This window comes from Brachycentrus maculatus, unplaced genomic scaffold, assembly GCF_059751285.1.
Source record: "Brachycentrus maculatus isolate JH-2025_06_01 unplaced genomic scaffold, ASM5975128v1 h1tg000555l, whole genome shotgun sequence".
Taxonomy (NCBI): Eukaryota; Metazoa; Arthropoda; class Insecta; order Trichoptera; family Brachycentridae; genus Brachycentrus; species Brachycentrus maculatus.
In genome coordinates this window covers 103239-247417 of record NW_028281298.1, presented here as the reverse complement: position 1 = coordinate 247417, position 144179 = coordinate 103239, and the positions used below count along the sequence as shown (strand labels likewise).

General features: G+C 30.0%; 1 protein-coding gene across 5 annotated transcripts; it reads right to left on the bottom strand.

Moving 5' to 3' along the window:
* Nucleotides 1-26287: 26287 nt before the first annotated feature.
* Nucleotides 26288-135768, bottom strand: LOC148301491 (TWiK family of potassium channels protein 18-like). Of its 5 annotated transcripts, XM_088273155.1 has the most exons (12): nt 135714-135768; nt 133083-133246; nt 56016-56244; nt 55581-55866; nt 54974-55121; nt 52394-52539; nt 39110-39211; nt 38123-38241; nt 35066-35283; nt 33665-33754; nt 31050-31182; nt 26288-26450 (listed from the first exon to the last, which is right to left on the bottom strand). In XM_088273155.1, the coding sequence occupies exons 4-12, from the start codon at nt 55723-55725 to the stop codon at nt 26382-26384; spliced, it is 1170 nt and encodes a 389-aa protein (XP_088129281.1). In that variant the 5' UTR covers nt 55726-55866; nt 56016-56244; nt 133083-133246; nt 135714-135768; the 3' UTR covers nt 26288-26381. The 5 variants fall into 5 exon arrangements, with proteins under 5 accessions (XP_088129281.1, XP_088129278.1, XP_088129277.1 ...); XM_088273152.1 differs by having other exon boundaries at nt 55581-56244; XM_088273151.1 differs by having other exon boundaries at nt 55581-56244; nt 135266-135750.
* Nucleotides 135769-144179: the final 8411 nt, after the last annotated feature.

Below are 144179 nucleotides of genomic sequence, written 5' to 3'. Positions count from 1 at the left end.
ATACAAAGACTGAATGCAGTCGAATTGCGATCTATTAGACAAATGTATGTGAAAACGATAAATGATAGATTTATACATGGTGACATGATAAAGAATGCAAGGCTGAGATAAGTATTTTCGATAAAATTGAGAAAGGTGCATTGAGACGGCTTAAACACGAGAAAAGAAATAAAAGTAAAACAAATTTATAAGGCAAATTAAGTTGAAACAGAGGAAAACTGAAGAAAACTTGGCAAGATCAAGTTTTTTTTTAAATACATATGTTATTAAACACATGTAAAATATCACTAAATTTATTTTATTTCATTTCAAAGTCATGTTCTTTAAACAAGGTTATAAAATTTCCGTTCCTTAAACCCCCCCTCCCTTCTATTCATTACCCTATCTATCTCTTTATATGTATACACCTAAATATTTTTTGCTCGTTAGTTTTACTTTTCACCTGTAGATGAAACGTTTGTTAGTTTACGAAAATAGTCGTGTGTTATGAAATTAAACTCATAAAGTGGTATTTTAAAAATGTTTAATTTTACGATCCGTCTGATTTTAAGTACATTTTATACTTAAAGTACCTTTTTTAAACCCCTATTTACTTCCGGTACTGCACAGGACGCTGTATCATATCAATGTGGCATTATCTCGATCGTTAATTACATTAATATAAGGTGAAAAACCCTACGCTTCAGGTGTCAACTAGTCCAATGTAATATTTAATTAACATCGAGTGAAAAATAACTTTAGTAATATTGGCGGCTTCATACTGTTTTTGGACAATTTGTAGCTCACAAGCAGTCGTCCGGAGGGGACGTATTTGTTGCGCAATGCTCAATAAAAGCAACATTTAGGAGTTTTTTCCCGTTTTTTTAAATTACATTTTCATATGGTGTTCGGAGTACGTGGATGCTTTGGCATCGTAAGGGAAGGGTTATTAAATATAAACTAACTATGAGTATTTCAATGTTTAGAATTAGTACGTAAACCCTGAGGATGACAAGGATCCAGTCGAAACCAGATTGTGTACCAATAAAAAGTGGTTAAAACAAAGTTGTTTTATTTTATTAGGTTTATAAAATGTGCCACAAAGTATCTGCGAAAAACATTCAAGAAAATAATAATATTTATTTTGACCCCCTGAAAATTGAGCCCAGGATTTCATAACACTCTAACCACTGCACTACGAAGTCGTATCATTAGTAGACGAAGGAAGGAAACGAGACGTCTGAATCATTATTTTATTTTATCAAAGTAATTTTGTGTTCAAACCCTCTTAATTTTTTTTCCTTTAAAAATACAAAAATAAAAGTATATATTTAGCGATTGTCCAACAATTTATTGCTATCGTACTTGATAGAAATTTATTACACCCCTTCTTTTGTATCAAATAACTCATTTTTATCAAACGCTTTTTATAACCCGCTACGCTATAATGAGGCTGACATTTTGAAACAATATCAAATAAAGTATTTTAAAAATAAAACGCAATCAATAAAGAAGTCATTAACTACAATTCAGGATTTTATGTTATTTTCACTCATTCCTTAATTTTGCATACATGTTGTATTAAATAAATAATTCTGTAAAATAAGGTTATGAATTGGCATTGTTATGAGTTGGCAAACTGAATGAGTTGGTAGACTGAATGCAGTCGAAATGCGATCTCTCAGAAGAATGTGCGACAAAACGATGTATGATAGATGTGCGAATAGTGAAATAAGGAAGGAATGCAAAGCTGAGATAAGCATTATCGATAAAATTAAGAAAGGTGTGTTGAGATGGTTTGGACATGTGGAACGAATGAGTGACGAAAGAACGGTAAAACAAATTTATGAGGTGAATGTTAGTGGGAAAAGAAGCAGAGGAAGACCGAGGAAAACATGGCACGATCAGGTATGCCAAATACTTGAAAGTGGTCAGGTAAGGAGTCGTAACAATCGGCTCGTATGTATGAGGAAACGCATGAACGTGGAAGAGGCGAAGAATGTTTGCAAGGACAGAGTGGTGTGGCGCTCTATTCTCTCTGCCTACCCCTGCGGGGAAGCGGAGTGATGGTTAGTTAGTTAGTTTTTAAAGGTTATGAATTGGAGTTTTTGGATGATGAAAAATATCACAATTATAATTATTTGATGATATGTCAAAAAATAATTTGAAAATAACTCCTGTAATTGGAGATAATCCAGATTTTGTGAACAAGTATTTGGACACACTCAAAATGTTGTATCATAATTAGATTGATCTTTTTTTTTAATCTTCTTATCTTATTTTCAGCTGGGAATCAACATCGCAAAAGGCTATATATAATACCTCTTAAAAACAGGCCACAAGGCCTACACAAAGAAAAAGAAAAAGAAGAAGAAGAAGATCTGATTCGTATTTGCAATAATCATATACGTGACTCATATCGTATGAAAATAAATATTTTATTGTACTCAATTTGTGTATTTTTTCGACAGCTGTTTTGCTGTTTACGATAGCGTCATCATTTGAACGCATAATATGTATATATAAAATATTATTTTATAAGACTTAGTTTTAGACTAACATTCGTTAGCGGAACTGCAATAAAAAAAATTAAAATAATAATTGAATTGTTTTTTCCACATATATTTTATTTGACCAGTGACCGGATTTCATCGTAACCGACATCATCAGACTGGCTAGAAAAAAAATTATGCACAAAAAGCCAGGGGTTGAAAACCATGATCTTAATATTTATTTCTAAAAAAAAATATTCAAATTGAGAGAATTTAAGTTTTGTATCCTTCTTCTTCTGACCCATTTTCCGCACTCAATGGTGCATAGGGTACTGCATCGTATTGATGCAGTGTTATCTCGATCATTACTTACATGAAAGCAAGGTGATCACTCCTGCGCTTCGGGGACCAGTCCAGGGTAATATTAAATAAATATTAGAGCGTGAAATCATAAATATTTGTTTTCAACACCCCCGGGAATTCCGCCTCGGTGAAAAATAAAAAAAATGAAATTAAATAACCAATTGTAAAAAAAAATATGTATTTTCATGTGTTTTTATTGAACCAATGAATATTTCGCATTTAAAATATTGTGTTCAAAATACGTATTTTACTGTCAACGGATCGCTGTAAAATTGTTACACGTTGTTTTACGATAAAATTATTTCAAGTTGTAAGAATTTTACGCCTTCCGTAGCTCTTTTCGGCTGTTTCATATTTTTAAGAGGGGAAAAAAAAATTCTTAAGCCGCCTCGCGTATATAAATTACGCTTGAGGAATCGGGTCTGTCGAGCCAATGACATTATATGGAAATGTTTTAAGCATTACGGGTTTTATGAATTACACGCGCTTGTTCTATTAAAAAGATATGGGTTTTTTTATCAGTTTTCGTGATATTGTTATTGAATTATTATGTATGTTATACTGAATTATATCGGTTGGTTATAAAATATTATATTACATTTTTTTGCATGTATTACAGCTGAGAAATCGGGACTCTCTAGCTGATGACGTCATATGGAAATGTTTATATGTGCTGTGTTATATTGAAAAATATTGTATAAAGATATAATTATTTTTATTTATTGAAATTATTTTTTTTACAAAGTACATATTTAAATATACAAAAAAGTTGGTAAATTTATAAAATGTTGAAAATATAACGTTTCTACTTCTCTAATAAAGTAGACATTATACTTGTATTTAAAGAGGGAGATGTTTAATAAGTTTCTTTCTTAAATTGATTCGGCAAACACTTGATGGTAATGGTCATTTAAAATAACCAACTAAATTTAACTTTTAGTCCACTTTTAATAGTATTCCCATTGCGATTCATTTGTCTTCTTTCTCTCTTTCAAAATTTTATATTTGTAAAAATCTCAGACCGTAATTATTTTATTTTATGACCTGATGATGGAATGATCCGAAACCGGTAGTTACGAATTAGTGTTTATATAGTGGTATTAAACAAATAAAACGATGAATGATAAGGAGTGTTACAAATACTTATCTTTCTGTTAAAAATTAAGAACAGCTTTTCAAGCGTTTTCCAGTATGTTAAATAATCCGAGTTTGGATTTCGCATTCAATCTGGGTTTTAATCAGGTCTGTCGAGCCAATGTTTTACCATGAAAATGTATTAAACATTAATATTTGTATGATTTACACGGGCTGTTCTTTTAAAAAAATACTGAATAAAGTCGGTTGGTTACATTTAATTATGTAATTAGAGTTAAAAAACAATTTTTATATAATAAAATAGTTTATAATATCTACATAAGCGTTAAATATAGATGAGTATTTTTTATAAGAAAGTCCGTTAGGGTTTAATTTTTTTTACTGAAAAAAATTAAACCCTAAAAACAACTTCATTATTCTGTCTGAGAATTCGTAAAAAGGTGATTGTTTTAATTCAGTACACGGTTGAAAGATTGGTTGTATTTTTGTTGGAGATTTTTTTTACAACCAAATTTCAGAGTTTTGTAACTACTCATACAATTTGCGGCAGATGTTGTTAATTTGTCGGAATTATTTTACGAGTATATTTAAGGGTACTTTTTTAAGGGAAAAAGGTAGTACGTAACTGTGGGTAAAACATTTTTATTATAACTTTTTTATGTGTATAACAAGTTTATAGTTAATTTCAAAGAGTTAATCTTAGAGACATGGTTAAATTTTTAAATTCTAATGACTTTGTAATTCTAGTAAAATAAGTACGCCTTTTCTCTCAACAACTGGTCCTCGAGTAATAAATTGAAGGTTATATTTTTACAGGCGTCTCCTTGTATGTAAAATAATTCAAGAATAAATCCTACATATATTTTATTGGGGGATTAAAATTTTTATTCTAAATGAAGAATGTTTGTGAGATATTTAAAAAAAATAACGTTATTAATTTCTACCAAAGATGCGCAGATAAAATTTTACTCTAAAAATGAAATTTATCTCTTTAAATGAAGTAGGATTACGAATGCTATGTATATTCGTAAAAAAAAATCAATCATGGGTAAAAATACGAAATATATATAACGTGGTAATATTTTTCTTTGTAAATTGGGTGTAAATTATTTGTAAAGTGGGTGTATAATAATAAAATAAACAATGTGTTGCGTTGTAATTAAAATTTATAATTGAAGTTTATTCTTAATTTATCTTTATAATAATTTTCTATCTATCTATCTGATTCTGACAGTCCAGAATATTATATTTTTTCTATCGGAAGTCTTTTGTTTTATTCTGTGCGACGCATGCGACATCTGGTGGTAGAACTGTTTTATGTAGGTACTCTTTGTAAGTACTTAATAAAATGTATAGGTAGGTACCTAGGTATTTTATTACATTTCCCAGATTTTAGATCGTAAGCTCATTAAACATCCAGACTTCATGTTTAAATCTCAAAAAACTTCTTGTACTATATTGATATATCAATACATATCTTTCTTATTTACGCTAGTAAATATTTACAAACATATTTCTCTTTTCAGATTTTTTAATTAAAAATTCTTTCAAAATATCACTTGCGATTTAAATCTGTTGTATTTTGAATTTTTAAAAGCGTTGTTAACTTTGTGGTATTGTAATATAACACTCTCCTTATCATTCATCGTTCACTTTGTGTAACACCACAAAGGGTACAAGTGTTAAATATATTGTTATAATGTAATATATTTCATATTTACAAAAACATTGATCTACTCGAACTTCAAAAAGGGAGTATTTTAGAAACTCAAAATCATATGGAAAAGTTGAATATAACATAATTAATAAAATAAAAAAATCATTAAAGCATTCAATCGTCTTGTGCCAACCTTGTTAATACCTTTCTCAATAACCTCTTCATCTATGTTGAGAAACCAATAACATTGATCACTTTATTGCTATTAATTCGAATAACCTTTCAATTTGTTACTGTCAATACTTAATTAGTGTCGCTTGGCGTTTTCACCTTGATAGGGGTTGGAATTATTTTAATACGTTATTCAATTGATTCTACAAACTCCTTGCCAACTTTATTAATTTAGAAGTCACCTTTGAACTTCAATAATGTCAGTTGGTTATATTACATTATTTGAGTTTTCGAACCCGAAATTGAATATTAATAACAAGACTTGAAAATATTAACGCAGCAATAAATATATTGTAAAAGAAAAACACTTGTTTTTTTACCACTTGGGTTTATTTCATTTTATTATGACGACTCATTGTAAACATTGCTTTACATTTGGAAGTGAAGACGAAAGCACAGCTTTCAAAACTTGTAATCATAATCAAATAAAATAAACTCAAGTGGTAAAAAAACAATGGGTAGAATTGGTGAATGTTACACGTGTGTAAAACGATCACTTAAACCAGCCTATGACGGTCGTCAGCCCCGTAAATGCCCAGACTTCCATATTCTTCGTCATCTTTGATGAGATGTCAAAAAAGAATATGAAAATATCAATATATTTTCATTCATTTTATTGATAACGCATTATTTCCAAATTTCACCATTCAAAAGTCTTTTTTACATTGCTTTGCGTAATCCAGATTTGAGCATTTAAAATATTATGAATTTCTTTTTTATCTATTTTAAATAGCATTACTGAATAATATCAAAAACTTTTCATTATGTTCCACCAGTAATAACAGATATAATCATTAAAAGTATAACGTATGTTATTACGATAAGGTCTTCGTCTTGCCGAAAACTTTTCATTCAGTTCCGGTTTTATGTCTGTTTCCGACAATTGTGCTTTTTATGTACTTCAGTGACCTCGATTACGTTGTTCCCTTTCTCAATTTACTAATATCTAGTACATGGTTCAAATCTGTTGACAAAGTCGCGGTAAGTACAACAATAAAAACTTACCATAAAGAAACCGTTCGGGGAAAAGTAGGCACTGATTGTGCACATATTTCTTCATTTATAGTTTCAATGTACAGCCCCCGCTCAAACAATAGTGTTCATTTATTATTTATCTATTTATTTATGGTTTCCAAATAATGAAAAACACATAACATGAAATGAAATATTCTTCACTTCACTTCAAACCCTTATCCTCACCTCAATGGTGCATAGGGCACTGTATCATATAAATGCAGTGTTATCTTGGCCGTTAACACACGAAGGAAAGGTGATCAGCCCTCCGCTTCAGGTACCAGTCCAGGGTAATATTGAAAAAACATTACAGTGAAATGAAATATAGTGCAATATAAATGTTTGAAATGTTTTTCATCAATCAGATGAGAACGTCGAACTTACAGAAGCAAGTAAAAGCACAGGTTAAATGTTTATAAATGAAGAAAGAATAGAAACTTCATCGTAAAAAAATTGTCATAAATACAAAAAGTTATAAAATAAGAAAAAGAAGAATTAAAATTAAAAATTAATGTTAAATAAAGCTACAAAATTAGTTAAGGGGAGGGGGAAAATTAGTATTCATAAATAAACTCAAGTGGTAAAAAAACTATTTTATTCAATCATTTTAACATGTCTTACCACTAAGTAAATGCCGAAACAATAAATTAAATAAAATGAATTTTACTTAACTGTTTAAAAAAGCTTGGAAATGAATTCACACAATATTTTGATCATGGAGTGTAGCTAACTCTAATAATTCTGAGAATTATACGATGTTTTTACCCTCGTCTGACGTTCTTCTACCTACGTTGTATATCTACATCTGTAATGTCCTTGTTTTTGAGGTAAATATAATATCAACTTTACATTCATGAATTCCTTATATAGCCAATGTATTCAAAGGATATATAAATGTTTTGATTTTCGCTTCTCATTCATCCATTTGATCCACTGAATGATACAACACAAGTGCTGTCTCTGCATAATTTCCTGTAATTAGAGAAGCATACAAATTTTCATTTTCTTCCTTTCATTATCCGTCTCTTGGAACGTGGACTGGCAGCTGTCACGTCATCGCTTTGGAGGTCTTCCAGGTGGTCTTCTTCCGACTGGGTTTTCTTGAAGACCAATTATTGCCAGTCTATTTTCTTGCATTCTGTTAAAATGGGCCTTCCAGAATTGCCTTCGCTGTCTTTCCCATTTGACTATGTCCATCACTACAATATATGATTTTCATTATTTACATTTGAATATATATCAGACATGGGATTTTTCATTTCATGACTTTATACGGCAGTCAATTGGTGGAAAAATCTATCCATTTTTAATTTTAGTTTTACATTAATCTGTTATGACACGCGTTTGCATCATTTTCACACACCGGAATACCGTATAACGGTGTTTGAAAATGATATGGAATACATCGAAACGCGTGTCACAGCAGCCTTGAATTTACTAAGTAAAACAATTGGAAAAATGGACTTTTTAAACCATTACACGAATAGAATCCTACAACACTGCATTTATTTACATATATATATATATATATATATATATATATATATATATATATATATATATATATATATATATATATATATATATATATATATATATATATATATATATATATATAAAACGCTAATATTCACCTAGGAAATAAATGGAGCACGTCTGTACCATTGTCATAGTAATTTTGGAACTTAGAACTTGTCTTGAGAGGGTAGTTTGGCCAACTTGGGAGTCTGCAAATTAGTTCGGTATTGACATTAATTCCCCGCAGTCCCGGCAAGTGAATACGTATTCCTATGTTCCTGGTATTCTGGGACCCCGTTAAACGATTACACTGTCGTGGGACTCGGTTGGTCGGCTCTGCACAACACATTGAATGTTTGGTACGTTACTTCCGAGACAGTGGGTGCGGTATATCCGGTTAAGATAATCAGCCGGAAACGCGCATTGATTGGTCGCGTATAGTTTCTTTGGACGATTCAGTAAATTTATCGATCAGATTATACAGAGAATATCGGGTATCTACTTAAGAGATGATAAAAGTAATTTTGGATAGTTTATATAGTGACAATTACGTAATATGTACCACCTCAAGAGCGCTTTGATGTGATATACTATCACGCATTGCTTATTCTTGTCACTTCTTGTGAGATGATAATAATGATTTTGAATAGTATAGTATAGTATTTTTACATGGGGGACATTTTCATAAAATATTATACCACCTCAAGAGCGCTGTGATGTGATATACTACAATATCACACATTTCTTATTCTTGTCACTACTTGTGAAAAAATAATAATAATTATAGACCGTTTACATAGCGACATCTTCGTAAAATATTATATCACCTGAAGAGCGCTTTGATGTGATATACTACAATATCACACATTGTTTATTCTTGGTGGTAATTATTAATAATACATTTGATATTTCTTTAAAGAGAATAAAATAACAACCATATAGTTTTTTCCACATAAATATATGTGGAAAAAACTGTTATGTTTAGTTGTTATTTTACTCTGTAAAATACAGTTCCACCATGAAATGTCAGTACAAAACTTATTTCTATATGTATTTTGAGAATGAGATGCACTTCTTCGTCTTCTTTTTTCTGGTTCTATCCCAACTTATCATGTTTTTAGACTGTCGGAGTCAGCTCTCCTCGTCCTCAAGTTGTTGATCCTTCTATCATGGACGACTTGAAACGAATCATGTTATGATTATTTAATTATATATAATTATATAATTATATAATTACTGTTAATAATAAAAATAAAACCCTTATCCGCACCCCAATGGTGCATAGGGCACTGCGTCATATAAACGCAGTGTTATCTTGATCGTTTACATATAAAGGAAAGGTGATCAGCCCTCCGCTTCAGGTACCAGTCCAGGGTAATATTGAATAAATATGACAGTAAAAAAAATCACTTATATTTATTTTACCCCCCTTGGGAATCGAACCCGGGACCTCCAGAATGGTAGCCGAGCGTGCTGACCATTACACTACGGAGGCGGACAAAATTATTGTTATCTTCCACTAAATGACTTCCGAGGAAGATCCAAGGTGTTTCTTGATTTACAATATATTCAGGATCTCATCTCAATTGCCATACCTCTACCCAATTATTGTATTTGTCCTTATTTATATGAATATTTTTACTGAGTGAAAATTAAATACACAAGGTAGAATAAAGATCCTTTATTTCATAAAATTATCAAATCAAGGCCAGAATTGGTACTCAAAGCATCTTTGTACACATTGATACAAAAGGACGATTGTTGTACATGGTACATACAATAGTCCATAGCTACCCTCAGCATTGGATGAGTATATCAATGTTAAGGGTAAAGAAGGGGTTTGTTTGCCCTTCTCGGTGATAAATAGAGGCTTTGGATTAGTGAAGCCTTGGGCAAAAGCTGCGATCGGACAAACTTGAGTGAAAATTTAGCAAGAGGTGGACTTTGAAATTCATGATATAAGTTGAATGTATGTGTTATCTGTTTTATTCAGTGAAATACATTTTAAATACATAATATTTGATACATTCAGGGAAAAGGAGGTAACATTATTAACGAAAACCAAGCAAAGATGTAAATATATAAACATAAGCATATCTTTTATCTTCTTTTAAACATGCTTTTTACCTTTAAAAAAAATATGCCTATTTACTGTACCTTTTATTGTTTTATATTGCTTTTAATTTTTTATTTTGACTTATGTTTTCTTATTTATAACTTTAATATCTGTTTTTTAGTCCTGTTAACACTAATTCCATGTCTCAAAATGAGTAATGGTTATTACTCATCAGGAATATTATATATGTGACTTATGTATGTAACAGGTTTTTGAATTTTCATGTCAACATTAAGTAAGGTGTAATTACGTAAATTTATTACTTTATTTAACTTATGAGACAGCACAAAGTTTATGTTTGATTTTTTATAGCTTTTCAATACAAAAATTTAGTTTGAAAATTTATTTGCTACCATTAAAAATACAAGGAAATTGTTATTCATGAAATGTAAATTAATTGAAATAAAGCTAGAGTTTTGGTGTTTTTTTTATAAAATAAAACCAAGCCTTTGAAAACAATCATCCCTTGAGGCGTTACGGTTAAATTACCGTCCTTTTTTAATTTGAAAAAATACTCTCATATCTGTACAAAATATAGACTGAATTCATTTAAAAAAGATCCTGCTTTATTAATTTCTTTTTATATTTAAAAATGGTTTCATTTTAATGAAGGAATACATATATGTATGTACACGTTTATAAATCCTGTATAATAAATGAGAATTTACCCACATGTAATATTGAAATGTCAAATAAAATTGAGATGTCAATCAATCGGTTTCCTCTAAAATCCATGGTAAGAAACCATGAGTAATGTGGTTTTTAATCTACCCGCTTATTAAAAAAATACGTTTTCGTTAGGACATTAATTTTTGAAAAATGAATTAAGTTAATAAGAATTAAGTTAATAAAATAATGAAGTCCATTTAATGTTTTTTTTTTATATTTGAAGCACTAACTTTGTGATTCCATTTTTTAATTGAAATCTAACTTTATATTTTAATGATTTATTTTTTGTATTTTCTTAACGAATTAATTACGAGTATATTATATAAAATACATTTTATTTTTTTTAAAGATAATTTTTTTCATATATTCTATCAGACATTGAATTTTCCACCCTTCAGATAAAACATCTTTTTATAACCAATTTACAGGAAAAATTAACATAAAAAATTCAAAAATTATCAACCAGTGATGGAGCCATTATCAGACAAAATTCAACATGTATCAAATAAAATCAAATATAATCAAATATACCAATATATATATATATATATATATATATATATATATATATATATATATATATATATATATATATATATATATATATATATATATATATATATATATATATATATATATATATATATATATATATATATATATATATATATTTATATATTTAAATAAATAAATAAATATATATATATATATATATATACACTTATCCATTACTGAAAAATATAAGATATTTGTCAAAAACCGGTTGGAATAATAATACTTAAACGTGAAGTAAAAACGAAGTTTGTATTTTACTATTTATATAAAAGCTTTTTTTTATATTTAAAATAAATCAAAATGATGGTAACAAGTTTATTTATTTTTTTTATTTCATCGTACAAGATTGTACGATGTAAATTTTCTTTTGAAGCAGGTGGTTCAAAATGGAATCAGACCTGAATTACCTTTGCCAATGATTTACTTGAATATGCAAAATACTTATCCATATTTAATCTAATGCCCGTATAAAAAAGGCTCTAGAATACGTTTTACTCGAAGGACCAAATCTGAATCCTTTTATATTTATGACAGCTTATTCCAACCCTATTCCTTTCGGATCTTTGTTTATTTCCTTCCGCCGAGGAGAATTAAATCTTGATATGCATTGAAAATTATACGACTTTTTATTTTATTATAAGGGGTGGTTTTTATACCGGCAAATATCATTGTAATGTACTATAAACAAAAGTTAATTCATATTTTACGTTATAATGCTTTAAAAAGAATACCCTTGTCTTTTTTGTATATTTATTGGTATTATTTTTTAAACATTATCTTAACTCGTAAAATATACCTTGATCATTTCTCGTTTCGTAAGTGTAAAGCTAAATAAACTTTTTTTTTTATTTGACTAAATGCAACAACAAAAAAGGAAGTAAAACAAACAACAAAAAACTATAACTTACATAAAGCGCCTTCATTTGATAACGATCAAGATAACACTGCGTCAATTGTTATCTTGATCGTTATCACAATTGGGTATAGTTAAGAGTTAGAAGAAGAAACTACAACTATCAATAAACATATCTTTAAAACTGCATACATATTATGTCAATTAAATGCAGCAAAAATAAAACATCGATAAAACGACATCTATTGATTAAATACAACAACAACAAAAATATATCGATAAAATACAACTACCAACATAAAAAAACAGTAATTTAAATTACACCGATAAACGATATCAATCGATTAAACGCAACAACATCAAAAATATATCGATAACATACAACTATCCACTCAAAATACAGTAATAAAAAAATACATTGATAAACGACTTCTATCGAATAAAAACAACAACAAAAACATACTACAACTATCGATGAAACTTCTACTCAATTTTTCTCCGTAACTTAATTATGTATGCCGGGAATAACTTGTATCCCAAGGCTTCGAATCAAAATACCATAAAACGTTGATTCCTTTCGAAAACATATCCAATACACCATTATTTATGCTTAATATATTGTCAAGATGTCCTTTATTTGTCGAAAATCCTGCGCTGATATATCAGATATCATTTCTTGAGTTTCCTTTTTAACCCTTACATGTATTTTCTTCCTCCTTCAGTCTCATTTTTATCGTATAGTTTCGGTTTTCCCTGAACTTGGTTTCTTTCGCTTCTAGCTATAAATTATCGTTGCGCTAATTATGTACGACTATGTCTCAATTTTTGGTTAGAACTATGGGCAATATTTTAATGTTAAGGATATATCGCTCACTCCTTTCAAGAACGTCATAAATCAAAAATCGTCAATTTGCAGTTGTGGAAGTTTTTTTTTTGGAATGCCCAGAAAATGTACAATATCCCAGCAAAAGAAGCAAAATTAAAACTTAATATTTACCCGCTGCAGGGCAGAAAGTGTTGTTTTTGCATTTTCAAAAAAAGGTATTGTTTAATTATTTTTTTTAAATATACTAAATATTTTTTAAATGGAGAAAAAACCTTCATGTTTTACCTAAAAAGATCTGTAGTACAGTAAAAAGTTCAGTAAATGGCTTGATATTTATTTTTAATATATTGCATTATATTTTTAAACTTTAAAAACGTTCTCCTGAAAAATCAAGTTTTTTGATTTATGACGTTCTTGAAAGGAGTGAGCGATATGTGATATAAGTATCTATTTAAAAAAATTAAATTGTGAAAAAAAAAACGAAAAATACATTTTGTATCAAAAGCGATCTTTTAATTAAATAACCAAATATTTTTGAATACGAGAAAATGTGTGATTTAATGTTAAAATAATTTTAACAATTGATAAAGTTGGTCAATATACAAACATAATAAAATTTAATTGATAATGCAGTAAAGATGAAGATGTGTATTTCGATGAGAAAATGGGAGTTCGGGGTAACGACCTGCCATTGGTCGCTTTAAGTAATCACTTTATGTGTGAGTAACATTGATCATTTTATCCATGATATATGATGGATTCTGGATACATTTTTTGAAAAATAAAATACAATTCAGAATTTGGACACAATACAATTTTTTGAGTTTTTTAATTTAAACACGACTAGAAATTTGAGAACTATAGATATTCTCATCAGCAGATGAAAATACAAACTGGTATGTTGTTGAGATCATCTATAGTATTTGAAGCTATGTAGCAGTGTTTACATTAATAAACTCCAAAGAGATACAATTATTATTTTCTTTAAAATTTTAATCAAAATGTTATTTCACAAAGTCAAAACCAAACGAATAAATTATTTTTGGTGTACATATTTTACAGTTTAATAGAAATTGTATTTTTTGTATTAAAAAAATGTTTATTTTTATGAAAATATTATTGTATTTTACTCAAAACATATTACTCATTATACTCACTTTTATTCACTTAATATGAGATGAATCTTAAAATATATGCTTCAAAAATAATTCTTCGATTAAAGCTAAAAAAAAATCGGGTGAATTTTAAAAAGTTGTCTAGAAAAATAATTTAAAAGAACTGACCAAAAAAATTAACTAGATCTGTCATATTTTCATCGTGGGTGTAAAGATTTCACAATTTTGGATCTGTTGAACTTTGAATCTTCCCACAAACCCTTCTATTTATAGCAATAACAATGGATCTTTAGACAACCCGATAGTGTAACGACCCTAAGTATTGGTTTGTAAAAAGGCAAAATGCCGTTTGAAAATTCGCTTTAAGGGATTTATTATCCCTCCCCTTTCGAGCCTTTGTGAATCAATTTTATATATTTTGCAATGTGTCTCTAGTCTAGACTCTATAACCCTGAGTTAGTGTTTAAGGGATGAAGTTTTCAGCTTTAATCTTTATCTAGAAATATCTATTTTTAAATGTTCTTAATTAAAAAATCGCAACAAAAGACAGACGAAATATATTTTTCAGGGTTTTGAAATATTGATATTTAAAGGAAGGTGAATAGGTACTGGAAAAGTTAAAATTATGATGATTATTAAAAAAAATTAAAAAGAATATATTTTATAACATAAAAACATCGTTAACTTTGTGGTTTGGTAATATAACACTCCCCTTAACATTCATTTTTCGCTTTGTATAAATTTAAATATAGGGTTATCCAATAAGAGGTTTCATTTTGATATTTGAAAAAAATTAGTATATTTTTAGATAAATCAATGAATATTTATTGCATTGTTAAGAGAAAAGTATGTGATTAAGGATGGAAAACGATGTCAGCCAAATGGCCGCCACGGCTACGGCTGCAGCACCATATCCTTTTCATGAAATTTTCCATTATCAATTCGCACATTGGTGGCTGTATGTCCTCGATAACTTCACAAATTCCATCTTTAAGGTCTTCAATCGATTGTGGAGCGTTGGCATAGACCTTATCTTTCAAGTCAACCAATCAAGTAGCCGGTAGTCATGAAGTAGTATTTTTTAAGTGGTATTGCACAAAATGAACGATGAATGATAAGAAGAGTGTTAATTTACAATAATATGGGAATTTTACACACATGTTTTAAAATTTAAATTTTTACTAGAATGTATGGAAAATTTTTAAATAATAATAAAAAATTAACCATTTATTATTATTTTTTATATTTGACACTAGATTATACACCCTAACGATGAAACATCAATAAGGTAAGTGCCTATTCAATGGAAGAAGGCATGTATAATGCACAAATTTCTCAACTAATGGCGTTGCATTACTACTGAGTTGTACCGACGTGTAAAAGGGGTCCTCGATCATTGCATATATACAAGTTTTAAAAAAATTATGCAATATGGATGATTAGTAATGGGCAGATAGATGAACGTTACACAATTATGTATATAAAGTGATAACTTGAGTCAACTTATGTCAGGTTATAAGCCCTAGAATGGTCAGGATGAAAATATAGATTTAAAAAAAGATGTTTCATCTCAAGGTAAGACACTAATTTTTTAAACCTTATCCACATGTGATGGTGATTGCGTCTTATACAAAGGCATGTTTACATACATGAAGGCAACTCATGGGCCTCAGGGATCAGTTCAAGAGTTAAATTAATATTATAATATAAAATCACTTATATTTATTTTCACCCTCCCCCCTGGGAATGGATCTTGGAACCTATAGTACGGTAGCTTAAAACGTTAACCATTACACCACTGGAGCTGAGACACCTTTCATAAAAATATATATTTTTAAACGAATTTTTGATTTTGTATTTTGTATTTTGTTATTCACAACCTATTTTCCGTTTATCGAAACATCCTCGCGATAAAAGTATTGGTCAAGAAAAAAAGGTTTTTTCACAAAAGTTATCTAGGTTTTCACCCCTTCGGCGAGTTCGCGATCCTGGCTAATGCGGAAGGCATCGGGGGTGCGAAGAGTAGAATTTTATTAGGGTAGCTCGACCAGATACGAGGGTGGGCAGACGGTAGGCATGAGACGCTGGTAGTATGCAAAGCAGTAGAGCCTTATCGCGGACAAATATTTGACGCAAATACCGAAGGATCTGGAAACTTTCCCTGAATGTGTTTTTAAACGATACGGTCATCCTGTCAAATCCAGAATCTGAGGGTTTGTTTGGCTTTGCTCTATATTGGTTTTAATTCCATTATACAATCCCTTACTTGTATTTAGTTACTTAAAAAAACATTAAAAAAAACAATACTTATAACAAATGTTGGTGAAATAAGTTTGATTAAAAATTCAAATCATGTTTCCAGCATTTTCTAGTATGTTAAATCAGAAGGAATCTTACATACATTCCATAAGGGTCTCTGTTAAATATTAAGCTTACTTAAATCAACCAAAGATGGTTCTGAGAACTCACATGTGAAAGAAGTTCCGAAATTTAACTGGTGTGGTTTTCAATCTTGAGTATATGTTACAAGAGTATAAAGTGATCACTTTGATCACTTAGATCACGAAACTAGTCGTAACAATATAACACTTAAGTGGTAAAAAAAAACGAGTATTTTATTTGTAATTTAATTAAAAAAAACATTTTTTGCATTTCGCAATAAATAAATTATAATGACAAGTACACTTTTTGATTATAAAAGTACAAAAAATATCCCACAATAGCATGGTCTGTGTGTGGGTATACATTTTATTTTCAGTAATAATAAGGGGCACTGAAATGAATGCAATAAACATAAATAGATTAAAAGTGCTAATATAAAAAACAAAAATTTGATTTATATGTATAATATTGGGAATTAATTTAAACAACATACTTATACAAAAAACATTACATTGTGTTTTACTCTAAAAAAATTTTTTATGAAATTATTTTTAAAAAGAGAAAATTTACGATTTGTATTGAAAAAACAGAAATATTTGATTTTAATAGAAAACCAAATTATCAACAAAAAAAAACAAATAAGTTCGTACAATACGAGTAAAAAGTTTTAAAATAAGCTTTTTAGATGTGTTTTTTTTATAAATAATTTAAGAAAAATTTTAATAATTAAAACAAATTTAGATAAAGTCATTGTGGAATGAATAAAACACTTTTGGAGCTATGACAAATGAGTGTCTTTGGTGAGAATGGATTTGCAAACAGGGGTTTGTAGTACAATTTCAACAGGTTGATCCATTATTCAATTTTTTTCCTCATTTCAAATTTTGATCAAAACTCACTTTAGAGGCGACATGACTGAAAGACTTGAGAATATTGGTGATACTCCTTCACGACCCTATTACCGTGCGTAAACAGAAGTGTTGGTATATGAATTAATATTCATATGTTACATAATACACGGGGCGTTGATGGTTGGTGGTTTATAGATTACACATGTCAGACTTTTGGCACGTAATTAATTTTCCTGTAATCATAATAGTAACAGATATGTGTTAGCAAATTTTCTAGTTGGAATATTTGAAACACGATCTATAGCTGTGGGAAGAAAACGTGTCATAGAAACTTAATACCTTTTCTCATGTTTCAATTTATTTCCAATACCTTATTATTTTGTAATAGGTACCACCTTGATATTCATGAAAACATATTAAGTCATTTTAAAAGGAAAAATAACCTTTCCAACAAATTCTCAATATCAATGCCTCAAAAGTAGAAACCATTTTATAAAAACAGCAAATCTTCAACTATTTGGAGGTGAAAAATACTTGAATCTAAAGAAAAGTTAATGATGCTCGAGAAAGTAGTGAGATAGTTAGTAATATTCAAGATACCAAAACGACTACAATACCAAAATGCAATACCAAATCAGACTTCGTGGAAGAGGCGAAGAATGTTTGCAAGGACAGAGTGGTGTGGCGCTCTATTCTCTCTGCCTACCCCTGCAGGGAAGCGGCGTGATGGTTAGTTAGTTAGTTAGTTACTTCTTTGTTTTCTTAATTGATTCGGCAGTCACTTTGTGGTAAAATCTATCCATTTTTAATTAATGTTTTACTTAGTAAATACCACTTTTTCTTCAAATCTTGTATGACACGTGTTTCGATGCATAGATTCATCGAATCACGTGTCACAGTAAATTTTAAGAAAAAGTGGTATTTCTATGTAAAACATTAATTAAAAATTATATATTTCCACCTCCAATAGACTGTTTTTGTCTTAATAGATATTAGATTTAAGTTTTCTTCTGAATTTTCTTGGTGGAACTACATTTTATATAATAACAACTATTTTGTTAAGTTTTATTCCGCATATTCTTTTTTAACAGCGACCGGGTTTCAGACCACTCTGCTGATGTCACAACGAAACCCGGTCGCTGGTCAAATATTTTTTTTTTAAATAAAACTATAAAGTCGTTATTTAATTTCATTCGATGTAGACATATTTGGATTAAAATCTTAATACAAATAATTCCAAAGTTGAGAATATAATTTTTGTCCCCAATCCAGCGATTGTAGACAAAAATAAGAATACAAGATATATTTTAAAATCTATATTTATATCTATATTTATATATATATATATATATATATATATATATATATATATATATATATATATATATATATATATATATATATATATATATATATATATATATATATATTTATATATATTTATATATATATATATATATATATATATATATATATATATATATATATATATATATATATATATATATATATATATATAGATACAATATACCTGCGGGAGTATAAACACATGTCAAACTATCTTATTTTGTGCTCTTAACAAAACATGTGTGTTAGTACATATATGAGTATATACATATATGTACATAATTAGGGTCCAGAAACACAATAACCGCCTGTCTGAACTTTGTTTCGTGACATATGGAATCACCCAAAACTTGTATTATGATAATACAAAGTAAGTATGCTTTTCCCGCAGCAATATTGTTATATCGGAAAGTACAAAACTAAACATGTTTTCCGAAAGTGGTTATTATGTGTAATCTAACTTATGTTGATTTTTTTCAACATTTTGAGTGTGTCCAAATACTTGTCCACAAAATCTGGATTATCTCCAATTACAGGAGTTATTTGCATATTATTTTTGTCATCTCATCAAAGATGAAGAAGAATATGGAAGTCTGGGCATTTACGGGGCTGACGACCGTCATAGGCTGGTTTAAGTAATCACTTTGCACACATGTTACATTCACCAATTCTACCCATTATTGACAACCACACTACTCAAATTCTTGGAAATTCTATATGTATGAACCAATTTCAAAACCTTGTTCTTGAATCACTAGAACTTCACTAGAGACATCTATTGGTGAGATGTAAAGAAGCTTTTTACTAAGCAGAAACTCTTATATTAGTATGTAAGGTCCGAATCCTGGATTATAATCACACATATGACGACCGTCATAGGCTGGTTTAAGTGATCACTTTACAGCCCCGTAAATGCCCAGACTTCCATATTCTTCTTCATCTTTGATGAAATGTCAAAAAATAATATATTGTTTTTAATACATTATATGAGCGAATTATCTGCCTCGTAGTTTTGTCTTTTAGCCACCGCGTTTTAAATTCTGGGATTTATTCTCACCGTTACTGATTATTGTTTTTTTAGGGTGAAAATAGTTATTATTGACAACTTTCAGTAAATGGCACTTTTACTTTCACATGTGAATATAATCTGTCTTAATACATGTCACATTTATGTTTTCAGTATTCTATTTTCATACCATACCAAACGAAATATGTTTTCCGAATGTGATTACTATATTTTCAACAATTTTAAGTATGTGCAAATCTGGATTATCTCCAATTATACGAGTTATTTTTACATACATGAAGAAGAATATGAAAGTTTGGGCACTAAGTCATAGGCTGGTTTAAGTGATCACTTTACACACGTGTTTGACAACCACACTACTCAAATTTTTTGAATTTAATAGAACTTCCAGGTTTTTTTTAAATACCCAACGTCCAAGTGACTCTGAAATTTAGCTACGGCTCATGCAACACCGCTTATCATGGCTTATTCAACTTTTTGAGTTTCATGGCCTTTGCCTACTCGTGAGCGGATTTACTTTTTATGTAATTACACAAGAACATTATATATGGTCCCATTTCGAAACATTGTGTATGAATCACTAGAATTTTACTATAGACATCTATTGGTGAGATGAATGAAGCTTTTTATTAAGCAGAAACTCTTCTATATTCTCTTCTATATTTCTCACATATTCTTTTTCATATATTTTGAGATGTCAAAAATAATATGTTATTGTGTTCAATGTGTTCTTTGTTAAACTATCTTTCAAACATAGTTTCTTTTTTTAGCCTTTCTGGGTATTATTATTCTAGATAGTTTTTTTTAGGGTAAAGAGAGGTATTATTGACACCCCTGAGTTATCGATGCGTTTACTTTTATATTTGAATATATTCTAGTATAATTTATGACATATTTATGTTTACAGTTTCCCATTTTTTTTTCATATTTAATAAAGATTTGATTTATGGTATTTACGATTAATTAAATCGTTATTAAATATGACTGAGTTTTATCATTACCAACGTCATCAGACTAAATCAATTAAAAAATATATGAGAATATAGTAGCGAGCCTTGTTCTACACTGTGTAGTATTTATTCATAATTCAACATATCGCTCATTCCTTTCAAGAACGTCATAAATCAAATATCGAAAACTTTCAGTTATGCATGTTTTCGGAATGCCAAGAAAATGTACTGTATCCCAGCAAAAGTGGCATATTTTTAACCTAATATTTACCCGCTACAGAGCAGAAAGTATTGTTTTTGCATTTTGAAGAAAACGTTTTTATAATTATTTTTTTAAATATACTTAATTTTTTCATATGGAGAAATAACCTTCAGGTTTTACCTAAAAAGATCTGTTGCACAGTGAAAAGTCCAGTAAGTGGCTTGATATTTATTTTTAATACATTGTATTATATTTTTAAACTTTAAAAACGTTCTCCTGAAAAATCAAGTTTTTGATTTATGACGTTCTTGAAAGGAATGAGCGATATGTGAAGAGTGTTTTATGACTAAAATTCACAGTCAAATATGAATACAAATCATTCTAGCGCAAATTATGTACTACTGTGTCACAATTTTTGATAAGGAAGAACTTTGAAAAACATATTCAGTTGAAGGATATTTATATGCGTGTGGGCGCCAGTTTTACTATTTTTTCTGTTTTTTCATATGTAAAAAGCGTCTATTGTAAAAAATAATAAATAAAAATTGCGCAAATGCAAATAAAACATTTTGTTTGTAAAGAGATATTTTTTCAATACTTGTCGTAAATTTTCTCATGTGAGAAAAAATATTTTTGCTGTAAAACGAAATGGAATATTTAATACGTTGGTTAAATTTATATCCAATATTATATATAAATCAAATATTTGTATATTATATTAACACTTTTGTTCTACACATTTACAAAAAAAAAAAACAAAAATATCCACATTAAATCGACCGTTAAGAACAGACGTAGAAGTGTATAATAAGATTATAGAAATCTTTCCTTAAGACTTGTCATTGGCTGCTTTCAGTGATCACTTTTATATGTTGGTTACATTCACCATTTTACTCATTGATGATAACCACATTTCTCATCAGAACATATTATCTATTGTGACTTATCAATTGAATTTTAAGAAACACGCTGATGTTACGTTCAATAGATGGCGCTGCCATAAGGGCAAAGAATAATTATTTTAACTATCAAAGGCAGAAACACCTATCGCAGGCATGTAATTACGCGAGCATAATCGAAAGCAACTTTGTGTCAAAATTTCAAAGCAATTGGTTAATAACTCAAGGAGACATAAAATTTTGTACGAATGAACATTTCGCTCACTTCTTTCAAGAACGTCAAATATCAAAACAAACTTGATTTTTCAGGAAATCAATTTTAAAGTTTAAAAATAGAATACAATGTATTAAAAATAAGTATTAATATTAGCATAAGTAATAAGTATTATTTTAAGTATTAGTATTAATATTAATTCAGTTGGCTTGGCCATGTACTCCGCATGCCTCCTGAGAGCCTTAATCAAGCTTGCCTCTTTTACAAGGCATCAGGTTCGCGCCGCCCAGGACGGCCACTGATGACAATTCGTCTGCAGTTCTCGTCAGAACTTCGGGACGCGGATCTGACTTGGGAGGATGCAAGGGAGCTGGAAGCCGACAGAAAAGCCTGGAGACAGCTTGTGGACTCTATATGCTCCACTTGGGAGCGGATATGGTTATAATAATAAAAAATAAGTATCAAGCCACTTATTGAACTTTTTACAGTGCAACAGATCTTTTTCGGTAAAACCTGAAGGTTTTTTCTACATTTGAAAAATATTTAGTATATTTAAAACAATAATAAAACAATACTTTTTTTTCAAAATGCAAAAACAACACTTTCTGCCCTGTAGCGGATAAATATTAAGTTAAAAATATGCCGCTTTTGCTGGGATATAGTACATCTTCTGGGCATTCCGAAAACATGCACAACTGAAAGTTGACGATTTTTGATTTATGACGTTCTTGAAAGGAGTGAGTGATAGGAAATGGAAATGTACTCACTTCTTTTTAAAAATGGGATATTTAAATTTAACTGATTTTTACAAATTAATTTTGAAAAAAATAAATAAATCAATGTTTCAGTCTTCCTCACACGCGTTTTCATTAAAATTTCAGGTAGAGGCAGGAAATAATATTTTTATTAAATGTCTCTAGGCACTACCAATACACTGAGTTAGCTCGGATTTAGTCGGCGGGAGATTTGAATAATTTATCGTCTCGTCGCGATTTGACGAAGCTAGGTTTGACGTTTTCCGGGACTCCGCGCTCTCCGTTCTCTAGAACAGTGGTCCCTAAAATTTGGTGCGCGGAAAATTCTAGAGCTACGTCACATATCACTTTAACCCTTTTCACTCTGACCATTTTTTCTCAATAAATATTTTGGTTCCCCTATTTTGGGACACTCTGTCTGGCAATTTGTATGACTATGTTATTTAAGATTAACTGTATTTATCTGAAATATTTTTTGGTAGAATATACTTGGGTGATAGAGAAATTGCAAGTTATACCTGCGCCGGGCCAGACATTGTGGCCCACGGAGCTGCCTACTAGAATCATACGGGCCAGAATGTCTGACCTACAGAGTGGTAAGTGTTAAGACACTTCAAGTCTTCTCGTCCTTACTAACCAATAACAGGAGCACGAACTGTGTATTACCCTGGACTGGTACCTGCGGCGGGCTGATCACCTTTCCTCATGTGTTTAACACTGATAACACTGTGTTTATATGATGCAGTGCCCTATGCATAGTTGGGGTGCGGATAAGGGTTTGATTATATGTATATATATGTGTTAGGTTGTACAATTAATGAAAATTTTCATCATAAGGGTACGCAGCCAACGAAAAAGTATAGAGTTCACTGATTTAGGGAAACCATTTACGATTTTTGAATTTTGCATGTTTGCAACCAGGTTTATAATTTGGAAAACGAGTTTTACACGACGCAAACGGATTTGACGTGTTTAATGTTTTATGCCTGTCATGTTGTAATATTGTAAACGTTGCTACCCTGTGGAATCAGCTTATCCAAGCGCATGGGTACCTGTCAGTAAAAACATATGTAGCCACATTGCTTATATTAATATTAAAAATAAAAATATTTAAAAAAAAATAATATTTATTGTAATACATTTTTTAAATATTTTTTTAAGAATTTATTATGCTTTTATTTAATTTTTACGCTTTTTCTTTTGATTTTTTTTATCTCTTTATGTTTTTTTTTTTATTTATTTTCATTAAATTTGATAATTTTGTGTGTAGTAGTTAGCTACATTACCATGCTGAAGGCTTCGATTCCCAAGAGTATACATATCAAAATATGTAAATATTAGTGATTTTTCAGTCTTACATTTATTTAATATAACCCTGGACTGGTACAAGAAGCGCAAGGCCAATCACAGTAAGTATATTTTTGTTTATTTATTTATTTGTCCATATCCGTAGTGTAGTGGTTAGCGAGTTTAGATACCATGCTGGCGGTCCCGAGTTCGACTCCAAAAGGGGGGTGAAAATGAAATGTTATTGATTTTACTTTAATATTTATTTCACATCACCCTGGACTGGAACCTGAAAATCAAGGCTTATCACCTTTTCTTCGTGTATTAAACGATTGTGAAAATACTCCTTATATAAGATGCAGTACTCTATGCACCATTGGGTGCGGATAAGGGTAAGAAGATGTTAAATGTAAATTGGAAACATTTTCAAGATTGATTATATGTTAATTTTTGTGGTCATTAGAAGTATGGCTGCATTACTAATAATATTGAAATATTGGAAGCTGCAAAGGTTAGGTTAGGTTAGGTTAGGTTAGGTTGCAAACCCAAAGCAGAGGGAAAGCATTCATTTCTACATATTTCATTTCAAGACAAAAATATTCAAAATCTATGAAATAACAACGCATTCGAAAACATTAGGTGTCAGGAGTTGTCAAGAAGCACGATGTACGCCATTAGCAATAATAAATATTTCCAGTATTGCGTTCACTTTCAACAGATGGCGCTGCCATAGCGGTAAAATTTTACCTGTCACAAATAAAAACGCGCCCGTATTCGAATGTAACACAATTATGTCGAAACAGGCTAACGAATTTTTAAGAGATATCATTTCAAAAGATTTTCTTTCCGACGTTCATTAAAAAACACTATTTTTTTTTGGAATTATAAATATATTATAAATATATTATTATATATATTCATCACGTACTTGTTTTTATTAGCGGGAGCGATGTTTCCTCTCATATGTGGATTCATCACGTTTGATATAATAATTTTAATATAGGTATGTTTTTTTCCACATATTATAACGTACACGTGTTTTATTAAACAACGTTTAGACGTTACTTATATTTTTTTTATTGCGAACATTAAAAAAACTCAATCATGTTATTTTTTTGTTGTTGAAATAAATGAATTATAAAATCATTTTTATTTTTTTACAAACACTCTTCGCCTCTTGTACATTAATACATCTATCCATACGTGTCGGTTTGTGGTCCAGTGGTTTGTGTCGCGGACTTTTGAGTCAGGGTTTTTCAGTTCGAATCCACTCTACCACAATTCGATACCTATTTCTACAATAATGATGAGCCGCTTAGGCTCACAGAATAGTATGAAATTAAGGTCTTTTTACACTTCGCTCACTCCTTTCAAGAACGTCATAAATCAAAAATCGTCAATTTTCAGTTGTGCATATTTTCGGAATGTCCAGAAAATGTACTTTATTCCAGCAAATTTTAATTTTAACTTAATATTTACCCGCTACAGGGCAGAAAGTGTTGTTTTTGCATTTTAAAGATAATGTATTGTTTAATTATTTTTTTAAATAAACTGAATATTTTTCAAATGGAGAAGAAACCTTCAGGTTTTAATTTAAAAGATCTGTTGCACAGTAAAAAGTTCAGAAAGTTGCTTGATATTTATTTTGAATACATTGTATTATATTTTTAAACTTAAAAAACGTCCTCCTGAAAAATCAAGTTTTTTGATTTATGACGTTCTTGAAAGGAGTGAGCGACTTGTGAAACGTTCACTATTCTGCATTCATTATTTCCATACTTCACCCCCATTTTTACCCCCCCCCCATAGGGTTGATACAAGAACTCAATTGTGTGCTGTTAGTTAAAATTTCACTGTTAGGCTTATTAGACATAAAATAATAGTCTACAATATTTTTTAAAGAGTTTATTATATCAAAGTCCACTTAAAATAATAGTATGACTAGTTTTGAATTATGATGAATTATTCCTAGATGGCGCCAGTGTCATCTATTGCATCTGAATACTCTTTGTAATCCTCTTTTCGCCACGCCCATTTTGTAAATAACTTGCTCCTGTAAGAAAAAATACAATTTTTTAATTATACACAAAATATCAACAAAAATAAAAACCATAAAAGTGAAAATTAATCAAATGAATAAAATATTTCTCCTTAGTTGTATTCTGAAATAAATCAATTGAAAATATATTGAAATGTTGAATAAAACACCATTTGAAATAAAACAACAACTTCCATGTAGTTTTTTTCCACATTTTTATTTTATTTGACCAGTGAACACGTTTTGTCGTTACCGATATCATCAGACTGATGATGTCATTATCGGCAGCTATTATCTGTTTATAGTAAAATATCAAACATTTTGCGTAGAAAATAAGTACATCGGCGGGTTAATTGCTAAGAGGCAATATCTTTCAACCAATCAATGATAAACGAGTGGTACTGGTTTATTTATGAACCTAACACAACTGTTTGATATCAGGCAAATGTTGCTCGTGTATAAGTATCAACGAAAATATAAAATACAATTTGAAATCAATTCTTGTGTGAGTTTTTTTTAACTTTTTCAATAATAATTTTTTCATCATGTAAATTTATGAAACTGTGAATTGATGAAAACTAGGAATGTAAAGGAAGTAGGATCAGATAAGGAGTTGAGCGGGAAAGGTAGAAGAGCCAAGGAAGAATAATATTGTATTGTTGAGTAATATATCCAAAATTGAACATAATTTTTGATTGAATTCTACTTTTTTTACATTTAAGTATGTGATAATAAGTTACGCGTTTTGTCTTATCAAGACATTATCAAACACTCGATAATTTCTTAATAAGACGAAACGCGTCACATATTATCATATATACCATATGTAAATAAAAGTAGAATTCAATCCAATAACCGTGTTTAATTTTGGATTAACAATTCAAAATGGAGTTCTACCAACTGTCTGCAGTTACAATAAATAATAATAACATTAAATATGAATGAATAATATTGTGCTGAATTATTTAAATATAAGTTTATATATACACACACAGCCCGAATATAGTTTTTAGTGAAAAATCTGTATGAAGGAAATAAATACAGGGCGTAAGAATTGGTCTACTTTTTATAGAATTTCTGAATGGTTAAATATTTACAAGATTTATGAATATAAGTAATTATATCAACGGAACTAATTTATTGTAGGTACATATATTTCTTGATCATAATAATGACAAATATATAGTAAACATTAACAAATTAAATTCTTCCCCTCCCCTAATTCATCCCTCCATTCTTCCCAAAATCCGAGCACAAACATTCCTTCTTTAAGCGTTTATTAGCGGCTCGGTTCTAATAGAACCCATTTAGGGGCTGCGCTTACTACCCTTGACCGCATTCAGTGAAGAGTTCCGAGTAATTAGAGGGTTGTGTCTGGATTGGAAATTGGGATTATCCCACTTCGATGATGGAAATAGGCTAACAGGTTATTACGAGATACATTAACTGAATAATCATCTCAAATTGAGCTCACAGAATCACTTGATGCTCGGAATAAAATCAACTAAACGGAATATTAATATATTCAATGAACACGACGATATAATGAAAACATTGAATTTTTACTTGGTAAATTCCACCATTTCTAAGCGACATGTGTTTCAATAAAATAAAAAATCCACTAAATAAAATGTCGACTTTTAACATAAAAATAAATACAGTAGAGTCTCGATTATCCGATCTAAACCGGCCGCGGCAAGGCCGGATAAAACGGAAAATGATCAAAACGACAAGAAATGTGTTAATTTTATTTGCACATCGAAAACTTTTCTAATAACTTTATGTAACATAACTAAACTTCATGAACTAAAACATCAAAATTTGCTTTCAGCAAAGTATTAAAACGTGTTTAACAGTAGGTACATACTCACATACGATGCAGTGAAGTACGAAACTAATTTTAAGCTTGGGTAAAAGTCCGTAATTGTCTAATTGGTAGGTCGGATAACTCGGAAGGTCGGATAACCGAAGGTTGGATAACCGAGACTCTAATTGACATGTATAATATATATATTCCATGTGCTTAAAATCATTGTACGAAAAATCCCTTATGTTGTGTTTAGAAAAAAATCCAAAAACAATAAGTAGAATTTAAATCGTACAATTTGTGTAAAGGTTCTATAATTTCATTGTTTTTATCACCAGTGAAAAATATTGATTTTTATTTCTTTCACTTTTTTCACAGATATAAGTATTGCAATGTATATATATGTGTATGTTTTTGTATGCATTTAACATTTTATCCAAAACTCTATATGCTGAATGCATCAAAATACGTGACAATAGATTTTTAGAAAAAGTGGTTTTTTAAGTAAAATGAATATTAAAAATGAATATTGAAATGAGTATAAACACAAAGTAATCGAAGAATCCATTAATGAAAACTTTGTTATTTACTTTTATTATTTCATTTTATTTAATACAAAACTAATGTTTATTGAATTGCAAAGAAGCAATATTTAACTACCATCAAAAAAATTGGCCAGTGATACCGGTTAAAATTTGTTTCTTATACAGCCATTTGAAATCAGACAGCAAAATGTGCTTGTTCATAAATATAATAAAAATGAAAAAATATAAATTAAAGTATCAATCACAGTTTGAAAAGGAAAAATTAAAATAAATTATTATTTTTTTATGAAACTGTGAATAAGTAAAAATAAGGAAGCCAAATAAAGAAATATCAGGTTAGGAGTTGATGGGTGAGAAGTAGAGGAAAGCATGTATGAATAATATAATTTAAGTTAATTAGTTAATGTTTAATTATGTTATTCAATGTTTTGCAAAATAATTAGGGAGTACACTTTATCCTGTTCGTAACATATTTTCACTGAGCAGTGTAAAGTTTTTAAAAGCGCATAAAAAAGAACAGTTCTTGTTGAGTTTAGAAGTGGTTGGGGAATGAAAATTCTGACGAAAACATTATTTTAATTAGTTAGTGTCAGACTTCGTTGTAATTAAGACTTGCCATTTTTGTGTTAATTAACTAACGTCGAAAAATATATTATTACCTTTAAAAGAATTAACGTAGAGACATTAAAAATTATTCATTGTAAAGATCTCAAAAATTTTATAAAAAATATCCCTTTAAAATAAAAATACTTATTGTTTTATTAATCAATGATGCATAATATGACGGTTAAAACTTTTGTTTTTTAATTTTCAATATTATTAATATTAAAAGTATTTGCTTTGTGGTTAGTGATTTTTATTTTTTTTATTTTTTTTTACAAAAATTATAGTAACATTAGTATTTAAGGATATCGTTTTTAATCTTTGAGAATACAATAAAATGTATTAAAAATAAATATCTAGCAATTTTTATATGCAACTGACCTTTTTAGGTAAAACCTGAAGCTTTTTTCTCCATTTGAAAAATATCACGTTTATTAAAAAAAAACTAAACTATACCATTTCTTCAAAATGCAAAAACAACACTTTCTGCCCTGTAGTGGGTAAATATTAAGTTATTTATTGATTAGGCGTTTTTTAAATATGTTTAGCAGTAGTGAAGACATAAGGTTTGTTTGTTCATTAGGTAGTGGGGGATCTAGGTATGTACCCTTATATTTTTTTTCTGGGAAAGCAAGAATTTATTGACATGGAAATTTTTATTTTTATTTTAAGAAAGAATTTATATATGTAGATATAATTAATTATATATGTAGATATAAATATTAAGAGAGAGATGATGTATAATAATAGTCTATTTAAATATGTTTAGCAGTGGTGAAGATATATGGTTGGTTTGTTCATTAATGATTTTAAAATTAGGATTGTTTATATACTTACTTATTAATTACTAATTGCTCTAATATATTCATTTTTCTACCTTTGCTTTCAATATGTAATGGAATTGGTTTATTTGAGAAATGAATTTAATAGTTATTTTCATTTAAGTGGTTGGCAAATTGAGAGTCTATTTTTTTTTATTTTTAAAAGATCTTACGTTTGTCACAATATTATGTCACAATATAATTGTCACAATATAATTTTGTATGTGTTTTTGTTAATAAAATACAACTTAGTAGACTCAGAATATATGTGTTTGATTTAAAATTAATACATAAATATTAAGTTAAAAAATATCCATTGAAATAAAAATACTTATTTATCCATGATGATGTTTTGACCGTCATATTGACGGTCAAAACTTCGATTGTTTTATTTTCAATATTAAAAATATTTTAAGCATTTACTTTGTGGTTAGTAATTTTTATTTTTATATATTTTTTTCAACAAAAAATATAGTAGCATTAGTATGTTTATAACTTCTCACCGAGATTTTTAAGTCTACCGGTTTGGAGATGTACCCGTCTCTTTTTCAAGACAATCACTACCGCAGCATGCAAACAATACTACCCATCACTACCATAGCGATATTCACACACTTAAAACTACTTAAAATGTTTATCACATACGTTTTTGGTCAAACCGAAGACCAACATACACTATTGGTTGTAAAACAAACATATCACTATTTTTTTGTCCATTTTCCGAGTAATATTTTTTAAAATTAGTTACTAATCTCTTTTCTCCTACTTTAAACACCTTACGATCTATCATAGGCTAGTTTAAGTGACCCAAACTTCTATTTTAATTTTAATTAATTACCTGCATAAGATTGAAGCACATGGCTATAAGAGCCATCCCCAACATCAGATACATTGAGCAGAAGATGAAACTAAGATCAATTTCTTTGGCAGCAAATATTTTGTTACCCGGAACAATGTCTCCAAATCCAATGCTGAAACAAACAAAAAACGTTATACAATTATTTGAAAAAATAATAATAAATACGAATATGAATAGAATTATCTGCAGAGAAATACTGCATAATATACTTTCGGACGTTTCGCTGATGAACATTGGCCGAAAGGACACTTGGCCGAATGGTCGTTTGGCGAATTCGATTACCATTGGTGAATTTTCGTTTAAAATTTACTATCTATGTAACAATAATAAAACGTTTATTGTCCCCCTCTGCAGTATACTGTTCAGTGCGTTAGACTACCGTGCTGAAGGTGCCGAGTTCGATTCCCAGTGGGGCCAAAATAAATATGAGAGCTTTCTTACTATATTATTTATGTGATATAACCCTGGACCCGTACCTTAAGCACATAACTGATCACTTTTTAAAATATATTTGTTTTTATACTATGCAGTGCCCTATGTAAAACTGGGTGTGGATAAAGGCTCAATGAAGAAGTAGAATGAGGAAAAAAATCACTACAATTACAAATCACTACTTAATATTTAAGGGTACAATTTTATACTATTATTTTCGGGAGTCAATTCACATGAACCATTAGTCATTTTCAAGTAATAATGACAATAATAATTAACAAATCATTTATCAAAACTAAAAACGAATTGAAAGAATTGAAAGAATTGAATTATTTCTCTTGATTTTTCATTTGGCCAAATGTCCGACTGCTAAATGTCCGTTTACTTAATATCCAAGGCCAAATGTCAACCGGCCAAATTTATGTCGGTCAAATGTTCGTCAGCCATATGTCTGTCAGTCAAATTTCCGTCAGGCACATATCCGTCGGCCAAATGTCTGTCGGCCACATGTCCGTCGGCCGAATGTCTGTCGGCCACATATCCGTCGGACAAATTTTTGGCAACGGTATATATATGCTAGATTTTATTAATTTAAAAAATCAATACATCATAAGAAGACTTTATACATGATAACGCTAAATGAACAAAATTGAGTACGCTGTATTTTGAAAATTTTATTTTCATTTTACTCACGGAAAATTAAATAAGCATTTGCCAACTTCGGGAAATATTGCCAAAAACATTACGTTAAAGCACAAATCCTCGTGAAGCTTTGCCAAAACATAGATAATCGAGGAGGCACATGATTTCAATAACGGAATTGAATGGTAGCGACAAAATAACGTAAATGAGTAAAATAATAATAAGCGTGAATTAAAACACAAAACGAAATTATTTTTGCTAGCTGTTTTTTTTAAAGCAAAGCTTTTTTTCAATGTTATTGATAATTACTTTACCAGGACACAGCTATTACACAATTAATTAAATATTACAATGATGAATCCAGTTTTGTTTCATCTGCAACTTAAATTTAATTGAACCTAAATTGAAAGTGAATAATCAGAAGTCGGAATAATCGGCGGCTATGTATAATTGTGATAGATGTATAATTGTGAAAGAGGCGAAGATTGCTTGCAGAGACAGGTTGGATTATCTCTGCCCGCCCCTGTGGTAAGCGGCGTGGAGGTTAGTTACGTTACTAGTAAAATAAATAAATATTCAAATATACGAATATTACTTACTGGTTTGGCATTAACTTAACGGAATGACACGTTAATAATTAAAAATTAGACACTTGTATTAGACCACTAATTGAGTTTAATTTCAATTCACACCTCTACCAACACCTGAATATTTTTTGGCTCTTATTATTTGTGATCAACTGTCGATGAAAACATTTGTAGTTTTTTAAACTAGTCGTGCAAAATTAAATAAAACTCAATAAGTGGTCTAATAATAGATAAATAAGAATATAGAGATCAGGGCATTTACGGGGCTAACAACCGTCAAAGGCTTGTTTAATTGATCACTTTACACACTTGTAACATTCATTAATTCCACCCATAATTGACAACAACACTTTTGAAATTCTTGGAACATCTATTTATAACATATATTAATAAAATTCGGAACAAAGTGCTTGAATCACTTGAACTTTACTCGAGATATCTATGGTGAGATGAAAGAGGCTTTTCTGAGCACAAACTCTTTTATTAGTATGTGAGGTCCGAATCCTGGATTATAATCACAAACATGAGAAACGCTAGAAAACATCTTTTTCATTTTATTATTTTAGCTTATAATTTCGCCAATTAAATTATTGACAACATTTTCAGTGTACCCTGCAAATGTCCAGACTTTCATATTCTATGGAAGAATCTATCTATGTTGAGATGTTAAAAAATAATATAAAATGAACAACCTGTAACATTCACCAACTCTATCCATGATTAACAACCACACTATTCAAATTCATGGAAATTCTTTATATGTATGATCCAATTTTGAAACATGCCCAGACATCCATATTCTTCTTCATCTATGTTGAGATGTCAAATAATAATACGAAAAATAACTCCTATAATTAAAGATATTCCAAATTTGTGAACACACTCAAAATGATGTCTAATACAAGTGATTGATTTTAATAAATTCATACATACCTGCTTAGTGATATAAAACAAAAATAGGACCCGTCCACATAGTTCCAGGACTCCCATCTTCCGAACAGGACTGCCCCAAACAAAATGTAACTAAAATAAAAATTGTCGTTAAAATAAAAAGTCTCCAGAAACACTTATTGAGAACAATCATCAAAAGAAACTGTTTTATTAGATAAACTTGTCTCGCACATTAGTTTTTGTGAAATTTCGTTACATTGTTTGAGAACTTCGTTCCCAAACTACACATAAATGCGACATCTTACAATTTCTTCGACAAAAAGTTTATTTCTAACTGAAAAGTGGTATTACGTTATAGTTTCATAAATTTTCTTTATTCTTATTCCTTGACGGGAAAACGCTTGTAGACTTGATAATCATTTTTCTCAGAAAAATCGTTACTTACCCATTTTTCAAAAATAAATATGTTCTTTTCAATTTTTGTAAATGGTAAAAAAAACGTTTTTTATCTATAAAAAAGAGATACGGTAAAATTATTAGCACGATATTTATTTGTTTGGAATAGATATTTTTTTTAAGGATCAATACTTTTTTATTTATAATGTATATTATATTTCAATTAAAAACTAGTTTTATATGTAAATGCTTCACTGTAAAATACGTGGAAAAAATAAAAGTTATGTTTGACAGTTGTGATATTTCATTATTGCCAGGATGATAGAAAAAAGAGTGGCACCTATTGATGTTAGTTTTTTTAGTTGCTCAAAAACAATATCATTGCCTAAAATATACAAAGATTTATAGCATATTCAATTTATAAACTTATATTCAACTTTAAAAAAATGATAGTAAAGGCGTGTAGTAAATAATAAATGCATAAGGTTGATCCCTAATAACAAAACAATAGATACAATACAATACAAAATATACAATTAATTCAATATCTTATATCAATTAACATTTGTCACATAGTTCATTTATTGGTCGTATTGTCGTTTTTTCTCTATAAGACACTACTAAATCTGATAGATCCTTATCCCTTTTTTGCCTCATCAATTTTTGTCAACTGCATACCTTCTTTCGCACATTTTGTTACCAATTGGAATCATTATTTTACTTACTAATGATTTTCTTCATTTTTTCAAACTTTTATCTGCACCCGATGGTGCAAAAAGTACAGCATCATATAAATGCAATAAATGAAAAGTGATAAGCCCTCTGCTTCAGGTACCATTCCAGGGTATATTTAGAAAATATTAGAGTGAAAAATCACCTACGAGTATATTTATTTGACTCCTCCCCTGGTAATTGAATCCGGGGCCTCCAGAACGGTAGCCAAAAGCGTTGACCATTAAACTAAGGAGGCGGACAAGATGATGTTACTAGAACATTTATTAAGCTCTATAAAAACTGACCTAAATAAACAAATATGAGATAACTCACCCCACCATTATGGTCAAGCAAAGTGTGATAGGAACTGTGACGGTTTGGGGGTCGTAGTCTTCATTGAAGATAGTGCTCGGCTCTTCTGAGGAGTCCTCCGAATCCTCGCTGGTCTCCACATCCATCGCCATCATCCCCCCGCCAGGAGGAGGCATGTCATACAGCTCTACGTGGACTGCAGGGTTGGTGCTGGTGTCGGGGTAGCCTTCTATCGCTAACTGGACACATTGGAAGATAAAAATAATATATTTTTTATGGAACATCCAGCAAAATCTTTAAATAATCTTTAGAGGCTTATCTGCGAAAGATTGTGTGAATTGGGAAGTATTATGTGAAGAACAGATATATTTTTAATTTATGTTACCCAAACAGGGTTGGTGTTGGCTGGTATCATGATAGCTTTCTGTTGCTAACTGGATACATTGAATGAAAAAATAAATTGATTTTTTAAGAGGGACAACGAGGGTTAGAGGGAAAGCGTTTATTTCTAGAAACTTGTCTTTAGGAAGAATTGTCAGGAAAGAGATGGTAAATATTTTAAGGATAAAATAGTTTCAAACAAAAATTGTCATGAGCATATTACTAGTCAACCGAGTCACAAATGTTAAAAACCGAGTCGCAAATGTTAAGAATTTAAAAATAAATAAAATGTTTTCTTTACTGTAAGAAGATGTAAATATATATAAAGATGATGTAAATTAAGTGTAAATAAATGTTTATATTAGTTGTAATATAAGCTTACTTAAATAATTTTATTAAAAAAAGGATGAATAGATCTATCTTGAATTTATGTTGTAATTGCTGGGTAACGAACATGCAACGCAGTTTCGAGTGACTACCTAACTATGCTACGGTGCCTTAAATTGATTCTGAATTCCAAAGTTTTGAGTAGTGTGTTGTCAATCATGGGTAGAATGGTGAATGTTGCAAGTGTGCAAAGTAACAATTTAAACAGCCTGTGACTTTCAAATTATTTTTCATCTTTGTGGGGATGTCAGTAAAAATGTATACGAAATTATATATTTATGTATTAATTTTAAATCAAACACAGATTTTTTGAGTCTACTAAGTTCTTAAAATCTGTGTTTGATTTAAAATTAATACATAAATTAAAATGAAGTTCTACAAATGAAACGCCAAATCAATAAATATATTATTTGTTTTTAAAACAGTGTTAGATGTACATATATTCTGCACAAAAAAATCGCAAAAATAAATACATGAAAATATTCATACGAAACGATTAATTCCGGTTATTTTACACGTACTCGTTCAATTTATATCCGGTCCATCAATTTAAGTGGTATCTCTCCTTCTCTGGTGTTGCTAATAACCATAATGTTTCATTTTCGTCTAATTGCTCTTTTCTCCCGATAGGAATCGATATTCCCCACGTCCTAATCCTTACACAAGGATTTTTCCTCCCTAACCGCCTTCCTAGAGTGAAAGCTTCAACCCCTAGAGAAAACAACCCGTCTCAGCGGAGATAGAATAAATCTCCTCACGATTATTAATTAAGAGTGCGGAAGAAAGAATATATTTTGACGTGATAAATTGCTTCCTTTTTAAGGGATGAGAATCGATTTATTTGTTTGTTGAGGGATGCTTATGATTTCAAAAATAAGATTTTATCATGTTAATTTCTTCATGCAGTAATCTGTTTTCGGTTACATAGTTGTCTCAACTATGTGTCGGGTTGTGGTCCCGTGGTTAGTGTCGCGGACTCTTACTAAAGTCAGTCTTTCTCAGTTCGGACCCACTCTACCAAAATTTGATACACAGAAAATGTATGGAATTTAAGTATTACTGTAAGTAATAAAAGCATAAATATTTCAATTAAATAAAAACTTTGGATAAATAACCTTTCGTTTTTAAATAAAAGTAAGTGGAAAACTGAGCATCTTAGGGCTTACAACCCGATGTGTTTTGCTATGATTGAATTACGACCGATATGATTGGGTCAAGTAATCATTTTACAAACAACACATAAAAAAAACACAATATTTCAAAGTAAATTTACTGGATTATTTCACTGAAATAGAAAATTAATTTGGTCTAAGAACAATAAATATAAAAACATAGTAATTCAGGTAAAATAAATTTATGTTTCTAAGGTAAATCCTTTTCTATTATATCTCAAATAGAAACTAAGCATCTATCGTTTTTATATGAAAGAAGATTGATGTCGGAAATTCCCAGGGCTAAAGACCTGGCATTTGGTTTCTTTCAGAAAAGAAAATATTCAATGATAATTACAAGTCCCTCTGCAAGTACAAGAGTGTAGTTTCCTTTTTAGGGAAAACTGCTTAATTTCTTTTAAGATATTTTAGATTAATTTTAAGGTTAGCTTAGATAAATAATTAAATAAAAAAAACTCTGGTAACTACATTAGAAAAAATACTAATAAAAGAGTTTCTGCTCAATAAAAAGCTTCTTTTCATCTCACCAATAGATATCTCTAGTGAAGTTCTAGTGATCCAAGGATAATGTTACAAAATTGGTTCACTAACATAGAACTTCCAAGAATTTTAGTAGTGTAGTTGTCAATAATGGATAGAATTGGTGAATTTTACACGTGTGTAAAGTGATCACTTAAGCCAGCCTATGATGGCCATCAACTCCCGTAAATGCCCAGACTTCCATATTCTTATTCATCTTTGATGAGATGTCAAAAAATAATTTGAAAAAAACTCTTCTTCCCGTATTAAAAAAAAAGAAAAAAATATGGTTTCATCGTTATCGCCATAGTCAGACTGGTCTGATGATGCTGGTAACGACAAAATCCAGTCGTTAATAAATAATAAATCAGAAATCGACGTGGAAAACACCGGATAGTTTATATTTTATTATATACAAATATATCTATTTTAAAATGTTATAAATTACATATCGGCTCTGCGTTAAGTAAGGACTGTTTTGGGATAACGTAATTGAAACAATAGTTTTTAAGTTCTTACGTTCTACTTTTTACCTTTAACATCGCGATACAACATGTATTTGGGATATGATTTCACCAAAAGGTTAGCAAATTAAGCGTGCTTTGTAAAAAGTTCCAACCTGTTGTCTGTAGGCTCTGGCTCTCAGCCTTTCTGCTCTTCTCCTAGCTACCCCTGGACATCCCCGACACAGGCAGCACATAGCGTAAGTCCACTTGAAAGACCTCGCCAGGATATCACCTGTTTAATGAAACTTTAAAATGTATCTTACATAATTAGCTTGACTTACAGTGATATGTTATCTATAATTATTATCGCTTAAATATTTTTTATTCAAAAGAAACTAACTAGCTAACTATAACACCGTTTTCTCGAATGAGTAGGCAGAGAGGATAGAACGCCACATTAATCATTCTCTGCAAACAATATTCGACTGGTTCACATTTATGCATCTCCTCATACATACTCGCCGATTATTACAAAACCCGACTTGACCACATTCAAGTATTTGAAATACTAATCGTGTAATGTTTTGTTTCGTCTTCCTCTTTTTTTGTTTTCTACTTGATTCGCCTTAAAAAAATGTTTAACTATTCTTTTTTCACTCATTCGATTCAAATGCTCAAGTCATCTCGACAACCCTTTCATTTTTTAAAGTTAATTGAATAAAAAAAATATAAATTATTTAAAATTTCGTATCAATGACATTTTTAAAATTTGTATAAAAATAGTTTATTAAGTAGAATTAGTACTTTTTCAAATATCTTTTTTTCATGTTTTAGTGGTGTTTTTTTTTTTTTTATCTACACTTGGAACCGTTTTTTACACAGGTTTGTGTCATTTTAACAAAAAAAATATCATTTTATTAAAAATAATGTTTTTGCAAATAAATAAAGCTATAAACATTATTATATTATAATATATACTGTCTTAAATCCATCCTTCTATAAAATGATAAAAATTAGTTCGAAATATAAAAGCGTTATTAAAACAATAAAGGGAAGGATTTGGAAAAATGTATAAGATAACTTATACATATGTTTAACTTTTGTTTATGTTTTTATATTAAGGATATCATTCATTGAAAAATGAAAAAAAAATTACTTACCAATATTTGAAAGGTACAATAGAAACAGCGGCATTCCTATAATCGCATACACAATTGTCATAACCTTGCCTAATTTTGTTCTTGGCGCAATATTTCCATATCCTGAAAAAATAATATGTAGTAAAAGAATGAGAAAAAAATCTAATCTAATCTAAATATAAGCTGAAATAATAAAAAAAAATGAAAAAGATATTTTCTGGCGTTTTTCATGTGATTATAATCCAGGTTCGGACCTCACATACTAATATAAGAGTTTCTGCTTGATAAAAAGCTTTTCTTCATATCACCAATAGATGTTTCTAGTGAAGTTCTAGTGATTCAAGAACAATGTTTCTAAATTGGTTGATATATATAGAACTTCCAAGAATTTGATTAGTGTGGTTGTCAATAATGGATAGAATTGTTGAATGTTACACGTGTGTAAAGTGATCACTTAAACCAGCCTATGACGGTCGTCAGCCCCGTAATTGGCCAGACTTCCATATTCTTTTTCATCTTTGATGAGATGTCAAAAAATAATATGAATAATATTGGTGCTTTTATTATTTACACAAATATTTCAATTTCATACTATTTCTGTGAGCCTGAGCAGCTCATTATTAGAAATAGGTATCAAACTTTGGTAGAGTGGGTTCGAAATGAGAAACTCTGACTTAAAAGTCCACGACACTAACTACAGGACCACAACCCAACGTACAAGTTTTCGAATACACCCTTATTTCATAGATTTAAAAAAATATTTTCATTGCTGAACAAGGGTTGTGAAATTAAACATATTAGAAATATATGCCTTACATTTTATCATTTTCTATTTCACCAGACATTCTACCATATCAACACGTAGTCTGATACAGTGAGAAGAATATAAATCTCAGTACTTACAAAAAAATCGAAAAAAACTAAAACAATTAACAAAAATTCGTTAAAAGGATTCAATTCGTAGATTTATAAAAACCTTTAAGATAATTAAAACTTTTAAGTTATTATCAAGTTTCAGAAATAAGGGAGAACTAACCCTTGCTCTGATTGAAATAAAGCATCCTTATTTTAAATTTAAACCCAAATTAGAGCCTTCAGGTCTCCGGGAAGGAAATATCAATCTCATGTTCAAAGGGTAAAGAGGGGTAATGGAATGAAATAATAATAATAATAATGTTTCCGGTGGTATTTTTGTCGGTTTGGGTTTTGAAAGCTACATTTTTTGAAATAATGTCATGAAAAAGACCCAAAATATGTAAATCAAAATAATTTTACAAATATCATGAAAAAAAATGTTTATATATATTTTTTTTAATTTTGAAATAAACATAAAAAAATCACGAAGAAGAATTCATTTATGTCTTTTTTTTAATCATAAAAATTTCGTATATAAATTAAAATAAACATGAATAAAATAAACAAAAATATTAAAATAATTCAAAAACGAAATAAACGAATATTATTTATGTTTATAAGAATCTGCAAAAAAGAAGAAAAAAAAGCTAGTATCATTGAACATAAAAGGTTTATCGACAAGATTTTTTTTCTTTATTTTAGATTTGCGCTGAAATTTCTTAGTGGAACTGCATTATTTATAATAAAAAACAACCATATAGTTTTTTCAACATGCATTTTGAGTAACCAGTGACTTAAAGAAAAAAGAAGAAAATTCATTATTTTCTGGTGAATTAAAAATCATTTATTTTGGAATTGGTGCTTTTTTTGAAGTTAAGAAAAATTATAAGGAATTTTCGCTTAAAGTGTTAATCTCCCTTTTAGGTATTTAAAGTTGAAATAACGCCGTTCAATTATGTTTTTACAGAAAAAAACAACTGTGCCGCTCTGCGCGAACAGATGAAACAGGACGAAAGGTGAGAATGAGAAAAAACGAGGGAAAAAATAGTGGAAAAGGTTCCTGTGGAGTTCTTCTCGTCAAGACACAACGGAAGCTAATCAGTGACTCTTACTGAAGAAAATAACAGAATGCCCATCACGCAGATTTTTCGTATGAAAAAAAAACAATATTTTCTGGCGTGTTTAAATGTTGGAATAATGTGAAATTACAAAGGTTACTAAAAATAAAAATAAATTATTCATTCTTTCATATATTTGTGTTCAAATTGACTCAAATATTTTAATTAAATTTAATTTGAAACGAAGTTTTGACAGTCCCAAGAATTAACAGTAAATACGCGAGTCAAACACTTCAATATATCGTCAAACTTTTTCAATGTGTTGCTAACGGAGGTTAGAGGTCAAAATAAATATGGAACAAAGGCAAAATAAAGGAATGGGTAAATGATTAGGAGTTAATTCTATGAAAATTGTAAAAGAGTATTTATATATTATTTTTTTTTAAATCTCTCTTTATTTGTGTATATTAGGTTAAAATGGATACAAACAATAAAAAATGCATTATATGTAAAAAGAACTCGACCGACAAGACAAAACAAGGTGGCTTGGTTGGTCTCTACAAAAAAATTGTTTAAAAATGTTTATTGTATAATTGTAATTTGAAATAAAGTTTACAATTTATGTAAATTAATATTAAAAAAAAATAATAAAATAAAAAATGTTTTTACTAGCGAAGTTGAGAAAGTTACGGAATAAAAAAAGCTGCGAGAAAGACAGTAGCGAGGCAAAGAATAGACACACCAGATAATCATGTCTGTAACAAGGTAAACTTCTCTTTCCCGCGCGTTCTAATAAGGACTTCTTTGGTTTTTTGTCACAAGGGTTGGCAAAAATGACTCTCACTTGAGATGTGACTAATGGGTAACTGTTACTTTTGGGCCCCCCATTGGGATGGTATTCGTTACTTTTTCCCGGTGTGTATTTCTTTCCAGCCTTAGTTTTTTTTAATGCAAAATTGTCAAATATATTGGGAGCAAAAAACGAAATGCGTAATCAAAAAAAAAAAAAAAAGACGCAATATTGGTAAGTAAAATTAAAAATAAATTAACTAACACTTTTCTTTGCACAGCCGATATTTGTGATGAGAACGTTAAAACTAAGTGGAAAAGAATCGTTTACATAAATAAAACATTATATACAATAACCGAAAAATTCCCTAATTGTATAAAACCAGCAATTTGCACAACAAAATTATACAAATAAAACGTAAAATGGAAAAAATTGTCAATGAAAAATATTAGACAACAGTGGCATTTATAAATTGAACTGCGACTGTTGAAGTTCAAACATAAGTATGACTAAGAAAGTTCAAAACAAGAATCAGGAATGCCAAATAATATTAACTTTTAATTTATGCTTTATTTAGTTCATACAATATTATTTATTAATCTATTGTGAATCGTGCTAAAATGCATTAAGCATCATTTTCAACACAGTTTGAAATTGAAATATATTAAAATTGATGGAGAATGCATTCATGTCATAATAGATTTAAAGAAATTAATATAGGTATCAATCAAGTAAAACTTAAAATGGAAAGATATTGCAAGTACAAGTGACTAACGAATCAATTGGAAAAACATGAATAACGTTTTAGAAATAACACATTTTCACAGTTCACTTACCATTAAATTGATATCAATCACACATAAAACAACAATAATGTTAGAGTCATAAAAATTACTGATACGAAAAGTCATAAACTTCAACAAACATTTTGTCACAATAGAAATTCATAAAAATACCCATATATTACAAGTTGACAATAAGTAAAACCTAACTCATTTTATTCCAAATTCCCATTGAAAAAAATACAAACAATGAAAAAGAAACAATTTTAAAAACTACCTATCTCCTTTTAATGTGTGATTTTGTGTATTGTGACGCACTCGCTCGTAAACGAGGTCACATCCTTGGAGGACCTCTACTGGATTCCGAGAAGGTGAAGCTCCTACCACCAAGATAGGTCGTGAGTTACATGACTCACGTAGGTCTTGGCAGTGAGCTGTAATACGGAGGGATGTCACAATAGACCTAATATGGTCGCAGTGACATAAGGGATGCAAGATCCCTTGACATAAAAAAACTCCTTTTAATCCTTCAACGTCCCAAGGACATAACTTTAAAATTTAAGCTAAACTTTACATACTGTGTTTGAAAATGATGCTGAATGCATAGAAAAACATTTTACAATGGATTTTAAGAAAAAGTGGTAATCATTGTTTTTTTTAAATATTTTACGCTGTGTTTACTTATTTGTTAATTTCACATCTATTTTTCAGTCTCGTTAACTTTAATCCCATGTCCCAAAATCAGTAATAGAAATATCTCATCGGGAATATTACATATGTAACTTATGTATGTCGCGTGTAAAAATTTATAAAAATACAAAGTGACATTAAAATTTTCAATGGATAGACACTACCTCAAAGTGACTACCGAATCAATAAAATAAATAATGAAAATAAATACAACTTAAAAATGAAACAAATACTACTGGAAAAATGAAAATAAATACTGTTGAAAAAATGTAACAAATACAGCTGGAAAAATGAAAATAAATAATTTGGAAAAATGACAAAAAACAAATGGAAATGTATAAAATTTATTATATTTCATATATATATATATATATATAGATATATTTCATACCACCCAGTACAAAAGAGGAAATTGAGTTTTCACTCTTTTAATTTTTTTAATGCACTTCACGTTATTAACTGAGATGGCATTTTTTCGCTGACGACAAGAAAGGATTAAAATAAGAACAAAATCTAGAGATATTTTCTAAGTAAGCACAGTGGAAAACAATTTGGAATTTTATTACATTTTCCACTCGGCGCAGTCCCGTAACCCATTCAATATCCTGCTAGTCTGCTGCGAGAGGAAATTATGAAAAAAAAACTCAAGAAAAACTTACTGATGAAAATTGACACGTTTCCTTGTTGAGTCTAGACTAGGCGGGAAAAAATGACATCCGGTGGGAAACATTAATTTTAGAATTCGCGCCTCGAAGCGTTTGGCGGGAAATGGGTTCCGGAAGCTCCCAGCCCCAGCGGCCGTCTTAGAAAATTTTGAAATCATAGATTTGTATTCATTTTGTGATAATCGCTTATTTTTAAGATTGAATTCAGTCGACAACATTCATACATTTATATCACCCCATCCAAAGAACATAAAAAATAATACACAATAAATTGTAAAAATATCAATATTTGCGTTGTGATTCAATTGAATTTCAGTTTCAATCAAAATTTTATTGAAAATAATGTATATATATATATATATATATATATATATATATATATATATATATATATATATATATATATATATATATATATATATATATATATATATATATATATATATATATATATATATATATATATATATATATATATATATATATATATATATATATATATATATATATATATAAACATTAAACGTAAGAAACAAGACTTAAGATGTAGAAGCATCCCGCTTCGGAGAACTCCTTCAGACACATGGAACAGATCAATATCCAATTTGACATTATTCAACATAGCGATAGCTCTTCCTACAGGCATAACCATCGGCAGGTTGGTCCTGTATACCATTGACTCCTTTGTTACCTTCCCCACCTAACGACATCTTCGATCTCGCATATTTCCCTGATCCTAGCGTTTCTTATTCTATCTCAAAGACTTGCCTGATATGCTTCTTAGAGTCTTCATTTCTGACACTCTAAGCGTTTCACGTTCTCTGACTACCCCTGCGGTGAAGCAGCGTTCGTTATAAAGTTTACGGTTTAATTAATAAAGTTTTCGTCACAGGATATTCCGATGCTGCAGTGAACTTTCACAATGGCACTGTAAACAACGGATGTTAATTACTTTTGAAACAACCTTTTACATGGAAAAAACATATCACCAGTGCACTAGAATATGATTTTAAAACACTCGAATATAAGGGTGTTATTCCTTTGTAATACATCACAATAAACATAAGCACAGTATTGCATATAACGTATGGTACGGTTAATAGAGAACAATTTCATATTATTTTTTTGACATCTCATCAAAGATGAAGAAGAATATGGAATTCTGGGCATTTACGGGGCTGACGACCGTCATAGGCTGATTTAAGTGATCACTTAACACACGTGTAACATTCACGAATTCTTCTCACTATTGACAACCACATTTCTCTAATTCTTTAATTCTTGGAAGATCTATATATATATATATATATATATATATATATATATATATATATATATATATATATATATATATATATATATATATATATATATATATATATATATATATATATATATATATATATATATATATATATATATATATGTATAATATATGAACCAATTTAGAAACATTGTTCTTGAATCACTAGAACTTCACTAGAGACATCTGTTGGTGAGATGAGGAAAAGCTTTTTACTAAGCAGAATCTTTTATATTAGTATGAGAGGTCTTTGATGAGATGTCAAGAAATAATACGAAAAATAACTCCTGTAATTGGAGATAATCCAGATTTGTGAACAAGTATTTGGACACACTCAAAATGTTGTAGATAGCAATTTATTATTATTTTTCACGAATTGGATTATTCCAACACTAGATTTGTCTTCCTCCGTAGTGTAATTAATGGTCAGCACGCTTGGCTACGATTCTCCTGATTTTTTGTCGTGAGGGCAAAGATGATCCTGGCTTCTATATGGGTCTCAACGGGTATAATCAAATGCGAATCATTCAATACAATAGCGATTTGAGAACATTTATAAATATTAATTTATTAGTTATCATTCAATCTCATTGAAAAGTTAATGTTAACCTTAATAGTTCATTTAATAAACAAAAAATAAAAGAATTTCCATAATTTATATTAAAAACACTAACTTTGTGATTTTCCATTTTATAATTAAAATATAGCTTTGTTTTAAAATCACTTTAAATAATATATTTTATAATAACTTAATTATAATGTTTCCCGGTTTTGAAGCTAACCGCTTCTTTATCAGGAATGATAATCAGTTCTATTTCTATTATATACATATCAATCAATACTATTTCTGTGAGCCTAAGCGGGTCATAATTAGAAATAGGTATCAAATTGTTGTAGAATGGATTCGAACAGAGAATCTCTGACTTAAGTGTCCGCGACACAAACTACGGGACCACAACCTGACACATTCTTCGCAAACATTATTTGCAAACATTCTTCGCCTCTTCCTCATTCAAGCATCTCCTCATCCATACCCGCCGATTGTTTCAACTCTTGATATTAAATTATATAACATTTTAAATCTTTGTGTTCTATGTATGCTTGTATCTAAGTAGGTATTACATAAAAATATCATACAAGTTTTGATGTTATTTACGTTATATTACAATTAGGTATGTAATTTAATATTATATGGATAGTTTATTTACAAAAAAAATCAATTTGTATTTACAATTCATATTCGAATTAATTGGCAAAACATAAACAATTCATAAAAAAACACATTGAATGTATTTTCCATTTTAACCTTTATTTATATCAAGGTGCTACAAATGAATTAAAAATACTATTGCGTTATTCTTGAACTATTCTTCTTCGTGTCGCATCATATTTTTTGGACTTAATATTTATTTTCACAAATCTCTTTTTTTTAATTGATTTTTTGTCTCCTTCTGCTTCTATTAATAACCATATTTGCTTCATAAATTATATTATACTATCATTTCTCTACTCATTCTATTCACATGCTCAAACTATCTCAACACTCCTTTCTTAATTTTATCGATTCAGCCTTGCTTCTTCTCCGTCTTATTCCTCATTGCTGAGGGTTGTGACCCTTGCAGAAGCAATGACTCTTCTCCAGTTATCCCTTGACTGCGCTGCAAGTAGCGCTCCAACAACTGAGGTGCCTGCTGCTGCCTTAATTTGATCGGTCCATCGTGTGGGGATCTTCCTCTCCCTCTCTTTTCCTCCAGGCTACCGATCACAACTAGTCGTTCCAGGCTATCCTCGTTGCCACGCGCAACGTGTCCAAAGAACTGGAGAATCCGTTGGGTACAGACTTGCATTATTTCCTTATAACACCATTCAAACATTTATCATACAACGTTTTGCCAAAATTATTATTTTTATTGAACCAACTGATGAGATGTCGTAAGCTCTGTAGATGACCAGATTTTATTTATCCCTTACTTGGTATATACCACTTTTTACCTAGTAAAATAGTGGTATTTTTCAAGTAAAGTCTAAATTATAGATTTTGCCACAAAATGACTGCCGAATCATTTAACGACATTTTATTATCTCTTCTCATAAAATACGTCATCTTTGTTGAAACATCTAAACTCGTATTGGTATCAATTCTTTTGGAAAATATTCGTGTTACAATATATTTAAATATACTTACATGCAGGGTCGATCATTCCATATAGGCAGAAAAGCAGTGCCTAACTTACCCGCGTGACATATAAAAACATAAGCAGATTCTACCCTTCTTAACTTAGTAGTACCTAGCTTACCTTGCTACCGACCTCGACTGCCTACACTAGTTAATAGTTTCTAGCTTACCTTACTACCTACCTCTACTGCCTACCCTAATTAATTTTTTTTGCATGCCACTGCTTACAAGAAGTATTATCAAACTTTTTTTTCAATGTTTCGTTAAAGTTGTTATTAAATTGTAACGTACCTTTCAAGATATGCAGTGATCTGTTATATAGAAATTATACGACATTTTTCGAATGCTCTCACATGCTTCGAATCCCATTTCGAGTTAGAGAATCAGCACCAATTCGTATATTTGCAATATTAGTTGTCATGTTTATATGTTAATATTGACTGTGTACATAATAGCCACGAGTGTTCACTGTCGCGTGACGATATTGAACAAAGTTTCGAGTATTTTATTTGCTTTACAATCGAAACGCAAACATTTTTAAACCAGTGCAAAATCATTGATATTATTAACCCTTAACTAGTCCAGTGCAGGTGCATTGAAAAAATATTTGAAAAACCAACAAAAAATTACAAACCACGTATCTTGAATTAGTTTCTGAAAACACATATTATTTATTACTTTTGAACTTTGTGGAATGAAGTACAAAAATACAAACAATTTGTACTTTTACCTCTTCATAAGAACAGATGTTCTGTTGTTCTCAAAACTAGATACAATATTTTTTTATATACGTTACAAAAATATATATACGTAAGATTTTATCACATATATTTAACTTGACCAGTGACCGGATTTCGTGTTTTGTGTCATGTTTTAAACACAACAAAGTAGAGGTGGATTTAAGTAGTGAACTATAATTATAATTATTTATAATTTATGGTGAGGGTTTTAAGTATGATTTCAATTATATATATATATATATATATATATATATATATATATATATATATATATATATATATATATATATATATATATATATATATATATATATATATATATATATATATATATATATATATATATATATATATATATATATACACATTCTGCTAGTTTAACTTTTGTTTTTCAGTTTTTATTTGCTAAAACTGATTTCAACTATATACCAATTCAATAAATATATTGTTTTTTGGTTTTAAATAAAATAAATATAAGTCAGACTGAGTGTCGAAGAACATCGCTATTTTTTCACATGAACATTTAAAAAAAAATTGAGTATGTTGGCAACACAGTGGTGATAATCAACATAGCTGCAATCGTAGAGATACCCACATAACCTGGAAAGAAACATTTTAGGTCTGTCTCCTAGAAACCAGTTCTTCTCTTAGAGCTACTTATTAACATATATTCAGAATAAACTGAAATCAAAGAACTAGCAATCTTTTTCTGATAATCTTCCACCACATAATAAAACTCATAAAAGTTTGTAGACTCCCATGAGAAGTTTGTCATTATATTTATTTTCTCATGCTGAAATTCTATTTATAGCAATCCCATTAAATTTCTCAACCGTTTCTAAATTAAGAAATTGAACTCATTGGAGACAAATAATTCGTAAAATACCCCAAATACCTTTGTCTCTTAATTGCCTTTCACGTCTGAAAACCATTCAATAGTGACGTGTGTGGTTATAATTACAATTTCACGAAATACAATCTTTGGATCCAATACAAATATAGGCCTCAAAGGCGGATACGTCAATATGAAAGCAATTTGTCTCAAAGCGATATTATTTGTCTTGGAGAACCGAATTAATTCTGCCTATTGTATGGGAGACTCCGACTTATATTCCGACTCGAAGACGTCGAAGGTAATATAGACATCTGTCGTCCTTTATGTGCCCCTGGTACCAAGATGTTTTGTTATTTAATTTTTCAATAAATATATATATTTTTTTAAATTAAGTTTTACTTTGTGATAAATACTATTATTTCTTATACCTATATTACGTAATTAACTGAGGTGTCTTCATGCATTCAGAATAATTATCTGATATACGTTTATGGTATTTGAAAATGATGCGGAATGCATCGAAACATTCCTCCTCACTCCTTCCAAATCACTCCTTTCAAGAACGTCATAAGTCAAAAATCGTAAATTTTCAGTTATGCGTGTTTTCGGAATGCCCAGAAAATGTACTATATCCCAGCAAAAGCGGCATATTTTTAACTTAATATTTACCCGCTACAGGGCAAAAAGTGTTGTTAGTGCATTTTGAAGAAAAGGTATCGTTTATTTATTTTTTTAAATAAACTATATATTTTTCAAATGGAAAAAAAAACCTTCAGGTTTCACCTAAATAGATCTGTTGCACAATAAAAAGTTCAATAAGTGGCTTGATATTTATTTTTAAAACATTGTATTATATTTTTAAACTATAAAAAAGTTCTCCTGAAAAATCTTTTTTTTTTTATTTATGACGTTCTTGAAAGTAGTGAGCGATATGTTACCATGGATTTAAAGAAATAGTGCTATGTACCAAGTAAAACTTTAATTAAAAAGGGTAGATATTCCCAGAAAATGACTGCTGGATCGTTAAATTAAATAAATATTATTTTATTCAAATAAAAGAAAAAATAATAACAAAATTAAACAAATGCAAGTAGGCTAGAATAAAAATGATAAAATAGGGAGTTGATAGATGCCGTGAACTGGAATATGAAAGAAGACATCAAATGAAAGGTAAATACAACTTTTGAAATTTGAAAAGTATGGTTGTCAATCATGGGTAAAAATTGTGATTTTTTTTAAAAAAGTGATCTTTAAGTATGTATCATACATAAATAATTATAGTTTAAAGTTTAAACAATCCTATGACAGATCTTTAGCATTGCGAATTTCCGAACATCCATATGCTCATCTCAATAAACTTCCCATATGTATTAAGATAATCTTGATACATGTTTGATACTTGATTGATTGATGTTATGTGTTTATTATTTTATTAATTTTTTTTTTACGTAGGTATTCTATAAATATTTTTTACACAGACTTCCACAGAGAAAATATTCAACAAAGTACAACTTTTAACAACCGAACAACCATAAACAAGAACGATACTTTTTTAAACATATGTTTTTGAGAATTACTCTCACATATCACAAGAAAAAATACACAAATCACAATTTAACGTACAAAGAATAATAGGATCTTAAACATGAAAATAAACAGAACCAAACATCTTTAGGTCAAAAGAATTTTGATACGTATGCAATAAAACTGTACAACCTGTTTCCATTATCCATGAATATACTAAAAACGTCTAATCAATTAATGAAAATTAGATGAAGTACACTTCGTAAGTAATCCGTTATATTTTAAGTCTAATTCTGCCCTGGTATATGAAAAAATATCACGCTTTTTGAAAATTGTTTTTAAATATATCATTGAAATTAATTTCACCCCTTATTACGATTTGTTTTTAACGTCACTCTGTCCCCCAAAGCCAGTTAGTGTGAGCCAGACTGTAATAAATCAATTAGAAGCTGGTCGGCCAAAACGGTACGTAATAATTTGATATCAGCTGCAGACTGATCTCATTATGGCGTTATTATTATGAACGTGATCAGAATAGGATATTATTTTCAACCAGTAGAAATATTGGATAAAACGTACTTTAAACATAATTATATCCATTTTTAAATTCCATTTGTTGCAATGCAAATCCGACAAAATCAATGATTTTTTGTTTGATTTTTAATTGAGAAATTAACCAACTGATTTCTTTTCTTCCAACCCCTATCTGCACCCTGCGCAATAAACCTTTAAATTATTCACATTCACAAATTATAAGCAATGAAAATCGAAAATGATACTCATATTTTCAGGTGTCTCCTAGTATGTTAAATAAATGGGGATGAATCCTACATACATTTAATAAAGGTTTCCTGCTAATAAAGAAAACGTTTAATAATAAAAAAATCAAGCAAAAAAAGTAGCATGTGGAATGTTTTCTATTGAAACATAAATATATCTTCATGAATTTAAGTAGCAATGTGAGAAAACTGCTACTCGGTTCATATATATAGAACTTCAAAGAATTTGAGTAGTGTGGTTGTCAATAATGGGTTAAATAGTGAATGTTACACGTTATAAAGTGATAATTTAAACCAGTCTTTAACCGGTAGTTATTTCGTTAATTGATTCAGAAGTCACTTAAGTGTAATATTTATCCATGTTTAATCTAAGTTTTACATGATATATGTATATAACAATTTCTTAAAACCTATTAAGACACGTGTTTTGATGCATTCCGCATCGTAGATTTTATGGAATAATCTAATTACCAAGTACAATTTCATTTCAAAATCGGTTGTAATCTTTATAAATTCCCAGACTTCCATATTTTTCTTCATCTTTGTTGAGATATGAATAAAATGTCTAAAAAATCATTTTATTTGGAGGTTTTTAATCGGGTTGGGAAGTGGAAAATAAAATATACGTATTATATTTATTCCTTCCCCTTCTATGAAAAGAGGACCTAAAACTTATTTTTAATAATTTGTCTAGGTGGCACTCGACCAAAAAAAGGTTGAGAACTTATGATCCAGATAATAAGTGATGATTTTTTTCAATTCCGCATAAGACGAATATTTATTTTTTTTAAATTCAATTATAGCTTTAAACCAGAAAGATAGAACGGTTATAAATTATCGGAGAGTATTAAAACATTACGTGGAATTCCCAGCAAACAAATTTACAGTCAAACTTTTATAGTATTCAGTTCGAATACCACTAATTTAATATATTATCTGAAATACCTCACATTCTTTTACTGATAGAACGTGATGGGATTTTTATGATTTCCAAACTGGAATAGGGTAACAGTAAAGATGAAGTAAGTAAAATATTAATATTACTGATGATCTCGTATTATTCGGACTAAAGCTATTAAATTTTAATGAATGTTTTATTGAAACTTACCAATTGTGGTGATGACTGTGAGGGAGTACAGGAACGCTCCTGAAAACCTCCATTTCTTAGATTCTTCTGGATCGTCTATTCCATCGTAGCCATTTCTAACCGACTTTATTATGGTGCCCTGGTAATCCAATAGTTCCTTAGCTACACTAATCAAAAAACAACATGCGTTAACTTTAGGGGAAATATACTTATATGGTGTAATTACATTAGATCCTTCAACATATATTAAAAAAGAATTCTGGATTTTATTATTTATCCATTTTTGTACATAGAACTACAAGATCTAAAACATAGAAAGACATCAAACAAACTTTTACACATGCCTCTTCAGGTCAAAATAAATTTGATTTTTTTATAAAACAGAGAAATATTTTTGTTTTTATTATTTTCAAAAATATTTCAATTTCATATTATTTCTGTGAGCCTAAGCGGCTCATTATAAGAAATAGGTATCAAATTGCGGTAGAGGGATTCGAACCGAAAAATTCTGACTTAAGAGTCCGCGACACTAACCACGAGACCACAACCCGACACATTTATGCAGTAAATGTATATAGCCTGCTTTAATTATTCATAAAGTTGTTTAAAAAAAAACTAAGTTTGAAAGAGTTTTTTTATAAATGTATAATGGATATGGGTAGATCTGAAAAAGATCTCAATTGAAACATTACAACATTTACTTTATAACTGACTTTTTGATGGTACCCTGGTAGAATCTAATTTCATCAACTGCTTTAAATAATTTTTGGAAGTATTTTGACATAAATTCACATTGAAAGATGAAAAAGTTGTCACTAGAATTAATAAATTAAGTGGAATCAAAGATTGCGTTTTGATTTATTTTAACTATAATTGATCGTAAAATATGTTTTCTTTTCCCATCAGTAAAATTTCTAATACTTATTCATGATTGAGTATACAAAATATAATATTTCTTAAAATTATATCATGGTTGAAAAAATATTAATACAAAATATTTGCTTTTTTTAACCCTTATCCGCACCCCAATGGTGCATAAGACACTGCATCATATAAACGCAGTGTTATCTTGATCGTTAACACACGAAGGAAAGGTGATCAGCCTTCCGCTTCAAGTACCAGTCCAGGGTAGTATTGAATAAATATAAGAGTGATAAAATCACTTTTATTTATTTGACCCACCTCTGGGAATCGAACCCGGGACCTCCAGAACGGTAACCGAGCGCGCTGACCATTACACTACGGAGGCGGACAAAACATTTGTTTGCTGAATGAAATACTCAGTTTTGAACCACAAACAATTCAAGGTAATAAAATTAAAAACATTTTATTAAAAATGGATAAAATAAGACACAATTGATTCCTCAAGGGTATTTATAATAAAAACATTTTCATAGATAGATTTTGAACTTAAAAAGACGTGAGTGAAATACACTTAGAGATAATTAAATGGATCGAGAGTAATTAAAAAAAATTGGATTATATTGTGTCGTTTTTTTATAAACGAGAAAAAAAGTTTTCCAAGTTGTATTGTTACTTCTTAAAACGATTGAAATATAAACCTATAGGTATTTTATCAAAAGAGTACCCTTTTCATAGATTAATTTCTCTTGTTGAGATTTTTTAAAATGTAAGTAACGACAAAAAATAATACTGTGACTAGTAAAAAGAGTACTCTGAATAGAAAATACAAAAAATGAAAAGAATTTATCTTTTTGCCTTTAATTTCTTTGTTGAGTTTCCAATAAGGTTTTTAGGGTTTAAAGAACAAAAGCGTCTAATGTTTATGTCGTAAAACACAAAAAAATCGTTATTCCTTTTGTGATTTTAGTTTTGCAAGAACAGATTAAAGTACAATTATAAAAAATATTTTATTATTAACTTGATTTTGCATAAAACTATTAATCGAGGTCTTTCACAATACTTACGTTAAATATTAATTTTAAAATATATCAAGAATACCCATAAGATTCAACAAGAAAAAAAAATTAGCACATACAAACAAAAAATTATTTGACTCCCAAAAAACTATACCTAAAATTTTTATTTTATTTTATTGAAAGTTCATGTACAGAAAATAAATATGTACATGTAGGCTTATTGCTAAAAGCAATATCTACCAACTGAAAACTGATTTGTGATATCGGTCAAAAGGTTTAATACCTTAAACTTATAGCTGTTTGCATTCAAAGGGTGGATAGCGCTTGAACATTAAAAAATCACAACTAAAAATATCAAGGGATTTATCCTACAGTGTTTAATATTAAATGGATAGTCTTCTTCTTTCTTCTTACCCTTATCTGCACCCAATGCTGGATAGAGCACTGCATCGTATAGAAGCACTGTTATCTTGATCGTTAAATACACGAAGGAAAGGTGATCAGCCTTCCGCTTCAGGTACCAGTCCAGGGTCATATTAAATATATATTAAACTGAAAAATCAGTGAAATTTATTTTGACCTTCTTTGATTTCGAACCTGGGACCTCGAGCATGGTAACCTAGCGCGCTAACCACTTCGCTGTGGAGGCGGAAATAGATAGTTACATAATTTAAATTCTACTAAAAAATTTTAAGATATAAGTAATATTTTGGATACTAACAAATCAAACCAGGCAGTATCATTGAAGACGTTGACCTGACAGCAGGTCAATTCCCATAGTCTACTGGCAATCTGACCTCTGGAGGCCAATACGTCATTCGTGAGGTCACGATCGTGTTCAGCTTCTATTGCCATAAACATAAAAGCTCCTGAAAAACAATAAAAAAACATCTATGTAAAACTTGAATAAAACAAAAAACAGACTTAACTTTTGAAGAAAATATATATTTTTTTTTTCATAATTTGTTCTGATTCTTCTCTTATAATTTTGACGTTATAGTAGGCATATCGTAAATAAACTTTTATTTAAAACTTAAAATTTTCATGATGGATAAATATTTTTTTTATAAAAAATAATGTAAAAAGATCACCATCGATAAAACACATAACGTGGCTTGAAAGGTCTGAAAAAAATTATCTATATAAATTTATAAATGTATGAATTATGTTAAAATATATAAAATCATGAAAAAAGTATGTTCAAGGATTTCCACTGACAAGGCACATAAGGTGGGGAGTCCCTTCGAAAGAAAGTTAGCTTGTGTTAGTTTGATCGTGCATTAGCACATATTGATGTAGTATGGATAAGTTGACTCATGTTGTCTCACCTGCGATAGTATATCCCACGACTAGGCCAATGATGCCAACATTACTGAACATAAACGCAATAAACTGCCTCGCATATTCCTTCAACTTTTCCACAAAGGGTTCTTTGTAAACATGGCGCCTGCGCATGGAACGCTTTCGTTCCATTTTAAGAATCCAAAATTGGAAATTTCAAAATTTCATATTCGCCTCCGAAACTCGGTGAAATTATCCGAATCAAAAGAACCGATTCAAAATTGTGAACGGGACGGAACTGTGTTGTTCGATTCTCAAATGTCGTTCTCTAATCTGAAAATCGAAACATATTCATCTTATTCGAAAGTTGAATATTTGTATCTTAATTCTTTATTTGAATGTTGAATTATTTATTTTCTCAAGTTCGCAATACGAATTTGAGAAATGCTTAAATTCGAAATTTAAAATTTTCAATTCCGTACGCGTTCATGTTTTGATCTGATGTGTCCCGATTTCAAACTTGTCTGTTTGCAGTAAATCCCGCCGCTTTCTGGCGCCAGTTTGCGAGGGATATTGTCTATTCGATTTCCTTCTGTTCTTTTTTCGAACTAACATTGTTTAAAAATGTCAACTGCCGTCATGAAATCTGGGAGCGTGATTGAAGATCTGTCATGTCGATTTTTTGCATTCGGTTTTGGAGGTGAATCGGATCTGAAACAAACGGAGAAAAGAATTGAATTAAAATTATTTACAAAGTAAGAAAAAGAGTTAATATTCCATCTTTGATCTAGCGCCAAGTTTAACTAACTGAAAAGAGACAAAGATACGTAAAATAATACTTTTTTAACAGTGAAGATACGCGTAAAAAAGTTCGATGGATCCAACACAGATAGCTGTTGTGAACTCACATGTACTATATCTAGGAGTTAAAAAAAATAGTAGTATGATTGTCAATCATGGGTTGAATTGGAGAATGTTACATGTGTGTTTAGTGATCACTTAACCTACCCTATGACGGTTGTAAGCCCTGTAAATGCCCAGACTTCCATATTATTCTTCATCTATGTTGGGGTGTTAAAAATGTGAAATTTCGATTTAATTTTTATGACTAACATTTACTTATAGAACTTATTTGTAAAATAAACGTGTTATATTTGCCTCACTTTACGCTGTTTACTTTATTTTTAAGGACAGCGTTAAATGAGGTAATTTTTACGTAATTATTTACATCTTAACATGTACTATAATACTAATATCCCGTACGAAGAGAAATGTAAAACAAAATTTTATAACATATTTTCAATGATCACTTAGACTAGCCTATGACAGATCGTCCATAAAGGATAAATACAACATCAGAAATTTGAGTAGTGTGGTGAGAAATATGGTTAGAATAGTTAATAATACACGTGAATAAAGTAATAAATTAAGTCATCCTGTAACAGAACGCAAGCCCTGTAAATACCCAGATTTACATTTTCTTTTTCTTCTCCTTTGTTGAGTTGTTATAACTCTTTTTTGGACAAGTACAGATGAGTGAACAAATATTTCGAAAAATAACAAAATACTGTAAGAAAACGAGCGCAAAACTGCAATAAACTTAAGTGCATTTAGACACTGAAACGTTATATTATCACTCGTAAGTCGCTATTTCTTTTAGAGCTGTTTTGTAAAAATATGAGTTTGAACTACAATTGAAGTCCTATTGTGTTTTCGTACTGTGTCCGATTGTCATCCAGTGGTCAGTATCGCCGAGTCAAAGGGTTAAGGACTGACTCCCTCTCTCTCAACCACAAAACATTCCTCTTCGTAAACACCGTTAACGCTTACCTGAAAATAGTATAAAATTGAAAAATATTATCTAAAAAAATATTATTCATTACTTATTAGAACGTTAATCCCACTTTACTCCAAATCTAACATCTTATTAAGTTCACTAATGCTTCTGAAATTTCAACACGCCTCGAATATTTCGGTTTTTAACCTTTATGGCAGTGTCATCTGTTATACGCAAACATACATATAACAGCAGTATACGCAAAATTAAATTTGATAATGGCGAAATATTTAAAAATTATATCACTTATTGCTAACAAAATATTGAAAACGCCTTATTGTTTCATTTTGGGTGATTTTTATTGGTTCAACCGTTTTGAAAGAAATGTGTGCTTTCTGTTTTCATTCTTTTCAATTTAACGCCTCATAGCTTCAAAATCGGCGCGGTCAATTACAGCTTCTTCTAACCCTTATCGGCACCCAATGGTGCAAAGGGCACAACATCTTAATGATACATTTTAATCTTGATCGTTACTTACTTGCAGGCAAGGTGCGCTCCTGCACTTTAGGGACAAGTCCAGGTAATATAAAATAAATATTAGAGTGTAAAATCACTATTATTTATTTACCCCCCCCCCCCATGGGAATCAAACCCGGGACTTCCAGCTCGCTAGCTTAACACGCTAGATAGTCATTAAAACTCTTAACTGCCCAGGCCATGGAAACCCCTCGAATGCCCACGGGGTCCATATGGGCCAAATGTAATGTATTATATTATTGATTATTGCTTGACTACTTTTTGGGCTGGCAACACTTATTTTGTAACACTGACAATACTGCTTCATACCAGTTAACATTTATTCTGTTATTTCTAATTTCCAATCTTTTTTTCGCTAACGAAAAAGAAAGTTGGAAATTAGAAAAAAAATCCTGGGCAGTGAAGCAGTGCCTAGGGGCAGTCGTGGGTTAAAATAATGAATAATTCCAGTCTTAAGACTAAATGGTTCGGTGCCAAAACATACGCGCCGAACCGTTTGCGCCCAAACTCCCCTGATCCTAATGCAGTATATTTCTCATTTGAATCGGTTGGCATCGTGTGACGCAACTGAAAAGTTTAGCAGCCAACGCAAACATTACGAATGTAACAAGTTTCAGTGTTTCAGGAAGTGGAACAGAAGGAACGGAGCAGTAAGAGCGCCTGAAGGAATGTTTCAGAACTTTCAGGAAATGTTTCGTGTTTCTTTCGGACATGGTCTGCTGGAGACCAAACTATGAAAGAATACAAATAAAATTGCACTTGCTAAACTGGCACACGAACACACACACACACGCACACACACATATGTATCTCCTAATTTCAAAATCCGCCAGATCCATGTAAGTCGATTTTACAAAAAAAACATATATCTCCGGGAAACATTTATGGTTCAAAGATTTGAAATACAGAATTTTCCCATTTTTTGTTTTTTTTTTTGTTTCAGTATTTCAAAATAACTCAACACGCAAACCGATAATGACGTCATCTTAATTTTTTACCTATCCCCGCTCTTTGATTGGTCGATATGGGTCAGAAGGCAAGTTTCATGAATGTAGCGGAATTTGAAATACAACGCTGTTTTTAAGTATTTTTTAGCAGGGTTTTCGAATATATAAATATTTAATACAATAAAACCCACAATTGACATTCCGATAGAGTATTGATTTTTAAATCTTATAAAACTGGATCTGGCGGATTTTGAAAGTAGGCGACACATATTACTATTATATGACCCGCGGGTTAGCCTTATGGTATGCCGTAAGGTGAAGTCAGTAACTATTGTATATACTGTAGACATTAATACTGCAGTATCCAAATAACGGATATCGCTGCCAATAAAATAACACAAGGCAAAATAGTATCAAAGGATAAAATAAAAGTGAGTTTTAACATAATATTTTTTTCTGCTCAATAAAAGCTTACTTCATCTCACCAATAAATGTATCTAGTGAAGTTCTAGTGATTCAAGCACTATATTTCGAAATTGTACTTTGCACAATCAGGTATGTCAAATACTTGGCCGGGTCAGGAGTCGTAATAATCGTCGGGTATGTATGAGGAGATGCATGAATGTAGAAGAGGCAAAGAATGTTTGCAAGGACAGAGTGGTGTGGCGTTTGATTCTCTCTGCCTACCCCTGCGGGGAAGCGGCGTGATGGTTAGTTAGTTAGTTAGTTATGTTTCGAAATTGAACCATATATATGGAAGTTCTAAGAATTTGAGTAGTGTGGTTGTCAATCATTAGTATAATTGGTAAATGTTACACGTGTCTAACGTGATCACTTAAACCAGCCTATGACGGTTTTTAACCCCGTAAATGCCCAGACTTCTATATTCTTCTTCATCTTTGTTCAGATGTCAAAAAAAGTATAAAAAATAACTCCTAATTGGAGATAATCCAGATTTGTGAATAGGTATTGGTACTGGTATGCAGCCCCGAGTATCCTTGCCACTGGAACTATTTTCTTACTCACAATTAATTCTTCATTTTCATAGTGAATGTATACATGATTTATTTTGACTTTTCTCCGCTGAGAATCAATACCGAGACCCCTAGTATGGTAGCCAAAGATGCTAACCACAACACTCCTTAAGTATTGTTTAAATATTTTTTTATGAAAATAACGTTTGTGTTTTTATTATTTACACAAATACTCCATATATATAAATACAATATATATATATATATATATATATATATATATATATATATATATATATATATATATATATATATATATATATATATATATATATATATATATATATATATATATATATATATATATATATATATATATATATTTATATTTATATATATATATATATATATATATATATATATATATATATATATATATATATATATATATATATATATATATATAAATATATATATATATATATATATATTTATATTTATATATATATATATATATATATATATATATATATATATATATATATATGTATAAATATTATATATTATATATTTATATATAGATATATTATATATTTATATATATATATATATATATATGTATATATATATATATATATATATATATATATATATATATATATATATATATATATATATATATATATATATTGTTAAAGGCATAAATCGCTAAATCGCTTTAGACGTTACGATTTTTGCTTCCAATCCCTCGAATATGAAGCAAAATAACAATTGATCAAAATAACATAATTAATATTCCATTAATTACTGGCGACCTGTCAAAACTCGCAAGTTTCGGCGGCAAAAAGTCAACTTCCGGCGGCCATTTTAATTAAAGGATAACCGGGACGTTTTGCCTAAGTAACCCGAAACTTCCAGGACATGGCGGACTGTACCTAATTCAATTTCCCGCGAAGTTGCTCCTCGTTCTCGGGACACAGCTAGACCGGTGGTTCTCAAAGTGGTCCCCTGGATAATGGTCCCCTAAATGCAAGGGGTCCGTGGAAAACTAAAATTGATTTGGGCGTCCCTGAACAAAGTCAGGGGCTACGCATATGGTTTAATATTGTATAAAATAATATTATTTTTCAATTCGTCATCAACATTTTGAAATGACAAGACGATTATAAAAAAAAATACTTTTATATTACCTATTTTTGAGTTTTATTTCATTACACACTACTGGTTTTGAAAACTACAGTTGTTTTCATTGACAAATGATTAATTTTACTCATCACCTGTCGATGTGTTATGTTATAAAACTTAATAATAAATAAAATTAAATAATAAATAAAAAAATGTGACACACTTTTATTAATATGTATAGTATATAACAAATAATTAATTATTAGCTAATTTTAATAAAAAAATTCGTCAACTGTAATCAATTATTACCGTTGACAGTAATAGTAAAAATATATATCAAATAATCCCATCTTCGTCATTCATCATTTAATTATTTTTTTTAAAGAAAAATAGATATAATATCTATTAATATCTTACTTATTTATATTTTTTTACAATGTTTACTCAAATATTTCAATTTTATACTATTTTTGTGAGCCTAAGCGGCTCATTATTAGAAATAGGTATCAAATTCTGGTAAAGTAGGTTCGAACTGAGAAACTCTGACTTGAGAGTCCACGACACTAACCACGGGACAAAAACCCGTATTTGTAGCTGTTGGTTTTCCTTTAAAAAAATTAAAACTTTGCAATTTATTGAAGAATGATTGAAGAGATTGCTTGACAGAATTCTACCTGTTGGACTAGGATCACCAGGAGTGGAGTTTGGGCTTATTCTGGAGTAAGACACCGAATGGGCAGAAAATACTTTAAAATGTTTTATTTATATTAAATGTTTTCGTTACCATTTACTATTCAAGTCATCAAAGTTAAATTTATAATTTTTCACCCTCGGTCCGTGGGCAAGTTTTGACAATGAAAAGGGGTCCGTGAGCCAAAAGAGTTTGGGAACCACTGAGCTAGACAAAGGCACGAGCGTGCTTTAGAATTCTTCAGCTAAGTTGAACTATGACTATAAACTTATACCGGTGATGAGTTGACGGGAGCTTGATGGACAGTCGCACAAAGTGATGAAAGCCGAGAAAAACACACTCTGAATAATGGTTGTGTAATTACATTGTCTGCCTCCGTGGTGTAATGGATAACGTGTTTAGCTACCGCGTTGAAGGTCCCGGGTTCAATTCCTAGAGGAAGGGGGTGATGCAGCAAAAATAACTCCTTAAAAGTAGAAGAACCCATATCACTCACTCCTTTCAAGAACGTCATAAATCAAAAAATCTGATTTTTCAGGAGAACGTTTTTAAAGTTTAAAAATATAATACAATATATTAAAAATAAATATCAAACAACTTATTGAACTTTTTACTGTCCAACAGATTTTTTTATGTAAAACCTGAAGGTTTGTTCTCCATTTAAAAAATATTTAGTATATTTAAAAAAATAATTAAACAATACCTTTTCTTCAAAATGCAAAAAAAACACTTTTTGCCCTGTAGCGGGTAAATATTAAGTTAAAAATATGCGACTTTTGCTGGGATATAGTACATTTTCTGGGCATTCCGAAAACATGTACAACTGAATATTGACGATTTTTGATTTATGACGTTCTTGAAAGGAGTGAACGATATTTGAAAACGATGATTAAGATACACCCAAAATGTTATGAAAAAAAAATCCATTTGAAACGCCTTTTTTCTCTCTTAATTTTCTCCTAATTGTTCCAATTCCATGGTAAGCAATATGTAAGTGATGTTACTTCAAAATCTAATTAAATTTCCTTCTGCAATCGAAATTTATTTTCTACAATGTTCATTAACAAGTGACAGGTTTCACCAGAGCTTTTACCTGTCAAACAACCCAATATCTTAAACCCTATCCGCTCCTTCAAGATCAGTAGAACAGAATTTGAGGCGGATATTCTTAAAACCTTATTCCGTGTCAAAAACAGCTTCCGTTTTCGTATTTCGATTTTGATTACTTTATGATACCCTTATACACCACTGCTTGGAATGGCTTCACATAAAAAAACCTTTTTCAGCTGAATGTTTGTGTTATAAACTGATATTAATACAAAATAGATGAAGAAGAATGTGGAAGTCTGGGGTTTACAGGACTTACGACCGTTAAAAACTTGATTAAGTGATCACTTTACACACGTGTAACATTCGTCAATTCTAACACTCTCTTTATCACTCATCGTTCACTTTGTATCATACCACTTTAAAGCGGTATTACACAAAGTGATGAACAATGAATGATAAGGAGAGTGTTATATTACCATACCACCAGTTGACTATTCTTTTAATATACGAAATATTCATCAATTCTACTCATTATTGACAACCATACTACTCAAATTCTTGGAAATTCTTTATATTTGAGCCCATTTAGAAACGTTGTTCTTGAATCACTAGAACTTCGATGGAGATCTATTGGGAAGATGTAAAGAAGCTTTTAATTAAGCAGAAACCGAGTGAGGTCCGAATCCTGGATTATAATCACATACATGAGAAACGCCAGAAAATACCATTTTCATTTTTTTATTATTCTAGCTTATATTTGACCAGTTAATTTATTTACAACATTATGAGTTGGTCCAAATACTTTTTCACAAATCTGGATTATCTCCAATTGTATTAGTAATTCTTCATATTATTATATTATAATACTGTAAATAACTCCTGTTGGGACCCACTCAAAATGTTACAAGTATTCAAAGTGATCACTTATTTAACCGATAAAATGTCGTAAAACCTGTCAATACCAAAACTTCCATATTCTTCTTCGTCTATATCGAGATATCAAATGTTGCAAATATTACAATATTGCCCAACAAAAACAAATTCCAGTACAAGGAAATTTCTGCTGGCATACAAATATCCAGGTAAATTCTAACGTTAAACGTGTGTAAATTGGCGTCCGAATATGTTGGCGAATTCACGTAACTACGGGCCATAAATTGGCGCAATTACGGCCGAAGGCTGGCAACACTGGGTCTGAAGAAAAGGCGCGAAGAAAAATCGGAAAATAAATTAACAGAAAGCAGTGTGGAGGATATTTGGCCGAGCTCCAAGCGGTTGAAAGAAATACGAAGTACCCACATAACTTAGTGAACAAATTATTGTTATTTCTTTATAGAAGTCTGGGGAGACTTTCAACATTCAATACGAGCTTTGTTAGGATTTTGAAAGATAACATTTTGCCTTGTTTGCAATCGTAAAATGCGTAACATTAAATATGAGGCGATGGTCAATTTATTTTTATATTTATTGTTTTTTTTTACAAATAATGGATTTTCGTTCACATCAGATGATGAAAGAAAAAAATGTTGAATAAAATTGTATTATTCATAAAAACATGTTCTGAACTTAATTCTAGAATTGCGGTTAAAATTTCTAAAATGATAAAGCTATGCACATTTGAAGTATGAAATTTTGTATTAATTGTTATTACTATTTTGTAAATAAAAATGATACTTGACACTGGCAGAAACATCCTTTCACTGGGCGACTGCAAATATTAATTTAAAAAAAATGATACGAAAATATTCTTTTATTCATATAAATATTTATATACACCAGGTTTAACATCAGACTGAAATTTTATGTTATATACACAACAAGGCAGGGTTTAAATATCATGATTAAATGTAATTTTTCTGACAAACCGAATTCGAATTGAATGAATGTATTAATTTAAATTGAAAGTGTATTTTAACAATAATTTCTCTTTAGTTATGGTAAGGGTTATGAGGTAAGATTTTAATAAATTCTGTTAAAGATTAGTAATTTTGTAAAATAGTTACCTAACCATCACGCTGCTTCCCCGCAGGGGTAAACCGAGAGAATAAAACGCCGCACACTACTCTGTCTTTGCAAACATTCTTCGCCTCTTCCACGTGCATGCATCTCCTCATACGTACCCGCCGATCATTTAGTTCCACATGTAAAAAAAATCTTTCTTTGACATGTGGAACTAAAATATCTATGATGAAACATATTTTCTTTATTGTATCGATAACGCTTATCTCAGCTTTGCATTATTTCCTTATTCACCATTCAAACATCTATCATACACACACACACACACACACACACACACACACACACACACAAACACACACACAAACACACACACAAACACACACATAAACACACACACACACTATTCATTTAAATTAAATAGAAGTTTCTGTGTTTTTTTAAATACTTCAATTTTATATCATTTCTGTGAGCCTTAGGGACTCATTATTAGAAACAGGTATCAAATTGTGCTAGAGTGGGTTCGAACCAAAAACTCTGACTCAAGAGTCCGCGACACTAACCACGGGACCACAACCCGATGCTTCCTCCTGTTCCTCTATATTCCTCTCCTCTCCTTATCCCCCCTGCATATCTCATTTTATACCATACCCTTACCATTCAATCCCACCCTCACACATACACACACACACATACACACACATAAAAAATAACTATATGTATACAGGTACATATACATTGAAACAATTTTTATAAAATCCCTCAGAAAAATTTCATTCGAATACATATGAAAAGGGCATTAAGTTAGTTCTTTTCAAGAAATTTGAATAGACTGCGACGTCATCGCGCGAAATGACATGCCACCAAGAGTGCAGCCGGGGCAATCCTGCGCCACGTGCATCTATCCCTGGTGACCCATTTCCCCGCAAACTTACAAGCCACCTATAAAGAATATTGGATACGCAGACTAGAACACCTCCCAACTCACCTCGGCGGCAATATTTGATCACCTTCTTTGGAAAATACGCTATTTATTTAAAATTGGAATTCTAATGTAGTATCTACCCAATGCGCGTGTTCACAATTGCGTTTTAAATCTCCAAGGCACATATGAAGACTATTAGAAAATACGCTGTTTGTTTAAATTTAAATTCTTATGTTGTACCTACCCAATGCGCGTATTCACAATTGCGTTTTAAACCTCCAAGGTATGAAGAATATAGTTAATTACGCTATTTGTTTAAAATTGGAATTTTGACATTGTACGTATTTTATGCGCGTATTCACAATTGCGTTCTAAACCTCCGAAGTGCATTTGAAGAATATTGGAAAATACGCTTTATATTTAAAATTGGAATTCTAATATAGTACCTACCCAATGCGTGTATTCATAATTGAGTTTTAGACCTCCAAGGCGCATATGAACAATATTGGAAAATACGGTATTTGTTTAAAAATGAATTTTTCACATTGTACGTATCTTATGCGCGTATTCAAAATTGCGTTTTAAACCTCCAAGGCACATATGAAGAATATTGGAAATTACGTTATTTCTTTAAAATTGGAATTCTATTGTGGTAACTACCCAATGCGCGTATTCACAATAAAACATATAAACCTTGAAAGTATCTACGAAAAGTATTTATTACCTCACTTTAGGAGTACGATTTGATAATTTTATTTGTAAAATAGGCTTTTAATTATTATTTATTGTAAATGCAGTTAGTTAGTAGAATACCAATCTTAAGGTTTTGGTTAAGTATCCAAAATAAAACTAAATTATTGGATCAAATTCTTCTTTTATTATTAATAAAAGTTGAATTCGATCTAACAATTTTGTTTTATTTTAGATACTTTACCAAAAAAAATCGGAATTCTAACATAGTACCTACCTAATGCGAGTGTTACCAAGTGCTTTTTTGTGCCACATATCCATACCACCTAGCCAAGCTTAAGGTGGTATGGATATCTGGAGCAAATAGATAATGAGCCAATGACCAAAGAGCCAAAGAGAAGTATATTTAGCGAATGTGAGCGAGAAAACAAAACAAGGTCGACATAATAAGACTTGGCACGATCATATCAATGAGAACCCAAAATCTGGTGGTGTCAAAAGTCTATGTAATCAGAGGGCATATCGCTCACTCCTTTCAAGAACGTCATAAATAAAAAAACTAGATTTTTCAGGAGAACGTTTTTAAAGTTTAAAAATATAATACAAAGTATTAAAAATAAACACTAAGCCACTTATTGAACTTTTTACTGTGCAACAGATTTTTTTATTTAAAACCTGAAGGTTTTATCTCTATTTGAAAAATATTTAGTGTATTTAAAAAAATAATTAAACAATACCTTTTCTTCAAAATGCAAAAACAACACTTCCTGCCCTTTAGCGGGTCAATATTAAGTTCAAAATATGCCTCTTTTGCTGGGATATAGTACATGTTCTGGGCATTCCAAAAACATGCGCAACTGAAAATTGACGATTTTTGATTTATGACGTTCTTGAAAGGAGTGAGCGATATATGAACATATGTATAAATGTGAAGGAAGCCAAGAGTGTGTATCAGGACAGAAGAATATGGCGTTGCAATCTCTCTGTTTACCTCTGTGGGTAATAACCGTAATGGTAGCAATGTACCGTTAGTTGTTATTTAAAATAGCTTCAAGTACATGCACCAATCAATGTTTGAAAAGGGGTGGAAAAAAGCGATTTTGGTTACGTTACAGCAAATGAGCACATTAAAACAAATTGCCAACATATGCTGTAATGTTTTCCTGTTAGCATTGTATTATAGACGCTGCCATTTTATTATTTATTTGAAACACGGGTAGCACTAAACGATCCGAAATTTTCAGCAGAACAGCTAAACTCACCCCCACCATTAAAAACGTATAATGGATTTTTTTTGTTTAAATAATTTTTTGTGAGATTTTTTTATGCGTTTCATTATTTGCGTGTATTGCTCAACCCGTTACGTTTTAATATTTTGTATTTTTTAATACTTTTTTGTATTAATACCTCACTTGTTGGAGCGCTGCGTGCAGTGCAGTTAGGGGATAACTGGAGAAGAGTCATTGCTTCCACAAGGGTTACAACCCTTAGTAATGAGGAATACAAAGACGAAGAAGAAATATATTTTATGGCATTTTTTTATAATTTGATTTTGACTTCTTAAGGATGAAGCAAAATATAAAGTCAAGGTATTTGCAGGGCTTATGGCCTGTCATAGGCAGCTCCTAGATAAATGGATCAATCTCATGACGCGGTACATATGAGTTCCATCTATATCGGATTGAGAAAAGCTTTTATTCAGAAGGGACCGCCTTTATTTGTATGCAAGATCCGAACTCTGGATTATTTTTACACTCTGGGAAACACTTTATTTTTTTTTGGAATTTTTTTATTGAAAAAAAAGTTATGTTTACCTAGGCATGGATACCCTGAATATGACAAGATGCTTGTCAAAACCAATGAGAAAAAAAGTATCTAAAAAAAATTGTTTAAGACAAAGTTTGAGTTTGATTTAATAGTTTTATTTTAAGTTAATATGTTAATATGTTTTTAGCCATAAAAATATATTTGAAAATAAAAATAGTGCCATTTAATATAACCATTCATACGCCTTAAAACAACAACAGAAAATGCTCATTCAAAAAACCGATTTTATCAGATATTTCAAAACCCCATGATGTAAATACGTAAAGTAACTTTTTCGTATAAAAGCAAACTTTTCCACATGGAGAGAGTTCCAATATGGACAGAATTCAATGGGAGAATTTTTGCAGTTACGGGAATCATTTGAAAACACGTTCACGCCCTTCATTCATACCTTTATGCTCCAGCATCCCTCCAATATTTGAGTTAGGTTGAAGGGGGTGGTGAAATGACACGCACGCTACACGGTATTCAGGAATTTGGTTCAAATCTATCCCAAATAGTTGCAAAACACGAACAATGTATTGGAAAGGTGGTTTTTTCTCGAATGAACACTGGTGCAGTAACTAACTGGTGTAAAAAATTAAAAAAAAACGACTGTTAGACAAATAAAATGATATCTTTATACATATTAAACAGATTTTATCTCGACATCCACCAGTTTGATGATGTCAGTAATGAAGAAAGACGGTTAATGGTCAAATTCAGTAAATAAAACAAGTTTCTTGAATGTTTTTTGCAGATACTTTGTGGCACATTTTACAAACTTTATAAAATCAACAACTTTGATTTAACCATTTTTTATTAGAAGTACGCTTTTACCTACCGCTTTCGACAAGAACCTTGTCATTTTTAGGGTTTATTAAATTCTAAAACATTAAAATATTCATAATTAATTACATTCCCTTACCAAACACTTCCGTAAAAACAGCTTCATACTGTTTTTGGGTGATTCCGTTGTCATTTGGGGTTGTAAAATAATATAATAAAAATAACATTTAGTATTTTTTACGGAGTGTGTGGAAGTTTTTGGTAAGGGAATGTAATTAATTATGATTATTTTAATGTTTTTAATGTTTTAGAATAAAAAAACAGTGATGATGACAAGGATCTTGTCGAAACCGGTAGGTTAAAGTGAACTAATAATAAAAAAGTGGTTAAAACAAAGTTGTTTAATTTTATAAAGTAAATAAAACAAGTGTCTAAATAGATTTTAAGAAAAAATGTATTATTTTCCATGTGAAATTTCCATTTGAAATTAATACATATTACCACAAAGTGACCGCCGAATCATTTAACTAAACAATCCAAGTTAGTCTGGGGTCTGAAAAGAAAAAAATATGGCCCAAAATACGAGTAAACATTAATTATAATAAAAATTAAAATAACAAATAGAAAATTCTGAGCTTTGATCTTATTTGAGAGAACCCATACTTAATCCAACATCAAATACTCCAGAATACAATAAATTATTCAACGTACAACTCCCGTAAATTTTACATCATCCGAGAATTTTTCATCTGTGTAAAGACCGTTTGATCTTTTATGAAATTCTTATAATTCAAGTATGAAATAACTTCTCTGTTACCTACAAAAGACTTTCGAAAATCAAGATGCCAAAAATACATTTTTGCTTTAAATTAATTAAAAGTTAAAATATAACTTGGTTCAAGATTTATTTTAACAAAGAACTTTTTATGAGATTTAAATATGATTTTTTATACTTATAAAACACTGCTGCTGCAAAAAGTATTTTTGCTTTCAATAAATGTAAATTAACAAGTAAACACATTTTTTAATGATTTTTATCTTCAAATTAAGTTTTATCAACCTTTAAAGGATTTTCAAAAATATTACTACTTATGTCTTTAATTTCAATAAATTATAAAAAAATAAATAAATAAACTTTAAAAGTCAAACTTTGCAAATGATTTATTTTAATAAAGATCTTTTCGTGGAAATAAACCATAGTTTTTGCCTTCAAAAGTATAAAGACTTAAACGAAAAATTAGTGTGCCATAAATAGTATTTTCGCTTTATATTAATTAATTTCAAAAGTAAAAATATATATTTGTTTAAGATTTATTTCAATTAAGAACAAATTTATTTAAATATTATCTAAAAAAACAAAAATTGACTGCTTTTTGTAGTATTTCTGCTTTCAATAAATGGATTTCAACAATTGAAAAAGAGATTTATTTTAAGAAAAAAAAATATGAGAAAAAATATGGTATGAATTTCAATTTGAACTTATTACTTACAAAAGATTCTTATTATTTTAAACTTATTTTTAACCTAAACCAATTGTTTTTTACGGCTGTATACGGTACAAACATTGACCAATATAACTAGTCTGTTTTCGTTATTTTGTAATGTATTGCTTTAAACGAATAAAACCACTTTTGATTGACACACGTTGTTTTTTTTTATATTTTCACCTATAGATGAGAACATCTGTTGTTCTTGAAACTAGTCGTGTATACATTTTTTAACCAAATTGTAGACATATACAAATCTTATATTTAACTATTTAAAAATAGTATTTAAACTTAATCAGCTTAATTTTAATTAAATTATTCAAATAATATGTTTTTGTTTCTTACTACTACTACTACTACTACCATCACACCGTTTCCCCGCAGGGGTAGGCAGAGAGGATGGAACGCCACACTATTCTGTCCTGACATACACTCCTCGCCTCCATCACATCCATACATCTAGTCATACATGACCGATTACGCAGACTTTTTGTTTCTTCCGACAATAAAATGGTCCATAGAGCATTGAGTTAAATGTTAAAGTGTTAATTCTATCGTAACAAATATCAAATTTTGAACATTTGTTTCAGAACCTTCAGTCAAAATGAAAAATCCTTAAATTACTTTAAGGATAACGTCTATACTCGTATACATGGCACTATAGAGCACTTTGGCTACTTCTTCATCAAACCGATTACTGAGCTTTGGCGTCAGGCATCAAAAGTTGTGCTTTACACATAATTGAACAAAATTTAGTTAATATATTATATAATAAACTCTGTGGGATCTCGATTTTGTATGAAATTTTCTCATGTGAAGCCTTAAACATACGAGCGTATATGTTTGGGCTTTTGAGTGCACGAGGGTAAAGTTCTATAGATGTTTTAAATATTGCCTGTATTATAAGATACAGGCAACAAACTTGTATATATTTATTTATATACATAGATAAAAGTTTGTTTCGATTTAAAATTTTGCTTCCATTATTCATTGAAAAAACAGATTCAAGTTAACTTTTTTAGACGTATCACTCATGTAGTACATGATTGGCCAACTCTTTTTCTTTTTCATCTTTTTAAATTTTAAATATTTTTTTGTTTTTTTTTCTGTCAGTCAAGTGTTTGTAGCTTTATTAACACTTTTATTCTAATTTTACTACTTATGGTATCTGCCTGTTTTCTTGCCAGTGCCCTTAACTATGACCTAAAATATATTGTTAACCCACACATAGGCCATGCCTTTGTGAGATCTATTTTTTTTATTTATATTATATTTGCGAAGCAGATTTGTCCGCCTCCGTAGTGTAATGGTCAGCATGCTCGGCTACCGTTTTGGAGGTCCTGGGTTCGATTCCCAAGGGGGTAAAATAAATGAAAGTGATTTTTTCACTGTCATATTTATTCAATATTACCCTGGACTAGTACCTGAAGCGGAGGGCTGATCACCTTTCCTTCATATGTAAACGATCAAGATAACACTGCGTTTATATGACGCAGTGCCCTATGCACTATTGGGGTGCGGATAAGGTTTTTACTATTATTATTACTATATTTTTTGTATTTAAATACGAGATTTTCAAAAATTTTGTTATTGATAATTGTAAGGCAGAAAAATCAGTATCCGATTAGAAGCGCTTCGTGTACTTTATATTTCACTTTCAATAAAAATGAAAAACCCATCTCCCGTTATTATATTCCAACACGGCGGTTTGAAATACTAATTTTAAAGAATTATCTTATTAATCGAGAAATTCCACATTAATTTAGCCGCGGGGAACGTAAGTCGGTTAAATAATTTCAAACTGGGAGCACCGATAATCTCAGCTGCGCTCCGGAGATTTATGGCAGAAAAGATGATTAAAAAGGGGTGGTTTGGGTTAAGGGTGAGTCGCTTCCGAATTATTTATAAGAACGCTTATGATGACTGTTTTAGGGAAAACAGAACCAGATCAGATACTTAAAATAGAGAACTTTTGATTAGTATCGAAAATAAAAAGCCGTGTGTTATCCACAACTTTTTTTGAGCGTGACCAAATCCTTATTCATAAGGGTTAGGTTTAAACTTAACATTTTTTTACAAATCTGAGTTTCTTTTACTTAAGAATTATTATTACACAAAAATTCAATTGTTTTTATTAAATAAAAGATTTCAATCCAAAATAGATGACTTGTGTGAATTAATATATACTGTGTCATGAGACGATCATATATCTCGGAGATCCAAAAATTTGAGTAGTAATCTGGCCGGTGTAACTTTTTTTTCACAATCTCCCTGATTGTACTTTTTGACTACCTCTGCATTTAAATTATTTAAAATATATACAAAAAAGAGAAATATTAAATTCGTTGTTTTAAAAATATTTAATTATGTTTTTCTAATGTCTGTATGCGGCCCATAGGAAAATTTAAGGTAATCAATGCGGCCCGGGGTCCAATTTGGGTTGGCCAGGCCTGCTTTAAACTTTTATATGCTTCAAACCCTTGTACATAATAGGCAAAGACAATTTTCTTGGACAACTATTAAATTTTACAAAAAAAAATCATTTAAGTGTTTTATACCATAAATAAATGTTTATAATAAATAATAATAAAACCCTTATCCGCACCCCAATGGTGCAAAGGGCACTGTGTCATATAAACGCAGTGTTATCTTGATCGTTTACACATGAAGGAAAGGTGATCAGCCCTCCGCTTCAGGTACCAGTCCATGGTAATATTGAATAAATATTACAATGTTAAAATCACTTATATTTATTTACCCCCCTTGGGAATCGAACCCGGGACCTCCAGAACGGTAGCCGAGCGTGCTGACCATTACACTACGGAGGCGGACAAATGTTTATATAATATAATATTATTTCAAAACCTCTAACAAAATTTTATCAAAAAAAAGTATCTTCTTTCAATTTTGTGAATAAGCAAATAAACTTGATTTTTATCGCTGCTTGATTTTGAAGTAGAAATTTATTGAAATAGTTAACCATTATTTTTAAAAATTAAGTTTGTTAATTATTCTATTAAACCATATTTGTTGAACCGTATGTCTAATTACACGTACGAAGGTTTATAGTAAGACAATATTGGCCGTTGTATTGTTTACATACAAATGTATCTAGGGGTACTAGTTAATGTAATTATACGACCTAGTACTAAGCTTTAGCCCACAGAGAATACGTAAATAATACAACAATGTACCTACCCTATTCCTCCATAACACCTTTAGGGGCTTGTATTAATAAATCATAATAAACACAACATTAACATAAATTGTATACATTTCTTTAAAGAACAATTTTAAATACAACATTTTGAGTGTGTCCAAATACTTGTTCACAAAATCTGGATTATCTCCAATTACAGGAGTTATTTTCATATTATTTTTAACATCTCATCAAAGATGAAGAAGAATAACTCCTGTAATTGGAGGTAATCCAGATTTTGTGAACAAGTATTTGGACACACTCAAAATGTTGTATATAAATTATCTGGTCAAATTATACGCTTAATAATAAAAATGGAAATGGTATTTTCTGGCGTTTCTCATGTGTGCGATTATAATCCAGGATTCGGACCTCACATACTAATTTAAGAGTTTCTGCTTAGTAAAGCTTCTTTACATCTCACCAATAGATGTCTCTAGTGAAGTTCTTGTGATTCAAGAACAAGGTTTCTAAATTGGTTCATATATATAGAACTTCCAAGAATTTGAGTAGCGTGGTTGACAGTAATTGGTAGAATTGGTGAATGTTACACGTGTGTAAAGTGATCACTTAAACCAGCCTATGACGGTCGTCAGCCCCGTAAATGCCCAGACTTCCATTTTCTGCTTCATCTTTGATGAGATGTTAAAAAATAATAACAATTTTAAACATTAAAAAAAAATGCAGAGACCCACCAAGCCGCCTTGTGTGTCTTGTCAGTGGGGTTCTTTTACATACATTTTTATTGATTTTAACCATTTTAACCCAATATACACACAATAAAGAGAGAACAAATTAAGAATATAAACTATTTTACAATTTTCATAAAATTAACTCTTGATCTGAAATTAACTCTGTTTTCTGAATTGTGTATATATGACCTCGCGACATTTAGAATCCCGTCAATGGATAAAAATCATCCTGATTTTTTTTATAAAATTAGATACTTTTAGAATACCACTTAATGCATATACATACATATAAATCGTAGTATACTAGAGTTTTTTTTAAATTATCAACACGTCATTCCACAATGTTAATGCTGAATCATTTCTTATGTATTTTCTTTTTAATTTTCGTTTCAATGATTAAAGAAAACACTTGTTTTTTTACCACTTGAGTTTTATTATAGACTACATGTTTCAGAAGTTAAACTTCCATCATTCAGGTCTGTATAATAACTAAAATATAAAATATAAAATTGTTCTATAAATAAGGAGAGGGGAAAGTAAAGGAAAAGGGTTAGTCAAGGGGCGGAGTTTGAAAACAAAGGAAAAATGGAAAGCAACGGTGAAGAATTTTGAAACAATATATTATTTAATAAATTATTATTAGAATTTAGGTTTTTTTGGATTTCTAAATTTTCAAGATAATTCATAATTTGGCCTTTATTGGAACAAGGTGTAATAATAACTTGACTTACCCTTTCCCTTTACTTTCCCCTCTCCTTATTTAAAGAACAATTTTATATTTTATATTTTAGTTATTATATAGACCTGAATGATGGAAGTTTAACTTCTGAAACATGTAGTCTATAATAAAACTCAAGTGGTAAAAAACAAGTGTTTTCTTTAATCAATGTCATTCCACAATGTTAATGCCGAATCATTTCTTATGTATTTTTTTTTAATTTACTTTTTAATTTTTTTTTAAATATTTATCCTCACATTTCAGTTTGCGGTTAGGTCACGCGGGTTATTCTCAACCCTCTAACGACATTAGGGATGCTAGTTTTGAATAATAACTCTCGCATTAATATGAATTAGTACTGTGAACTTCCATTCTTGGGATGAAGATGGATTATATCTCAACCATATCTTGCCACTGACAACACTTGGCTCGTAAATTTAAATTATATTTTGTATTTTTTAAAGCATAAGGCAGGGGTTCCCAATCTTTTTCAGCCCGCGGCGCACTTACAAGTATAGTGTTTTGTCACAGAGCCCTAACACTTTGCTTTATTCAAATTAAATTAAATTATAATTATTTTTTTCATTTATTAAAAACCCTATCCGCACCCCAATGGTGCATAGGGCACTGTGTCTAATAAACGCAATGTTATCATGATCGTTTTACACATGAAAGAAAGGTGATCAGCCCAGGTCGCTTCAGGTACCAGTCCATGGTAATATTGAATAAATATTACAGTGAAAAAATTACTTATATTTATTTTACCCCCTTGGGAATCGAACCCGGGACCTCCAGAACGGTAGCCGAGCGTGCTGACCATTACACTACGGAGGCGGACGAAAATTTAATGATGGGAAGCGTTAAATGAAAGTCCCTGTATATATTACTCTGATAAAAGATCCTGTAGAAATAGGTACTTACAATAATAGTAGTTGGGTAGATATGCACAAAAATTAAAATATCCACGATATGAAATTGAGTTTTAATATATTTAAAAGAATCCAGAATTGAAACTGAGAACACCAAAAAAGAGAATATTTGTGGTTTCGGATAATGATAGAGGATTGACCCCTAATTACTTTCTACGGCGCACACTTTGGGAACCCCTGGCATATGGTATTTCTTTTAAATAAAGTAGATGGCTTAGTCGACAAAGAAACTTACTCATTTAAATAAACTGTCTCGGTTTTTTGTAGTTATAATTTGAATGAATTTGTTTTTGCGAAATGCGAACCCTCAGATAAATGTGTGGCAAAACGATGTTTGATGGATGTTTGCTATATTAAGTATCCATTTTATTTTAATTATTATCATTAGGTACAAATGGTGAAATGAGGAAATAATGTAAGGATAAGGATTATCTATAAAGTTAAGAAAGGTGTGTAGAGATGGTTTAGACATGTGAAACGATTGAGTGAGGGTAACATTTTTATGAAGCGAATTTAGTTGGAAATAGAAACAGAGGAAGAAAAAGGAAAATTCGGCACAATTACTTATTTTGGTAATTTTATAATAAAATATAAATAAGGAAGGAAACCTGTATAAGCTTTATCGATATAATTAAGAATGGTGTGCTGAGATGGTTTATGCTAGTGGCACGAATGATTACGAAAAGAATAGTAAAATAAATTTGTGAGGTGAATGTAACGTATTTAGATGTAGAAGCAGAAAAAGACCGAGGAAAACTTAAAAAGAGGAATAAAAAAGTACTCCACATACTTGAAAGTGATTAGTTCATGAGTTTCATTAATCGTTGGGAATTTATGAGGGGATACATAAATGTGGAAGCTCCGAAGATTATTTGCAATGATCGATTGGTGTGGCGCTCTATTTTCTCTTCTTACCTCAGCTGGAATCAGCGTGATTGTTCGTATTTTTTTTTTAAATCAAGAGTTAGAAATACACAGATATGCTGAGTGCACCAAACTCACTCTTATAATTAAATCAGTACTTTGCTGTAATATGTACATAAGTAGGTACTAATCATATCATTAAACCCCGGAAGACATACGAGTATTATTGTTATATATTACGTTCTAATCAACAGAGACAACATTCACATAGATTATGTACGTAGGTACATGGATACAAGTATTATTTATCTACCCACGTCCATAGCTCACCGCTCTCAAACCGCTAATTACCACCCCTATTTTAAGGGTTGCGTCGCAGCTTAGAGTATTAGCTCCGAAACTGTCCTTTTCTGGAAATTCTATTGTCCGTATAGTATTTTTGTTTTTCGCCAAAACAAACGAGATTTAAAATGTATAGATACCCTTAAAACGACAGTTATGCGGAGTCATTTTTGTAATGAAAAATTCAAAACTAATTACTTTTTTTTTCAAATCTGTCATAAAGTCTTTTATACTATCTTCCAGCAGAAAAAATAACAAAAAAATATTATTAAAATATTATGAAAACAAACACTCAAATAAGTACCATTCATTGAATTTTATTTCACATGACTAGTTTAAAAAACTACTAATGTTTTCATCGGCAAGTGATCACAAAAACTGAATGTTTCAACAACTGAAAAAATAACCTGTCGATGAAAACATCTGTAGTTTTTGAAACTTGTTGTGTGTAATGACACTACATCAGTGATTTAATACAATTGTTTAATTTTTAATAAACAACATATCACCCCGCAATGCCAATAAATAACATATCAGAATATATATCGGTATTCAAAATATTTCAAGTGCGTCCAAATTTTTGTTCACATATCGCTCACTCCTTTCAAGAACGTCATAAATCAAAAATCGTCAATTTTCAGTTGTGCATGTTTTCGGAATGCCCAGCAAATGTACTATAGCCCAGAAAAAGCGGCATATTTTTAACTTAATGTTTACCCGCTGCAGGCCAGAAAATGTTGTTTTTGCATTTTGAAGAAAAGTTATTGTTTAATTATTTTTTTAAATGTACTAAATATTTTTCAAATGGAGCAAAAACCCTCAGGTTTTACCTCAAAAGATCTGTTGCATAGTTAAAAGTTCAATAAGTGGCTTGATATTTATTTTTAATACATTGTGTTATATTTTTCAACTTTAAAAACATTCTCCTGAAAAATCAAGTTTTTTGATTTATGACGTTCTTGAAAGGAGTGAGTGATATCTGGGATTATGAGTGTAAATATATTTATTTCAGGTATCACCCAAAATTGGGTGCTTTGCCAATAAATTTATACATTTACTCACACATACAAATACTTTTATTTAATTTCAAGCAAATGGTAATATTTGTGATTGAAAAATATACATAAAAAAAATTGGATTTAGATCTTATAAATAACAGGACAGAACGCATTTAAAAATGATCAATAAATATACATATTTAATTTTATTTGATTTTGTTCTCATTAAAATGGTGCAAAGGGCACTTTATTGGATGAGCTTTATTTATATTCATAGAATTTGTGAATAGGATTGAAACTTTCAATGTGATGGGATACATATGACGTTTATAATGGGGGTCGGGGAAAGGATGTGACATGAATGATGAACAATAGGTAGGAAAAAAGGCAGAAGTAATCTCTAAGATACGCGGGAATGCATACCCGTACTTGTTCTATTTTGTCAGACTTGGACTTGAACATTCTTGTCTCTTTTTATAAATAAATACATAATAATATACAACATTTTGAATGTGTCCAAATACTTATCACAAAATCTGGATTATCTCCAATTACAGGAGTTATTTTCATATAATTTTTTTAACATCTCAACAAAGAAGCATCATATAGTGATTGAAAAACAATATTTCAAAATTGGTTCATATATATAGAACTTCCAAGAAATTGAGTGGTGTGGTTTTCAATAATGGGTAGAATTGGTAAATGTTACACGTATGTAACACTTAAACCAGCCTATGACGGTCGTCAGTCCCGTAAATGCCCAGACTTCCATATTCTTCTTCATCTTGATGAGATTTAAAAAAATAGCATAAAAATATATTTAAAATTAATACCAGAATATGAAAACAATTGTCGTTTTCGAAACTAGTCGTAATTAAAAAAAAACTCGATAAAGTGGATTATTCAAGTGTATAATTTTAATAAAATGTATTTTAAACATTATGTTCACAAACTAAATTGTAAAAATATGGAAATTTTAATTAAACCCTTATTCAAACCTACGACGTTATGCCGCCATCATAATATTATAAGGGCAATTTGAGGCGTAATGATACCTTTAGTTATGCGCTGTATGCAGCATTCTGCATCAACCGCGAGTGCGGGAAGTGCACTACAAACTGCACGTACGGTTGGAATATACGTAATAAAATGTGCCAGGCTACACTTGAAGTACTGCCGGAAAAACTGGCAAAAACGAAAACCCAATTACGTTCGTAACATTAAAAAAGTAAGTTTGTTAGACCAGTGTTTAGGCAGCAACAAAAAAATTCAACTACATATGTGTCGCCTACTTTAAAAATCCGCCAGATCCATGTAAGTCGATTTTAGAAAAAAAATGCAAATTTCTCCGGGTAACATTAATGCTTCAAAGATTTGTCTATCTTTAGATAAAATATTATGAAATGGAGAATTTTCTCATTTTTTGTATTTTTTTTCAGTATTCAAAAAAGAAACACGAGACACAAACCGATAATGACGTCATCTTAAATTTTGACCTATCACCGATCTCTGATTGGCCGATATGGGTCAGAAGGCAAGTTTCATGAATATAACGGAATTTGAAATACAACGCTGTTTTTAAGTATTTTTAGCAAGATTTTCAAGTAAACAAATATTTCAAACAATAAATTTCACATTTGGCATTCCGATAAAGTAAATATTTTATTATCTTATAAAATTGGATCTGGCGGATTTCGAAAGTAGGCGACACATATAACGCACAAAATATGACACATATTTTGGTCCTTAAATGTATATATATATATATATATATATATATATATATATATATATATATATATATATATATATATATATATATATATATATATTTAATACTTCTTGCCCTTTTTCGCGCCCAATGGTGAATAGGACACTGTACCATTTCACTATTGAGTTATATTGATAGTTACGTTATATTAGAACAGTAGTATTTACTAATTATAATTGGAGAAAAAATACGTGTAGATACGGATTAATAGATGTGTGTGTTTATTTTGTAAAAAAAAATCAATAAAAACAAAAATTAAGCTTTTTTAAACAAATATTAAAACCTCACTTGGTTGCTTTTATCATTTGAGAACAGTAGTATTTAACAAATAAAATTTAAATGAAAAATGAACAAATATTAACACAAAGCGAATGGCGAATCAACTTACGATATCAGAGGCGAGCATTTCGTTTAAGTACAGAAGCAGTGCCTTTTCTTATTTGCCGAAAAAAAGATTAAAAACAGTGTGTAGGAACGAAGCGTATTGTTAAAGATTTTTTTTTCGACTTATGTTATTGTCTCAGTATTTTTCAGCTACGAAAAAAATTTTTTTTTGACGTGAATAAACTTTGTTTATGAGGCAATTTTATTATTTTGTGTAAACTGTTTCCTACTCTATATTTGATTAAAACTTTTGGAACGCCACTGGGTTATAAAATGTAATTTTAGCGTCATTGAAGAGCGAAAACAAGTTTTAAGAATTTTCCTTGCCAATTAATTTTTATGCGTAGGATTCTGATTTTTTTTAAATATTATTATTATTGCACTTTCTTGATCCTTTGGTTGAAGCACTAATTGAGTGAAATCTGGAAACAATTCAATCAAAAATACATAAACCATAATATGTTCAGTGTATTTTGCAAAAAATCTATTTTAAAATAAAACCCGACGAAGGCAACTGTCTTCACCAACATTAATCTTTCACGCAAGACTTCACAAGAACAAAGCTTCACCAGAAAAGTAACAAAGATAAACATTTCCATCTAGTAATGGAATTGTAAATATTGGTAACAATTTACTTGTTGGGTAATATATCCAAAATTAAACAAGGTTTATTTGGTAGAATTCTACATTTATTTATGTATATGTTAATACGTGACGCGTTTCGTCTTCTTAGGACATTATCAAACACTCGCGTATTAACATATACATAAATAAATGTAGAATTCTACCAAGTAAACCTTGTTTAATTTTATATTACCCAACAATTCAATATGGAATTCTACCAACTGTCTGCAGTTACAATAAACAATTTACTTATTTACCTTTAAATAACGCAAATTACCATCCAACCGAAAATTAAAAATGCAATGATTACAAACTAATTTACTAAGTATCCATCATGCCGCTTTTCCGCAGGAGTAGGCAGACATAATAGAACACCACATCAATCTATCTTTGCAAATAATCTTCGCCTCTTCCACGTTCACGTATCTCCTCACATGCCAGCCGATTATTCGGACTTCTGACCTGACCATTTTCAATTATTTTAAATACTTGATTATTCCGAATTTTCGTCGGTCTTCTTAGAAGAAGAGACGAAGCGTAGACGCTTATTTTCAACTACATAAATCTGTTTAACTAACTTTTGTTACAAGTCCAAGTGGCTCAAACCATCTCAAAACACCTTTCTTTGTTTTAATCGATGATGTTTATTTCAACCCTCAATATTTTGCCTTGTTTCATCATTTGAACGTCTATCATTTCACGTCTAGTATCTGCGATCTCTGTACGTTTTGAGAGATCACTGATATTGAAGATAGCAGTTCAATAATGCCCTCACAAGGCGAAACAACTGTCAGGAAGAATTTTTATTTTTTATTTTAGTTTTTTATAACTAAAATGTACAACTTAGTAGACCCTAAAATTGTGTTTAATATTAATATTCAAAATATAAATGAAGGAGTTTTAATTAATAAATTGGTTAGTTAATTTTTGCATGCTGATGTCGTGATTATCGTGACAAAGAGATGGGTACCTACATCGCGAAACATATACACTTAAATCACGGTGGATGCAAAAAAAAAGAAAAATGACTAACCACAAAGTAAATGCTACAAATGTTAAAAATAATAATAACATACCCTTTTATTTATTAAGTAAATCTGTTCATTCATATCTTTGTACCAAAAAATATCATTCTGTTTTTTTTAAATGCTACAAATATTCTAACCACAAAGTAAATGCTTCAAATATTCAAAATAGTAATAATATACGCTGGTATTTATTAAATAAATATGTTCATTGATATCTTTGTACCAAAATATATCATTCTGTTTTTTTTTAAATGCTACAAATATTCTTACCACAGTATAAAAGCTTAAAATATTCAAAATAGTAATAATATACGCTGGTATTTATAAAATAAATATGTTCATTGATATCTTTGTACCAAAAAATATCATTCTGTTTTTTTTTAAATGCTACAAATATTCTTACCACAGTAAAAAAGCTTAAAATATTCAAAATAGTAATAATATACGCTTGTATTTATTAAGTAAATATGTTAATTCATATCTTTGTACCAAAAAATATCATTCTGTTTTTTTAAATGCTACAAATATTCTTACCACGAAATAAATGCTTCAAATATTCAAAATAATAAAAATATACGCTTTTATTATTAATAAATATGTTCATTCATATCTTTGTTCCAAAAAATATCATTCTGTTTTTTTTGTGAACATATCCAGAAAAAGCTCTGATAGCCTGAGGGAAAGTATATTAATGGGATATGTCGAGAGTACCAAGCGGGTACTCTTGATTGGTAACTCATTACTTTATTTTCTCTTTTATATTTCCGTTTCCGCTTTCACGAGTTACTCTGCCAGCAACAAATTAAAAATCGAAGTACCCAATTATCTGTTATATCTATTTATTTATTTATTGTATCATACACATGATCGCAATTTAAATATTACTTCACAAATCTGGATTTCTACATTTGAGACCAAAAATATTATGAATTATAAAATGTGGACCATAATTTGACTACATAAAAATTTAAAATCACGTTTCCAGGTGTATTCCAATATGTAAAATAATCCAGTTAGGATCTTTCATACATATCGCAAAAGAGTCTCTGTTAGATAAAAGTTTTACTTCTCTCAAACTACTTGTAAATGGCTTCCGTGAATTCAATCGTATTAAGATTGCAAATTGACATACTGTGAATGTAAATGCCTACCATTCATATCCTACTCAACTCTTGTCTCTCGTCTTTATCTTAGTTTGAGATTCATGGTAAATGCATGATTGGGAAAAAAAATTAGTATAATACACTAAAAATCATGTCTTACCTCAAAGAGGATGCTGTAACAACAAATAAAATATTTAGATTTTGTGAAGAATCTCACCCACTCCCAGAGAAAGTCGGATATCAATTTTTGTACGTCCGGAAAAGCTTATACTGTAATAACTTCAATTAAAAAAATAATAGTACTGTATAATTCTAGTAATGCAGTGAATAAAGAAACCTTTAAATTAATCACACTCTTGACATTAGATTTGAAGTGTCCCACGGTATCGAAAGAATACGATCTATTCAGAAAAACGACAATTATTAGAAAACAAAACCATGCAAGCTTTCAGGCTATAGTGCGCCATTGAAGTTCACGTACTAATAGGTAGAAAGCTACGGAAGAGCTTCACAAAGGTGATAGAAATGCAATTTCACCCCCGTGATTCGATCGGAGATCATTTATATCGAGACCGAGCCATAGTAATTGAAAGCTCTTTTGAAATTGTAGGTATAGAGGGATCTGTGCGATCTATATATGACGGCCAATTGGCGACTCCGAGACTGCATAAGCTCCGTCCACGAAAGCTTCTCAAGAAACCCTTTCAATATATTTATATGATCATCACACATCAGGAAATAAAATACATTTACATTCTATAATATTAAAGTATTTTTAAAATCGTTATTTTTTTCCTCAATTTCTTACCTTAGTACACATCTATTTTTAATAAAAATAAAAATGTAAATTTTCGTTTCGTCAAATTCATTAATCTCCCTACATAATTTACCGATTGCTTTAAAATTTCGAAAGAACGTTGCATTAAAATACACGCGTATTTTTACAACAAATATTTTATTTTTGCAGTGGCAGCGCCATTTTTTAAACGTAACCATAACATATTCACTAAGTTAAGCCTATGATGGACATCGTGTTTTGCTTCTCGACAGCTGCTGTATAATTTTTTTAATCGTTTGCATTGTTGTTTCATAGATTTAATGCATTTTCATTGCTTCATGATCAGAATGGTGAAAGTTACACAAGTGTATAAAGTGATTACTTAAGCCAGACAATTGCTAGATGGTTAGCCCCGGAACGCTCAGACTTTCATCTTTCTTCGTAAAAAAACGATACATGCTTCATTGAGAAATGGAATGGAAATAGATTGTGGACTTATACTTGTATAACAAAATAACAACATAATAGTTTTTTTCCACGTTAATTTTATTTGACCGGTCAAAGGTCAAATAAAATAAATATGGAAATAACTGCGTAGTTGTCATTTTATTATTTAATAATAATAATAATAATAATAATAATAATAAAACTCTTATCTGCACCCCAACGGTGCATTGGGCACTGCGTCATATAAACGCAGTGTTATCTTGATCGTTTACACATGAAGGAAAGGTGATCAGCCCTCCGCTTCAGGTACCAGTCCAGGGTAATATTGAATAAATATGACAGTGAAAAAATCAGCTATATTTATTTTACCCCCTTGGGAATCGAACCCGGGACCTCCAGAACGGTAGCCGAGCGTGCTGATTATTACTCTACGGAGGCGGACAGAAATTTTATATTTAAGTATAATAAAAGTTTCACAAAGAAATGTCAGTGCAAAACTTAAATTTGTATTATTGATTTTCTATAAAAGCAGAGCAAAGTAGGATATTTTTCATAAAATGTGCATTTCTAGAATCCCGCCAAATATATTTACGGTTCCATTTGACCCTCTTTGATTTGTTCGAAGATAATTGAATATATCCCCCAAAATGCTTTCAGCTAGAAATCCATTTTATGTAATGGAACGGAGCGATTGTATTTTTCATTTATCCGAAATTTATTTCACTGCGTTAGGATTATTAACTCTATCAATCACATGATACTAAATTACATCACAGAACCTTTTTTATATCGTAAGAAATTCGGACATCAGAATTCAATTTGAGTTTTTTTTATCAAATAAATTATATTTTGGTCGATTAATCTACTTTCGTTTTTAATTAACCTGTAAAAAAATTTTAAAGCTTTTTTATGGCGCGAGTGATATGTTTGTTTTAGAATACCTACAATACTGGGATGTGCTAATAAGGCAGGTTTTGGCAGTGTCAGGCTTCCGGGAGAAGCTATATATATGGTTCATGTATCTCCTTCTTCATCTTAACCCTTATCTGCACTCAATAGTGCAAAGAGCACTGCATCGTAACGACGCAATTTTATCTTGGTCGTTCATTGCATGAAGGCAAAGTGATTGGCAGCCCTGCGTTTTTACAGACAATAGTTGGCCTTCTCCTGAGGAAATTTACGTAGTTTCCTCCCAGCAATGAGCAAATGCTGAGAAGTTCCTGATTGGCCCACACTAGATTATCCCTCCTGTTCCCAACACAGATTCAAATAAAAATATATTGAATTACAAAAGCTAGATGACAAAAATCCACTAAATGATCTTTAAGCCTTGTACATTAGCAAAGCAAAAAATAAATGCAATTCCTATCTTAAAAAAAACCCTACGTTTTTTGTACCATTCTATGGCGATCGGTTTTTGTACCTCCCCGGGATTCAAATATGGGAGCTCCATCACTACATTATGGAGGTGGACAATTTATTTTCGTTTAAAAGAATTTTATATAACTGAGTATATCGTGAAGATTTAAGCTCTACATTTTTTTTTTATCTATTCGAATTTAGTTATACAAATGGTTAAAAAAAATGATCTTCCATAAACAATAATTGACTTTTTGTATCATAGTTTACTAATATACTTATTACGAAATGTATCTATTTAAAACTTGAAAGTTTATTTCATCAACTCAAATTATTAATATTATTGTGTCGGGATGTGGTCCCGTGGTTAGTGTCGCGGACGCTTAAGTCAGAGTTTCTCGGTTTGAACCCACTCCAACACAATTTCATACCTATTTCTAATAATGAGCCGCTTAGGCTCACAGAAATAGTATGAAATTGAACTATTTGTGTAAATAATATTCGAACCCTTATCCGTGCATAGGGCACTGCGTCATACAAACGCAGTGTTATCTTGATCGTTTACACACGAAGATAAGGTAATCAGCCCACCACTTCAGGTACCAGTCCTTTACCAAAGTCCAAAACACAAATATTTATCTTTGAAAAAATTAAATGTTTCGACTGGCTTTTTTTATATATACTTAAATAAGAATCTTTCCTTGAAGAAATACTTGCAATTTATCAATTTCCATGAAGGGTGATTTGTTAAATTTCTCTCAAGGTGTGTAATTAATAATGATGAGAAGCCATTATTCTCGTTTCCTTTTTTTATATATAAGATTATAAATATATCCTTCTGAAGCAAAAATCGACGTCCATTAATCAAAAAACTCATCAGGAACGCGCTATAATATTATTTATATTGCGTACATATCTGAGTACAAAAATATTGCTTTATCCTTCATTAACTTCCCCAAAATAAATTGCTAGTAAAAAAGGTAATTATATATAAGTTTCTTGGTGCTCTTTACTAAAGTGGTGTATAGAGCACCCAATTAACGTGTTGTTAACTCGTGCGGACTTTTAAAATATAACATATCGCTCCAAGAACGTCATATATCGAAAATCGTCAATTTTCAGTTGTGCATGTTTTCGGAATGCCCAAAAAATATACTATATCCCAGCAAAAGAGGTATATTTTTTACTTTATATTTACCCACTACAGGGCAGAAAGTGTTGTTTTACATATTGAAGAAAAGTTAGGTATGGTTTGATTATTTTTTTGAATTTACTAAATATTTTTCAAGTGGAGAAAAAATATGCAGGTTTTTCCTAAAAAGATCTGTTGCACAGTAAAAAGTTCAATAAGTGGCTTGATATTAATTTTTAATATATTGTATTATATTTTTAATTATTATAAATGTTCTCTTTAAAAATCGAGTTTTTTTTTATTTTTGACGTTCTTGAAAGGAGTTCGCGGTATAAAAAATAACTCCTATAATTGGACATAAATCTTTTCACAGCTAGAATAAAAATGCACCTTTTTTCATCGCTTGCAATTATAAAACAAATTTTATAAATAAAATAAAATATAATAAAGACTGTACGTTATTTTAGGTTAATTAAAGGGTTTGAAAATAAAAATAAAAGTTATTTCTTCGTTCATTTTATGTCATGTTCGCTTATACAGGTTGTATGTTTTGCAAATAAACCTACAATGTTTTTGCAATTAAATTAACAATACCTCGAACACACTGGCAACTTGTAATGTTTTTCCGCGCATTGATTTATACCTCTCCCTAATTAGAAGCTTAATTACTCCGAACAAATGCTGCACAGTGCAGTTACGTGGAATTTAATGAACATCTGAAAGATTTATCGGGTCGAGTTGAAATAATGAAAATTGGAAACCGACCTATAAAATCGGCAGACTCCGCATTCCCTTGAAATAGTATACAATCATTGTTTAAATTAAGCACGCTGAAATTACTCTTGATACAGGGTGGCACAAAATGAACCACCCTATAGTAATATGTTACAATTTTTGCTAATGGCGACATACGTTAATCATATTTGAAATTTGTGAACTAGGCAGCTGAAGTATACAAACAAATTAATAAAATGGGTACAAGTGTGTATTATCACTGGTGGCAGCCACTTGACGGAAATCATATTTTACACTTAACAAAAAAAAATAAAGGTTTAAATAATCACTTAATTCCCATCACTCAAGATAATTTTTGTATTCAGTAAATAAGTTATTGACAACAAATTTACAAGATTAATTTTCAGCTACCTTGACTTTTTTGTATACTGCAGCTGTTTTGTTTACAAATGTCTAATATAATTATCGTACGATGTCATTTGCAAAAATTATAATATCTTCTGATAGGGTGATTATTTTTGCGCCACCGTGTTTATATTTAAAGGTTTATTGAACGTATGAATGTGAAATATGGAGTTGGCACAAGAAGGATGAAAGTAGACAGAATGCTGTCAAAATGAGACCTCTCATAGGAATGTACCACAAAACGATGGACGGTAGATTTTTTTAAATTCTTAAATTATTTAATATTACATTAAATACAAACTATGATTAAAAGTAAATATAAATAATTTATATTTATATCTTCTTGCAGTACACAAAACAATTGTTTTATTTTTAAATTCTTTCAGACTCCTTTCATTCTTAATTCTTTCAGGCACCCTTAGAGACCATTAAACATAATTCAATTCTGCGATTTTGTTTTTTTAGTGGCAGTCTTACTGTATCTTTTTTACTAGTAGCATGTTTATGATTTTAAGGCCAATAAGCATTCTTGATAACATTAAAAAAGGGTATTAAGATGGTTTGAACACATGGAACAAATCAATAAAAACAAAATATTAAAATAAATTTATGAGGCAAATGTACTTGGAAATAAGAGGAGAGAAATACCGTGAAAAACTTTACACGATCAAGCATTTCAATGACTTGAGAGTGGTCATGTCAAGAGTCGGGATAATTGGTGGGCATCTATGAGGAGATGCATTAATATGTAAAAGGCGAAAATCGTCTTCAAAAACAGATAGTGGTTTGGCGGTTTTTCATCTATGTAGGGAAGTAGTGTAAGGCTTAGTAAGTTAGTTTTAAAAAAATCATATAAATATACATAATTAAAATGTAACTTTGTTTTAAAATCACTATTAATAACTTATCATAATTTAATTGTAATGTCTACCGGTTTCGAAGCTAACCGTTTCTTTATCGAGACTGATTAATAGTATTAATCAGTCTTGATAAAGAAGAGGTTAGCTTCGAAACCGGTAGACATTATAATTAAGTTATAATAAACATTTAAAAACAAAGTTACATTTTATTTATAAAATAGAAAATCACAAAGTTAGTGCTTCAAATATAAATTATATATAAGTATACATTTTGTTTGTTATGTATCAAAATTCAGCTTAGCCCAAATGCGAACCAAAAATTTATTTTTTGCATTCAATTAATTACTTTAGACGCAAAGAAAGTTTCATAAAATACTTAAAAATTTTAATCATTGGTCGTTATTTTGAGATAATTTAAAAATATATGTTCCCTTTAATTCACCATTTAAATGAAAAATAAACCCAGTTCCACGTTGTAATAGCTAAATTTTGGAAAACTTTACTTAATTGCTTAAAGGATTGATATATTTTTATAAAGTTTGGTAGTTAAGTCTGTAACGAGGCATAATAATTTATAAACAGCGAAGTGATAAATATCCCTAAAAGCAGATTGCATTGCATTCCAGCAATTGCAGTTGGAGTAATAGTGTGCAATTTATTCGTCTAGTACGATCAAGACAAGTGACCGTTTTTTTTTGGATTCGTTAGTAAAATCCAGGTCTAGGTGTTGATTAGGATGGATCGATGTGCAAACGAAAAATATATATATTTTTTATGAAACTTAACTTAAGATTTATTTTATAAAAATTAAGGTAGGTATTTTTTTATTCTACGCTGGTAAACACAAAGGAAATTGTGTCAAATTAATGAATATTCATGTTTTGATTTAGCCTATTTAATAAATTTTCGATTGAGCAAATGATGTGATTCAAACAACAAAATAACACATATTTGTTAACAAAAACTACTTTTGCTGTTATAATTGACTTCACTTCAACATAAACATATTTATTATAAACATAACAGGTGTCTCAACTGAGCTAAAGCATAGATTTAAAAGGTTATAGCTTTTTCTTCATATACGCCGTTTATTAACATTAGGTATAATAATAATATTAATAAAACCCTTATCCGCACCCCAATGATGCATAAGGCACTGTGTCATATAAACGCAGTGTTATCTTGATCGTTTACACATGAAGGAAAGGTGATCAGGCCTCAGCTTCAGGTACCAGTCCATGGTAGTATTGAATAAATATTACAGTGAATAAATCACTTATATTTATTTTACCCCCCTTGGGAATCGAACCCGGGACCTCCAGAACGGTAGCCGAGCGTGCTGACCATTACACTACGGAGGCGGACATTAAGTATTATATAATATGTATTATATTTTATTTAATTTATTAGAGTTAATTTTAAAGTGACAGATTTTGAAAGAAAGTGCATTTTTATTTTAGTTATGAATAGAATTATGGTTTTGTTTTTTGCAGTTTTTTTTTAAATAATACCATAAACATTTTCATATTTATGAATAGGATAAAAACGAGGAAAATAGACTACAACTACAAGAAAATATGAGAAACGTTACAGATTATGCTGCAATATTTTAGTTTATTAGTTTCTAATCGTTTTTATTTTACAATATATTATTTTCATAATCGAACATTTTTTTCTTTCTCGTACCCATTTTTTTCCGTTACATCAATGAAATGTTAAAAATCCTGAAATGCATCGTTGTATTTTTTTACGAGAAACAATGTCTTTACGTCGAGTTGTATTTTTTAAGGCAACGGGGATGCACATACGAAGGGAAGTGTTTCATTTAAATTTTGAAGAAAACGATCCGCCCTAACATGTGTGCAAGTCTTAATGGCTCTGAAACGAACGAAATTAACTCCAGGCAGCTTCTACAAAGGTTTTTGCAAAAGTCGTAAAGAGAAAAGGTTGATTATTAAAATTTAAAGCCGTCTTTCTGGAACGTGTAATCCGGTGGTGATAACAATTTAGAGTGGGCCTCCATACTTTCATAACTGCTCCAAGTTTTCAGCTTTCAGGCGTTGGATTCGGCGTCGCTCTGAAATGTTTATAATATTATTTTCAGTGTCTAACTTTAATGGCGGAAGTTTTTCGTCCCTTTCGCTTTCGGTTTCGTTATTTTTATTTTCTTAGCTAATTTGATAATAAATTCAAGTTGAGATACCGGGATAATTTGCTCTTAACGAGAATTTAAATGTGTCTATTCCAATGCTTAAATTAACGCTTCGGATAACAACGTCTTTTGTGTTCTGAATTTTCATTTTGCCGGCGAGCTGAAATTATTTATTTCGAATATTCGCAGCCTAATTTGATGGGCACTTACGTCAACTAGCATTGAAAAAGTACAATGTAAGTCTTCGTACATGTAATAAAATACTTATATTTTTATTAGCATTGTTAAATTTTTTCATACCAATATTTTAATTTTCATGACGTTATTTAGGAAGAAGTTTTATAAAAAGTTTATTCAGCTTAAAGAACGTGTACCTAATTTTTAAATATAAATGTAGTTGGTAGTATGTTTAATTGTAAAAAATATAACGAGCAAAAAATTAAGGTTTCAGTATTTAAAAAAAACAGGCTAGACCTTCACTTCTTTAGCAAAATATATCTACATTGACGGGCTTGTTTTCTTGTTTAGAAGCAATAACTTTCAACCATGCGTTTTGTCATATACTCTAAACATAACAGTTTACAGTATATAACATACTTTTTATGAACACTGTAGAAAACAAAAGACGGGGAATGAAGATACTTATAACTTCATGATACGAGCATTTCAGTCAAAATTAAAAGTATTGTAGGAGATAATCTTCTATCTTAACCTTCAAAAAACGCCTGAAACATCATTATCTTACCTTAGAACCCTAACTGTCCATCTCCTCCTCCCCTGACCCCTCCTTTCTTTCTTAAACTTGCTACCGAATTCTACCTATTTATCATTAGAATCCTAGAATACTTTTTTGTCTAATTGTTAATTAATTGTTTTTTAGTTTTTTGATAAAATTTATTACATCAGACAATAATATGTATTAACTTTTAAAAACGTCTGAGACATTACTATCTGTCATTAGAATCCTAACTGTCGATCAAACCTCCTCCCTCTACCTCCTTCCCTAAATTCCTTCTTCCTTTGCCCTCCTTATTATCGTCTTTTGTTAATTTATGTTTCTTTTTAAATGCCAATTTGTAATTTATGTTTTTTTTAATTGTTCAAGTACTATCTGCCCACTGATTGCAAACGGCTATATATGGTATCAAACGTTTTGATCAATATCACTAGTCCGTCTTTGGTCGGTTGGAAGATATTGCTTTTTAGCAATAAGCCCGCCAATGTACTTTTATTTTCTGTACATGAAGTCAAATAAATAAATAAATAAATAAATAAATAAATAATAAAACGATTTCAACATATTTGAATCAGGCATCAACTCCTGGACGACTCCTTTACACCGCAAGATCGCGTACCGGGCTGTCATGCTGATTGCGTATAACTCAGGCGCACATCGTTTACTATTCGGAGCTTGTTCAGTAGCTGAATACTGAATAGGTAATAGGTGAATAGTACTGCTACTCCGCGTGTGGGCTTCCTGTTATTCCTACAGTGAACAATATCAGGGCTCCACGCTCCACCGAGATATTTGTTTATTATAATTACAAAGTTATAATCAGCAAAACACAGACTAGTCATTATTTTACCGTGGCATTTTAGTGAATTCTACCTCGTATTTATCAACAAAGTAAGAAATAAGACTCTGAGTACTTAGGCAGATAATACATATAAACTGAAAAAAAGTAGCGAATACCATTCAAATCATTTAACTGTATAAAATACGAGATATTTTGAGTGTATCCATATAGAAAATATTTAGAATACATACTACTTATTGTCATTTCACCTTAGATGGAGTAAAATAAATAGTTTTATGGCTTAATTCCTAGGCTTGTATAAAGGGAGGATGCTCCCTTTATACAAGTGATGTATATCAAAAGTGATGACTTTATATACATGTAAAAAAAATGGTTGTCAATCTTTTTTTAAATATATATTATATACATAAGTCACATACTCGTATAAAATATTCCTAGAACGTTTTACCGCATATTCGTCTGAGATAACGCAATTTGACTGCGTTCAGCCTTTTTTCATCCTACTTTTTACATTTCTATATTTTTCTATAGTGTTGTAACTAGGACTCCATTTTGCTGATAAGGTTTTATTTGCTATAGCTAATTTCAGTGCACGATTCATTCTGTCTCCAACATTTACTCTCTTTCCTATATAATTATCATCCCTAGAAAATATACTTCCCAAATATACGAAAACATCTACCTGTTTCAAATTTTCCAATGAACTATTGTACATTTTTACAACCAGATCTACATTTTTCTCTTTCAAAAACCTTTGGAAGGAAAAGACATTGGATTTGTCAATAAGTTTATTTTTGGATATGAAATAAAAATTTATATTTTATTTATTGTTTCGGCATTAACTTTGTGGTAAGACAAGATGAAAATTTAAAATAAAAACACTAGTTTTTTACCACTTGAGTTTATTTTATTATGTATCGGAAGTTATGCTTCCATTTTCAGTTCTATATATAAGCAATTTTACATTTAGACATGAATATGGAAGCATAGCTTCCGAAACTAGTCGTCATAATAACATAAACTCACGTGGTAAAAAACAAGTGTTTTTCTTTTACAATTTCAAAAAAAAACATTGTTTATGTGGATTTTGGTTGCAGCTTTGCACAGCCCTGGCCCTCCACACTGTACAAAGTCACTAAAGCTTACAGTCCCGTGTGCTACAAGTTACGTGAATGCATTTATAGTAGAAACGCTTACTGCTTGCGCCTTGCATTGCGAGAACGGGACCCTTTCATACCGCTAGTACTACACGGAGTATTATTATGATTTGGCATTATGATCTATAGCGACGTGTGCTCACTCGTATCTATACATGGGGATATATGGTTAAGTCTGTGGCTTCAATTGTAGTAAGGAACATTTGGATATTAACCTTTAAAAAAATTACTTATATCGTTTACTACACTAACTATGTAACTAACAGAAGGGTAGACAAAATAGAATGCCATACTAATCTGTATTTGCAAACAAAACATTCATGCACCTCCTTATACTTCTTCTTCTTCAACCCTTACTGCACCCCGATAGTGCATAGGGCACTGCATTATATAAACGCAGTATTATATTAATCGTCAACACATGAAGGAAAGGTGAAAGCCCTCCGCTTCAAGTACCATATTGAATAAATATTATAGTGAAAAAAATTAATTATATTATTTAAATTATTATTATTATAAAACATTTGAGTGAGTCAAAATACTTGTTCACTAGTGATTCAAGAACAAGGTTTCTAAATTGGTACATATCTATAGAGCTTCCAAGAATTTGAGTAGTGTGGTTGTCAATAATGGGTAGAATTGGTGAATGTTACACTTGTGTAAAGTGATCACTTAAACCAACCTATGACAGTCGCCAGCCCCGTAAATGCCCAGACTTCCATATTCTTCTTCATCTTTGATGAGATGTCAAAAAAAAGTATTATTATTTTATTGTTTTTTTATTATTAGTAATCATTAATAATTTATAATTACTGTTTTTAATTTTTAATTATCATAATTTTTTTTAAAACACTTTTTATACATATTTATTTGACCCCCCCTGGGAATCATACCCGGGACCTCCAGAACGGTAGCCGAGCGTGCTGACCTCCTTAAACATACCTGCCAATTATTCCAAATCCTGACTTGTCGATGATAAAAAAGTTATATGAGACAAGATAATAAATCTGCAATGTGGCGAACATACATTTTTCATGTGTAATCCTTCTCGCATGGCGCAATCAGGACCTCCCGTTCGGCTGCCATTAATTGAAAACAGGATGTATTCCGACATATTCGGTAATTCAACTACCAAGGCATAAAGGTAATGCGATGGAAATGTGTTGGATCAGGGATCAGGAAATCCCTTACATTAAGTTATGACGTGGGTACGGGAATATGCCCTAATGGAGGACCTATAAAGGGACTCTTATTTATTTCAGCAGTCCATTTTCAGATGGAGATTTTCATGTAAGCACGTTTCCTGAAATAGTCTTGTTTATTTTATTTGCATTTCCAGAATATGCATATCACATAATTATACATATATATAACTTCTGAAGATATCTTTCATTTCAACGATCACATTGAATTTTGATACAACATTGCATTCATATAGGCAAATATTTTTGTAAAATCTATATATATATATATATATATATATATTATATATATATATATATATATATATATATATATATATATATATATATATATATATATATATATATATATATATATATATATATATATATATATATATATATATATATATATATATATATATATGTATATATATATATATATATATATAAATAAATATATAAATATATATATATATATATATATATATATATATATATATATATATATATATATATATATATATATATATATATATATATATATATATATATATATATATATATATATATACATATAAATATATATATATATATATATATATATATATATATATATATATAGATATATATATATATATATATATATATATATATATATATATATATATATATATATATATATAAATATATATATAAATATATATATATATATATATATACATATATATATATATATATATATATATATATATATATATATATATATATATATATATATATATATATATATATATATATATATATATATATATATATATATATATATATATAAATATTCACTGATTGTTTAAAAAAAATATACAGAATTGTATTCAAATACGCACGTGTTTTCATTCAACTATTTTAATAAAAATTAAAAATTAAGTTTGTCAAAAATCTTTTTTTCATCGATTACTTTGAAATTTTCACAAAATGCTGCATTTATCTGAGACAACAGTTTCAATTATATCCATATAAATATTTTTTTTTTGAAGAACGCATTTTTGGACGCTTTGGCATCGTCATGTGTTAAAGCAACAAACGCAATACTAAATATTTCTCGTATTGGTCAACATATTTTTTGTCAGTGTTTTAGTATTGTAATCCACAAGCATTGTGATATGTAACTATGTATTCTCTTTATTTTCTATCTAACCAAATGCGCTGCACCCAAATACGCTTTCCTGTGGCTCAACCACAGGAAAGCGTATTTGGGTACAGCTAGTATATAAACATACCCGTAGAATTTTATTCATAAGTTAATAAGCTTTAACAAGTTCCATTTACATAATCATATTACTCGTAAGACTAAACTAATATTTTTTGTTCAAATACATATGTTTATATTTATTTGTTATTACACTACTAAAATATTGCCTTCTCGCGAATCAAACGACATTAAAATATCACTTACTGTCATAAATTTTCAAAATATCTATTTATTCGTAAGCACCATTAAAAATACGACTAAGAGCGATAACCCATTCACTACCAGTCGTAAACTACTTAAAATAATTAAAAAAGAAAAATAGTTTTGTCAATCAAGAGTAAAAAACTGAATATTAAACGTGTTTTTAACTAGCCCATGTAGGTTGTAAGCCTTGTAAATACCCAAATATCTATATTTTCGTTTCGAGTTTAATCAATATATGTAGAAGTTCCATGAATTTGAAAAGTGTAGTTAGTGTCAATCATGGGTAGAATTGGTGAATGTTACACGTGTGTAAAGTGATCACTTAAACCAGCCTATGAAGGTCAGCAGCCCTGTTAATGCACAGACTCATTCTTCTTCATTTATATTGAGATGTCAAAAAAATAATTTAAAAAAACTCATTCCCAATAATTATAGATAATCCAGATTTATGAACATTATTTATTCGGACACTCAAAATGTTGTAAATAATATTATATATTCAAACCACATCTTCTCTTAATGTATCAGTCGTCTAACGGGTTAAGCTTATAATAATCGAAAAAAAAAACATGAATAGACTATAAGTAATTACTGCGTAGACAAGAAAGGACTTTGTAGTTATTTTGCAGTCAACCTTCAAATATCATCTTCACTGCCAAAAGTCAAAAATATTGTAAGCAAATTTTTTTAGATGAAAGGTTGGCGTGAAGGTGTTGAAGGCAATATCTCGATTCCATCGCCTGTGACCGTTTTAGTGCAGCGTGAATCTGACGAAACGGGCAAGGATTAAGTTTAACGGCTACACATATATCACTCTGTCCTTATATGCATTAGTCCCATAACTTCTCGAATCGAGCTCCAGATTTATCTCAATACTTTGTCGTGGTGTGTTCGATTCGTTCACTGGTCCACATGACAAAGTACCATCATTATTTACGTTTATTAAGACGTCACGATATGTCGCACGATGAAATACCACGCTCAAAGCTACTTGAATAGGGGTTTCATGAATTTCGTGAGATTTTTTTCAAATTTTAATTCATTTTTACTTGGTAAATACCACATTTTCTTAAATTCTATAGTGACACGTCTTTTAGTGCATTCCGCATGATAAATAAAGGGTAAGGGTTGGATGATGATGATATAACCTGATTGATGATGATAATATTATATGGGTTTATTTGCTCAAACCATTTTTTTTATTTTGTTGTACATGGTTTATACGATTAATTATTAAAATCTATTGTGACAAGATAGATTTTAAGAAAAAGTGATATTTACCGAGTAAAACTTAAATTTAAGATAGATATTATATACCACAGAGTGACTGCCGGTACATTTTTTTTTTATTAAAGCACCTATTTTTAGTATAGTAAATGCACGATATAATGAACTTATTGGGGGAAGAGGGTGTCTGTGAATGCTGAAAGTCATTTTTATAAATTTAAAAAACATTATATTCAAATGACCAAATGCCAGGTCGCTAGCCCTTGGATGCTTAGATTTCAAACTTCCATCTTCTTTTAAAAAAAAATAAAAGAATGACATATGTCAAGCAGAGACATCTTTAAAAAAGTCAATATTATCGTTGTAAAAGCATATTAAATTGCACAGTACGTATACGGACTTGTCTGAAGCATTTCTGACTAAAATGTTACAATGCACGGTGACATTTTCAAATAAAATTTGCGATGCAATTTTTATTTTCCTGAAATGATGGCGTACTAAAGTACGCCATCGTGTTCTATCACCGTGAAATAAAAGCTTTCCATCAATTTCCGATCACCGAGCTTAAAAGTAGAAATATTTCAAAGTCGAATATTTTTTTGTTTGTCTTTATATTAGCGCTTTTGAAGTGCCCTGGAACAGGAATCTGACTGAAGGGTTTTAGTACGCTTTAGCGGAAAATGTAGTCCGACATGCATATTAGAGTTTAGAGCGTTTGAGTTATAAGGGTGGTTCTTGTTCACAAGTGGGATTCAAAAATGTATGAGAGTGGAGAAAGGTGCAAAGTGTGGAATTCGTTTTATATTGACTTTCCGATGAAAGCTCTATGTTCAAAATTGTGATTCTTTGCTTTGACTCAGGTATTTGAATAAATACACAAAAATACTAACTTTCAATCATACAATATAAAAGAAATGTGTATGTATATAGAGATATAAAGTGAAATATTTACTTCTTATGATACAGCATCAGTTTTAAAAGCAAAAGATAATATATTTTGTATATTAAAAGCAAAGTCTACATTTGACTATTCTACAAAGTCTATGATTACATAAGGCAAAGTGACATTACACAAAGTGAACAATAAATGATAGGGAGAGTGTTCAAAAAACAAGAGTTTAAATGTTTTAAAACAATCAAAAGTTTTACTCGGTAAATATCATTTTTACACAAAATCTATCGTGATATTTCTTCGGATGCATTCCACATAATTTTCAAACACCGGTTTGAAAAGTGCCACCATATATTTTAAGAAATAATCGTATGTACCAAGTAAAACTTAATTTGAAAAAAGGTTAAAACAAGTCTAAATGGAATATAGAAAAGCGTTTTCTTTTGCTTTATGGAAAAGCTTAAATCATGAAAAGGTTTTCTGATTTTTAACACCCACTTTAGAAATTTACGCATAAATATATGAGCACCTTTCTTTTCCTGAAAACCATTATTCAGGAATGAAATACGATATATTGAAATTATTCAACATGACGTCGGTTCCGTTTGGGCTATTTCACCGGGTAATTTTCACGGCTGAAAGAAATACACCCCCAGTGATCGTCACACATCGGTAAATATAAGAAAAAAAATGAAATTATACAATCGTTTCTTATTTTGTACCTAATTCCACACGAGTACCTTTTTTCATATATTCGATAGCATGTAAATGAAGTGTGCTAAATGTTTTGTGAAATCGGTGATGTATCGAGTTTTGATATATTGTATACGAGTTTGTCGAAATTATATTTAAATTATTTCTAATATCAACCCTTAAATGTATATGTATTCATTATTTTTAACCCCATTATTTACCCACAAATAATCCGTCATTTGGAACTTGCAAACATCCAAATTAAAAGATCTCTGCTAAAGAAAAACGTTTACTCAATATAAATGGCTGTTGTGAAGTCATATTTACTGCTCTTTTTATGATTCATCGTTCATTTTGTGTAATACCACTTTAAATACAATAAATGATAAGGAGAGTGTTATATTACCATACCACAATATTGATGCTTTTAATACACAAAATACCATATTTACCGTGTCTTTAGATTAATGATATATCTAAAAGTTACAAAAAAAAATTGCAGTGTTCTTGTCTATCTTTGGTGGTGAATGCTGCAAGTGTGTTAAGTGATCACTTAACCAGCTAAGGTCAGGTCATATTTAATACCCTCACTACCATATTCTTCTTTATTTTTGTAGAGATGTCAATAAAATTGTTTGTACTTTCGGGCTTTTATATACGAAAAATACGAGTATACGAAATAAGTTAAAAAATAAAATTTATCAACTTTTTTAAAGATGTTGTGGATACGGAAAACGTAAATAAGAATATTAAATGGGGATGAAAAGATTTCCGCGCGATGAATTTGAGAAATAGTTAGGTTTCGTATAATTTATGGAGGTGATTCTTTATTCTCGAAACTTTTATAACTAAAAAACTCGATTAAGTTTTATTATTAAATGAATAACCGTTATTCTATTTTTTCATACTCAAAACGCATTTTCGGTTACGCCAGATGATTTTTTATGGTGATGTTTACAAATTATTACAGCAACAAAGAAGGTGATCAGTAAGTTGGACCATGTTATACAGAAATCATCCAACTCAAGATTTACAAAATTTGGCTTTTTATACTTTTTACTCTTTTAGGAAATGCAAGCAAAAAAAAGGAAGCCAAGTAATAATAATATGTTTTAATTTCTTTGGTTTAAATTTTTATTATAACTTTGGATCGTATTTTATTTCAATGTCGGTTTATATTTGATTTAAATATTGGTTATTATTTCATTTAACCTTAAATGACGGTGGCATTCAAAATTTTATTGATTTTTATCGTGTTATTATTATTTTGTGTGGTTTCTTCTTCCTTTCTTTTTCATTTAACAAGAAAGAGTCACAACATCGCCACAACATCACTCCCATATATAAGGATTGGAATATTTGTATTTTTAATCCTTTTTTTATTATCACTTAAGATATAATGATAACGGTAGCTCCAATTTATCGTATGAGAATTCAAACGGTCGTTAGCCCTGAAAATACCCAGACCTTATCTACGTTAAGATTTAAAAAATATAAGATTTTTTTGTAACTTAACTTCAGATATGATATTTACAGGCATTAGATATTAATTATTTGTTTCTCTTTTTAAAAAAGCTTGAAGCTTCAGATGTTTTTTAAAAAAATACAAATTCAAAGCCATTAGTTTCACTAAATGTTATATGAATATTGCGTTACACTACCAGTTTAGTGAAAGATTATTTCATGTTATATAAATATTGCTTGTAATTTTTTCCACGATTTATCTAAAATACTTAATCTTCTTCAGCTATCTTAAGTGGTTTGAGATGTTTCATCCTTTGATGTTTGAAGTCTAAATGATAAATATTTAACTAGCACTGATCGCTGAGAAACATTAGTACAGAATTTATAGAGTAATATTTTCCACTTGATTGGAAATATTTTTCTGGATATATAAATTCGAGATGCACACCATACAAAAAAGAAAACGATTTGCTTTATCGATTTCTGTATCAAAAATATCTAAAACAATTTCGATAAGATTTCAGAATTCCATTCCAATTAAGTTCTTTAAAACAGTTTAAAGCAATTAGATAATGTTTCAACTATGAAGTAACGGCTGATTTGTGTGTATTTGTCGCTTAATAAATCACACATAATTTTATCAAACCGAGTACTCACATATTTTGTCCCTAAAATCATATTCGTGCTCTTAATTAAGTATAATATAAAATAAAAACAATTTGCTTTATCGAATTCTGTATCAAAAAAAATCTGAAACAATTTCGATACGATTTCGGAATTCGCATAAACTTTAACATGTTTATTTCATGCTGGCTTGATTTTAGTAAAATATTTTATTTCTTACTTGTATTTTTATTAAATTTCTAATAAAATAAGTCAAATAAAAATCACACATTTCTAATTTGTTTATTTTCACAACGTTCAGATAAAAATTAACCTCATTCGAGTCACTTCTGAAATTTTTAAAAATAAATAACTTATAAAAATGCTTTTGTGTCTTATTACCTATATTAATTCCAAAATAAAAACCTTTTATGCTTATTTTATTTAAAATATGTACGTGATTGTTAATAACAATGTCATGTATCGATTCACTGTTTGTACAATTTGTCTGAAGAACAATATAGGAAATTTAATACAGGGCGGATTATGCTTTAAGGTCAAATTAACTTATTTCAATGTATTGAAATAAGTTAAAATGCATATTTCGTATTTAAATGAAAAAAAATCCACTCGAAAGATTTTATCAAAAAAAAATCAATCGTTTTTTTCAGTGAAGATATCGAGTTAACAGATGAATTTTAATTCGTTAATTTATAATGAAATTATTTTATCTCTGGATGGATTTTCGTGACATAAATTAATTGATTTGTCCCTCTTATTTTTGGAAATATCGCGACCAATCCGAGGATTCGGATAAAACATCACCTACAAATTATTATTGGATGGAGGGTAAAAATCCAGTTTCAGGCATATCTAAAAATATTTCCTAAAAATTTCATTTTAATTTGTAATGAAGATTTTTTAAAGTCGATATTTCAACATAGATCTTGAGAAATATGGATGTTATGATATTACCAGAACTTACAAATTGGTATGGCATGGTTTAAGTTATCATTTTATACAAGTGTAATAATCACCATTCTACTCATTATTGAAAACCAAACTACTCAATTTTTTTAATTAAAATTTCCAAATCAATTGAAAAAAAATATTTAAAAAAATATTATTAACGAGTCTAAATGTTTCTATTTACATTTCTAATTTATTTTATTTTTCGATTTGGCATTAACTTTATGAGAAGGTTTAACATGGATTGTTATTTTTTTTAGGATGGATGATTAAAAAAAATAATAAAATAAAAAAAAAAACGCTTGCATAATACCACATAATGAGTTTTATTTCATTGCAGACGACTAGTTTCGAAAACACCTGTAGTTTTCTAAACTAGTCGTGTGTCTTCTAACCCTAACCCGCACCTAATGGTGCATAGGGCACTGCATAGTATAGAAGTGTTAAATACACGAGGTGATCAGCCTTCCGCTCCAGATACCATTGCAGGGTCACATTAAATAAATATGACAAAATTTTGAGTGCGTCCAAATACTTGTTCACAAAATCTGGATTATCTCCAATTACAGGAGTTATTTTCATATTTATTGTGACTGCAGACAATTGGTAGAATTCCATATTGTATTGTTGGGTAATATATCCAAAATTAAACAAGGTTTATTTGGTTGAATTATACATTTATTTATGTATATTTTAATACGTAACGCGTTTCGTCTTCTAAGGACATTATCAAACACTCTAGTGTTTGATAATGTCCTAAGAAGACGAAACACGTGACGTTTTAAAAAATACATAAATAAATGTTGAATTCAACCAAATAAACCTTGTTTAATTTTGGACATATTGCCCAACAGTTATTTTCATGTTATTTTTTGAGATCTCATCAAAGATGAAGAAGAATATGGAAGAATATGTCAGCCCCGTATATGCCCAGACTTCCAACGTCAAAAGAATCGAACCCGGGACCTCCAACATGGTAGCCTAGAACGCTAAATACTACAATATGGAGGCAGGTGAAATGTGTAATTTTTTTTTCAATAATCTTTTCTTCTTTTGTAACTATAGATGAATATCGGTGCACAGACCCTTCGGTGGAGCGCCATCTGGCGGTTAGGGTTGTACAAGGGTGAGTGTTCAAGTAAGGGTTGTGATTGATGTCTAATTTATCTGTGATTCCTACCGCAGCCCTTATCCTGACAACCGCATCGGCAATATCCGTGTTACATCTCCGCAAGACGTGAATGGTGGATGGTGGTAACAGCGGTGACTGATTTTCAACCTAATTTTGTAAATTATCCTCCAATGGTGAAATGAAAATATTCTGAAAAATCTTAAATAATTCATAAGCTTTTTTATTATTTCTCAACATTTTAACATATATGAAGAAGAATATGGAAGTCAGGGCATTTACGGGGCTTACAACGGTCATAGGCTGGTTTAACTGATCACTTTACACATGTGTAACATTCACCAATTCTACCCATGATTGACAACCACACTTTTCAAATTCTTGGATGTTCTATACATCGGTCACTCCTTTCAACCACGTCATATATCAAAAAACTTGATTTTTCAGGAGATCGTTTTCAAAGTTCAAAAATAAATTGAAATGTTTTATAAATAATTATCAAGCCACTTATTAAACTCTTTACTGTGCAACAGATCTTTTAAGGTAAAACCTGGACGAACTTGAATGTTTTTTTCTCCATTTGAAAATATTTAGTTTTAAAAATGCCGCTTTTGCTGGGATATAGAACATTTTTAGGACATTTTGAAAACATTTTGAAAGCACAACTGAAAATTGACCATTTTTGAAATATGAAGTTGTTGAAAGAAGTGAGCGATATATGATATATATTTCAAGTATAGTACATTGGTTCAAAATTGGATTATATATATATATATATATATATATATATATATATATATATATATATATATATATATATATATATATATATATATTAATAAAAATATGTGTGTGTGTGTGTGTGTGTAAATATATGGTTATTTTTTATTTAAATAAAGAGAAATATTTGTGTTTTTATAATTAACACAAATATTTCAATTTCATGCTATTTCTTTGAGCCTAAGTGGCTCATTATTAGAAATAGGTATCAAATTGTGGTACAGTAGGTTCGAACCGAGAAACTCTGACCGACTATACTAAGAGTCCGCGGCACTTACCACGGGACCACGATCTGATTTTGTGATTATTGTTACGTATTTTACAAATTTAAGAATAAATACGATTTAAGGACAGCTACCTCATCTCGATGTTATGAACACGTGTTTGGTAAATAAGGGAACAACATAGAATTCACCGATTAACATTTTCAGCGCGAAGATATTTAGAGGCTTCGTAACCTGAATATAAAGTAATTAATTTAACACTTCGTAGACAAAGAGAGTTAATAAGATTAACTGAGGTGTCGCACTTTCCACGCATCGACGTACCTACGTATATACGTCGTTATCTTAAACGTAAAGTGTCTAACTTCATCTCGGTATCATAATTCAACCGTGAAAAGGAATGTATTGTTTCTGAAAACACAATTTCAGTGCCCAAATGAATGCTTGAAACAGAGCGGATGGTTCACTGAAATCAATCATAGAAAATAAAAGCAAAACAGAGAAAGTTAAACTGGAAGAACATATATTATTCATTAATTCAGCATTAACTTTGTGAAATGGCATTTTGATATTTTTTATTATTATAATCACACACGAAACGCCAGAAAATATCATTTTCATTTTATTGTTTCAGCTTATAATTTGACTTGATAATTTATTTATGATATTTTGAGGGTGCCCAAATACTTGTGCACAAATCTGGATTATCTTCAATTATGGGAGTTATTTCTCAAATGATTTGTCGTCAAAAAATAACATGAAAAATAACTCCTTTAAATAATTCGACGATATGTGGAGAAGAACCCAACAGCCCTGAAGTCCTGAAGAGGAGAACGTGGACATGGTTGGGACATGTCCTTAGGATTCCAGCGCCCCGGAAGGCCGCTGACGACCATTCACCGACTATACTCAGCGGAACTTCGAGACGCCGGACTGACCTGGGAGGAAGACAAGGAGATGGCGCGTGACAGTGACTTGGAGACGTCTCGCGTTGGCCTTATGCTCCACCTAGAGAGCGAACATGAAAAAAAGAAGAAGAAATGATTGGAGATAATCTAGATTTGTGAACGAGTATTTGGACACACTCAAAATGTTGTTATTGAGTTTTGAAGCAGGGTAAAGGAGCCTAAATTCTTGAAAAAAAACCTTGTTTAATACCACTAAATAAGGTTTATTTCATTATACACGACTAGTTTCGAAAACTAACAGACGTTTTAATCTACAGATGAAAAATTAAATAGTTTAATTTTTCAACTGTAGAAGAAAACGTCTGTTAGTTTTTTAAACTAGTCGTGTGTAATGAAATAAAACTCATTAAGTGGTATTATACAAGTTTTTTTTAAATGTACTAATACTTGAATGTAGTTAGGTTAAAAGTTGTACTTATCATCAGGTATATATGCGGAGATGCATGAATGTGGAATAGGTGAAGAATATTTGCAAAGACAGAGTGGTGTGGGGTTCTATTTTCTTTTTCTACCCCTGCGAGATGTGCCATGATGGTTAATTAGTTGGTCACTTAAAAGCAAATTTTATAAATAGATAAATTCCACTTGATGATCAAAGCATTATTTTTAACCCTTTTGTTTTAAATAGAAATACTAAGCCTTAAAGACTTGTCTGCAAACATATCAAGGATAAAGGTAGGATAATAAGGATATAATATGGAATAAGGAATAAATATGAAATACAAATCACTAACGCTTAGACAAATTGAAAATAAATATTTCTGAAATTCATTTTGCAATTGGCTTTCTAATTTGAACAGAAAGCTCAGATGGCGTTAGACACCTTGCGGAACAAGCCGACGGTGAGTATTACACAATGTAACAGAAAACAGGGGAATTGCGGTCACCTCAGTAAATAGTAAACAGTAAAATAATATCGGGTCGTATTACGGAATTCTCAGTTGAGATGTCACAATTTGTTCATATTGTAAATTCTATATGCTTATCTGAGTTTATTTATTCAGGAATTAATTTCATATTTGATATCTATATAATAATAATAAAAATATTGATTTTAAATGATTGAGGAAACCCTTTTTTTATGACAATTGAGTTTATTAATGACTACTAGTTTTATAAGCTAAGCTTCCATCGTCCGGTCTGAATTAAATTAAATTATTCAATTTCAATTTATTCAACACAAAAATAATATATACATAACAAACAATATTCAAGGCGTATATATTAAAAGTAAGCAAGAAGACTTAAAGGTGTAGAAGAATCCCACTTCGGAAAACTCCTTCGGACACATAGAACAGATCAATATCCAATGAGATATTGTTCAACATAGCGGTAGCTCTTCCTACAGGCATAACCATCGGCAGGTTGGTCCTGTGTATAGGAATGTGAAACAATCTATGTCGACGCTGTCTTTGGTAACTATCGGGAACATACAGACCAATGTTCTGGATAATAACTTAAAATTAAAAAACTGTTCTATAAATAAGGAGAGGGGTAATTTAAGGTTAGTCAAGGTGTGGAGTTTGAAAACAATGGAAAAATGGAAAGTAAAGGTGAAGAATTTTGATTCAATATATTATTTAAAAAATTATTATCAGAATTTAGGTTTTTTTGGATTTCTAAATTTTCTAAATAATTCATGAGTTGGCCTTTATGTGGTACAAGGTGTAATAAAACAAGTGTTTCTTTAATCATTTTAACATGTCTTACCACAAAGTAAATGCCGAAACAATAAATAAAATATTTATAGTTATTAAAATATATTGAGTTTAACTCACTATAAATTCAATTTCTCCCCTCTACTGTTAAGTTATTTTTAAATCTAAAAAAAAACTTGAGATATTAAGCGTAAATACAAATAAATAATTTTATTAATTGATTGGGCAGTCACTTTGTGGTAAAATCTATCCATTTTAAATTTGAGTTTTACTAAGTAAATACCACTATTTCTTAAAATAACAGTATTTATAATAACAATAACAATAAACCTATAGTTAACAATATGACGATGACTAAAGCCTTCCCCCTATTGTCTATGTTCTCATTGATAAGAAATTTAAAAAAAAAAACGAAATTAAATTAATAAATAAAAAAAGGAAACAGCTCCTAACTTCAACCTTCAAAGTCCCAAGGACCCAACTCTAAAATATGGAATAAGTTTCACATACGGTGTATGAAAATGATGCAGAATGCATCGAAACACGTGTCACTGTAGATTTTAGAAATAGTGGTATTTACTTAGTTAAACTAAAATTAAAAACAAATAAATAGATATAAACAAAATCTTCCTTCATAAAATAAAACACCTTGGTTTTAACCACTTTTTTATTGGTACACTTTATCTAACCGGTTTCGACAAGAACCTTGTCATCATCAGGGTTTATGTACTTAATTCCAAAACATTGAAATACTCATAGTTAATTACCCTTCCCTTACAAAAAACTTCCACGCACTCCGTACACCATATGAAAATATTATTTAAAAAAGATTATTTTAAATCTCCTAAATGTTGTTTTTATTGTGCATTTCGTAGCAAATAAGTGAACTCCAATTGACAACCTGAGAGCTTTTATTTTATAAAGTTTATAAAATGTGCCACAAAGTGTCTGCAAAAGACATTCAAGAAAAAATCTTCATTCGCTGTGGAGTGGTTTTTAATGTAAATTTATATACCCGAATACCGCAGTTGAATTCTACGGAACTATTCGCAATTAATCAATAATAACGCCCTGGTTCAAAATGCATAAAAGCACATCGTTTTGTGGGAATGTGAACTATGCACGCAATTAATGCATTGAAACTAGTTATTTCAATTAAAAATAAATCAAAATTTATTGTTTCACGTGCATTTGGGATATTCAATAAACATATTAAAATTATTACATAACATTTGTTTATTAAGTTTGATGCTAATATTACACTCACGACATTTTGAGTGTGTCCAAATATTAATGTGAAAATACTTAGTCCGCCTCCGTAGCGCAATGGTCACCACGCTCGGCTACCGTACTGGAAGTCCCGGGCTCGATTCCCAGGGGGTCTAATAAATATAAGTGTTTTTTTCACTCTAATATTTATTCAATATTACCCTGGACTGGTACCTGGTACCTGAAGCGGGCTGATCACCTTTCCTCATGTGTTGACGATCAAGATAACACTGCGTTTGTATGATGCCCTATGCACCATTGGGTGTGTATGGGGGTTTAATAATGATAATGATGACTTATTTATAAATCTAGGTTATCTCCACATTATAGTCATTTTAATATTTTGTGATTTAAAAAAAATATATATCTTTACGAAAATTTGAGTGGTGTGGTTGTCAAACATAGGTAGAATGGTAAATATTGCACGTGGGTACATAAAAGGATTACCTAACCAGTGACTAAAATATGATAGCTCAAAGCCCTGAAAATAACTAGACGCCCATATTTTTGTCAGCTTTGTTGAGGTATTAAAAAAAAGTTTAATTTTGTATAAATTTTCTGTGCTTATGAGCTTTTGACAGACCATTTTTTCGTTCACCATTCTAGTTGAATATTAAAAGCAAAGTGATCACCAGCCTATGACACGAAAAACCTATGACTGTAAATACCCAGCCTTCCTTATTCTTCTTCATCTATGTTGAGATATGAAAATGCCACTTTTATACCGTCTTACTTCGCCTTTTGACTACAATAAAACAAAAAATATGATGAACGCACTAATATAAGGGTGTCGTTAAGGTGAATAAAAATAGTTTGATGGTGACTGAAAACATCGAGTCTGTAAACAGGATATAATAAAATATATTTGCCAACTTTGTAACACTATGCCCCACTTCAAAGAGCATATTAAGTAATATCGACTGGCATCTGCATCCGTTGACTAAGAAAAAATATGAAATACATTTTGTCAAATTAAATTTTCATAATATTGCTTAAGTCTATAAGATTAATTCTGAAATTCAGAAAATATTATTAGGCACTGAATTATTTATGAGAAAGAAGTCTGTTTTATACATTTCTGAATAAAATTATGGTTACTGCCTATAAATTTCGAGAACATCCTTTAAAATACGGAATTATCTTTGCAGGAAGTATATTTTGTTAGGATTATCTTGGGGCAAGCAGGATTCATACATTTTTCAGAGGTTTTTTTGGTTTTTCGCAGTAAAACCGTAATTGATGTTAAAACGGGATTTTCCTCGGGATTTTGGGGGAATTGACTTCTCTTTTATCGGAAAATAAAAGAATTAATATTGAATACGTGTTGAGAATTAATAAATACACTCAAATAACATATATTTTTAGACTTTATAAATCGATTTTTAAAAATATATAGTGCAGAAACTCAGTATGTTCGTAGGATTACAAAAAAGTCGAAAAAATTAAACGCAAGAAGGCAGTTTATCCTTCAACAATTTGCAACGTTTTTAACATACATTTTACCATTAAGGGATTGCCGAATCAATAGAAATTTGATTTATTTGTAAAATTGTAATGAAAGAAAATTGTTGACACAAACAAATACAACAAGACCAAATGATGAGGTCTATTTCAAAATATTATATCTCTTTTATAACTACAAAGAAAATATCAAAAATTTTGAATTTATTCAGTGATTTCAAAGCCGATAAATTTATTATGAATTATATAATATAATAAAGAAGGTTTTAAATGTCTTTTCAAATGAAATCAATAAATTTTATAAATATCTGCAATGCTTCGAACGCTAAAAGGAAAACAACTTAGCTCGTCAATATTTTCGTAATTCATTGAAAGGAATATTAATTCATTCAAAAATGCTGTAAAATATCAACAAACATTTATCAAAATTTCCCTATATAACTCTATGGCCGCCTTTCAAGCATTGATTCGAGGCCTTGAAAGAAATTCCACCTTTTTATATTGGATAACGTGAGGAATGTTCTGGAATTAAACAGTCTTTAAATGAATCCACAGTCGAGCAGATTGAGGAGTCATACCTTCATCATGAACACACTGCGGGAACATACTCGTATTACTTTCTATTTTCTCTGATTTGTCAGATAGCTTCATAGTAAAGTAACTGCTTATAACAACGGGCGGAAGAAGAATCTGATGGTTTTTGTATTCAGTCAATATCATCATCTTCTTCTTTTTGAAGATCCTAGGGATCTGTTGGTCCCTCCGCATGTCGCTCTTGGGATGTTAACTCCCAGCTGTCGTTCTACCTTTTCGAAAGTCTGCCTGGGGGTCTGCTCCTTTCAGGGTTTCCTTGAAGAGCGATACGTGGATGTCTGTTTTCTGATATTTTGTTTATATGTTCATTCCAGTATCGCCTTAGTTGTCATCCCCACCTCACGATATCCTTCGTCTTACACATGCTCCGCATATCGTTGTTTTTTACTCGGTCTTGCAATGTATTTCCGGTTATGGATCGGAGAGTCTTGGAGGTTCGAAGTCGAGATTTTGTTCTGGAAGTATCTGCTCTTACCTCAATTCCATAAGTGACTATTGGTTGAACATATTTTGTGTTCGACCAATAGCATGTAGCAACATGTTTTGTATATTTTGATTTTACTATCTTTTCTCATGTGTTTGTTCGTCCACACCGAGTTTGTTGTTTTTGCATTTTGAAGAAAAGTAATTGTTCAATTTTTTTAAAAAATATACTTAATATTTTTCATGATTTAAATATTTGTAAAATGGAGAAAAAACCTTAAGGTTTTACCTAAACAGATCTGTTGCACGGTAAAAAGTTCAATAATTGGTTTGATATTTATTTTTAATACATTATGTTATATTTTTTAACATAAAAACGATCTCCTGAAAAATGAAGTTTTTTTTTTTATTTATGACGTTCTTGAAAGGAGTGAATAATGTTTATTTAATAATGAGCATAATGGTGAACGTCAAATAAGTGTAAAGTGATCAAGCCAGCCTAATGCCATGTCGTAAGCTATGGTATGCTTGATTTTCATCTTCTTCCATATAAAAAGGAACGACAAATGTTTCATATCGAGTTGAGACATAAGTATATACTTTATAGTTATTTCATTTTATTTTATTTTATTACCATCTCATCCGTAGGGTGAAAAATCCAGCATCAGATGTATGGTTGTTAGTTAGAGGAACCAAATAAATTTTACATATAGTCCATTGTTTGATTCGACGTCGGTTAAGCATGATTCGTCAGTATCCAATTCAAACCCCGCCCACTCCTTTCATCCTACGAGTATATAAGTTGATTCGATTATAGGTTTTATTTTATTGTACGTTTAACCTCGGCTCGTAACGCATGTCTGTATTGAAAACTATAGTGCATGTTGGTCTTCGGGTCCACCAAAAATCGCATGTGTTAGATATTTTGTGTAGTTTTGAGTGTGTAAATGGTGCTATTGTGGTGAAGGGTAGTATTGTTCACATGCTGTGTTAGTGATTGTCCTGACGAAGAGACGGGTACATCTTGAAACCGATAGACGTTAAAATCTCGGTGAGTGGTTATATACTAATTTTATTAAAAATTTTGTAAAAAAATAAATAAGTAAAAATGACTAACCACAAAGTACATAAATGCTTTAAATATTAATAATATTGAGAATACACATATATGTTTTATATTTACGAAAAGTAATTTTCATAAATATGGATATTATGTAAGCAAGCAGCATTCTTATGAACAAAGTAAATCCCGGTTTTAAACTTGGCAGTTTAAAAAAAGTTATTTAAAAAATATGTCAATCAATGTCGGAAGCAGTTTTACAAACTTACGCAATTTTAAAAGTTTACGTAATTTTCTCGCTCCACCCTAATTAATTCAGAAGTTTTAAGAGTCTGAAATCTTAAAGAATAGTATGATGACCTTCAGAATTATATAACAAATCTAAATTTTTAAGTTTATTTAAACAACAACAACTTAATTTTAGATTTATGTTTTGTACTGACGTTTCTTGGTGGAACTGCATTTTAAAGAATACAAAAACAACTAGGTATTTTTCCACATTAATTTATTTGAACAGCAAACGGGTTTCGTCGTAACCAACATCACCAGTCTGATGATGTCGATAATGACGAAATCCAGTTGCTGGTCAAATAAAATTAATGTGCAAAAAAATTACGAAACAATCATAATTTTTTTAAACGTTTTGTTTTAAAAAAAAAACAACTTAGTAGACTAAAAAATCAGTGTTATATTCAACATTTTATGCATAAATACATTTGGTGTACTTTGCGTTCTAGAAAAGTCCCGTGAAGTTTCTAAATTGACTCTTTGCAATCAGATCTGGCCACTTCCATTATCTATTAATGATTGGCACTTTTATAGGTAATTTCTATTTCAATGACTTAAAAGATAACGGGAGCAGGTCATACAACATTATGATACATAATAATCAAAGTTTTTTTGACTAAAAGAGGCATACGATGAATTTTGTTTGGTATTTATGTGCATGTTTAAATACGGATGTTCAATAATGGGCTGAATGGTGAACGTTATACATTTGTATAAAGCGATTGCTTTAGCCAGCCAAAAGAAAGTTCATAAGCCCTAGCATGAGCCGTCAGACTTCCATCTTCCTTCATTTAAAAATAAATATAGAAATATTTAGATATTTCATTTGAGAGGTTCAAATGGCATTTAACAAAGATATTTTGATTTTTAATTTAAGTTTTACTTTAAAAGTACCACTTTTTCTTAAAATCCATTATTTTACGAGTTTCGAAGCATTCCGCATCATTTTTAACACCGTGTAACATGTTAAGCTAATTCAAAATGTTAGAGTTGGGTCCTTTGAACGTTGAAGGTTAAAGAGGGGGTAGAAGCTTTTGATGCGGAATGCATGCGAAACACATGTCACAATAAATTTGAAGAAATAGTGGTATATACTCAGTAAAATTTGATTTAAAAATGAGTAGATTGTACCAAAAGTGACTGCCGAATCAATTAATGAAAATATATTTTGGTCTTTATATTTTTAAACCAGACAATCATATTAAACTTATTTCTTGAATGTTTTCCGCAGATACTTTGTGGCACATTTTATAAACTTTATAAAACTAATCAACTTTGTATTAACCACTTTTTTAGTAGTACAATTTAACCTACCGGTTTCGACAGAAACCTTCATCATTGGGGTTTTAAAAAACATTAAAATACTCTCACCAAAAACTTCCACACACTCCGTAAAAAAATCCTAAAAATACATTTTAGGATTTTTCACGGGGTGTGTGGAAGTTTTTGTTGAGAGTATTTTAATGTTTTTTAAAACCCTGATGATGACAAGGTTTTTGTCAAAACCGGAAGGTTAAATTGTATCAATAAAAAAGTGGTTAAAACAAAGTTCATTCATTTTATAAAGTTTATACTGAACTTAAACTGCAGTATACATAATACAACTCCAATGTTGCATTACATATTTGAAAGGCAAATAATGCATCGTAAAAGTACTTAAATCATCGCACGGTTAGTGGAACTCGATAATATGCGGGCATTAGCGAAATGCGTTGTTTATGCAGAGTACCATGTTTGTGAAGCACTCATAACGCAAAATGTATATGCGAAATTGCAGTTAGAATAGACTTTATCAGTAGCTTTTCAACAATATGAACTAGTTCACAATCAAGTAACTGCGTTTTAGTTCGCTAGCTAACTAACTAATCATCACACCGCTTTCTGCAGAAACAGGCAGGGATAATAGAACGCCATACAAATCTGTCGTACACACACGTTTGTAAACAAACTTCCCCTCTACCACAATCATACATCAAAGAAGCGTTGATTCACTTCTGGAATATAAAAGATAAGGTAAGAACTTAATATAAATCAGAACCTAAAATCTGGTGGTGTCAAAAGTTTGCGTAATCGGAGGGCATGACTAGATGTATGGATGTGAAGGAGGCGAGGAGTGTTTGTCAGGACAGAAAAATGTGGCGTTCCATCCTCTCTGCCTACCCTTGCGGAGAAACGGCGTGATGGTAGTAGTAGTAGTGGTAATAAGAACTTAACAAAATATTCAAACTCGGGCAGCATTAAATATAAACTATGTTGGCCCATCCGTTAAAAAAAGTTTTGCGCAATTTTTTTTTTATTCCTTGCGCCAAAGATATTTAATTTTCTGCCCGTAACTATTAAGAATTCCAGTAGTGATCATGTCTCTAAGAACAGTGTCCGTCGATGGTTGCTTCTCGTTGGAAGGGACAAGGTAGAAAGTGAATTAATTAAAGTCCAGGTGTAATTATTTTATTGTAAAACCTTTATACTGTAAATTGTTATTGTATCTATTGTATGTAATGTGTATTATTTAATAATTACAAAAAAAAACAGATAATAATAAAAAAAAATATTATTAACGTGTAAGTATTTCGGCTCAACACAGGCCATGCCTTAAGAGCCGTAATACATTTAGTAAAAAATGTATGTTTCTATGAATAAATAAATAAATAAAATCTTCATATACAATTATTCCCACTCTTGACTTTACCACTTTCAAGCTTTTGAAAAACTTAAGTGCCAAGTCAAGTAACCATGGTAATTTTTTCTTGGTTTTCAACTGCTTGAATTACCAACCACATTTACCTCAAAAATGTTTGTTTTACTGTTCTTTCTTCTCTCATTTGTTTTATAATTCTCAATCTTACAAAGATGGCTGTTTTGAATTTATATGTATTATGTCATGAGATTGATCAAAAGATCTTTAAATTCCAAAAATTTAAGCAGTGTGGTTGTCAATCATGGGTAGAATGGTAAATTTCTTTGTTTTTCTTTGATACTTTGTTGCACATTTTATAAACTTTATAAAATTAAACAACTTTGTTTTAACCACTTTTTATTATCAATAATACTTTTTCTGAATTTGCTAAACATATATTAAAAAATAATATACTAAATAACTTTCATTCTTTTTATTTTGAAAATGGCATTAAAATACTACATTCTAATCAAAAAGTAAACTCATTGCATAATTTAGAGATTTTGGAAATTAAAAAAGCCATAAAACAAAATTTAAATACTATTCATAATCCATTAAATTTATCTTACAGTCCTATTTTTGATATTTTTCCAATTTCTGTTCTTAAAAATTCCACACAGTAAATTTTTGTGTGTGTTCTCCACTTAACGTACGCGTGCGCGACTTCATACTGTTTTGGGTGATTCCATTAGTTGTTATTTGAGGTTGCTACGGAATGCATAATAAAAATAACATTAAGATTTTTTGCGGAGTGTGTGGAAGTTTTTGGTAAGGAAATTTAATTAATTATTAGTATTTTAATGTTTTAGAATTTAATAAACCCCGATGATGACAAGGTTCTTGTCGAAACCGGTAGGTTAAAGTGTACTTAAAATGAAAAAAGGGGTTTAAACAAAAAAAAACAAAAAAACCATTATCCGCACCCAATGGTGCATAGGGCACTGCGTCATATAAACGCAGTGTTATCTTGATGGTTTACACATGAAGGGAAGGTGATCAGCCTTCCGCTTCAGGTACCAGTCTAGGGTAATATTGAATATATATGACAGTGAAAAAAACACTTATATTTATTTTACCCCCCTTGGGAATTGAACCCGGGACCTCCAGAACGGTAGCCGAGCGTGCTGACCATTACACTACGGAGGCGGACGGCTTAAACAAAGTTGTTTTATAAAGAATGGTAAATGTTGCGCTTAATAACCAGCCTATGTTAGATCATAATCCATGTAAATATCCAGATATCCATATTCTTTTTATCGATACTGAGATGTCAAAATATAAAATATATTACTCCATTCATATCTCACTCAATAATTTAGCCATCGGAGGCTTAAACGAAGTTTAGTTAAAACGAGCTTTAAGTTCTAATTTTATGCTATTTTTCTCGTAATGAAAAACGATACAATCCCCATTCAAGGTAGTCTGAAAAGTTTTTGATTTTCACTCCCGCCTTGTCATGTCTTGTGAATTGCGCAATTTTACCTTTCCTACAAAACCATTATATAAATATTCAATGGATTACCATAAATTAAATGGCTATCTTTGAAATTCAGCCTGAATCCGAACACCAAAATGAGATCCTTAAAGTCAGTAACTATTAAGAATTCAAACGTTAATAATTCACAGCGGATACGTCATTTTAAAAGGTGAGTTAAAATCAGTGGCGGTACTTCCCTAGAAGCCCAAAAGCCCGGCTTGCTTAACAACTCCAAATAAAATGACTAAATCTAGACCAAATGATTAAAAGTACATAATTAATGTATGACTATTTTTAAATTATCGCGCGCTTACATGATTATTAAACACTATGCATGCCATTATATGGTGATGGTACTTATTGGTTATGGTTAATATCTGAAGAAGATATTTTAGTATAGTGAACATTTTCTTCATTTCAAGGTGATGGCTATACTTTACAAAAGCTACATGTTAGCATATTTTCACAATGATTACAGTACATTGTTTATATTTATAATACTTTCTGGGTGCTAACTATACTGGGAATGATATGAGGTAAAGAAATTATAGGTACATCATGTATTCACGAATGTAAAAAATAATGGGCTTGCCTTACTGGTAAACCCTAGGCACGCCACTGGTTAAAATCATAACTACAAATAAAAACTTTAATCTATTAATTATTCTAATTATTAATAAATACGAAGATTTGTTTAATGATCTTGAAATATGGAGAAGGATTTTGGAAAACAATGTTGGATTTAGCCTGAGCAGAAACAAGACCAAATATTTTAATTTCAATTTATTTATTTTCAGGTAACATATACATTACAAACAAAATTTTTTTAAGCGTATACATTAAATGCATACTAAAATAGAAAATATGCATGAACTATTGCTTAAGGTGTAGAAGAATTCCGCTTCGGAAAACTCCTTCAGGCACATGGAACAGATCAATATTCAATGAGATATTGTTCAACATAGCGGTAGCTTTTTCTACAGGCATAACCATCGGCAGGTTGGTCCTGTGTATAGAAACAATCTGTGTCGACGCTGTCTTAGGTAACTATCGGGAACATACAGACCAATATTCCGGATAATTTCAGGATATATACGTAAGTACCTACAATTCGAGAAAAAAATGCTGCCATCCTCTCAAAACAGTTACATGGAGGAATAATACTAAATTGATACTCTTTTTAATAAATTATGTCACTTATACTCATACATTAGGATATTGCATATAATTTGTGTGATCAAACAATTGTCAGACCCACTTTCTTCTTTGGCTCCAAACGCTGAACGATGTATAACACCTACTCTAGGCAACTAAAAACTGCTGAAATGCTAATTCTTAGATAGTCAGCTAGAGTTTCCTTTAGAGAAAAAAAATTCACGCATTCGCGAAAATCTGGGTGTAACCAACATTTATAGTAAGGTAGAGGAAAGGCAATTTAGATGGCATGGGTACATTGGACGCAGAGAATCTGATCGTATTGTAAACAAGCCAATTGTTATGGATCTTCCTCGAAAGACATCTAGAGGAAGATAAAAAAATCCTAGATCCTATTGAAAAGTAACATGATTCGAAGGTATGGCCTAGGTGACCTTGTCCGTGATAGAAGGACCTATAACCTGAGGACGAGGAGAGTTGACCCCAATAGTCTACAGAGACGATAAGTTGGGATCGAGCCAGGAATAAGATACCCACATACGAGTTTATGTTTATATTCAACATGCACATTGTGCTAATATTCATCCATTTTTTTATTTGATTTTTTCATGGCATATACGCTATTTCCTAAAATCTATTGTGACACGTGTTTTGATGCATTTAGCATATTGTTTGTGAGAAATAATGATATTTAACCTAGTAAAAAAAATCGTTTATGAAGTATCACGCTGTCTTTAAAATTCATATTTTTTCTTTGAATTTGTGCGTATTCATTAGAACCTAATTATTTAAAAAATCAATGTTTTTTTATATTCTTTTATAAATATAAACTATTTAACTCTTTAACTTACATACTGTATATACAAAAAAGCTTTACATTTCAGATTCATGAAAAACGCCCAAAAAGAAATTCCTCAAATAGATATTTTTAAACTCACGTCTTAAGTTTAGTTTTTACGGTATAGCCAATGAAGTTTTCTCGGTACATTTTACAGAACAAATCTTCGCTTTACTCAATTTAGTACTGAAAGTTTATTAGAAAGGTTTACATTCAGCCCAATGAGTGAGTTATGCTGAAGAATTTTGGTATGCATCAAAATATTAACCTACTTAAAATAAAGGCGTTATATTAATTAAGCAAGATGGTATTTTAGTTTGACGCCGAGTGTTTTTTATCGTATCACTGAAAATCTTTGTTCTGATCGAAAGATTTGAGTTATTTTTCGGATTTTTTTTTGACATCTCAACATAGATGAAGAAAAATATAAAAATCTGGGCATGTTTCGAAATTGGATCATATAAGTATATAGAACTTATAAGAATATGAATAGGGTGGTTGTCAAACATAAGTAGAATTGGTGTATGTTACACGTGTCTATAGTGATCACTTAAACTAGCCTATGACGGTCGTAAGCCCCGTAAATGCCCAGACTTCCATATTCTTCTTCGTCAATGTTGGGATGTCAAAAATTAATTTATAATTTATCAATAAAATATCGTTTAAATAAATACCGGGTGTCCAAAGAAAATGAACCTATGCGATCGCGAAAGATATATATGTTTCGACATATTTTCGACGTTCGTGCACCGCTATTATGAATGTGGTGGATGTAACGAATTCTCAGCGGGCGGACTGCAATAAAACGCCACTGCGCCGAGAGCTCTGTTAAAAAATGCATAAGTCATCTCGCCCGGGGAATTATTTATTGGCCACACTGTACCTCCGCATGTGCAGGGGTCCCTCTGCTATGGGCCACACCGTACAGTGTACAGGGATCTCCTCTGCTATTATTCACAGGACCGGAACCCGGAAATGGAGACATTTTTAAATGCTGTGCATTTTTCTCAGTTTTTTACCTTGAAAGCCTAACTGCAAAATCTGAACCGGCAGTTCAAAACAGGAGTTCGGGTTTCAAACCTAATAAGTAAGGCATGGAGTTGGTAAAAGAAGGATAAACGGAGACTGAATCCATTTGATATATATTCGCTTATATGATACGTGGTAAAACAATGCATTTTTTATCAAAAAAAATAAGAGAAATACTTGTGTATTTATTATTTTCACAAATATTTCAATTTAATACTATTTTTGTGAGCCTAAGCGCTCATGATTAGAAATAGGTATCAAATTACGGTAGAGGGGTTAGAACCGAGAAACTCTGACTTAAAAGTCCGCGACACTAACCACGGGACCACAACCCGACACAATTATAGAAGTTTGAATGGTGAAATGATAAAAGAATGTAATATTATCGATAAAATTAAGAAAAGAGTGTTGAACTGATTGGATATGTGGAACAAATGAGTGAGAAAAAAACGGAAACATAAATTTATCGGGCAAATACATAAAGGGGCTGAGAAAAACCGAGGAAAACTTGGTATGAACAAGTATTTCAAATATTCGTCTGGTCACGAGTCTAAATAATTGGCGGATTCATGTGAGGAAATTCATAATTAAGAAGAGGTGATGAATGTTTTAAGATGATAGAGCATTGTCACATTATATTTTCTCTGTCTTCGTTGTATATGTGAGTGCTTCAAATATTAATTTTATAAAAAAAATTGTAAAAGTAAGGGGACAAATCTAATATTTTTTTAACATATCCAGACTTATATATTCTCTCTAATAACAAACTTTTCCTAAATGTTGAAATATCCAGAAAATATATCTTTTAATATCAACCGAATCGAATATGGGAGCTCTTTCCACAAAGTCTCGAGATCTTTTCACTAAACTAGGCAAAAAAAAAATGTAACATTTGTTAGAGCAATGCGTAGTTTGTAAGTGTAACACGTATTCTTCAGGGGTCCTTTCAAAACGCCTGTTTAATATGAGAAAACGACCAACTTTGTCACGTTGCGAGCATACGTTCGAGCCAGATTAACGTTATTTACTCGCGGAATTAACGCGGAATGCGATGTTTCTACGTTCGTAAAAGGATCAACTCGCAGGAGGAATTGTCGTATCATTTATCACGAAATTTCTTTATGAAAAGTACTGTATCCATCTTTGTCTCCAAGACCGGAGTTCATATAATAAGAAAATTTAATTTATCTCAAAATAATGTTTGAAATATGTTTATGTATTTTTTCTTGATGTGTTAATAATCAAAATAATACTGCGTTTATATGATGCAGTACCATATGCACCATCAAATGCGAATAATGGTTTGAAGAATGAATGACTATAAATTTTTTAATTATTTTTTTTTTCAGTATATTGTAAGATCACCTTTCCTTCATGTGTTAACGATCAAGAAAACACTGCGTTTAAATGACGCAGTGCTCTTTGCACCACCGGGTGCTAATAAAGGTTGGAAGAATATTTTTTTTAAATTGAAATAATTTTCAGTAGACTTGAACTTTTTTATTTCATATATTTAGTATGTTTAAGGCATTGGTGGCAAACTTTGTGGTATGGTAATATAACAGTCTACTTATCATTCATCGTTCACTTTGTGTAATACCAATAATAATATAAGTAGTATTATACAAAGTGAACGATGAATGATAAGAAATTTTTATTTTTTTTATTTTAACTTTACTTTTTTTCGTTTCACTGTCGTTATTCGCGGCGTTTCCTCGCCAGTCTAAACAATGTTCCAGCGCTTCATTCATTTCTCGGATGTCCTACTTTAACGTCGGAGGAGGTTTCCCTTTGAAAACGTCGTGGAAATTCTGAGAAAATCCTTAAAAACTATCTTTAGCTTGCAAAGCCTCCATCCCCCATGGGACCTGCAATGTTGAATCGTGTTGCAAGCAGCGGAGACACGTTTTCATAAATTGGTTTTGAAGTCTATAAAAATATCATTTTCAAAGACTGCTTTGTTGGATAAACAGGCATATCGTATTATTCTATTTTGATCGATTATTGATATCCTCTATTTTGATCATAAATTAATGTACTCTCATATGATCCAAAATTTATGTATTCTATTTGGATCAAATATTAATGTACACTATTTTGATCAAATATTGATGTACTCTATCTTGATCAAATATTAAATAACTCTTTTTGTTTAAATATTCATGTTATATTGTATTAATACTCTATTTTGATCAAATATTGACATACCCTATTTTGATAAAATATTCATAAACTATTATGTTTTGATTGAGGATAGAAATGCTATATTTTGATCAAAAAATCATATACTCGATTTTGGTAAAATATGGATATACTATATTTTGATTAAGTATTGATGTTCTCAATTATAAAAAGGACATTTGTGTGTTTTTAAATATAAAATGTTAGTTTTATCTTTACATTGAGGGTTTGTACTATTTACTAAGGCTTGTTCAAGTATGGATGATAATGCAATTCCGTGTGCTTTAGCTTTTCTTCATTGCGTTCTCTGAATTGAATGACGTTCCCCGTATCTTTCAATGCAGTCTAAATGCGATCTCTTACACAAATGTGCGTTAAAACGGTGTATGATAGATGCTCGCATGATGAAATAAGGAAATAATATAAAGCTGAGATAAGCATTATCGATAAAATTAAGAACGGTGAGTTGGGATGGTTTGGCATGTGAATCGAATGAGTGAAGAAAAGATAGTTTAAAAAATTTATGAGGCAAGTATTTTTGGTAATAGAAGCGGAAGAAAAGAGGAAAAAAATAACACGATTAAATATTTTAAATACTTGAAATTGAATACAGGTCAGGAATCAGAATAATCGGCGGGTATCTATGAGGAGATGCATGAACGTAGAAGAGGCGAGGAATGTTTGCAAACGCAGAGTGGTGTGGCACTCTATTCTCTCTGCCTATCCTTGCGGGAATTGGCGTGATGGTTAGTTAGTCAGTTAGTCAATTAGACATGTCTATAAAAACACTATCTTGTGATGTTCGTAACAGTTACTTAATTATATCTTCGCTGGGTAAGCGAGTGGTTTTACGATTTATTTGTTGCTTTTTACTGCAAAAACCACAAGATTATGGTCAGGAACATAAAATTCATCCTGCTTCTACTGTAATATAACAGTAGAAGCGTCTACAAGTACACGCCTACTTTCAAAATCCGCCAGATCCAAGTCTATTTTTTAAAAATTGCAAAATTCTCCGTGTAACATTTATGTTTGAAAGATTTGTCTATCTTTAGATGAAATATTATGAAATAGAGAAATTTCCCATTTTTTGAGAATTTTTTTCAGTATAAAAGAAAATACAAGAGACAAAAACCGAAAATGACTTAATCTTAATTTTTGGCCTATCGCCGCTCTCTGATTGGCCGATATGGGTCAGAAGACAAGTTTCATGAATTTATCGGAATTTGAAATACAACGCTGTTTTTAAGTAATTTTAGCAGGGTTTTCAAGTATATAAATATTTTAAACAATAAAACCCACAATTGGCGTTCCGATCAAGTATTTATTTTTAAATATTATAAAATTGGATCTGGCGGATTTTGAAAGTAGGCGACACATTTGTTTATTTTACTAGTCTATTACAAACAGTATATCGTTTCTGAAGATAAAATAATATTACCAATAAACTGCACTTTAACGACTCGCGAATGAGAAAATGTGAACAGGAGGGATGTATTTATTGTGTAATGAATATAAAACAAATTTCTGTTACGTGAATTTATTACATATGAAATATGTGTGCTTTTGCGAGTCTATCGTCATATTGAACTGGTAGGACTTGAATTTGGTGGCGTGTTGATTTGCTAACCTTTTGTCGCGATCATTCTTCACCGTAGCAAATCATTCTTTAGCAATCTCTTTTACATAACATTTTAAACGTGTTCAAATACTTGTTCACAAATATTTGGTCGTAAAATTGGTTAAATTTTAGCTGTATGAAAATTTATTATAAGGTTTTCAAGCCTTTCCCAGTATTTAAAATAATTATGGTTTGGATCTTGTCAGCCTCCGTAGTGTAATGGTCAGCACGCTCGGCTACCGTTCTAGAGGTCCCGGGTTCGATTCCCAAGGGGGGTAAAATAAATATTAGTGATTTTTTCACTGTAATATTTATTTAATATTACCCTGGACTGGTACCTGAAGCGGAGGGCTGATCACCTTTCCTTTATGTGTAAAACGATCAAGATAACACTGCGTTTATATGACGCAGTGCCCTATGCACCATTGGGTGCGGATAAGGGTTTTATTTATTTTTATTATTGGATCTTGCATACAAATAAAAAAAAAAAAACAAGGGTCTCTGCTATATAAAAGCTTTCTTAATCCAACCGTAGATATATGTTGCAAACTTAATCACGGAACATAATATTTCTATATGTAAGACATCCAAAAATAAGAGTAGTGTGGTTGTCAATCATAGGCAGAATGGTGAATGTTACTCGTGTGTTAAGTGATCATAACCAGCCTATAACAAGTCGTAAGCCCAGTAAATGCCCAGACATTCATATTCTTCTTCATCTATACTGAGATGTAAAAAAAATTCCCTCGCTTGGAAATCGAACCCGGGACCTCCAAGCTGACCATTATACTACGATGGTGGACATGTTAATGTGCATAATCGGAGGCCATGTATGACTAGATGCATGGATGTGAAGGAGGCGAAGAGTGTATGTCAGGATAGCAGAGTGTGGCGTTCCACCCTCTCTGCCCATGCAGAGAAACGGCGTGATGGTAGTAGTAGTAGTAGTAGTAGTAGTGTATATATATTTTTATATATATATATATAATTATATATATATATATATATATATATATATATATATATATATATATATATATATATATATATATATATATATATATATATATATATATATATATATATATATATATATATATATATATATATATATATATATATATATATACATATATACATATAAATTAAAGCTTCGATGTGCCGACAAGCATTCAAAACGTAAATAAATTCATCAGGTGAAGGTTTTGTATATGAATACAACAAAATTTTAGTACCTAATCACTTTGTGTCTGGTAAACAGAACACGAGCAAAATACTGATTTGTATTTTAAGTTTAATTTACGACTGAGACACCTGTTCGTTTCTTGAACAAACATATTAACATATACGTGATCATGACAACACTAAATACTGAAAGGTTTATAATTAATACCCTTTGTTTGATATGAATGCTTGAGGGAACGTTAATTAAGCCTGTCTGAATAATGATCTATATCTTTATAAATAAAAATAATAATAAACAATTATTTTATTCTTCGTTCCAAATCAAGATTTCTAATAATATTAAACTTAAATAAAAACTAATTATTTTTTCTAAATATATTGAAGTATTTTTAATTAATGTTTTACTAAGTAAATAACACTATTTCTTAAAATCTACTGTGACACGTGTTTCGATGCATTCCGCATCATTTTCAAACACGAATGCATCGAAACACGTGTCACAGTAGATTTTAAGAAATAGTGGTATTTACTAAGTAAAACATTAATTAAAAATGGATAGATTTTACCACAAAGTGACTGCCGAATCAATTAATGAAATTATTTTGAAGTACTTTGACTGTTTGAGGGGGACATCCATTTTTTTCAGGTGTGCTGAGATGTCAATTTTTTATTATTATTATTTTTTTATTTTAGGCGTCTCCCTGAGTATGTCGAAAATTCAGGAATAATCTTAAATAGTTTAATAAAGATCATTTAGTACTGTTCTAAAAACGCCATATTCAAATACCTTACTAAAACAAAAGTTTAGTTAAAAATGCAGTTGTTACAAAAATATATTAAAAAGTTAAGTATTAAAAAATACTTAGCTCAAAAATGATCTACCAAAAGAAAGATGTATGAAAATCTTTCAAATATAAAAAGTAAATAATATAGATTATAAAATATAGTTGAAGGATACAAAATACTTATGAAAACATCTGTCACTTATATAAATCATCAGTGACTTGGTCTTTGATTTTCCCCGATTTATTACATAATCAGTATTTTCACTAAGAAAATTTCGTTCATTAAAACGTTAGAATATCAAGAAAATATGGATCGTACATTAATTTGAGAATTTCTTAATTTTGTTTTGTTAAATTATCATAATTTATTGGATATAAAGCTTACTCGGAAAGATAATGAAAAGTTCAAAGTGATTTAAATTCGAGGAACGGAAACGAGGATTTTATTAAGAATGTGAATTCGCGAAAATCATATTTCTTTAATTAATTGACATGCCTTACAAAGTTTACATTTTAGACATTTATTAATAAATACTTTCGACAGCTCGTGGGTTATATTCCGTTTCGTGATGTAAAAGCAGCTGTTTATATTTGACCCTTTCAATCTGAATGCTTTTTTCAAATAAATATTATGTAAATAAAATTTAAAAAATCACATCACAAAAAAGATAAAGAAGAGTATGGATGTTTGGATATTGACATGGCTTACGACCTGTGATAGACTTGTATAATTTTCACCAATTCTACCCTTAATTGACAACCACACTACTTTTGTTTGAAATTCCTAGATATATTGATTGATCTCTTATACATGTATGTAAAGATATCAAAAAAATGTAAAATAAAACTCCAAAGACATTTAAATTACTTAAGCCAGCCTATGACGTTTGCAGGCTTCCATATTCTTCTTCATCTATGCTGAAATGTCATTAAATAATGTACAAAATATTTGGACACACTCGAAATGTTGAAAATAATCTTTATACGAGTATTTACGGCTTGAAAAATTAAACATCTTACCAATATTTGTTCTCAATAATATTTTATTTGATAGCTGTTTTAAGTAAAGATTATTTGACATTTGACAAATTTTATGGAAGATTCTAGAACTATTCTACTCATAATTGAACGTCAATATTTCATTTAAAAATAAATGTTTTGTTTACTGTAAGGAAATGTAAATATATAAATGTAGATGTAGTAAATTAAGTGTGTATAATAGTTTATATTATTTTATTTATTGTTTCGGCATTAACTTTGTGGTAAGACATATTACAATGATTAAAGAAAACACTTCGTTTTTTACCACTTGAGTTTTATTATAGACTACATGTTTCAGAAGTTAAACTTCCATCATTCAGGTCTGTATAATAACTAAAATATAAAATATAAAATTGTTCTAAAAATAAGGAGAGGGGAAAGTAAGGGGAAGGGGTTAGTCCATTTTCATTGCTTCATTGCTTTCCATTTTTCCTTTGTTTTCAAACTCCATTCCTTGACTAATCCCTTTCCCTTACTTTCCCCTCTCCTTATTTTTAGAACAATTTTATATTTTATATTTTAGTTATTATACAGACCTGAATGATGGAAGTTTAACTTCTGAAACATGTAGTCTATAATAAAACTCAAGTGGTAAAAAACGAAGTGTTTTCTTTAATCATTATAGTTTATATTAGTTGTAATATAAGTTAACTTGAGAATTTTTTTTTTTATTTGTAGTTTGTTGGATTTATTTTCATATTGTAGTTATGATTTGATGGATCTGAAATTATGGCTAGTGGTGGTACCTTCAGTTGAAAAATTTATGAAGTTTAAAATTTACTTCGTTTAAAAACGATAAATCTTCATCATTAGTTGAGACACCCATAATATTGGTGTATCATCCTTGGGACGAATAATCCAGCGTCTGATGAAATAAAGGAAATTTTTTGCTCAGCTGAAAACAAATTTAAAATCCGTACAAAAATAATGGATATTTAAAATACGAAAAAGGCAGTTGGAGCAGCAATTAAAAGTTTGTACGTTTTACCATTTTTTTGGCAGAGTCGTATTTCAAAACGCTATTTTATCAAATTTTATATATTCTTGCTTGAAATTGAATTATTTTCTGTTAGTTTTAATGTATTTTTCTTATTTTATCTATTCTCAATTTGAAGTTTCTAAATCTCTTCTTATTTATTATATTTTCATATTTTTAAATACTCTTTTTTTATAACATTTTCTTATTTCATGCCTCACTAAACATTATTCAAAGCATATTCTTCTTCTTCGATATTGAGATATAAATAAAAATCTTAATAGTTAATAACATAATAATCTAAATGAGGGGAGACAAAACCCAGAAATTCTAAATAAAGATATGGATACATTAAAAACATTGTTTTACATTACAATTTTCATTAAAATATTATAAAATAAAATGTTCATAAATGGGTATAATAAAAGTCATTTAATCATGAACACAATTTTTCACAAAAATATATAAATTATATAATTTAAAAAAATTAAAAATATAAAATTTTAAATATATATATATATATATATATATATATATATATATATATATATATATATATATATATATATATATATATATATATATATATATATATATATATATATATATATATGTATATATATATATATATATATATATATATATATATATATATATATATATATATATATATATATATATATATATATATATATATATATATATATATATATATATATATATATATATATTTTTTTTTAACATTTAAAACTTGGCCAAAGGTGAATGTTCAACAAATATCAAATGGATCAAATAAAATTCCACCCTTAAATTTATGGGATACAACATTCAATTGGTTTGTTACGACATGCTTTATAGCTTCCTTGACATGGTTAACAGCTAAATTATGAAATTGTGGAGTTGGTACTTTTACAATTTAATAATAAAAACAAAAGTTTTTTTTAATTCGCTCTTATTTATATGAAAATATGTTTATTCAATAAATTACAGCACTATACCCGTCTATGAGTTTTCGGATATTGAAATGAAAAACAAGAAAACAGAAAGCGCATTTTTCTAATATACGTACATTTACGATATCAAAATGGTTGTGAAGCAATGAAAATATTATAATTAAACGAATACGATCGTAAACATTGAAAATTTAAGAAGGCAGATGTCAAAAAACACGCTATCCTCAATTAGCAACCTTTAGATCTGCGTGTATGGCTGTTACGTTCAACAGATGGCGCTGCCATCAGAAATTTAACAGGTTTTAAAAAACACGTTTTAACCTGTCACAGATAGAAACACCAGTCACAGATATTTAAAAAAAAAACACTCGTCTATGCGAATGCAACGCTGTAGAAATATTAAAAAAAAAAACAAATTAATTTTATATTGAAAAGATTTGAGATATTGAACTAACGAATATATACATAATACAAACATTAAAAGTACGTGATTTATCTTTTTCTCAAAGTTTTCTTTTTGTGGATTACATTTTAATTACTACAATATATTATTTTTACTATTAAGATGCCATGTTTAATAAAAAATAAGGGCAATTTCAAAATGTAACTCCAGAATGGAAAAATACTCCTCAGTTTAGTTAAAATTAGAGTTGAATTAAAACTCTTGCTCAAAGGGTTAAACCAAAATAATTCACTAAGTTGGAGACTGTATAAAATATTCGTTAGGGTATGATACCTTAATGATTTTTAAATATAAATTAATATTTATGTGTGGCAGCTTTCCAACGAGTAGATATTTTTTTTTAAATGTCAAGTTAATTATTGTCAATTAAAAAACAAAGTTTCAGACGAAAAATATGAGAAAACGTAAATTTCACAAAATGAAATACTTATACTGATTGTATTTTTGAGAGATTTATGAGTAACCTTCTAGTGATGAATTAAATTTTTAATAAATGTTTTACATAGTAAATACGACTATTTCTTAAAATCTACTGTGACACGTGTTTCGATGCATTCCGCATCATTGAAAATGATGCGGAATGCATCGAAACACGTGTCACAGTAGATTTTATGAATGAGTCGTATTTACTAAGTAAAACATCAATTAAAAATGGATAGATTTTACAACAAAGTGACTACCGAATCAATTAATGAATTAAATTGTTTAAAAAAACGTAAAGCGTTCATTAATTTCATAATATTTTCAATGTGACCGAATTTTCGTTCACAAATAAGTGGTCATAAGCCCTGTATTTGCCCAGATTTCCTTATTCTTCATTTTCTATGCTTGTTGAAATATCAATTATAGATGAATAATTCAAATATTGTATTTTAAGGCGGAGATAAGCATGATCGATAAAAAAAATTAAGAATGGTGTGTTTAGATAGTTTGGCCACGTGAATCGAATGAGTTAAGAAAAAAAAATTTATGAGGTCATAACCATTGATAATAGAAGCAGAAGAAGAATGTTTGTTAGATGTTAATTCCCTAAGTTCGTGTAAATTAAAAAATTTGCTTAGATTATTTATAAAAGAGACAGATTTAAGTTCCTTTTTCATTTAGAACATGATCGCTAGCTTTTTACTTTTTTACTTTGTCATCTTTTTTATGTTTAAGTTTTAATTAAAAATAAAATAAAATAAAAAATTGCTCACTGAGAGTCAAGTATTTTTATTTTTATTTTTTTGTATTTAATTTAAGTTTTTTGTATTTTGTATTAACTAATTATACTTAGAAACCTATACCCTTATACCCTGTACTATGACTATTTATTTTGTATACCCACACACAGGCCATGCCTTTGTGGGATCTTTTTTTGTATTTATTTTTATTTTTTATAAATATTTTTTGTTTTTGAATTTATGTAATGCAAAAGAATTTTAAATAAAGAAAAAAAAATTAAAAAATATTGGCGTGAACAAGTATTTCAAAAACTTCAAAGTGGTCAGGTAAGGAGTAATTGGCGCAACCATTGACGAGTATGTAAAACGAGATGCATCAATATGAAAGATGGGAAGATTATTTGCAAAGACAGATCGGTGTGGCGTTCTATTTTTTCTGCCTACCCCTGCGAGGTAGTTGCGTGATGGTTAGTTAGTTAGTGAATAGAAAAATTAAAATATAATACAAAACCAAAATACTATTTTTTGTCACATATTTTATACCACACCACATAACCGATCTTTTTTTTTTAACTGCTACGCATAACTTCTTAATATCTTCTTTTTCTCTATAACCTTGTTTTTTCTTATTTTTTGTTTTTTATATTTATTTAATAACATTTTAATGTCTCAGCATATGTTCTTTTATCTTCCCTTAACAATTTTTTTTGTTTTAAAATCTGTTGAATATTACTAACGGTCATCTCACATTAAAAAGATTCCAGCTTTTTATTGACATGTCTTTGTAGAACCGAATTTAATATAGTAAAACCATAACAGTATAGCTTTATTATACATCGATTTTTTTCGACCAGTGACCTGACATCATTATTAGCACCAGTCTGATAAATAAAAAACTAACTAACCACCACGCCGCTTCCCCGCAGGGGTAGGCAGAGAGAATAGAACACCACACCACTCTGTCCTTGCAAACATTATTCGCCTCTTCCACGGTAATGCATCTCCTCATACATATCCGCCGATTGTTACGACTCCTAACCTGACCACTTTCAAGTATTTGGCATACCTGATCGTGCCATGTTTTTCTCGGTCTTCCTCTGCTTCTTTTTCCAATAACATTCGCCTCATAAATTTTTTTACCGTTCTTTCCTCACTCATTCGTTCTACATGTCCAAACCATCTCAACACACTTTTCTTGATTTTAACAGTCTGATAAAAAGCTATATTTTTTTTTATTACCTAACTTTACACTTAGATTAAAATAATTATTTGTTTTTTGTGGCATGTGTGTGTAGTATGTGTGGATCCACATTTTATACGTAGTTACATTTAAAACAAGAATAATTTTTACTGTGCACATTTTAATATGAATTAATTAATGGAGATTGAACTATTCATTTTATATTTTCTTTCATTTTAATAATTATTGTTTTATTAAATTATTGTTTTTTTGTAAAAATTTTTCTTCTCTCCTCTTATATCTTTTTATTTTATTATTTCAATGAATTGTGTTTGTAAAAGCCAAATTCACTTGGAAATGAGTAAAGATATAAAAACAATATTTTAATTAGTTTGTATTTATATATAGTTTGTATGAAGCTTACTCTTAATATGCATTATATGTACAATAAAATGTCAAATAAATATAAGAATTTGGCAACTAATTTTCTTAGGATTTTATTAAAATTAATTCTAAAATATGTTATTTGACGGTAATTAATTTCTGTTTTTACGATCTATCATATTTTGAAGGCCCTCAAATGAGAACAGTAAAATGTGTTTAAATCTAAAAAAATATACGTTTTATGAACCCAGTCGTAAATTTGATTTAATTTTTGGTTATCGAGGTCAGACCAGTGGCGATTTATCTCGTGGAAACCAACATAAAAATAGTGCTACCGTCACATTATTATTAAATGGTATTACGAAGATCGTAAATGTTTTATTCGTTTCTTTTAATGCCTCAGCAGATCTCTGAAGTTCATGCACCCAGATGGTGTGTATATATTTTTATCTATAAAAATAAGTGTAGGTCTGCTAGTTTATGAACTCCCAAAATGTCGTTTTTTTCGTAAAGATTTTGGTACAATTTAACGTTTTTCTTAATATTTTTTTTTCATTTAAAGATTTTGTGTTTATGATAACTCAAATGTAGAAAGGAAATATTTTGAAAAAAACTCATGTACCTGAAATCAGGTGTGAAAAAAAAGTTGCTTTACATAATAATTTTGTTGAGCCTAAAATAATATTTTCATCAATTGATTTGGCGTCACTGTAACGTATTATCTTTCTATTTTTAATTTGAGTTTTACAAACTTGGTGAACAAAACTGTTTGTAAAAATCTATTGTGTACCATGTGTTTCAAAGCATTCTGCATCATTTTTAAAAACACCGATGTTTTTTTTTCTTAATTAAGAAATAGATCTTGTGACATATGTGGTTTTTGTCTTTAAGTTTTCTTTTGTCTTTAAGTCTCTAATTGTAAAAAAAAATATCATTTGTTTTTATTCAGGTCTGAGTGATTTCCATAAAAAAATATTATCATTTTCTAGCTCATTTTATAGGATTTTTTGGATTCAATTAAAATTTCAAGCTTACAACCTACTTTCTGTCTGTCAAAAATTCACATCCATCTAAATTTCAACTAACATTAATAACGAATCATACAACAATGCATACAATATGCTTGTATATGTAACATGTCTATCAAAATAACCTCAATATGAATTTTTAATAATATCAGAAAGGTGAACGTCAAAAAATGTTTCACTTAAGCCAAACAGGTCGTAAGCTCTAGAATGCTTAAGAATTCTATCTTCTTTTGAAGGAAAAACAAAACATGCTACATTTTAGTTAAGATGTCATGTTGAAAATTCGAATGGTGAGCATATTGTCCTCTCAGGATCTTTAAAAACTATGCTTCTCTGCATTGTATGTATGTCCCTACTAGATTCAACATCACACATAAACACACACACACACAAATTCATTCATTCGCTAGATCTACACTAAATATTTTGTACTAATCTTTATGTTTCTGTGGTTAACTATAATTGTCTTGTTTAATGTACATGTATATCTTTAAATTGTTTTGTTTCACATATGTTGCTGTTTTAACCCAAATAAAATTAAAATAAAAAATAAAAAAGACGCCCATAAAAATTAAACATATGTTTGCAGTTGCTTGATGTGTCAAAATGATCAACACTAACAATTAATGTCATTTGTTTATTTGAATCCAACTAACAAATCGCTCACTCCTTTAAAGAACGTCATAAATCAAAAATCGTCAATTTTCAGTTGTGCATGTTTTCGGAATGCCCAGAAAATGTACTACATCCCAGCAAAAGAGGCATACTTTTAACTTAATATTTACCCGCTACAGGGCAGAAAGTGATGTTTTTGCATTTTGAAGAAAACGTATTGTTTAATTATTTTTTTAAATAAATATTGTATTTTTCAAATGGAGAAAAAACCTTCAGGTCTTACCTGAAAAGATCTGTTGCACAGTATAAAGTTCAATAAGTGGCTTGATATTTATTTTTCATACATTGTATTATATTTTTAAACTTTAAAAACGTTCTACTGAAAAATCAAGTTTTTTTATTTACGACGTTCTTGAAAGGAGTGAGCGAAATATACAATAAAATATTAAAATGTACTTTTTTTAAGCCAAATATATTATGTACATACCTATAAAAAGACGTCTCGGTGCGATGAACGTATATTTCTTTCACATTTACTGAAAAAAAAACACTTCACTTCACAAATCACTTTTCAATTATACTGAAATTCTTCACGACACATTTATTTCAAAGAGTGTTGATCAATAAAACATTTCAGTAATAAGTCACTTTCTGAAAAGAGAAATATAATGGATAGAATTTTAATAATTCGTATAGAGAAAAGATACTGTCATATTTATATAATTATTTGTAAGTACTCTTTGTTTTTCATATCTTTGGTGTCGTAGTTAGCGCGTTTGGCTACCGCACTACCTTACTCGAGTTCGATTCTCAATGAGGATAAATTGAAATTATCGTTGCACCAAATTTAATACCACCCTTAAGGGTAGAACTGATCGCCTTATCTTCAGTTAATTTACGACCCAGACAACACAGCTGTGAGCGGAGTGTGAAGTGCCCTAAGCACCATGATGTATCGATAAGGGTTATAAGAAAATGAAGAATTAGTCTTTGTTTTACAAATCAAAAAAATACGACATTTTTGTGGTGTGTTTTCTTATTTTTATAGATAACTAATTTTTTATAGATAAATATTAATTTTTTCAAATAAAGGTAATTTAAATAAATTGGAAATTATACAAAATAAAACTATGAGAATGGTGCTCAAGAATAATAGGTATAAAAATTAAGAAAAAGTGAGAGAAGAACTAGACTTGTTAAGTTTAAAAAAGAGACTTTTAAATTAAATATGATGATCTTTATATAAACATTTTTACACAATAAATTACCCAAATATTTTAAGGATAAATAGTGCTAAACAAAATGAACATATAACTAGAAATAAGGATAGAATAAGACTGGCATTGCTGAAAAAAACCGAGTCACAAAATTGTTTAATGTATAGGGGTTTGAATATGTTTGAAGAGTTGCCTGAATGTATGAAGAATGAAAAGAGTCTGAAAGAATTTAAAAATAAATGTTTTGTTTACTGTAAAAAGATGTATATATATATAAATGATGTTAATTTAGTGCAAATAATAGTTCATAGTAGTGTAATTTAAGCTTATTAAACAAATAAATATAGTTATAAAAAAATTTAATAAATTTTTTTTCTTATCTACTTTTTAGTACTTTTAACATTAATCCCATGTCCTAAAATGAGATATTTATATAAAGAAAATTTCAGTATTTTTTTTACAGTTAATGACTAGTAATTGTTAATCTATTTCAGTTTATCAAGAAATTTATTAATATATTCTATAAATTAACAAGTATCAGCTCTTCAGTGGGTGCAATTCGAGGTTTTGCTTTGACATTTTGAGTCGTAGTACTATATCGTATTTCGGCAAACTTGAAAGCTTTGAAAACTGATGCCTGTAGTTTACTAGTCAAAAGCATGTTCAACTTGGTTAGAAGTCATCTTAAGCAAAACTTACCACTGATAGCAATGATATTTAGAAGTATGTGGTTTATTTACAGTCATAATTAGAAAGACAAAATAAAAGGTATAATCGTTTCGTAAATATGCAAATCATTTGTCATACATTTACTTTATATGATAATTTGATGAGTTAAATTTAAAAATAAAATACTTGCATAAAACTACTTTTGAGATTATCAATGAACTCGATTAGTTTCGAGAACTACAGATGTTGTCATCAGCCATCAACAGGTGAAAGAACAGTTTGTTATTTTCACTGAAACGACAAAAATATCAATTATTCTCAAAACTTGTCATTTAATAACAAGTTTACATTAATTAACCCGTAAATGGTTAAATGCAAGTGTTTGTATTTTATGTTTTAATGGTTTTATGATATTTAAAAGGCAAATATACGTTTATCTTTAATTGATATTTTAATCTGAGACACACTTTTTGTTTAACTCGTAATCTTCTTCTTCCTCTTACTCTCGTACCCATATGCAATGGTGCATTGCATTAAATTGATGCAATGTAATATTGATCATTAAGTCCATTTTAGCTTTGAGTGTCAAGCCAAGATAACAATGAATAAATCTTTCAGTGACAAAAAATACTTTTGTCTGTTAGGATCCCCTTGAAAATCGAACCTGAGACCTCAAGCATGGTAGCCAAATACGGTGACTGCTATACTATCGAGACAGACAATCAACCCATACATAAAAAAAAGTAACCCATACATAAGAGAAAAAAAATAATCACGAAAGTACCCATAAAATAAAATAATTATTGACACATGTTTTTCTCACTGTTTCCACAACACTTTTTTAAGGTAAATTTTCAAAAATTTAAACTTTAACTGCAGAAAAAGATTAAAATTATCTTATTAGTAATCCAAATGTCAGAGTGAAATTTAAATTTTAAATGGATTTTCGGCACCAACTAGTTTGGGGTAGGAAAATTCTTATTCAGCAAGCAGCACCAAAGTTGGCGTCAATTTCCAAAAGTGCAACCAACTTCAGAGCCGTGTACAACTTTGGGCACCACATGTTTTCCCCGCAAACTTAAAGTTGCGAATTTTTACACTTGCAACTTGCAACACTGAACTTTTATTCAAGGAATATACATGGGAATTTAAAATTCGTCAAAAAACACGCGGGAATCTCGTTTACTTGTCGCGTCTTGGGATAATATTAAATCGAGAAAAAATTAGAACACCTTTGGATCACGAATGTAGGTCCACGGCGACTCGACTATCGCTGTTATTTCTTAAACCAGACGCCGTTTCCTTGTCGTAATGACCTGACCACACTATTCTGGACCAACTATACCACCACCGCGTAAAAAAGTCGAAACAACACTTATGAAATAACAAAATTTCAAATAAAAAACGTCGACTTTTTGACTATAGGTGATATTTTGCCATCTCATTTTCCGTTTGGTTGAGTCATCAGAATCAGTCGTAATTTTAACTGCACGCAAATTTAGTTGACAGTAAAAATGCGTTCGTCGAAAATTCTTTTTAACGCATAGCGCATATTTTCAGTTCGATTGTTTTGTTTCGCCCTTTTTGCTTTATCGCGTGGCATTGTGCATTTCGTTTTTGGGGCATTTTAAATCGGCGGTAGCGTGACGCGTTGGAACGGCTGAACAGTTCTAAATTTAATTGTCAGAAGTCCAAAATTAAACTCCTCGTCGGTAGGTCCAGACTAATGTGAGAATGACTCTAGTCGTACAGTGCCATTCAGACGTCGGGAATTTCAATATTTCTTCCCGTAGTTCTATAGGGTACGGTTGGATCGTGCTTACTCTCGAACGATTTGGATATACAAACTGAAAAATCGAGATTATGATTTCCATCAAATATTATTTAAATTCTATCATTTTAATTCGACTGACCTCGTTAGGATATTTTCTCGTATATTTCCACTTTCGATTCCTACAGCTTTTACAGGTGGCACAAAATTAATAACACTATCGGAAGATGTTATAATTTTTGCGAATAGCGTCGTACGTCAATCATATTTGACATTTGTGAAGTAGACAGCTGCAGTTTATAAATAAATTCAAAGTATTATTATCATTGGGAGAAATAAAATGGCTTTGTTTTTTGCTCCACTCACATGTGAGCGGATCAAAAAACAATTTCATTTTATTTTTCTACAATAATCCACAAAGTTAATGTTTTAAATTATTAAAATATCGAAATACACAAGCTGTCTAGTTCACAAATCGCTCACTTCTTTCAAGAACGTCTAAATCAAAAATCTTCAATTTTCAGTTGTGCATGTTTTTGAAATGCCCAAAAAATGTACTATATCCCAGTAAAAAGGCATATTTTTTACTTAATATTTACCCACTACAGGGTAGAAAATGTTGTTTTTGCATATTGAAGAAAAGGTTTTGTTTAATTATTTTTTTTAAATCTACTTGATGTTTTTCAAATGGAGAAAAAACCTTCAGGTTTTACCTAAAAAGATCTGTTGCACAGTAAAAAGTTCAAAAAGTGGCTTGAAATTTATCTTTAATACATTGTATTATAATTTTAAACTTTAAAAACGTTCTCCTGAAAAATCAAGTTTTTTGATTTATGACGTTCTTGAAAGGAGTGAGCGAAATGTCAAATACGATTGACGTACGACGCCATTTGCAAAAGTTATAACATCTTCCTATAGACAGAGTGGTATGATGTTCTATTCTCTCTGCTTACCCCTGCGGAGAAATGACGTGATGGTTAGTTAGTTAGTTAATTGGTTTTTCAAACGATATTTTGAATACAATTTCAACCGTCGATTAAACATTTATTATATCTAAGAATAATCAATGCATCGTATAATAATTCAGCAAAGACCAAATGTGATACTTTTTTTTTGAAAATCGCGTAAATTAAAACACCCAAAATTATAACAATTCTAATTTTCATTTTAAAAGCTTACGGATCTAAAACTTTAGATGTTTACATCCCATAAAGCTTTTATTACATCATATACAAACCTTGTTTACAAAAACAGATTTACTTCCAAAATATCGTTCAGTACTCTATACAAATACAGGACTCACTGTTGTCATCTTGTTTACTAGAAATAATTACTCTAGATACAATAATTATCCATAATTTATATCAAATTTCCAAGAAAATATGTTAGTGAGTTCGTTGCCATATTCAATCGATAATTTTGAACCGAACGAATATTAAATTATGGTTAACTTGATCGTCAATTAATAAATTAATTACTTATTATTAATTATTGTTACAAAAATTATAACTACTTTATTTATAAACTAGACACTTATAATTATAAAATTTCTTATACTAGTTACACTGTCCTTATTTTAAAAATGACGCTAAGCTTTTGTACTTGGAGAGGGTGTAAGTACACACAATGTTTTTATTTTATTATTATAACACAAATATAATTTATTCGTTGTTCTGTTTTTTATTTCTCTTATATAAAAGGCATTTAATTTATTTTAAGTAATTTCATATCATGTATTTTTTTGTTGATATCTTTAGGGAGGTTTTTAAAATATTCAATTTTGATTCGTCTTCTTTTTCTTCATTCTTTCTTCTCTTTCTTCTTTTTGGTGTAGGGATAAGACATCTGCGATGTTGATTCTCAGCTTTCAGTCAATCTCTTTGGTGGTCTGCCCGGGAGTCGTCTACTTTAGGGTTGGCCGTGCAATACAATGAAGGGGAGTCTGAATGGTTCTGTACTCTTCACATGCGCATACTATTGTCTTTTTCGATGCCTTCCCCTCCTAACGATATCTTCGATCGCGCAGAGGGACTTTCATTTTTTGTTATTCATTGGGATGTGGATAAAGGTTTGAAGAAGAAAATCGTTTTGCATTCTTAAGGGTATATGATTTCAAAGTTTCATTGTAAATACAGAAATTCTTCAACTATTTTTTAATACCTGAATTTTCTTTTTTTTTGATAAATAGTTTCTTCATTGAAGACATTAAAAAAATGTTTTTGATGATAAGTTTTCTCATAACACAAGATAACTAAAAAGGTTAAAAAACTAAAATAAAAATTAATACTGTTCTGAAAGTAATCTCAAACTTATTATTAGAACGTCTGGTAAGAAGGGTTTACTTTAGTTTATACAGCCTCTTGGAGGCGATATTTTAATTTTTTTATGACTGGCATGAAATATAAAAAGGTTGAAAAAAAATAGTCTGAGTTTGTTCAAATAATAAAAATATAAAACTATCCCAAGAAGTTCTTTCCATTAATAGAAAAAAGCGAAGAATCCCTTTAAAAATGCATTTATTTATTAAATTGATTTTTTTACTATTATCTTCAATCTATGGTGCATAAGGCACTGCAACATAATGACGCAGTGTTCTCTTTTTTTTTTCAAAAAATAATGAAACACTCCTTATCCTTGTTCACAGTGGCGGGTTTATCTTTCTTTGCCTACTTTTAGAAATAAAACTCAATCTGTGGTCAACAAATGTAACTTTTAATAATAAACGTGTCATTTTACAAACTTAATACCAAATCAATAAATAATAAAGATAGGCCATATGAAAGAAGCAAATAAAATTAAGATATTTAGATGCATGTTTTCAATTATCAGAAAGAAATCAATTCTGTGAAAATCGTTTGACGGTTTTCATTTTATTTATTTTATATTTCTTCATTTGTGTGTATTAGGTTAAAATAGATAAGAACAAAAAAATAACATATGTAAAAAGAACTCCACCGACAAGACACAAAAGGTGGCTTGGTGGGTCTCTGCAAAAAAATGGTTTGAATTTTTAAATGAATGTATAAAGTGTTTCCATTTATGCGTTTAAACATTGTAAATAAATAAATGTTTTATTAAAAAAAACTGTAAAAAATGGATAATTTTTTTTGTATACATATATTTATTATATGTTAAAAGAACTCTACCGACAAGACACATAAGGTGGCTTGGTGTAACATTGTAACATTGTAAATAAATAAATGTTTTATAAAAAAAAACTGTAAAAAATGGATAAAAAAATTTGTATACATATATTTATTATGTTGTATAATGCAAAAGTATTTATTTGAAAAATATATATGAAAAAAAATGAATGCATAAAAAGAGACTTTTGCGTTTGAATTATATTTTTGCATAGATTGAAGCAAGGCCATTGTAAGAGTAGTTCAGTTTAACTGATTAATTATCAGTGTACCTCGTGTAACTGATATCAAAAGCTTCGGGCTAATTACGTGTCAAAATATGTTGATAATTTCATTGCTAAATGTTGCATTTGCGTATTTATTTTGGTGCCTGCCAGTTCACCGGGGTCGTTGGCACACTAAAGACTATTTTCGTCCAATTTGATCCCGGTTTAAATTGCAACGAGACACTTGCGACATGTGTTTTGGCGCAGAGGAATTATGTGAAATTATTTAGTAAAATGTGCATTGCGAAAGCACTTTCTTGGTGACTCCTGCTTTGAGCAAATTTATGTAAGATATATATAAAGAGCATTATTGTATGCGTTCGCTTTAAGGGTTGATAAAGAATTTTTACAAAAAAAAACTTATATAAGTAACTCAAAATCAATTTTTAAAAATACAAATATAAATTACATTTTGACCTACTTATTTTTTTACAAAAATGTTAATTATAAGTTTAAAATCACTCATTTATAATATTTATACGTCTACCGGTTTCAAGACGTACCCGTCACTTCGTCAGGACAATCACTTCCACAGCATGCAAATAATACCACCCTTCACTACCATAGCACTTTTTACACACTCAAAACTACACAAAATGTTTAACACATACGATATTTGGTCGACCCGAAGACCAACATGCACTAAAAGTTTCAGCACAAACATGCGTTACGAGCCGAGGTAAAACATGCACTATGTTTAAACATATTACTGAACCAGCTTATATACTCGTAGGATGAAAGGAGAGATATACATATATATATATATATATATATATATATATATATATATATATATATATATATATATATATATATATATATATATATATATATATATATATATATATATATATATATATATATATATATATATATATATATATATATATAAATAAGTAAAAATGACTACCCACAAAGTAAATGCTTTAATTATTAATAATATTGAGAATAAATGTAAATTACATTTGACATCTCAACAAAGATGAGCAAGAATATAATGTGTCATAGGCAAGTGTAAGTGATAACTTTATACACTTGTTAAATTCACCATTCTATCCATAATTTGGTTGGTTTTAGAAGGATTTTATTGAAAATATACCCTTTTATTTCGATGTGTGCAAAATCTTAACTGGATTATTCTACATACTGGGATACGCCTGAAAACATGATTGTCAATTTATATAGAGTTAAAAAAAAAATATGCACAGTATTTTTGGTTTGTTTAATCCTTGAAATACGGTGGTGACGAAAAAAGTTAATATTCGTTCAACATCTTATATTTATGTCTCAACTTTGCATTCTACGGGACATGTAAAAACATGTTTAATAATCCTAATGGCAGCACCACCTATTTAACAAAACACTTTACTTTTACTACACGATACGATAATTTTCATTACTTCACCAACGTTTTAAAATCATAAAATACAACAAATAAGTTCTGTTTCATTTTTTTTAATTTAGCCACACAAAGCCACTGCAATGGATTCTGTTTGCTTATAAATTTTTAAGTATTGGGTCCTACAATAAAAAAAAAATCAAATATAAATGATCAATGAGATAATTTATATATGTTGTCCGCCTCCTTGGTGTAATGGTCAGCACGCTCGGCTACCGTTCTGGAGGTCCCGGGTTCGATTCCCAAGGGAGGTAAAATAAATATAAGTGATTTTTTCACTGTAATATTATTCAACATAAACATGGACTGGTACCTGAAGCGGAGGGTTGATCACCTTTCCTTCATGTGTTAACGATCAAGATAACACTGCGTTTATATGACACAGTGCCCTATGCACCATTGGGGTGCGGATAAGGGTTTTTTTTAATAAATGATCAATAATGGGCAGAGCTTAAGCCCCCTAAATGCTAAGTCATCAGTCCAAGGAAGCTCAGACATCCATCTTTTGCGCAAAAAAAAACAATAGATGCTTTGTGTAAAGTTGAGAAACTCATGATATATATATTATATCAACAAATTGTGTTAGCATTTTCTTTCTAAATACAAAACCCTCTCAAAAATTTGAGAACTTTTCTCTTCTATTTAATGACATAGCAAGAAGTCAAAGAAATGTGATTTTTTACAATAAAAACTAAAACAAAGTTATAATTGTGTAGTATAATAGAAAACAGCTTTTAAACAAAAGAAATTTGTTCATTTTTCCGCTATTATTCATGTCTTGTAGGGGACACTTCCTTTAACAGTAAAACTTTCCGTACTTTATCGCGTGAAAGGGCTTTTATGATCCTGACGACAAATTTGAGGTGTATTCTAGTAAGATCATTCCAAACCCTTCCGTCATACAAAATACAAAGTATTACTTTCAGATACAGTTTTTAATTCATAATTTTAAAGTTTCCGTTCTTAAGAAATGATTTTTTTGTAAAATTAACATATTTATTAAGTTTTTTTTAAATGTTTTGAGAAAATCACTCGTAAAATCAAAATCGCATATTCGTTCGTCGAAACCTAGATGTAACCGACATCAATAGTAAGGGTAGAGGTAAGGAAATTGAGATGGCATATCGAAGTACAGTAGGGTAAGCTTGGTACTACTTACTGGGGTGGGCAGTAGAGGTAGGTAGTAAAGTAAGCTAGATACTACTTAGTAAGGTAGAGCAGGTACTGGTTACGTTTTAATATCGCTCACTCCTTTCACGAACGTCATAAATCAAAAATCGACAATTTTAAGTTGTGCATATTTTCGAAATGCCCTGGAAATGTACTTTATCCCAGCAAAAGAGGCATATTTTAAACTTAATATTTATCCGCTACAGGGCAGAAAGTGTTGTTTTTGCATTTTGAAGAAAAGGTATTGTTAAATATGCTAAATATTGTTCAAATGGAGAAAAACATTCAGGTTTTACCTTAAAAGATCTGTTGCACAGTAAAAAGTTCGATAAATTGCTTGGTATTTATTTTTAATAAATTGTATTATATTTTTAAACATTAAAAACGTTCTCCTGAAAAATCTAATTTTTTTGATTTATGACGATCTTGAAAGGAGTGAGCGATATGACACAAAAGCTTTTACACATCCAAAAAATATATATTTCAAATGTTAGTGTAAATTTTTCGTGGATATGTCTAAGAAAAACCTCTTAAAAGAGGGTTTGGAAATGATCTCCTCAATCTGCGTTTCCCTTGGGAAAATTTGATGGACGAACCTTCGCTGGCCAGCGTCAAGAGGAAGGGTAGTCCTTGTTCCTCAAACAAAATCTATCAAATCTATCAAAACAAATCTATCAAATAACAAATAACATATGAAAGGAATCCAACAACATTGCATACATGCGTCTTTTAAAAAATAATGCAATTTGGATATATTTGGGCAGAGTGGTGAACGTTACACAAGTGTATAAAGTCATCACTTAACCCAGCCAAATTTGGGATAGTCAGTCTTTCATGTTCTTTCGTGTAAAAAGTAATGATATGGAAAGGAGAGTGAATGGTTCCAAACCTAATAACTATAAGGAAGTGAAGCATGGAGTTGGAAAAAGAAGAATGAAAGTATACTAAATGCAGTCAACATGTGTTTTCTCAGACGAATGTGTGGCAAAACGTTGTGTGACTGATGTTTAAATGGTGATAGTGAAAGAATGTAAGGCGAATGGTGATAAAATGTATGTGTCTATAAAATAAATGAATAAAATAAAAAAATAAAAATAAAAAACACTATCAATAAAATTAAGAAAGGTGTGTTGTGATGGTTTGGGCATGTGAACCGAAAGAGTTAAGTAAAAATAGTTAAAAAATACGAAATGAATAAAAATGGGCAAAGAAACAGAAGAATGCCGAAGATAACTTGGCATGCTGAGGAATTTCAAATAATTGAAAGTGGTCAGGTCAGGAGTCGGATTGATCGGAGTGCATGTATGAGGAGATGCGTGAATGCGGAAGAAGCGAAGATTGTTTTCAAGGAAAGATTGGTGCGGTGTTTTATTCTCTCTGCCTACTCCTACAGCGAAGTGCGGCGATGGTTAGTTTATTTTTAAAATACACAGGGCAAATAAATCCACGTAACAGGAGAATAAATTATTTTCTAGGAATTTCAGTATAAATTGAAAAGGGTTTCTTTACAGATTCATCCAAAGTAATTTAATCAAGAGAACCGGTTTTCTATGTGAAATATCATAATATAATACTACATATCATCAAAAGGGGAATACGTAGAAATGATTACATATTATTAACATACGTATATTAATTATTGATAACTTCCTCTCGTTTCTGCATAGTAAAAGAATATACCTTGAAGGAAATATGAATTGAAACTCATTCATATCTGCAGGATTCGGCACGAAAACCATATCTTTCTGATGTAATATTTAAAATCAACAAAAAAATTTAAAATGTTTAATTTAATAGTAGATTGATTTTTTTCTTTCCATTTAATTATTTTGCATATCATGATATATAATAATTGCAAGTACAAAAATTATATAATATTAATACAAAAAAAGATCCCACAAAGGCATGGCCTGTGTGTGGGTAAACATTTTATTTAAAGTTTTAATAAA

Excerpts from the sequence above, each read along its gene's own strand:
- LOC148301491 (XM_088273152.1), bottom strand. The coding sequence starts at position 55,725 with ATGGAACGAAAGCGTTCCATGCGCAGGCGCCATGTTTACAAAGAACCC. Across the intron at positions 55,122-55,580 it reads CGTGGGATATACTATCGCAG|GAGCTTTTATGTTTATGGCA; the intron begins GTGAGACAACAT and ends ATTGTTTTTCAG. Across the intron at positions 52,540-54,973 it reads GATACTGCCTGGTTTGATTT|TGTAGCTAAGGAACTATTGG; the intron begins GTTAGTATCCAA and ends TTTTTTGATTAG.